Genomic DNA, 144,179 nt, shown 5'->3' on the forward strand with positions numbered 1-144,179 from the left:
GATCCAATTCTTACTTCTCCTCTCTCTTTAAACTTTTTTCTTTTTCTTTCTTCTTTCTTATTTCTGTATAAATGTACCTACTTTTTTTTCTATGGATGCTTCGGTGCGGAGTCTAGAGCCTTTCCTAGCCTGAATTACAAATGGAAGCATGGTGAATTTTGCTTGGTTTTATAATATCTGTCATTATTGCCTTTCTGGAATAGTATAAGCATTGTAGAATTACAATATGCCTTGTGATATTATGACCTCCCACTGTTCTTAGCATCTGGATAGCCCTTACTCACCGCTCTGCCTCTTCCCTACTGGTGGGCGATCACTCCTGGGGCACCAGCTTCCATGCATTAGGCGATGCCCCACTCCTAAACACACTGCATACTGCACCCGCAGATATCTGTTCCTTCCCTGTCCCACAGTGAGTACAGAGGTAGGGAGGTTCTGTGGGAGCGGATGGTGCTATCACTTCAGCCGCGCCTCTGTGTTTATAAGAGACAGTAGATATGGGTGTGCGCAAGGCCAGTGGCGGAGGTGGCAGAATGGGGTTCCGCCATGTTCTGGCTGAAGAAAATCCCTGATCACAACTAGGTCTTATTTTTGGGGTAGGTCTTATACTTTAGCAATTCCCAAAAATAGCACTAGGTCTTATTTTTGGGGTAGGTCTTATTTTAGGGGAAACAGGGTATATATATATATTGGAAAAGGGACATTTTCTTTGCCTTCTGTAATGTGGCCCTATGTTCTAATTAACTGGAATAAAACACAATGCACAAGTGAGTTTTGTAATATTTACTGTACATGTAAATTCACATTTACCAAAGGGAAACAAAGAACTAGAATTATACAGACCATGAATACACTACTAGAGATATACGCATCTTAGTAATATGAGAGAAAAGTGCTTTCAGTACAACTAATGTTTGAATTCTGGTAAATGAATACACTATTAGAGATATACTGTGCATGTGTTATGAAAATAGGACAAATAAGTTGCTGTCAATATATCTAATGTTTTAATTCTGGAAAATAAATCTGAAATGTACTTTATATTATACATTGTAACAACATGGTAAACAGTTCATGAATGCTATAATTTTTCTTCAAACATTTTACTAAAAAAAGAGGTAAACAGACAAAAGATAAAGGCACAAAGTAATGAACCCCAAATAAAGGGGGAAGGAGAAGTGTGCACAATAATGCACCAAAATGACAGGGATGCAGCCCAGAAGTGCTTGAAAATAATAGTACAGTTAAAAAATGGATAATTACAATTCAGTGAGATACATAGAAATAAGAATTGGTAGTAGTGTCCTTTAGGGGAATGCAATCAAACACCCCTCGTGGCGTCAAAACCATTGGTTGGCATTAGAGATGAGCGAATCGAACATGACGAAGTGGAATTCGTTCCGAAGATTTGGAAAAATTCGATTTGCGACGAATCCGAAGATTAGCAAACTTCGGATGCACGAATCGAATTTTCCCAAAAATGGCGGCGACATGTGTGGCGACGGAGAAAATGGACAGGGAAGATGGGGCGGGGATCTCTGGGAAGGCGCGCAGACAAGGCACGCTGACCCATAATGCATTCATGACATGTGATCGCATTAGCCAATCAGCAGCCAGCCAGCACTGTGTAATGGTGGAGCTATAAATCGCGGCCATCTTAGAATTCTCCATTAGCCTACGGTCATTCAAGAGAGACAGACCTGTGTGTATTAAGGGACAGAGTTAGGGCCACAGAGACTTTAGGGCCACAGAATCGTTACTCAGGGACACAGAATCGTTACTCAGGGACACAGAATCGTTACTTAGGGCCACAGCTATCAAAGAATCGAAAATTTAAAGTGACATACACCCTTTTTTTTTTTGGTGGCTGTCGTGCACAGTTGGTGCTGCAGTTTGCCGATTGTGCAAAATAAACTGACTTTCTGCTTCACAACCACTATTGTACGTTCAAAGAGTTAAATCCATTTACATGCCGGCTGGCGGTAATATTTTTTGGGTGATTAGTGCATTCCAGTGACAGAAACGTACAGTTTCCAGCCAACGGCAAGCTGCAATTGACCGATTGTGTACAATAAACTGACTTTCTGCTTCACAACCACTATTGTACGTTCAAAGAGTTAAATCCATTTACACGCCGGCTGGCGGTAATATTTTTTGGCCCCCTGTACCGGCTCCTCATGAACGTGGTTCAGCGGGTTTGCATCACTTAACGGCAAATCGTTGACAAACGCTGGGACGTTCAGTGTTGTGCGCATTAAGGAAGACACCAAAGGGCAGCACAGACCTGTTATTACTCGCTCAAGCATGGCTGAACAAAACCAGTCTCTACCACAAATTGGACCCAGACCTGCCCAGGGTCTCGTAAGTAGATTGCACGGAGGAGTAGAGTTCGTTATTGGAATTAACTGTGAGGGACTTTTAAACCTAGGCCTGTGTATGGCCTTCAATTGAAGCTGCTTCTGCTCCGCCACTCTGCCATTGGACTCTTGATAGTCGTCTCCCCACGCTGCTGCTGGGGGGACTTTTTAACATAGGCCTCTGTATGGCCTTCAATTTTAGCTGCTTACGCTCCGCCACTCTGCCATGGGCCCCTGTACCGCCTCCTCATGCTGCTGCCAGGCCCGTAATCTGCCATGGGCCCCCATACCGACTCCTCATGCTGCTGCCAGGCCCGTAATCTGTCATGGGCCCCTGTACCGCCTCCTCATGCTGCTGCCAGGTCCAGAGTGTGTCATGGGTCCCTGTACGGCCTCCCATTGCTGCTGTCTCCATCGCCACACTCTGCCATGTGCCACTTTCAGGTCTCCTCACACTGCTGGTGGGTTCCATTTTGTCATAGGGTGCTGTATGGCCTCCCATTGCTGCTGCCTCCACCGCCACACTGTGGCTCCACACTCTGGTTTTGGCCCCGTGACTGCCCAAATGAGTGAAGTGTGCGGTGATTCTAAGATCGACGGCACTCATCTGCATGTCATACTGACTGACAGTATTATTTCTCTTCCCCAGCAGACTCCAAGGGCATTTAAATTAAAGGTACAGTGTTCTGCACTAATATAAAGGCTCTCTGAAGCCTAGAAACACCCTTTTTATAAGTTAAATTCGCAGCGAATATATTCGGCTCGAAGCGAATTTATTCGGCGAATTCGGCGAATCAGCCGAACCGAATTTTTGAATAATTCGCTCATCGCTAGTTGGCATCATACAGTAAAGGTCACGAGGGATATGCTACTCTATATAACATGAGAAAAGAGCCCTAAGGAACCTAGGCTATTGTGAAATGAGGCCTCTGAGTTGGAGAGTCCGCAGTTGGGAGGTGCCAGGAAAGAGAAGGGAAATGGTATAAAAAGAGGGAAAGAAAAGGGGAAACCCGAAGTGAAGGGAGAGAAGGTATATGGGAGGGGAGGAGAGGACAGAAGAAGGCCCCCGAGGGGAGGAAGCAATGCCGGAGACCCCAGAAGTCATATGCAGGCTTCAGGCAAGAATGCTATAATTTTTCACAAAATATCAAATACAAATATCATTGCATGAATGACAAAAAAACTGGAGTTTAATGTAGCCAAAAAACATGTAGTCGTTCGACCTGTGTAGTAACTAGAATAAACCAGTTCAATAGCTAGTGTATAAGAGTTTCATGGGCAACAAATGCACCCTCAGAAACAGATATGCCAAGATAATAAAAACATGCACTACAAAGTAAACCACTTGGTATGTAGGATTGTTGAACATAGGAAGTGTAATTACTCCACAGCCCAAGCTATCTGCTGGTCAATACTATAATCATACACAAAAATAGGCTTTGAATATTCAGCCTGTGCATGATCAAAGTACTTTGGCTACTCTGTGCTTTAAATTGATATTGGTTGTGACTTTGCCTACTTGCCCTCCAGCTTGTCTGACTCTGATCTCACCTTATGTTTTTGTATGGTGCCTCCAGTCAACCCTTCTGTGATATGAAGAGTCTATCGTACCTGGTGAAAACAAAAATAGCCATCTAGCCTGTTTGTCAAATGTAGAGACTATATGAACATAAAGACCAACCTATAGCCATAACTGGCTATTTAAAAGTATACATCTCCTGGCTTCACAGAGGCAAGGTTGTTATCATTGAATAAAATCAAGTAAAATACTGTGTTTCACAATGAGTATTTTCTTCTAGTTATCATACTTTTTAGGCTAAAAATTGGTAGGTACAATTAGGTTGAGAATAAATATGGGAATCTCAAATTTTCTCTTATTAATGTCACAGCAGCTCATTGCTGTAGAGGTAGCCAAAGACAAGATTTTGAAGAACATTCTGCACTCATAAAGTATAGCACGCTTAGATGAAAAATGTGAATGTGTGACATTTTAATTTTGAAAGAAGCACAACTCCATAATTCTGATGAAAAGTTGTGCAAATTAATATAATACATTGGGACTGATTTTATAAAATATGGAGTATAGTGAAGTGCAGGTCTTCACAGTCAAGTGAAGAATAAACCCATTTTTTAAGTAGTTCCCTGGACATGACTGGATGCTTGACATGCAAAAGTGCATTTAATTTCACTGTTTTCATAGTACCACTTTGCATTTCTTAAAAGTTAAAAAAAAGTCCAGAATGAGTGCACAAAACCACAACATCACATTTCCAGAATTTCCTTCCATACCCACATTCCAAAAATATATAAAATCACATGCATGGGCAGGCAAAAGAAAATGAAGAGGGGAAATCGTACAGCCACGGGGAAGGACAGGCAGTAATGAAGCGTAGAATTGTATGACGTCAGTGCCTGACCTCAAAAAATGCGCTTCTGGAAGAATGGTCAAACATTCCCATAGACACACTCCTAAACCTTGTGGACAGTCTTCCCAGAAGAATTGAAGCTGTATAGCTGCAAAGGATGGGCCAACTCAGTATTGAACCCTATGGACTAAGACTGGGATGCCATTAAAGTTCATGTGCGTGTAAAGGCAGGCGTCCCAATACTTTTGGCAATATATTGAATATATACTACTGTGTGTGTATATATATATATATATATACTGTGTGTGTGTGTATATATATATATATATATATATATATTGTATACAGTATGTATATCATTCTATTTTACTATATTAATTTGCTGACAAATGGAGAGCTGCCCTTTGCACTAATACATAATATACACTGCTCAAAAAAATTAAAGGAACACTATATAGCATAGAGTATAGTATCAAGTCAGTCAAACGCCTGGGATATTGATCTGGTCAGTTAAGTAGCAGAGAGGGTTGTTAATCAGTTTAAACTGCTTTGGTGTCAATTAAATTAACAACAGGTGCAGTAGATGGGCAACAATGAGACGCCCCCCAAAACAGGAATGGTTTTACAGGTGGAGGTCACTGACATTTTTTTTCCTACTCATCTTTTCTGACTGTTTTTCACTAGTTTTGCATTTGGCAAGGGTCAGTGTCACTACTGGTAGCATGAGGCAATACCTGGACCCTACAGAGATTCCACAGGCAGTCCAACTCCTCCAGGATGGCACATCAATATGTGCCATTGCCAGAAGGTTTGCGTTGTCTCCCAGCACAGTCTCAAGAGCATGGAAGAGATTCCAGGAGACAGGCAGTTACTGTAGGAGAGCTGGACAGGGCCGTAGAAGGTCCTTAACCTATCAGCAGGACCAATATCTGCTCCTTTGTGCAAGGAGGAACAGGATGAGCCCTGCCAGAGCCCTACAAAATGACCTCCAGTAGGCCACTGGTGTGAATGTCTCTGACCAAACAATCAGAAACAGACTTCATGAGGGTGGCCTGAGTGCCCGGCATCCTTTAGTGGGCTCTGTGCTCTCTGCCCGGCACCATAGAGCTCGATTGGCATATGCCATTGAACACCAGAATCGGCAGGTCCGCCACTGGCATCCTGTGCTTTTCACAGATGAGGGCGGGTTCACACTGAGCACATGTGACAGACGTGAAAGGGTCTGGAGAAGCTTTGGAGAACGGTATGCTGCCTGTAACATCATTGAGCATGACCGTTTTGGTGGTGGGTCAGTGATGGTCTGGGGAGGAATATCCATGGAGGGACGCAGAGACATCTATAGGCTAGACAATGGCACCCTGACTGCCATTTAGGTATGGGGATGAAATCTTGGACCCATTGTCAGACCCTACGCTGGTGCAGTGGGTCCTGGGTTTCTCCTGGTGCACAACAATTCCCAGCCTCATGTGGTGAGAATATGGAAGGCAGTTCTTGGATAATGAAGGAATAGATACCATTGAATGGCCCCCATGCTCACCTGACCTAAATCCAATAGAACATCTCTGGCATATCATGTTTCGGTCCATCCGACACTGCCAGGTTGCACCTCAGGCTGTCCAGGAGCTCAGTGATGCCCAGGTACAGATTTGAGATGGAAATACCCCAGGACACCATCTGTTTTCTCATTAGGAGCATGCCCCGATGTTGTCAGGTATGCATAAAAGCATGTAGGGACCATACAAACTACTGAGTACCATTTTAAGTTGCTGCAATGAAATCTAAGCAAAATGGACTAGCCCACTGCATCATTTTTTTACTTTGATTTTCGGGATGTGTTTGAATTCAGTCCCCTGTAGATTGATAATTTTCATTTCCATCAAATGATGGAGCATCCTTACATTCCTAACACATTACCCAGTCCATATCAGTATAGATATCCAGAATGATATTTTTCTCCATTGAGATCTGATGTGTTGTCAAAGGTTTTTTTAATGTTTTTGAGCAGTGTAGTTCTCATTAAGTCTATGTTCTGTACAGGGAGATAGTATGGAGTAAGGAGTTTCTGCGTACAGACCAACAAGAGTCAGGAGTCTGCTTTTCTATATCAGAGTGGACATTTTCTCTTCCTCCATTTTCTCCTTTATCTCCTCCTCATGTTTTTCTATTACCATTAGAGCCACACTAACTGACTATGAGAAGCCATTTAAAGTTTTTGACCATGCAATCCCTGACCTGCTGCAGGAGGATGGCCCTGGTTATGCACAAGCATTCTGCCTTTTAGATATTGAGTATTATGAAGAAGGTACCATGACCATAGAGGGGAGGAGGATTTATCCATACAGCATGTAAGGGTGAAGAGAAGGATCTGGGTGTTCTGGTAGATCATAAGCTTAATAATGGCATGCAATTCCAAGCTGCAGTTTCCAAAGCGATCAAAATCTTCTCTTTTATTAAAAGAGGTGTGGACTGCAAAGAGAGAGAGAGAGATCATATTACCCCTGTACAACTCATTAGTAAGACCTCATCTGAAATATGTTGTTCAGTTTTGGGCACCAATTCACAAAAAGGATATTGGGGAACTGGAGAAAGTGCAGAGAAGAGCAACCAAACTGATAAAAGGCATGGAGGAGCTCAGTTATGAGGAAAGATTAGAGGAACTGAATTTATTCTCTGTTGAGAAGCGAAAATGAAGGGAGGAAATGATCAATATGTATAAATACATAAGTGGTCCATATAATGAACTCGGTGTAGAGTTATTCACTTTAAGATCATCACAGAGAACAAGGGGGCACTCTTTACCTTTGGAGGAAAAGAGATTTAATCTCCAAATACGTAAAGGTTTCTTCACAGTGAGAGTTGTGAAAATGTGGACTAGTCTCCCTCAAGATTTGGTTCTGGCCAGCTCATTAGATTGCTTTAAAAGAGACCTGGATTCTTTCCTAGATACACATAATATAACTGGATACTAACATTTATAGGCAGAGGTGTCCCTAGGGTTGGTGTCACCCAGTGCGGTAACACTTGGTGACACCCCCTCCGACGATCCCCACAGAATGGATCGGATCTGTGGATTGAGCATAATGGATCGGACTCTGATCCATTATGCTCAATCTGCAGATCCGATCCATCCTGCGGGGATTGTCGGCTTTCTTTACAACTTACCTTTTCTTGGAACAGGATCGTCGGCATACAACCTATACGGGGTGACACCAGACCCACTCCAAGAAAAGGTAAGTTGTAAAGAAAGACGACGATCCCCGCAGGATGGATTGGATCCATCCTGCAGGGATCGTCGGCTTGATTTACAACTTACCTTTTTGTGGAGCGGGTCCGGTGTCACCCCATGCGGTCGGTGTCACCCGGTGCGAACCGCACCCCCCAAACCTGCCTCAGGACGCCACTGTTTATAGGTAATATTGATCCAGGGAATATCCGATTGCCTCTTGGCGGATCAGGAAGGAATTTTTTCCCCTGCAGGAGCAAATTACATCATGCTTTGATGAAGGCTTTTTTTGCCTTCCTCTGGATCAGCTGAGAGTATAGGATATAAAAAAAACATTCCCTTTTATGATTAAACTAGATGGACTTTTGTCCTTTTTTCAGCCAAGCTAGCTATGTAACTAATTTAAAAAACGGCATGCAATGAGCAGCAAAAGGTGGTGATGTAAAATCACTTGGACCTTAGTGCAAAGTGGGCTCCAACAATAAGGGGGTGATGGATAACTATGTGGCAGACCATCCATGGATGCCACTGATTGAAGAGGAGGAAAGCCCTCAAGGAGAAGCAGAAAAGTAGGGAGGGAGAAGACATCCTAACTCATCTGTTGGCACTGTCTCACAGGAGCAGGTCACTGATATCCTAAGTGCCTGTGTAAGAGATTTGCTGTATGTATGAGCCTTTTGAAGAAGAAGAAAAAAATGTTCCAAGATCACTCTCATGCCCAACATCTACCAGCTTGTCAAAACTTAATGTGTCTGTGTCCCTGTACTGCACTATCAACGGTAGAGTACACATGACCAAAGATGTGTGGTCCATTAACCATGGGTAGGGATACTATATGTGCCTCATGGTACATTGGGTCAATCATCTGGCAGCATGGAAGGATGCAGCACAGGTACAGCTTTGGAGCTGACAATGCTGCCATGTGTCTGATCTCCTCCAAATACTTGAACCTAGAAACCCCACTTCTACAAAGTGATAAGAACATATACAGTATTTCAAACTAATTGCTGCCATGTTGTATTGCAGCTCATATGGTAAGGGAACAGGAGCCGCATTGGACAAGACTTTCAGCCATCAAGGTCATGTATGGAAATTACATGAACCTGCTTACTGCTCTTCTCATGGGAAAAATCATACACGTACCTTACCTTGCATATGTCCTAAACCTGATGGTTTAGTGGTTGACCATGAAGAACCATGGCTTCTAGGAGGTCCTTCCTCGAGACAGAAGGGCTGATGTCTAGTGTTTACCTGGCAACAATTCAACTGTCTGTCAACCACCTCATCTGTGACACCCCCATGTTCTAGAACTCAATGTTGGCCATGCTGCAGAGGTTGCTCCGATTCCTTCTACACCTCTTCCTCCTTTGCCTCTTCCTCCTTCACCTCCTCTTCCTTTTATGAACCATACATGGTAAAGAAATAAAGACAGCCCTCTTCCTCCAGTTTCTGGCATAAACAGCATCACATGTCCTATCCATAGACTCATTTAATTCCCTCTTTAGACTTCATTTGGCCTTTTCCTGTGAGGTTCTCTCCAGGATCAACAGATTAAGGGGAGGCAACTGCAAAAACTATGCATACAGTCCTACGACCAGAGGCTGCTGCTCTTCACCAGAGTGAAAACCTAAAACTCAAAGCAGCACTGGGCAACACTCACCCCTCTGTCTCCAGGAACACCCTTCCATGCCAGCTTTTTGCTGTACTGAAAGAAAAAAGTCCTTAAACCCCAACACATCCAGCTCCTGTGTGCCATCTTGCAGTTCAGCTCTATATATATGTTCAGTTTTCTTCTACAGATCAACAGGATAAGCTTCCATCTGCCTATAATGTCTATTAAAGCGAGCAATCAAAAATTTTGTATTTATTTAACCCCTTATTAACCTTGTTTACCCTCATCAGCTCTAATTAACTCCTTCTTCCCCTCCCCTTCTTCCTCTTCTCCCCTCAACAATTTTCCTGATGATTTTGTTCCATTTAAAAAAGCACAAACTGAAAAAATACCTTTTTTGCAATCCTTTTAGGCACTAGTCAAAATGTTTTATTAAATTATAATTATAATCTCATAATAGAATGTATACTTTTGATCTAATGCAGCAATTTTAACTGACCAAAGTAAATAAAGTGCACTTTTTTTGCTTTGTTAGGTTTTTGTCTGTGTATTTGTATATTTTAAAAAAAATCATTTTCACAGAACAATAGTATCAAAAGAACACTTTGCTTTTCCTAAAAAAAATTACATAATGTATACAATACTTTGTTATCTTAAGTATTAAGAAGGTTTTCCTGAAGAAACAGGTTCAAAGATGTAAAAATGGTTCTGGTTCAGGGAGGTATACACGTGTGGAAGTGGCAGTAGTTAGACCTGTTGGTTCTTACAAACCATATACTGTACTAATCTCTCCCTGTGCGGTTTCTGCTTTCTATAGCACAGCTGTAGCACATTATCATAGCTTCTGTGACTTCATCCTTATGTAGTGAGGGTCTGTCTTATGCAAAAGTCTATTTATTGGCCCTTCTAATCCAACTGATCTAAGTTCAAAGGCTAGGTAGTGCACCATGCAGTACTTTTCCTGGTCCACAAATCTCAAACATGCAGGATTTAATGCAAACCCATGGTAGCAGTGAGCCTGAACCTCATCTCTAATTAGCAGTAGCTTTTTCTAAAAATGTATTTTTTTTCTTTTTAGGATTTGAAAACGTTTCATTTTTGGCATTTGGTAGCCTTGGCCTGAAAAATATAATAAAAGTATTTTGGAATGTATAAAATATTTACATACAAATGTCAGGATAAGCATTCTCCATAGGCCCAAAGTAATGTTTGTTTTCTTGCTCGTTATTGGCTTGTTTACTGTTACTGCCAACGCTGCCTTTTAACTTGTCATTCATTGTATTCTCACAATTGTCTTCTTTGGGCATAAAATGAATGAGAAACCTCCAAAATTATTGCCATGAACAGAATGTGGATGTTTGATGTAGACATGGCTGTTTCCATAGATAATAACATTACAATAGTGCCAAATACTTTACACTTTGTGCCAGTAGGTGCTCTGTTTGTGCACTAGGCGTAATGCTAATTGCTGAATTTTGTACCACTGTTAATGGTCTGTATTCAAGTTTGTGTGTTTTTTGTTGCAACACTGGATATCAGTATTGAATGTGCGAAAAGGACAAACAACATTCAATGTTTATGCAAATTTGTAAACAGTAAAGCGGAGAACCTCTGCAGTTAAATGACATATTTTATCATGGTTTTTAAGTATTCTATATAGCACAGAGGTACAGTGGGTATAAAAAAGAATCCCCCCTTAAAATAATCACATGTTGTTGCTTTGCAGCCTGAAATGAAGACAGACACAGTTTTTTGTTTTATCCAGCTGTATTTACTCAGTGCCGCTTATAATATCCAAGTGAAAGATATAACACCAACATGTCAGAAAATGTTGTAAAAAATAATAAACGGAATTACTAAGTTGGAAAAAGGATCACCCCTTTGTTTCAATATTTTGTTGAACCACCTTTTGCTTTAATTACAACCTTTATTCTGTTCGGCTATCTCTCTACAAACTTTGCACATCTTGACTTTGTAATATTTGCCACTCTTCTTTGCAGAATTGCTCAAGATCATTTAAAGCATAGGTTCACCTTTTGATAAAAAAATAATAAATGCACATTTATTAAAAGGTAAAATGTGATAGCTAGCAGGTTCTTGAAAGAAGACCCCCTACTAGTTGATATAGCAGAGGAACAGTGGGGAGCTGGGGCCAGTGCTTTCATAACATGTTACCCCCTGAGTATGGGGGTATGAAAGGTGTTATGAAAGGTGAACTTATTCTTTAAATTTGATGGTGACCTTTTGTGGACTGCAGTCTACAAGTCATTCCACAGATTTTCAATGGGTTTACGTCTGTGCTCTGACTAGGCCATGCAAGGACATTCACCTTTTTCTCCTTCAACCACTGTGTGGTGATTTTTGCTGTGTGCTTTGGTTCATTGTCATGTTGGAAGGTAAACTTTCTTTCCAACAACTTTCTGGCAGAGGGCAACAGATTTTCCTCAAGAATTTGACGGTATTTTGCCCCATACATTTTTATTTCTATGCTGACAAGTGCTTCAGTCCCTGCTGCAGAGAAACACACCCATAACAGAATATTACCGCCTCCATGTTTTACAGTAGCAATGGTGTTATTTGGATGTTGAGCTGTATTGGATTTCCCCCAGACATATTTTTTAGTGTTGAGACCAAATAATTATATTTTAGTCTCATCTGACCATAACACCCTTTTCCATGTGGCCCTCAAAATCTTCAATGTGTGTTTTGGCAAAGCTCAATTGTGGCTGCATGTGGCCTTTCTGGAGGAGTGGCTTTTTTCTTTGCAACTTTTCCTACAAGCTAATTTTGTGGAGAATTTGTGGTATTGTTGTCACATGCACACAATGACCACTTTTTGTCATAAATTCCTGCAACTGCTTCAGAGTTGCTGTAGGCCTCTTGGTATCCTCTCTGACCAGTTTCCTCCAAGCTCTTTCATCCAGTTCGGAGCGGCGTCCTGCTCCAGGGAGGGTCTGTGTTGTACCAAATACTGTACATTTCACTTCTTAATAATAGACTTTACTAGGCTTCTAGGCATTGATAAAGCCTTCAGTTTTTTTTTGTATCCATCTCCTGACTTGTGCCTGTCCATATCTTTATTCCGGAGATCTTTTGACAGTGCCTTGTCACCCGTTGTTGATTGTTTGCTATAGTTGCACTACCAGGGACTGAAATGCTCCAGGAAAGTTCTCTTCATGCTGAGATAATCAAAATGACCACAGCTAATCACAGTTGAAAGTCAAATGGCTTTGTGTGCCATTTAGAAGGTAATTAGCTACACCTAAATCGGTTTACAAGTCATTTTTAGGAGGGGGTAATAATTTTCCAACTCGATGATTCTGTTTTTGATTTTTTTTTTTCTGACATATTGGATTTATATCTTTCACTTGGATGTTATAAGTTGCACTTGAGTAAATACAGTTGGATAAAACAAAAACTGTCTTTATTCAGGCTGCAAAGCAACAAAATGTGATTATTTTAAATGGAGGTGATTCTCTTCTATACCCACTATTACATAATATAGTAAATAATAATACTTATTTGTAATGGTATAATATGCCTTAAAAAAAAAAAGATAGACAGCATTATTCAACCCATTTCCTTTAGTCACACTGGGTGTGACTTGGCATGCGATTTGCACAGTGGTCATATCGGTGCAGTTCTGACTTGGTCAAATCCGCTCCGATTTCTAAAGTAGCACATGCACTACTTTTGGTGCGATTTGCATAGACATCTGTTTCAGATGTCTTGCAAATTGCACCTCAAATCGACATGTCATCCGACTTTGAAATTGTGCCACTTCACTATAAGTCGCACAAGTTCAAAGTCAGGATCAGTGTGATAAAGTGACACTAAGGAGTTTATTTATTAAAGCTGGAGAGTGAAAAATCAGGTTCACCAGATTTTGAGTGAACAAGTTTCAGTAAATCCCCCCCCCCCAAATTGTTTTCTTATTTTTCAGAGTAATGAATACACATTCACTACTAAAAAGCCTTTGATCTATTTTTTATTAAATTGTATCTTACTGTGTTTTTTTTCCCTTCTTTTAATGTCCTCCATGACCTCCCAAACCCCTCCTTTCCCTTCTAACTTCAGGTGGTTTGAAATGAGCATTGTTGTTACTATACCTCATCTAGAATATGCAGTTCAGTTTTGGGCAGCAATTCACAAAAAGAACATTGGGGAACTGGAGAAAGTACAGAGAAGGGCAACTAAACTGATACGAGGCATGGAGGAGATCAGCTATGAGGAAAGATTAGAGGAACTGAATTCTCTGTTGAGAAGAGTAGATTAAGGGGGGATATGATCAACATGTATAAATACATCAGTGGTTCATATAGTGAACTCGGTGTAGAGTTATTCACCCTGAGGTCATCACAGAGGACAAGGGGGCACTCTTTACGTCTGGAGGAAAATAAATTTAATCTTCAAACACAGAAAGGTTTCTTCACAGCGAAAGCTGTGAAAATGTGGAATAGACTCCCTCAAGAGTTGGTTCTGGCAAGCTGAGTGTATTGCTTCAAAAAGGCCTGAATTGTTTCTTAGATACACAGAATATAACTGGATACTAACATTTATAGGTAAAGTTGATCCAGGGAATATCTGATTGCCTCTTGGGGGATCAGGAAGGAATTTTTTTCCCAGCAGGAGCAAATTAGATCATGCTTTGCTGGGGTTTTTCTTTGCCTTCCTCTGGATCAACTATTGGTATAGGATTATAACTTTTTTTTCTTTCTATGGTTGAACATTTTTGGTGCTTCATAGGGTTGGGTACTCTTTTCCTAAGTACCATGTTTAAATCTGGCTTAGTGCACTAATTCAGTGGTCCTATTTTACTAAAATGTATCCATCTGCAATCTTGTAGGAAACTAGCACATATACATGGAATTTCCTAACAAGATTTGCCGTACACTTCAGCGTGTAAGCATACTTCAACTGGTGGTGACATACCAAAAATTAAAAAGTTTGAGTTTTCTATTGTTTTTGGATTTATCTGACTGCTGCTTACTGACTGTCCAATAACCAAAACAGGACTTGGGAGGAAATCCCTACAAATTAGGAGAATCCCTTGGACCAATAGGTACTTAGAACTAGTGTCCCCATTGGAAGATTTCTCCTATATTACATTTTTCTGGGGACAACCCAAAATTTTTAATTTTCTTTTACTTTTACTTTCAATGATAATGGTAAAAAGGACAAACAGAGAGGGTGAATCTCCCTAACAGGAACACACACAGCAGAAAAAAACTGATAGGTGTTCTAATCCCTCTCCAATCTATCCAAAACTAAAAAAAAAAGTTTTGCCTTTAGTTATGTTTTAAGCCCATTTGTGAAGTGAAACACATCAGAGAGACAGGAAATGTTCACAAATTTGTAGATCAATAAAGTTTTTTGACATGCTGCTCCAAAGCACCATAGCATCTAATGGTCAGGGCAGAAACCAAAGAGGGCTTAAGAGCACCTTTTTGTTCAGTGTCTGTGCTGGGGGTACCTGATAACATGGCGCATGGACTTTTTTTGATCTGCTTCTTTGCTTGGAGCATGAACAGTTCATTGCTTAGCAAGCTAGGCACATTATATTTTTTTTTCCATTTTCAGGCAATATATTGAAGTGCATACCTTAGTGCACTTTTTATGAACAGGAGGTGCAAAATCATCATTCTTTGTATGGTCAATGTGCACAGCCAACTAGGTCTACAATGTATGCACTGAATGTCAGTGTACCATTTGCTAGGTTCCGAAATCACATTCGATTCTCATTCATACATGAGTGCGCTTATGTTAGTTCACAATGCAAGCACACTATCGTGATTTATTTCTGTGCTTGTTAATCAGACCCAGTGGCTGAACAAAAGCTTCAGTTACTTTGTGCATACTTTTGTCAAGTTTTTTTAGTGATTTTCTTGATCTGCTGCCAGGACACTGTCTGGAATGAACAATACAGACCCTTGAAGCGAGGCTTGAAACCAGCAAGGATGAGTATGTCTTGACAGATGAAATGGAGACATGGAACCACATGACTTTGAAAGAAGGACAGCCCCAAAGGAGACCACGTGAGTAAAGAAGACATTGTAGTACCTATTTGGCACCAGAATTGATATTGAAACATTTGAAGTGAGAATTATAATTGAGAGTACTGTGCTGTGTGTTTTCTTCTTGTGAATATCACTACTAATAGTGTTGAAAGATATAGTTTTGGGCACCCTCTGTGCAGTGGTAATTTATAGCTGCTTCATCTCCAAGATCACAGGGATACTAAAAGTCTTAGACTGATTTTCACTAATGTGCATGGGTCTACTGAACTGCTTTAAGAGATTTTTATGCACATTTAATGTAGAAACAAACTGCCATGGATTGCATACTAGTATCATTGAAAGCAAATTTAGAGATATTTAAAATGATACCAAACCTTAAAACTTTTTTTTACTTTAATGCATTGCTTGCAGTAGCCTCCATACTGGTCTGATTATGTCCATATTTCTGTGCTCAAAGCGGTACATTTTTTTGCATGGAAATATGTATTTTGTTTATTGTAGGCCTGTAATTTTTAGGAATAACTCACTGAAATCTGTCCGAACAAGAGTCTAGTAAACATCCCGGGTATGTTAAAATTTGAAACACGAAATCATAAATTATAATTTAATAGATAATTATAAAAAATAATAATATAATAATAAATGTAATTAAATAATATAATCAGACCAAAAACACTGAAATTTGAAATATAGAGCCAAGTTCGCACATCACTGAGCAAAGTCGCAAAATCGTTTTCAGTGTCTGATGACGAATTTCCCCACGAATCATTATCACTCAATTCTGCAAGTGGTTCTAATTTACTATCGCTGTTCTTTAGCCGGTCTAAGACCGCTTTTGACCTAAAGGGACGCTTTTTGGACGCCATGGACTTTTCTCAGTTTCCAGGCAGAAAGAACAGTAAAAATGCAGGCAGGGCACAGGACAAAGCACTAGGGACAAAATGTATGGGAAATGCTTTGATACAGTAATGTTTTAATATATTATTTTAGTGAATTTAGTGAATGTCACTTTTACAACTTTCAAATTTCCCACCAGTTCCATCCCCCGTACGTCCCGACGTCGCAGGGAATGGAACCCAGAAGACAGATGCCGGCATCCGCCAGAGGACATTGCAGGGGACACTGCACGAGGGACTTCGCAGGAGCTCAGGACAAGGTAAGTGAAGAAGAGATCCCGGAGCAACACTGCATGGTATTCCTGAGTGTAGCTTTGGGGTTACTGCTTGTGGTACTGAAACTTTACCCCGAGCTGCACTCGGGAATACCGCCTGGGAGGTTAAGGTAAAAAAAGTTTTCTATTTGTCTATGTACAGTGTTGCATGACCGCACAATTTTCAGTTAAAGTAGTGCAATGCTATATAACAAAAAATGGTCTGGTCATGAAGGGGGTAAAATCTTTTGGAGCCTAAGTGGGTAATGTATACTATTGGAAGTAGAACCCACAAAAACAACAGTTATTCAGATGTTCAACGCACAAGACCATTTGGGACCACACCCGTATGCATTAAGCATCCAGGCATGATTTGCTAGATATTTTCAGAGACTGTGCTCTATGCATGTATATCCATTCACCCAAGCAATCTGGGAATGCAAGCATATCAGAGATTTATGCCAGTTCTTGCCTATCTCTATTTCATAAATCATGTTCATAGTGTAATTTTGTCAAACTTTACAACAGATCCTTACTTGCTTGTGTTTGTTGTAATGATACTGTAACAAGGTGTAGTAGGGTACCTGGTATATGGGCCTATTATAGTTGCATTGTCTTACCACCACAAAATTGCTTTAGATTTGTACACTTCTTGTGAAATATTTCACTATCGATAAATCTCTTATATTACCTGTTATTTAACCTGTTATTTAACCTCAGGCTTTCTGCAGACAATATAGAAAAAAAAAGGAGCCAAATATATGTGTGTGGAATTGTGAATTCTGGGAAGCCCTGTCTACAAACAATACTGTTGCTATGGTTGCTTTGAAGGGAAATCATAGCTGGTTGCATATAGAAATAGAAAGGATATTTTGTTATAATAAATGACAAAACAGCTTATGTAGCATATACAGTATAATGGCTAAATAAATGTTTTCACAAAAGTAGAGTTTTCTTTTAACTGAATTATTGGTTTTACTTGCTATATTTCAGTGAAGCCAGACCACCAAATGATTAATACAGTGTATAAACGAGCTGTATGTCAAACTCATCCACCTCAGAAATGTTACAGGTCACTGATTTAGTTTGATTGGTTTCCTTACAAACTTGACCTTTTCTTGTCTTTACAGTCCAGTGAAATTGTAAAGCTATTTATATTCCAGAAAAGAGAATGTAACATTGTGACACTTCTCTGAGGTCTTCAGATACCTGAGCCTGTGGAAACTAGAAGTAAAAAATAGGGATGAGCAAACTGATCCGAGAGAGCTGCAACTGACCATTTCGCTGAAGAGGGATGCAGAGAAATGATGGTTTTCCTAATCACTGCCATTTAAACCATTTTGCAACCACTTGCATTTATTGTTTTCTTGGGAAGCATACAAGTAATACCTAGCATGACCCTAAAGACTCTTGCAGCATTCAATCAGCAGGGACATCTGAATGTATCACATATTCCCAGCATACAGACTGCCATTTCTAGTGTTCTCTGAACAGGGAGGTGACAATATTATCTTGCTTGGCTTAGAAGAGAAATATTATCATTTAAGGGCATGTTGGCCCACTTTTGTTGATAAGAATGTTCAACGTTCCAGAAAACATAATCCGTGAGATTATCTTGCAGGGGGTTTCACCATTAGCACAAAATTAAATATCCAGTCTCCTGGCTCTCTTTAGCAATGAAATACAGTAGATATTCAGCTTCCTGGCTTATACATGTAGTATTGTCACTTGGATTTTCCACTTCGGGCGCTTGACTGTCTCCTACAGATCATATTCTCAAGAGCACTCTCTGCATAGCTAGGAGCCCCTTGTTGCTCTGGCCCTCAGGCTTGGTTCTCTGTCTATTCCAGTGTAGACATGCACCCCTCTGGCTGCTCACTTGCCCACTCATGAACTCCTTGGGAGGGTGGAGCCCAGACCCATGGTTAGGTCTCTACAAAAAGCCCATCACACACCTTACAAATTAGCATGCTAGTGGTTTTGAAGACCAGGACCCAGGACTGGAAATTTCATCCCACCCAGATCTCTAAGAAACCTCCAGGCCCAGGTCCCAAAACTGATTTTTCTAAACAATGAGGAGACTGAAAAGCCAGCTTCCTCTGAATAAAGCAAACCCCATGGAGCCTCTCAACCTGCCTGGTTGAGAATCCTGGGTTAAAATCTTTTACACCGTGGTAGAGCACGACACTGCCATACTTGGCATATATTGCAAAGGTTTTTTTGTGCTGCAATCCACTAGTGAAAAATGCAACAAATATTTAGTACTGAATAGAAAACGTAATCAGATCAAGGCCTCTGACTTCATTTTTATAGCCAGATAGGTTAAATTTTCAGAATATCACCAGTGAAATTGTTCATAATTCTCTTAGTATAGCTATCTTTTTGTTATAAGGAATGCATGTAGACTGCTACTGCTGACCTCCCTGAAATTAATAGTTGCCTGGACATTATGCTGAGTTAATGGCTTCAGTACTCTCTGAGTCACTGACTCAGAACATGTATGGACATAACAATATTTGGCTTGATGCATAGGCATACTTGTTCTAGGTCAATGACTCACAATGTATGGTAGCCAGTTGGTTAGATTACCCCCGGCAACTGATGTTTTCAAATATAGAAACACAGCCCCTTTTTTATCATTGCACATTTCTGTTGGTGAGTTAGGATGCCCATTGTGGTGACTGGCCAGTATAAATGTGTAGGATGGACATTTTGGAACTTTGCCTTTCAGATGGCCTGGCATTTTATCATAATCACAACATTTTGGAGGTTGCTGCAGATAAGTACCTGCACTTTATATCTGCTGCAGTTTATGCTGATGTAGTCTCTTTAAAGAGGACCTGAAATCTGGAAGCTGTGCCCATAAAAAACAGGGAGATGACAAAGGTCTAGAGATAGGTCACCAGTAATGCCTGTATGCTTGCTGAAGCTGATATTTCCCCATTCCTGATTTACTATGCCTTGTTCTCACTATGTCTAAGGTGGAGGCAGCCATCTTGATGGAGGCAAGGTTTTGCTTCCTAATGTCAGAGCCTCCAGCAAGGAGAACAGAGGACAGAAAAGTAGTGGCATCACCAAATCTTACTTGAAATCTCCTGACACTGGCATTCAGAGGCAGCAGGGCCTTAGATCTCACTCTGTGGTTACACAGCTATGAGGCTATAGGCACAGAATGCCCAGACATCCTCACATACCATAAACAAAACTGCTATTTTTCAGAACAAATCCAAAATAAAACATTTTCCAGATTACTGCAGCAAAGTTCAGGTCCACTTTAAGGGATAATTAACGAGTAGATTACTGAATATATTTTTTTGATACATTCCCACATTTCTCCTTCAAAGAGCACATTTGAGTGATGATAATCCTCTTATTGATGCTATCCAGCAAGAAATAGAGCTGTTCTTATATCAGAAGTCCATTTTTAGTTTTCTTTAATTTGACTTTTCTGTAATTTATTAAAGCCAGAACCCAGACATTACCTCTCCGAGTAACTGGGAGTGTGCATTCTAAATGCTGTGTTCTTCTGTCTTTGCTTCCTATATCACTAATCAGATTCAAATTTCCAAGGCACGTTAATATATTATATTGTATGAAATTGGTGACTGTGATAAACGTCCAACTATTGACATTTGAGGACACCACAAGAGTGGAATGTATTCTTATTTGCTAGAGATTTTTATATGCTTCATGTTTTGCAGAACATATGATAAAAAAAATCTCATCAGTGGGGACAGAGTGAATATAAATTCCTGATTATAAATGTAGCACTTAGTAAGGGAAAATCTCAGCTTTAGCATATGTTAATGGAGCAGGCATCTCCACTGAAGTATTTTTCCATCTAGTCCTGTTTAAGTCATAACTAGAAATGACCAAACCTTGTTGTTCATTTTTGCCATTTGTAGGGCTAATAGGCAAGCTATTGTCAAACCAAAGGCATGGGACGCTTGGTGGTGCCATGAGGACATGTCCCAGGTCTAAAATAAGAAAATAAATAAATAATACAATTTAAAAAACAGTATACCTCCCAAGACAAAATTGTCAAAGTTTTCCAATACACATTAACTATATGTGAGCTGACCTTACATAGGAAAGAGGTTGGAGTATCCATTCCCACAAATTATAGGCTTTTATGGCTCAGCTGAACTGAGAAAAGGGTATGTGCTGCATCATAGGTTGCTCCTCGTTATTGCTGGTGAGCCTACAAGTATTTTGGACTAAAAGTTTGTGATTTGTAAAGGTTGAGAATTCATGAAGTTTCAGTACCAAAAGTGGTAACCCCGAGCTACACTCAGGCTTACCATGCAGCATTGCATAGGGAGTCCCTGCAGCGCTTACCTTGTCCTTCGCTCCCGCGATGTGTCCCCTGCAGCATCCCCGGCCATCTCCTCCGGCCGATGCCGGCATCCGGCTTCCGTGTTCCAGTCCCTGTGATGTCGGGACGTACGGCGGCAAATTTGAAATTGTTTTAAAAATTTAATTTTTTAAAAATGATTATTACATAGCAAAACATTGCTGTTTCAAAACATTTCATATACATTTTGTCCCTACTGCTTTGTCCTGTCCCCTGCCTGCATTTTGACTGTTCTTTTTGCCTGGAAACTTAGAAATGTCCATGGTGTCCAAAAAGTGTCCCTTTATGTCAAAAGCGGTTTTAGACTGGCTAGAGAACAGCGATAGTAAATCAGAACCACTTGCAGAATTGAGTGATAATGATTTGTGGGGAAATTCGTCATCAGACACTGAAAACGATTTTGCGACTTTGCTCAGTGATGTGCAAACTTGGCGCTATATTTCAAATTTCAGTGTTTTTGGTTTGATTATATTATTGAATTAAATTTATTATTATGTTATTATTTTTTATGATTATTTATTAAATTATAATTTATGATTTCGTGTTTCAAGTTTTATCCTACCCGGGATGTTTACTAGACTCTTCTTCGGACAGATTTCAGTGAGTTATTCCTAAATTACAGGCCTACAATAAAAAAAAATACATATTTCCATGCAAAAAAATGGTACCGCTTTCAGCACCAAAAATCTGAAATAATCATACCGCCAGGGAGGTTAAAGCAACCCCTATGAATACTCTTTTATCAGCTGGTATTGATTACAGATTTGATTGGGAAATTGCATATTACATATTTCCCTATTAATGTTAGCCTCACTAATAGTTAATAAAGCCTCTAATATCCTGGTTATTCTGGTTACCCTAGCTGATTCATACCAAAGGAATGGTCCTACAATCTGACCAGGTCCTTAAAAGGTCAGTATACTTGCTAGGGGAGTTGGCATGGGGTTGGCCATTCCTAACATACAAATCGTATATACTACAGTTCTAACTTGTAAGAGCTCAGTCTCATATCAGAGCTGCCATTAGGCGTGTCCCTGAATCTGGTTGGCCATGCCGTGAAAAGCAGGTGGGGACTCCATGGCAAAACAGCATCTTTAGTTTACTGTTCTTGTTATATTATCATAATTTGTTATCTGTGTCTGTTGTTACCTACTTAAATGTTATACTTATAAGCATTTGTGTGATCTCTCTTTGCACATATCGACTAAAACCCCAAAAACATAAACAACCTTGACAAAACACAGATTGTAAAGGTATTACTGTTCAGTTTTCAGATCTAAAAGCATTCGTTTTCCTGAAAAGGAATAACAATCATCGGTTAACAGACATAGAACGAATGTAAACTTGGACATTGACACATATGCATACAATTTTTCTTTTCAATGAAACTGTAATAGACAGAAAGAAACTAGAATAACTAATAATTTTGGTGTAATTTTCCCTCACATTCTACAGACAATCTGGCATAGCTGTTACTGCAAAGATTGTAAAGATAAAAAGTACTTTGTGATTGATACTGCACTTTTGATGAGAAAACACGATTGTCTGAAACAATGTAAGCCTTTTAGTGATATAAAATAGTTTCCACTGATATGAAGATGATGGGAATTTTGAAAGCAAACCCTCATTTAATAAATTGTGGTATCATATTTTGGACAAATAGCTGGCTTCACAAATAATGGTATCTATTTTGTTCTGAATTCTAGGCAAGAGTATAAACTAATAGAGGAAATAGACATATGTTACTTACTTGCCAATACTCTTCAGCTTATGTTGTGATTCAGACACACACAAACATACGGTTGTGTTCAAAATAATAGCAGTGTGTTGAAAAAAGTGAATAAAGCTCAAAACCTTCTAATAGCTTTTATTTCCATACACACAAATGCATTGGGAACACTACACATTCTATTCCAAATCAAAACATGAAGAAAAATATATCAAATTTGTGTTGTTCTTCTAAAAATATTAAAGAAAAGTGAATTTTAGACTGTTCAAAAAAATAGCAGTGTTTGTATTCTTCTTTACAAACTCAAACATTCACTATATAAACTGAAAAATGTTTGAAGATTTTGCTTTCCTTTGAATCACTTAATGAATATTTAGTTGTATAAGCACTGTTTCTGAGAACTGCTGTACATCTGTGTTGCATGGAGTCAACCAACTTCTGGCACCTGTGAACAGGTATTCCAGCCCAGGATGATTGGACTACATTCCACAGTTCTTCTCTATTTCTTGGTTTTGCCTCAGAAACTGCATTCTTGATGTCACCCCACAAGTTTTCTATTGGATTAAGATCCAGGGATTGGGCTGGCCACTCCATAATGTCAATCTTGTTGGTCTAGAACCAAGATGTTGCACGTTTACTGGTGTGTTTGGGGTTGTTGTCTTGTTGGAACACCCATTTCAAGGGCATTTCCTCTTCAGCATAAGGCAGCATGACCTCTTCAAGTATTCTGATGTATTCAAACTGATCTATGATCCCTGGTATGCGATAAATAGGCCCAACACCGTAGTATTAAAAACATCCTCACATCATGATGCTTGAGCAACCATGCTTCACTGTCTTCACAGTGTACTGTGGCTTGAATTCAGTGTTTGGGGGTCGTCTGACAAACTGTCTCCGGCCACTAGACCCAAAAAGAACAATCTTACTTTCATCAGTCCACAAAATGTTGCGCCATTTCTCTTTAGGCCAGTCAATGTGCTCTTTGGCAAATTGTAACTTCTTCAGCACATGTCTTTTTTTCAACAGTGGGACTTTGCAGGGGCTTCTTGCAGATAGCTTGGCTTCACATAGGCGTCTTCTAATTGTAACAGTACTCACAGGTAACTTTAGACCTTCTTTGATCTTCCTGGAGCTGATTGTTGGCTGAGTCCTTGCCATTTTGGCTATTCTTCTATCCATTCGAATGGTAGTTTTTTGCTTTCTTCCACGTCTTTCAGGTTTTGGTTGCCATTTTAAAGCATTTGTAATCATTTTAGCTGAGCAGCCTATCATTTTCTTCACTTCTTTATATGTTTTCCCCTCTCCAATCAACGTTTTAATCAAGGTACACTGTTCTTCTGAACAATGTCTGGAACGACCCATTTTCCTCAGAATTTCAGAGAGAAATGCACTGTAACCAGCATGTTCAACATTTGCTGCCTTCCTTCCTTAAATAAGGAAATGTTGGATTTCCTACTACACCTGCTAGTAAATTATTTGCCATGTAGAAATATCATTTCTACCAAAAACAGTGACTGATCAGGTTAGTGATGTCTGACTGCTATTATTTTGAACACAACTGTATATATATATATACAGTCAGGTCCATAAATATTGGGACATCGACACAATTCTAACATTTTTGGCTCTATGCACCACCACAATGGATTTGAAATGAAACAAACAAGATGTGCTTTAACTGCAGACTGTCAGCTTTAATTTGAGGGTATTTACATCCAAATCAGGTGAACGGTGTAGGAATTACAACAGTTTGCATATGTGCCTCCCACTTTTTAAGGGACCAAAAGTAATGGGACAATTGGCTTCTCAGCTGTTCCATGGCCAGGTGTGTGTTATTGCCTCATTATCCCAATTACAATGAGCAGATAAAAGGTCCAGAGTTCATTTCAAGTGTGCTATTTGCATTTGGAATCTGTTGCTGTCAACTCTCAAGATGAAATCCAAAGAGCTGTCACTATCAGTGAAGCAAGCCATCATTAGGCTGAAAAAACAAAACAAACCCATCAGAGAGATAGCAAAAACATTAGGCGTGGTCAAAACAACTGTTTGGAACATTCTTAAAAAGAAGGAACGCACCGGTGAGCTCAGCAACACCAAAAGACCCGGAAGACCACGGAAAACAACTGTGGTGGATGACCGAAGAATTCTTTCCCTGGTGAAGAAAACACCCTTCACAACAGTTGGCCAGATCAAGAACACTCTCCAGGAGGTAGGTGTATGTGTGTCAAAGTCAACAATCAAGAGAAGACTTCACCAGAGTGAATACAGAGGGTTCACCACAAGATGGAAACCATTGGTGAGCCTCAAAAACAGGAAGGCCAGATTAGAGTTTGCCAAACGACATCTAAAAAAGCCTTCACAGTTCTGGAACAACATCTTATGGACAGATGAGACCGAGATCAACTTGTACCAGAGTGATGGGAAGAGAAGAGTATGGAGAAGGAAAGGAACTGCTCATGATCCTAAGCATACCACCTCATCAGTGAAGCATGGTGGTGGTAGTGTCATGGCGTGGGCATGTATGGCTGCCAATGGAACTGGTTCTCTTGTATTTATTGATGATGTGACTGCTGACAAAAGCAGCCGGATGAATTCTGAAGTGTTTCGGGAATATTATCTGCTCATATTCAGCCAAATGCTTCACAACTCATTGGACGCCGCTTCACAGTGCAGATGGACAATGACCCAAAGCATGCTGCAAAAGCAACCAAAGAGTTTTTTAAGGGAAAGAAGTGGAATGTTATGCAATGGCCAAGTCAATCACCTGACCTGAATCCGATTGAACATGCATTTCACTTGCTGAAGACAAAACTGAAGGGAAAATGCCCCAAGAACAAGCAGGAACTGAAGACAGTTGCAGTAGAAGCCTGGCAGAGCATCACCAGGGATGAAACCCAGCGTCTGGTGATGTCTATGCGTTCCACACTTCAGGCTGTAAATGACTGCAAAGGATTTGCAACCAAGTATTAAAAAGTGAAAGTTTGATTTATGATTATTATTCTGTCCCATTACTTTTGGTCCCTTAAAAAGTGGGAGGCACATATGCAAACTGTTGTAATTCCTACACCGTTGACCTGATTTGGATGTAAATACCCTCAAATTAAAGCTGACAGTCTGCAGTTAAAGCACATCTTGTTTGTTTCATTTCAAATTCATTGTGGTGGTGTATAGAGCCAAAAATGTTAGAATTGTGTCGATGTCCCAATATTTATGGACCTGACTGTATATATATATTATTTTTTTCCAATGCCAGTGGTAAACTATGCATAAAACATGGACATTCAAGAACAGTAGAAGCAGGTTTGTCCTGCACTTCACTTTTATTCAAACCACTAACTAAACTCGGGTCAGTTTCTGACACAGTGTCCTCTAATAGGCTCCCCAAATCAAACAAACAACATGTGTACCTTTTTATTGTTCTGTTAGCTTTCAGCCTGTTTACACAGCAAACCACCATTCAGCTTACATACAGTATATAAAGGCACAGTTGAGACTAGGCATGAGGTCTTGCTGTCAGGTAAGATGTGGACCAAGGAATGGAGGCTATATCCCACCCAACAAAGCCTCCGGGCTCTTGTTAAGATTCTGTGAAAGCAAAAAGTCTTTTTTCTCCACATCAGTCACAAACCCTTGACCCCCTCAACTTGTGTAAGTGAGAAACATTCACAGCGGCCAGAATCCTACTGGCAATTGCTTCACAAACCACCCACCCTGGTTAGACCTGTGGGAAGGGTCACATTTTTCCAACATTCAGTGGACATGTGGCGGTGAATCAGCATTCACTTGCTGGGTCTCTGGCTTGTTTTCTACAATACATTTAAAGAATTGCAGAGCCATAAATCATTTGTGGTTTGTATTATTCCCTTTTTCCAAGCCATCTACTATAACAAAGAATGGTCAATAATCAATCAGAACTGTTTACCCAATACTCCAATGATTCTATTGCCCTCTTAGTCAAATACTGTGCTAATGGATGTTCTTCCCCAATACTGTCAACATTAGAGACAACTGTTTGTACAAGGAATTCTTGACTGAAGTTTTGGAGGTTAATGCTGGTCATTTACAAATACTGCTGTCAGCTTCTGAAAATCTCTCACTGTCCCTTCATCCCACCACGGTGGACTTACTCCCTTTGTTGAGATAGTGGAGTGGAGCTGCTATAGTAACAAAGTTAGATACAAGCCTCAGCTAGTATCCTACAATAACTAGAAGGGTTCTAACCTGTTTTTTTGCTAATGTCTGGGGCCTATGTTTGAATGATTAAATCTTGTTTTTATGACCCCCCAACCCCCAATCAATGATGTAGCCCAAATTCTGGGCTGTTACCAAAATGTATTGCTCATATTTTGGATTGGCTGTTAACTCAGTCTCACATATGAAATCTAAAGCTGTCTGGATGTTCCGTAAGTGGGAATCCCAGTCAAGAATAAAAATGACAACAGCATCTACATATTCTGAAGAATATGCTTTGTGGGTTCTAAAGGCTCAATGTTTTTACCTTCATGCATTCTGTGAATTCTTTGAATGAGGTGAGACCCCAAAAAGGAAGAACCACATACTGGTACAGCTCATATGGTGTTACAGAAGCTGCCTTTCCTTTGCTTGGCTTTTAAGCAAACCTGTCAATACCGTTTAGCAAGATTGTGGATGATAATATACCTGGCCAGACTAACTTTTCTATCAACCCATCCACCTCAGGCATGGGATAAACATCAGAATACTTTATTAATCCCAAAGGTAAATGAAATATCAAATATCAATCTACACAATCATCATAATCACATTGGGGAGCAAGCTAACACTTGGAAACGATAACTCTCCTTCTCAATGTGTACCAATAACAAAATATATAGTGAAGCAAATATATGTGCACAACAAAATAATAAAGTCCTAAACCAAGTGAGTTCACAAGGTGTGTGTAATCCTTTAATCTACACATTGTGAAGTGCAACCCAATCACCAGTGTCACTCTAATCTGCTCACCTTCCTAATATGACCTCTACAAGGAAAAGAGGTCTAACACACTTGTATCCCCACAGGAATGAAATACTGCTCAGTCAGACAGATCAAGAGTTGTTGAAGGGGCGCAGTCTGTGATGCCATCATGCCAATGGGTGCTCAGGATCAATGAGAGTATTGGCTAGCTGAGCAATTGGTGCCATCCATTCGATTTGCATATATTGGATTGGTTTAACATGTGTTTTTACTACTGTACTTGTGAGTGTTTTTATTACTTAATATTGCTAAATAAAGCATTCAGAAACCATTATAAGATTTTTTTTTCATATGATGCATATGTGGTAATAAATATTATGCAGTGGCATTCTTGCTCTGGAAGACCTAAAAACAACTCTTTATCTGGATGACTGAGCAATGTTCTATCCCTGTGGTACAGTGTTAATTTAATTGAATAAAATATTTTCACAGACTAAAATGATTTTTGTCGACTAAAATGTACTGGAGATTTTGGTTGAGTAAAATACAACTAAAATTAAAACAATTCAGATGACTAAAATATGACTAAAACTAAAATGTCAAAACACTGTGACTAAAACTAAATCAAAAGTTGATGTCAAAATTAACACTGCTATGGGGATACAAGCGTGTTAGACCTCATTTCCTTGTAGAGATCATATTATGAAGGTGAGCAGGTTAGGGTGACACTGGTGGTCAGGCTGCACTTCACAGTGTGTAATTTAAAGGAGTACGCACACCTTGTAGACACATTTGGCTTAGGACTTATTTTGTTGTGCACCTATGTTTGTGGATTGTTCACAATATTTTGATTATCTAACACTTTAAAGGGGAATTTTGAGATGTGTTTTACATATTATTATAAATGTTGGATTTAGTATTATTTGGCCTTAGTTTTCACACAGTGTTGTTTTGTTAGTAATGTTTACAGCTTTTTCACCATTACCTGTATATCACTTAATTATTGAAAGTTTTTTCTGTAAATTGAGTTTAGTGATGGTAGGTTTGGATATTTCACTTAGTTTCCAGAAGTAATTGCAGATGTTCAGGCTGCCATCCAGCTTAGGAATGAGCACTACAGGATTTGACCACTCGCTGTTGGATTCCTCTTTGATCCTCAAACATTAACATTTTCTATACTAGAGATGAGCGAATCGAACCAGGCGAACCGGAATTCGATACGAATTTCAGGAAAAATTTGATTCGCGGCGAATCCGAATATTTGCCTACTTCGGGTGCGCGAATCGGATTTCTCCCGATCAGCCGGCAAAAGTGTCCCTGCAGAGAGCTCCGCTATTTCTGACAGTTCTCTGACAGAAGGAACACATGTACAGCGGTTGAAACATTGTATCTATTAGTTTCCATTTAGGATACAGATGTTTCAACCGCTGTACATGTGAAGAAGCTGTCAGAGAACTGTCAGAAATAGAGGAACTCTGCACATACACTTTTTGCCGGTTTGGAATTCTTATTTTCATCCTACTTCTTCTTCTTCTTCTTCTTCTTCCTCATCCTCAGAAGAAGAAGAAGAGGATGAGGATGAGGATGAAGAAGAAGAAGAAGAAGAAGAAGAAGAAGTAGGATGAAAATAAGAATAATTCCAAGCCGGCAAAAAGTGTATGTGCAGAGTTCCTCTATTCTGCAGATACACGATTCGCGCACCCGAAGTAGGCAAATATTCGGATTCGCCGCGAATCGAATTTTTCCTGAAATTCGTATCGAATTCCGGTTCGCCTGGTTCGATTCGCTCATCTCTAGTATAGAAAATGTTAATGTTTGAGGATCAAAGAGGAATCCAACAGCGAGTGGTCAAATCCTGTAGTGCTCATTCCTAAGCTGGATGGCAGCCTGAACATCTGCAATTACTTCTGGAAACTAAGTGAAATATCCAAACCTACCATCACTAAACTCAATTTACAGAAAAAACTTTCAATAATTAAGTGATATACAGGTAATGGTGAAAAAGCTGTAAACATTACTAACAAAACAACACTGTGTGAAAACTAAGGCCAAATAATACTAAATCCAACAATTATAATAATATGTAAAACACATCTCAAAATTCACCTATAAAGTGTTAGATAATCAAAATATTGTGAACAATCCACAAACATAGGTGCACAACAAAATAAGTCCTAAGCCAGATGTGTCTACAAGGTGTGCGTACTCCTTTAAATTACACACTGTGAAGTGCAGCCTGACCACCAGTGTCACCCTAACCTGCTCACCTTCATAATATGATCTCTACAAGGAAATGAGGTCTAACACGCTTGTATCCCCATAGCAGTGTTAATTTTGACATCAACTTTTGATTTAGTTTTAGTCACAGTGTTTTGACATTTTAGTTTTAGTCATATTTTAGTCATCTGAATTGTTTTAATTTTAGTTGTATTTTACTCAACCAAAATCTCCAGTACATTTTAGTCGACAAAAATCATTTTAGTCTGTGAAAATATTTTATTCAATTAAATTAACACTGTACCACAGGGATAGAACATTGCTCAGTCATCCAGATAAAGAGTTGTTTTTAGGTCTTCCAGAGCAAGAATGCCACTGCATAATATTTATTACCACATATGCATCATATGAAAAAAAAATCTTATAATGGTTTCTGAATGCTTTATTTAGCAATATTAAGTAATAAAAACACTCACAAGTACAGTAGTAAAAACACATGTTAAACCAATCCAATATATGCAAATCGAATGGATGGCACCAATTGCACAGCTAGCCAATACTCTCATTGATCCTGAGCACCCATTGGCATGATGGCATCACAGACTGCGCCCCTTCAACAACTTTTGATCTGTCTGACTGAGCAGTATTTCATCCCTGTGGGGATACAAGTGTGTTAGACCTCTTTTCCTTGTAGAGGTCATATTAGGAAGGTGAGCAGATTAGAGTGACAGAAGAGGATGAGGATGAGGATGAAGAAGAAGAAGAAGAAGTAGGATGAAAATAAGAATAATTCCAAGCCGGCAAAAAGTGTATGTGCAGAGTTCCTCTATTCTGCAGATACACTTAGAGGAGCTCTGCAGATACACTTAGAGGAGCTCTGCAGATACACTTTTTGCCGGCTTGGAATTAATCTTATTTTCATCCTACTTCTTCTTCTTCTTCTTCTTCTTCATCCTCATCCTCAGAAGAAGAAGAAGAGGATGAGGATGAAGAAGAAGAAGTAGGATGAAAAGAATAATTCCAAGCCGGCAAAAAGTGTATGCGCAGAGTTCCTCTATTCTGCAGATACACTTAGAGGAGCTCTGCAGATACACTTAGAGGAGCTCTGCAGATACACTTTTTGCCGGCTTGGAATTAATCTTATTTTCATCCTACTTCTTCTTCTTCTTCTTCTTCATCCTCATCCTCAGAAGAAGAGGATGAGGATGAGGATGAAGAAGAAGAAGAAGAAGAAGAAGAAGAAGAAGTATGATGAAAATAAGAATAATTCCAAGCCGGCAAAAAGTGTATGTGCAGAGCTCCTCTAAGTGTATCTGCAGAATGTCATTTATGGAAACAAATAGATACAATGTTTCAACCGCTGTATGGAGTGAATGTCCCAGAACTGTCAGAAATAGACTATTTCTGACAGTTCTGGGACATTCCCTCCATACAGCGGTTGAAACATTGTATCTATTTGTTTCCATAAATGGATCCATTTATGGAAACAAATAGATACAATGTTTCAACCGCTGTATGGAGGGAATGTCCCAGAACTGTCAGAAATAGACTATTTATGACAGTTCTGGGACATTCCCTCCATACAGCGGTTGAAACCGCTGTATGGAGTGAATGTCCCAGAACTGTCAGAAATAGACTATTTCTGACAGTTCTGGGACATTCCCTCCATACAGCGGTTGAAACATTGTATCTATTTGTTTCCATAAATGGATCCATTTATGGAAACAAATAGATACAATGTTCAACCGCTGTATGGAGTGAATGTCCCAGAACTGTCAGAAATAGACTATTTATGACAGTTCTGGGACATTCCCTCCATACAGCGGTTGAAACCGCTGTATGGAGTGAATGTCCCAGAACTGTCAGAAATAGACTATTTCTGACAGTTCTGGGACATTCACTCCATACATGTCCCAGAACTGTCAGAAATAGACTATTTCTGACAGTTCTGGGACATTCCCTCCATACAGCGGTTGAAACCGCTGTATGGAGTGAATGTCACAGAACTGTCAGAAATAGACAGAAACTGTCACAGAACTGTCCTTCTTCTCATCCTTCTCCTTCTTCTCATCCTTCTTCTCATCCTTCTTCTCATCCTTCTCCTTCTTCTCATCCTTCTCCTTCTCCTTCTTCTCATCCTTCTCCTTCTTCTGATCCTTCTTCTCATCCTTCTCCTTCTTCTCATCCTTCTTCTCATCCTTCTCCTTCTTCTCATCCTTCTTCTCATCCTTCTCATCCTTCTTCTCATCCTTCTTCTCATCCTTCTCCTTCTTCTCATCCTTCTCCTTCTTCTCATCCTTCTCCTTCTCCTTCTTCTCATCCTTCTCCTTCTTCTCATCCTTCTCCTTCTCCTTCTTCTCATCCTTCTCCTTCTCCTTCTTCTCATCCTTCTCCTTCTCCATCTTCTCATCCTTCTCCTTCTCCTTCTTCTCATCCTTCTCCTTCTCCTTCTCCTTCTTCTCATCCTTCTCCTTCTTCTCATCCTTCTCCTTCTCCTTCTTCTCATCCTTCTCCTTCTCCTTCTCCTTCCTCATCTCCAAGGGCATTTAAATTAAAGGTACAGTGTTCTGCACTAATTTAAAGGCTCTCTGAAGCCTAGAAACCCTTTTTATAAGTTAACTTCGTAGCGAATTAATTCGCATCGAATCGAATTTCTTCCTGGAATTCGCCGAATCGAATTTTTGAAAAATTCGCTCATCTCTATTCTATACCTCTTCTGAAAAGGGCGCTTCTCTGTGCTACAGATAACTGATAAGGTCTTATATTTACTTTGAGATAAGGCTTTGGTACACCTTTCAGTGGTGATACTTTAGGGTTGTTTTCTGCTAAAAGAACATTGCAATCCATCCAGGGTTTTATTAGGTACACATGGTATATATGCAGAGGTTTTCTCTTTACAGGCTGGTATATCTGATAGCTGACATCAATAGTTTTCCTTCTGGTATTATAGGAGCCTTGCCACTTTGGCAGAAAAGTACTCTCTAAAGTACAATGGGTTGCAGGAAAGGGAATAGCTCAATTCCCCCAGCAACACAGTCCGTGTTGACAGGGGAGTCCCTTCTGCCGAGGAATTGTGTTCTCACAGTGGGGGAAGCCATCCCACCGGGAGAAGAAAGTGAATATTGCTAGCAGCTATAACAGTCACTTGCAATAATCACATGTAAAATCTGGTAGGCTGATTGTACCCATGTTGATCGATCAATCAACTTAGGTACAATCGGCCTGCCCATACATGGTTCAAACCATCTATGGCTGGCTTGAGTGATGAAATACTGCAAAATGGGGGCATACCAGGGTAGTGTCTGGTTCTTGAGGTACCTCACTTAGTGCCTTTGCATTTTTCCATGCATTTCCATATTGGGATAATGCAACTGTGCAGTCCTAAAATCTTCCCTGACTTTGCAACCATGAACATTAGTGGGAAGTTGTCAGGTACATTTGATGTAGGGGCATCAATATTCCCCTTAAGTTCAGGCAAAATAGTAACATCATTTACTTCAAACACATTTTCCAGATTGGTTACCTTTTTTCCCCTGTAGTTTTCAAAATCACAGCCCTGTGCAGCACATTTTTAACCACACTCATGACATGCTTTGCAGTTCCACAAGTGTCTCCACTGAGCACTGAAGCACGGTAGTCTTTTGAATCGCCATGCATACAAAGTATTCCTGTTTGGTCTGAGCTGTGTTTCACAGGGTCCACCAAACTGGCATGGACCAATGTAATGAGGCTTCTGGAGTCTACTAATGTCTCCACCAGCTGTCCTTCTATTGTAGGCTTCACAAGTAGTGAAAGCTCCCCAGGTCACATTCGATAGGCTCCTGCAATATTGGGCAATCAGCAGTCACACCATCACCTAATAAGCTCTGTCGCTCTTAATCAGTATTAAGCCCAGAAGCAAACATTGCAGCTTACCAATTCCTAAAAGTGATGGCAGTATTAGTTGCCTTTCTTTGGATTTCTTTCATCTATTTTCAACTGGTGATTCAGCCAGCAACTCTACTGTGTTTCAGAAGTTCAAGCTCTGCAGCCCTCCCCCCCCCCGACTAACAATGCTGCTGTCTGATGTGTCCTGGCTCATGCGCCCAAAGTGATCTCTCACTAATACTGGAAGTATATTACTGCCCAGATCACCTGGGGAAAACAGAGGGGGAAAAGCCAAAGAAACAAAATTTGATGCAGCCACCGCATCTAATGATTGGTAAGCTGAAATACAGTATAAAACATTTTTGGTTTGGGGCTTAATATCACTTTAATGGTAACTGGTCAATGGCCATGACCGTAATTGGTGTATGATATTGTCTATATTTGGTAAATAACATCAGCAATCATCCTGTCTCTTTGTTGACATTTCAGCTTATTAGGTAGTCTCCTGATATTTTTTATCCCAGATCTTCCACCAATTTTGCCCACCCCTGAACTTGTTATTATCAACAGCTTTTCGTAAGTCTCCAAATCTGGACAGGGTATTTTAAATTAGGTCCAACTAAATATTTATATAGGGGAATCAGGACCTCCTTCTTCCTACAGGTATCCTTCTAGTGATACACCCTAAAATTCTGTTTTTGGCCCAGGCTCACTGCTCATTTTGCAATCATCTGAAATAAGTATCCCCAAATCTTTTTTCTCCGGTAGGTCTGGCTAACATTATATCCCCAGTGTTTTACTGTATCTGAGGTTGCTTTTCCCTTAGGCGCATTATTTTACATTTAGAAACACTGAACTGTAGCTTCCTCTGCTTTAAATAATCTCCAGCAATTCCAAATTATATTCCATGTTACAAACACATCCAGTAATACAGGGCTTAAAATTTCAAGTCCTGAGCTACTAGCCAGGCCTTAAGAGTTACTCGCCACTCGACACATGTACACACACACACATACAGACACATGTATACACACACAGGCACGTACAGACACGCATACACACAGATACATGTACATACACAGAAATACACACGCACAGACACATGTACATACATACACAGACACATGTACACACAGACACATGTACATACATATACACGAACACACAGAAACATGTACATGCACACACAGACACATGTACACACATACATGTACATACACGCAGACACATGTATAGATATACACATGTACATACACACAGACACATGTACATGCATACACAGACACACACAAACACACACGTACACACACACATGCATGCACGCACGCTGTTAAGTGCTCTCTCCTCTCCCCTGAAGCCTCCGCTGACATAGAGGATCATGTGACCAGAGTGAGCTGAAATTAGGTAGACACGCACACACGCGCGCACGCACACACACACATGCGCGCGCGCACACACACACATGTATGCCCTTGCTGTGTGTGTGTGGCATTCTGAAAGCTGCACATACAGTTGTAGTAGAGTGAGAGCACACACGACTTCTACATGGGACTTCTGCAAGACCCCATATAGATTTTCCTGTGAGTCAACGTGGCCGGGGACATGTTCAAAATTAAATTAATTTCTAAAAAGGATTTTTTTTTAGAAAAAACAGCAAATAAATATGTTATATTATTATTATCTGTTTATGAAAGACTACACTGTCACTTGAATTGCAAGAGATGTTAAACTCACAGGTCTGTAGCTGACAGTTTCTTTCCTACTACCCTTCTTGTGTCTAGGCACAATATTAGCTGTCTGCCAGTAATGGGGAACTTCTCCCATTTGAAGAGAACGTTTAAAAAGATCATTATTATTAGTTGCCTTTCTTTGGATTTCTTTCATCTATTTTCAACTGGTGATTCAGCCAGCAACTCTACTGTGTTTCAGAAGTTCAAGCTCTGCAGCCCTCCCCCCCCCCGACTAACAATGCTGCTGTCTGATGTGTCCTGGCTCATGCGCCCAAAGTGATCTCTCACTAATACTGGAAGTATATTACTGCCCAGATCACCTGGGGAAAACAGAGGGGGAAAAGCCAAAGAAACAAAATTTGATGCAGCCACCGCATCTAATGATTGGTAAGCTGAAATACAGTATAAAACATTTTTGGTTTGGGGCTTAATATCACTTTAATGGTAACTGGTCAATGGCCATGACCGTAATTGGTGTATGATATTGTCTATATTTGGTAAATAACATCAGCAATCATCCTGTCTCTTTGTTGACATTTCAGCTTATTAGGTAGTCTCCTGATATTTTTTATCCCAGATCTTCCACCAATTTTGCCCACCCCTGAACTTGTTATTATCAACAGCTTTTCGTAAGTCTCCAAATCTGGACAGGGTATTTTAAATTAGGTCCAACTAAATATTTATATAGGGGAATCAGGACCTCCTTCTTCCTACAGGTATCCTTCTAGTGATACACCCTAAAATTCTGTTTTTGGCCCAGGCTCACTGCTCATTTTGCAATCATCTGAAATAAGTATCCCCAAATCTTTTTTCTCCGGTAGGTCTGGCTAACATTATATCCCCAGTGTTTTACTGTATCTGAGGTTGCTTTTCCCTTAGGCGCATTATTTTACATTTAGAAACACTGAACTGTAGCTTCCTCTGCTTTAAATAATCTCCAGCAATTCCAAATTATATTCCATGTTACAAACACATCCAGTAATACAGGGCTTAAAATTTCAAGTCCTGAGCTACTAGCCAGGCCTTAAGAGTTACTCGCCACTCGACACATGTACACACACACACATACAGACACATGTATACACACACAGGCACGTACAGACACGCATACACACAGATACATGTACATACACAGAAATACACACGCACAGACACATGTACATACATACACAGACACATGTACACACAGACACATGTACATACATATACACGAACACACAGAAACATGTACATGCACACACAGACACATGTACACACATACATGTACATACACGCAGACACATGTATAGATATACACATGTACATACACACAGACACATGTACATGCATACACAGACACACACAAACACACACGTACACACACACATGCATGCACGCACGCTGTTAAGTGCTCTCTCCTCTCCCCTGAAGCCTCCGCTGACATAGAGGATCATGTGACCAGAGTGAGCTGAAATTAGGTAGACACGCACACACGCGCGCACGCACACACACACATGCGCGCGCGCACACACACACATGTGCGCGCGCACACACACACATGTACCCCCCCTATAAAAAGTTGCAGTACTTCGTTGTTCACTCACAGAGCTGGGTACTGCACTCTAGGGGGAGGCAGGGAGCACAGCACACTCCTTCCTTTGCTTTCACTGCGCTCAGCTATTGAGTAGTCTGATGGCTCCCAGTGCCAATGACAGATCTGGCCTGAGCTCTGAGCCTGCTCAGCAAGACTGCCCTGGGGGACACACTCGCCCCTACCATAATTTCCACTCGCCACTGGCAAGCAGGCGAGTGGAAATTTCAAGGTCTGCAGTAATATCACCTTTGTGTCATTAGAAAAATACAACATACATATCTTACTCGCCAAAGCTTTAGTTATATCCCCTGAAAACTGATTAAAAAGAACTGGATCTAGAAAAGAACCTTGTTGCACATCACTAGTTACTTGTCTCTGTTCCAAATGAACCCCATTTACAACCACACACTGATATCTATCCTATAGTCAACTGTGTATAAGCTAAACCACCTAAGGGTTAAGTCCTAGCTTGTACAACTTTTTTTAGAAGAAGATTCTTCTGTAGTACTGTATAAAATGCTTTGCTGAAATAAAGCTAGGCTATGCCCACAGCACCACCCCAGTTCAAAGTATTTGTAGCACTGTGATGTAAAAAAATCAAATCAGATTAATCTGACATGATCTGCCCTCAGTAAAGCCATGATGTGTTCAATAATCCTTCTTTTAAGAAGTGATTCCATTAATTTAAAGTTTCATTAAAGTCTTATTTCATAAAACAGAAATAATATATCTACATTTACTTTTGAAACTGTCCCCGGCCACACTGACACACTGTATACACAGGCTGTATGGGTAGGACACACAGAACAAAAGCCGTATCTTTCCTCCTTCTTCACAGAGGTGATTGACAGTGGCTCGGTATTTCTCTTGCTGTGTGTGTGTGGCATTCTGAAAGCTGCACATACAGTTGTAGTAGAGTGAGAGCACACACGACTTCTACATGGGACTTCTGCAAGACCCCATATAGATTTTCCTGTGAGTCAACGTGGCCGGGGACATGTTCAAAATTAAATTAATTTCTAAAAAGGATTTTTTTTTAGAAAAAACAGCAAATAAATATGTTATATTATTATTATCTGTTTATGAAAGACTACACTGTCACTTGAATTGCAAGAGATGTTAAACTCACAGGTCTGTAGCTGACAGTTTCTTTCCTACTACCCTTCTTGTGTCTAGGCACAATATTAGCTGTCTGCCAGTAATGGGGAACTTCTCCCATTTGAAGAGAACGTTTAAAAAGATCATTATGGTCCATTAACTATACCTTGAAGTTCTTTTAAAAATCTGAGCTGACTATCATCAGGATCCATTGCTTTATAAAGATTTTAATAAGCCAGTTCCTCTGCTACCTCTGTCTCTAGAAATCCTGAAAATGAACCTTCATCACTAGAACCAATACGATTACCCAACTCGTTATTGCTAGTACAATTTATTTCTGAGGAGACCGAACAGAAGTAGGGATGCTATGTACACATTCCTTACAATGGTGGGTCAGTATCTGGGGGCAGTTATAATTTAAAGGGGGCTTCCAATCAAAAAGGCCCCCAGAAACTCTAGCCAGGGTTGTAAGGTAATGTCCATTTTCCTCATCAACATAGTTACTTTGACAGGGGAGTCTTCCTTGACGAGAAACCCTCCCATGTTGATTTTTTAAGTTCAGGAAGGTGGGGGCAGTATTTGCCAGTGTTTGCCAGGCTACATGCTTGAATAAGGGCCTGGTATGGGTTTTGGGGGGCAGTGTTTGCCAATGTCTGCCAGGCTAAATTCTCAAATAAGGGGGGAGTGTCCTTTTTTTTAACTGCATGATGTCCCTCTTCTTGTTGAAGACAAATGTCTGATGAGTAAATGGATAAATGTCTAACAAATAAAACCCACACCAGTTTTTTTTGTGTGTGGGGTCCCCCATTAACAACTATAGAAGATACTTATCTAGGCTAAGGGTCTGGTATAGATTAATGGATTTCCTAGCTGCTTTGTTTATGAACAGAACAAACCAACCAGGAGCTGTATTTTACTGATGTTTTTTGTTTTTCTTTTTAAATGTCTGTATTTTTTATACTAAGTATTATACATCATCTTTGTCAGATGCACCCCTTCACATGCATGTTAACAGCATCCCTAAGGCATAGTTTTTAAAATAATTTTACATCTTAAACTTTGCCCTGTGTGCATTATTAAAATTGGGAATGTCCTCCTGCTCTTAATTGTATGAACAGCAAGCTGCTGTCACCTGTTCCCTATACCCCAGGATACGCAAACATAAAAACAAAAAATGGTGAAGCGCTAAGCGAATGCGATAAACCAATAAATCAGTGTAAATAAACAAAAATAAATAAAACTAAATTCATAAATATAATTAATCAATAAATGTGAGACTCCAGCCTGTGAAAAACGTAAAGTGACACGTGCTCAAAATACAAATATAACTGAATTGATAAAAATCTTTAATCAATATATAAATGTGAGACTGCAACACCTAAAAATTGCAAAGTGACACATGCTCAAAATACAAAACAACAGTAAACTGTGTGAAAAAAAACAGGTGCCTGGTCCGCCAATCAATAAAGGCACACCAGGTAAAGTCACATATGAACCAAAATATATAAAAAGTGATAAGTGCTTAAACACAAATAGTAAATAATCAGCAATCTCTTAAATAAATCATTCAGTGCAAATATCAATAGTGATCAGTCCAACACAACAGTGCTTCAATTTTCAGCGTACACTTTCTTGTTCTCTCAGTGACACTCTTGTATGACTTATCCTACAGTGGCTAAAGTGCCTCCTCACCTCCCAACATCGACCCCTCAGGGTCACAGCACCTTAAGTATTCCCACACCAGAAGGAATTCCACAATCTGGCTCCACCGACTCCACAGATTCCAATTTTTTATATATTTTGGTTCATATGTCACTTTACCTGGTGTGCCTTTTGTATTTTGTATTTTGAGCATGTGTCACTTTACAATTTTTATGTGTTGCAGTCTCACGTTTATATATTGATTAATGATTTTTATCAATGCAGTTATATTTGTATTTTGAGCACGTGTCACTTTAAGTTTTTCACAGGTTGGAATCTCACATTTATTGATTAATTATATTTATTATTTTAGTTTTATTTATTTTTGTTTATTTACACTGATTTATTGGTTTATCGCATTCGCTTAGTGCTTCACCATTTTTTGGTTTTCTGTGTGCATTATTAACACCTTCCCGCCCGGCCTATAGCAGATTGATGGCCAGGTGGGAAACTCACTGTTGTGACTGGGCGTCATATGACGTCCTGTCAAAAGCAGCCGTTCATGCAGCCGCGCAGCGACGCGATCTGTCACAGGCCACGGGACACAGCAGATGACATATCACTACACTGGCCCATTGCCAGTGTCATGTGACCATTGTGACCAATCACAGCAGATCACATGTCAATTGTATACAATGGATGGCTTCCTGTCATGCCATTCATTGTATACAATTGTGTTATTAGCTGTGATTGATCAAAGCAGGCACATGGTACAGACAGGGCCAATCACAGCCCATCTGTATCATGTGATGAGCTTTGCCCAGTCACAGCTAATCACAACAAAAGACTGAATGAATCAGTTTCATTCAGTAACAATGATTGCAAATATCAATGAAATACATTGGTACTAGCAATCATAATGTTTAAAAGGGAAAAAAAATCCTGATCACTTGCCCAGAGTAGTTCAATGTTACGATGGTAACATTGTTTTGCTTTGGTCACAGTGTGCTGAAAACAAAATTTAAAAAAAGAAAAAATAATGTAATAAAAAACTAATAGAAAAATGTGAAAAAAAAATAAAAATGTAATTATTTTTATTTTTTTACATTCTGTCACCAGTCAGTGTCCCTGATCACCACAACACTAGTTATATAATCACGCTGTACTGGACTGGTGACAATATGTAAAAAATAAAAAAAATTTGATTTTTTTTTTTAATTTCTACATTTTAAAAAAAATAGTAACAAAAAATTAAAACCTTCAAAAAACTCCCAATGCCTCTTACTAAATACCTTGGACTGTCTAATTTCCAAAAATGGGTAATTTGGGGGGTATTTGTACTATACTGACGTTTTGTATTGGGTGGTATTTGTACTATACTGTACTGTACTCGGGCCTCAAGAAATGAGCTTTGTCCATCAGTACTGATTGATCGATTGTCAGATATATATACCATGGTTTGTGGACTCTATAGCTTTCCTACAGACTAAATAATATACACTAATTTGGGGTATTTCTACCAAAGAAATGTAGCAGAATACATTTTGACCTAAATTTATAAAGAAATGTTATTTATTTGCAAAATTTTATAACAAAAATGAAGAAAAGGAGTTTTTTTTCAAAAGATTAGCAAAAAATAAAAAACTCAGTGGTGATTAAATACCACCAAAAGAAAGCTCTATTTGAGTGAAAAAAAATTATAACTTTTTTATGGGTACAGTGTTGCATGACTGTGCAATTGTCATTCATAGTGCGACAACACCGAAAGCTGAAAATTGGCCTGGGCAGGTAGGGGGTAACAGTGCCCAGTATTGAAGTGGTTAAAATTGCTGCTACTCGCCGTGTGAAATTTTGTAGATTTTTTTTTTGCTTTAGTACATGTTCCCCAGGGCAGTGCTCAACCCCCCAGTGCAATTTTTTGAAAATTCCTTGCCTATTAGCTTGAAAAATGGGTATTACAAATTACAATATGCAAGAAAGTATAGGAAAAGTAGGCAAAATCCAGGCAGAATCTGTGACTAGAAGCTATTGCAGGTATTACCAGTCACCTTTAAGAGCAGATTTATTTTATATCATGTCAGAGTCAATTTACGGTTGGGGACTACAAAGACGAGGTAGAAAAATGTACAAACTATGAGGACAACTAGGAGACAATGCTTCAAATTTAAAGTGAGGACACTTAACCTCATTAATGTGATTGTAAAGGCAGCCTCCATCCTCCTCTTCTCAGTTCTATGCCAGTGCTCCTGGCCCCTCCTCTCGTTGAGTGCCCCAAAGCAAGCTGCCTGCTATGGGAGCACTTGTGTGTTCTTGCTCCAAAGCCAGCTCTGTGTGTCCATTGACACACAGAGCCAGCTCGACCCCACCCCCTGTCTCCTCACAAGTTGTGATTGACAGCAGCAGGAACCAATGGCTCCCAATGCTGCCACTCTGTCCAATGAGGAGAGGGAAAGCTGAGAGAACTGCTGCTCTCATACACATCACTGGATCGAGCTCAGGTGAGTATAAGGGGGGGGGGGGTGTTGGGAGCAGGGGCGGACTGACCATTGGGGAACTTGGGCGCTGCCCGTGGGCCTGGGGTCAGTAGGGGGCCATGTGGTTGCTTTTTGCCTCAGCCAATACTGGCAATGCACACGTCCCCAAATTATGTTTTCACAGGCTTTTACTGGCTAGGTACTTTGATGAAAATACAGTTGGAGTAACTGGACACACTCACTTGACTGGATGCAGTGAAACATTTTACTTCTCTTATGCGTAGTCATAATAGGACTCAAGATTAGTAGGTTGGGTTATCTTTAAAGTTGCATAACATGAATAATTATTCAATTAACATCTTATGAGTTAAAATTGCATTTTTATTTATTACATAAATGTATTCTTTCTTATTTTATTCAACAAATTGTGATTTGATTATTTTTGATTCTTTCAAAAATAAATTTAATAAAATAAGGCAGAAGGAAAATCTAGAGCATACTGCTTTGTTGCCATAGATACTATTTTTAACTTTTTTACATTTTAGATATTATAAAATGTGAACTGGTAATAGGATAATCTTTCATAATGCAAATTTGGCAAAGTGTAAACTGCATCAGAGTTAGACAATAGTAATGTGCTGAAGCCAAACACGGAACAAGACTAAAAGCAGAACTCAAAGTGGAGAAACAAAGCTTATTTTACTAATGCCTCATATACAGAATGAAAATAGCTTGTTTATTGAATATGTAACAGGGTTAGCTCGGCAGCGGGTGTGTGTGACCCCCTGGATGGGTGCACAACACAAAAAAAAATAGGCACAGCACAACAATAGTGGAGGTGAAAACAAACAGGTGCAATTTATTTACAATATTTACAGAAAAAATGATAAACAAAAAGAAACATCAAAATAAATCCTGGCCAACTTGGCTACTTACTGCAACAACAGCTTCTCCCTAGCTACCCACTAGGTACAGCCTGCTGCTATACCTAGTTGCTAGTACTTGGAGGCTAGCCACACAGGCTTTGGTCTCTCTGCACACAGGTAACAGGTCAGCTCCCCAGACAGTTCAGGCACAGATCTGGTTCCAGGGTGTAGCAACTCCCTAAGCACTCTGGGAGGTTTTATAGAGGTGTTTAATGAGCCCACTACCTTCAGCTGGGCTCATTACCTCAGTGCTGAAGGACTCAGCACTTCCCTCTAGTGGTACAAATCCCCATAAAGCCTGAACCTTGGACAAATATATCGTCCATCCAGGACGCAACCAGGTGATTTCACCTGCCTACTGTCACATACCCCCCCCCTCTTGTTTCAACCTTGGGGTTGTAACACCAGTAGCAAGGCAGGCATGTACCCGGGATAAAGCATCCACATTTCCCATCTGAACACCAGGGCGATGCTTCACCGTGAAGGTAAATTCCTGCAGGGCCAGAAACCACCTATTTACCCTTCTATTGGTCTCCTTATTTTGAGCCATCCATTTCAAGGGAGCGTGATCTGTGATCAGGTCAAAATGTCTGCCCAGCAGATAGTACCGAAGGGAATCTAGGGCCCACTTCACCGCTAAACACTCCTTCTCAATCGTGGCGTAATTTTCCTCGTGAGACTTTAGCTTTCGGCTGAGATAGATTACTGGGTGCTCCTCCCCCTGCCAAACCTGGGACAGCACTGCTCCTAAGCCAACATTGGATGCATCCGTCTGGACCACAAAGTCTTTTGAGAAGTCTGGGGAGTATAGGACTGGCTGGCTACATAAGGCCCTTTTTAAAGACTGGAAGGCTGCTTCAGCCTCAGGGGACCACTTAACCATGACAGGCTCCTTCCCTTTTGTCAGGTTGGTTAGGGGTACTGCCATAGAAGCAAAATGGGGAATGAATCGCCGATAGTAGCCAGCAATTCCTAGAAAAGCCCGTACCTGCTTTTTGTTATTTGGGCGACGTGCTCAATCACACTCCGGTGGGGAGAACTCTCACTTTCCCAAGTTTCCTTGGCAATATCTAACAGCCCCCTTGGGTGTCTCCCATAGAGCAACTCAAATGGTGAAAACCCTGTGGAGGACTGGGGTACCTCCCGGATGGCAAACATCAAATAGGGTACTAAATAATCCCAACCCTTTCTATCCTTATCTACCACCTTCCTTAGCATTTGTTTCAGGGTTTTGTTGAACCTTTCCACCAACCCGTCAGTTTGGGGATGATACACAGAGGTGCGCAACTGTTTGACCTTGAACAGTTTGCACAGCTCTTTCATCACCCGGGACATAAAGGGGGTTCCCTGATCCGTCAGCAGTTCCTTTGAAATACCCACTCGGCTGAAAACGAGGAATAGCTCCTTAGCTATTGTCTTGGCAGAGGTATTTCGGAGTGGAATTGCTTCTGGATAGCGGGTGGCATAGTCGAGTATGACCAACAGGTACTGATGCCCCCTAGCAGATTTCACCAGCGGACCTACCAAATCCATGGCAATCCTTTCAAAGGGGACCTCAATGATGGGAAGAGGTACCAGTGGACTACGGAAATGGGGCATAGGGGCCGACTTCTGACACACAGGGCAAGAGGAACAGTAATTTTCCACCTCCTTAATGACCCCAGGCCAATAGAACCGCTGCAGTACTCTTTCCCGTGTTTTCTCCGCCCCCAAATGACCCCCAAGGATGTGTCCATGGGCCAACTCCAACACCAACTTCCTGTAAGGTCTGGGCACCACCAGTTGCTCAATGGTTTCTTCTGCCCCTTGAGCAACTCGATAGAGTAGGTCCCTTTCCACAAGGAAGTATGGATAAGCAGCAGTTTTCTCAGGACTCACTAGTTGACCATCTACTTTTACTACATTTTCCCGGGCTTTTATCAGTGTGGGGTCTTTCAGCTGTTCGGGTGCAAAATTTTCCCTATGCACCTCTAAGTCCGAGAACTCCACAACCGGCAGATTTTCATCTGAGGAGGCGGGCTCCTCCTCAGTTCCTTGGGTCTCCCCAGCTAGTACCGACAAGGGGAACTTGGGAGAGACCTCACCACACTCAGACGCTTTCTGGGATTCACCTTCCTGGTCTGCAGGGGAGACAGTGGGGGGGTCAGAACAATCCCAGAGTTCCCAGAATTTTGGAAAATCCCTCCCCACAATGGCATCATGTGGTAAATGAGGTACCAATCCTACCTGATGAGACAGGTTACCTTTGGGGGTCTCAAAAAACACAGTAGCCACGGGATACTCCCTAGTGTCCCCATGCACACAAATCACCGCCACCTTTTTATGCCCAGAGACCTTTGTAGTGACCATCTCCTCTCTTATCAAGGTTACCAGGCTACCTGAATCCAGCAACCCCACAATATTATTTCCATTAACAGTCATTTTGCACAAATGTTTCTCAGTGCCCGGGCTGGCCGTGCATACCACTGTCGCAAACAGCGACTGACGTCTATTGCTCAGAAAGTCACACTGCATAGGCTCATCCACCACTGGGCAATTAGCTGCAATGTGTCCCTCTTGCCGGCAGCGGTAACAGACAATTTTTTTCACCGCTTCTTGCAGCCTTGGCCTTCCTGGCCGCTCTTGCCAGACATTGGGTAATACTCCCACCCTCTCACTCTCTCCACCCTCACCCCTTGTAGTCATCTTACCCGCCGCTGGGGATGGTCTGGTCTTAGGGTGGAAAGTCCGTGAGTCTCTGGAAGAGGAGGTCAGGTTCTCAGTAGCCAAGTATCTCTCCACTAGATCCACCAGCTTGTCTGCAGTTTCTGGGTCTCCATGGCTGACCCACTTTTGAATAGTAGTAGGCAGAGACCTTAGGAACCGATCCATGACGACACGTTCCACAATTTTTGGGGCGGTCAAAGTCTCTGGCTGCAGCCACTTCCTGCTCAGGTGAATGAGATCATACATCTGTGACCTGGGAGGTTTCCCAAGCCGAAAAGTCCAATTATGTACCCGCTGAGCACGGACAGCGAGGGTAACACCCAACCGGGCCAAAATTTCCACTTTTAGCACATCATAGTTTTTGGCTTGGTCCGGCTCTAGGTCATAGTAAGCTTTTTGCGACTCTCCAGTTAATAATGGGGCCATCAATCCAGCCCACTGTTCTTTAGGCCACTTTTCCCTTTCAGCAGTCCTTTCAAAGGTGGTTAGAAACACCTCCGGATCATCCTCTCCCGTCATTTTTGGCAATAAACGGCCCACAGAAAATGATGGTGTTTTACCAGAATCAGCCTCAGTCTGCTGCCTCTGCTGGAGCTGCTTCAAAACAGCCTCCATTTGTTGCTGGTGTTTCTGGTCCTGTTGCACCAGCAATTCCCTATGGCGGACCTCTGCTTGTTCCAAGGCCCTCTGCTGGGCTGCAATGCTCTGCTGGAAACTTGCATTTGCCTGTTGTTGATTGGCATTTGCCAGAGCCAACTGTCTGATTATCTCCTCCATGCTGGCCTTTAGTTACCACAACTGCCCACATCCTCCACCATATGTAACAGGGTTAGCTCGGCAGCGGGTGTGTGTGACCCCCTGGATGGGTGCACAACACAAAAAAAAATAGGCACAGCACAACAATAGTGGAGGTGAAAACAAACAGGTGCAATTTATTTACAATATTTACAGAAAAAATGATAAACAAAAAGAAACATCAAAATAAATCCTGGCCAACTTGGCTACTTACTGCAACAACAGCTTCTCCCTAGCTACCCACTAGGTACAGCCTGCTGCTATACCTAGTTGCTAGTACTTGGAGGCTAGCCACACAGGCTTTGGTCTCTCTGCACACAGGTAACAGGTCAGCTCCCCAGACAGTTCAGGCACAGATCTGGTTCCAGGGTGGAGCAACTCCCTAAGCACTCTGGGAGGTTTTATAGAGGTGTTTAATGAGCCCACTACCTTCAGCTGGGCTCATTACCTCAGTGCTGAAGGACTCAGCACTTCCCTCTAGTGGTACAAATCCCCATAAAGCCTGAACCTTGGACAAATATATCGTCCATCCAGGACGCAACCAGGTGATTTCACCTGCCTACTGTCACAAATAGAATACAAAAATACAGAAATGGCTTCTTTTAAAAGCTCAAATTAATAATTTATGCTACATAAAAACATTCCCGTACCAAAGAATTTAAAGTACAACAAGCCATAACTAAAAGGGAATATTATTTTAGCGATGGCTTACTTTATAATAAAGTGTGAGGAGCCATACATTCTACAACAGCCAATCAGAGACAGGCTTTAATTTAGTGTGTGATCTTAGAAGGGGAAGTGATAAGTGATAGTGCACATTATTGTTTGACGCCATATTATTTTATTAAACCCTAAATATCACAGATGCCAACAGATGTGTATGACAGATGTTTGCTTCTTAACTAACTGCATAAAAATGTCATGTGGGATGGTTATACAATTTTGCCTCTTCAATTATAAAATCTTACACTTTATGGGATCATCTTTTTATGTAAGCTATTAAAAAGGCTTTCTGCTGTAGTCACACATTATGCACTTTGGCTCACAATTGTCAGTAGTAATCAAAACTCAACTCATTTGGATAGGACAATATCCTCAGAGTTATCTAATCTTTGTATAATATTTCAACTGGTGCTAGGTAATTTTGCTAGATATATCTGGAAGTGTGTGTTGTTTGGTATTCCCATTTATTTTTTTCAGGTATTTATGTAGAAATGACAATTTAAGCAGCACTTTTGTATACTGCATATTCACATCAATCCAAATCTCCGCATGGACATGGAAATGAATGACAACCAATCCAAAAAAAAAGAATGAAATTAACAAATGCATTAGTTTCATTCAGATTACATCACATGATGCTATAGTAGTTCAGACCCATGGAGAAACTAATTAAATGTTCTAATTTGTTTGATAATTTGGATTAAGATAACGACTGGATCCAAATTTCATTCCATTTGTTAATTTGAATGCACATGATGCCATTCAATATTGTCCAATCAGCTCATGCCATTTCTCTTGGTGGGTTGGACTGTCCTCTGTAATTATTGAATATGTCAATCCTCTAGAAAAACTGCAACATTTTTTGAATCTACCCAGACCAACGAATATACGAAACAAATGTCAAAGATACGAAATGGATTCCAAAAATGTATCAGTTAAACATAATGAACATGACAAAAATAAATTATTCAATGAATGAATGCATCTGAAACTAAACTAAAAGAAAATTTCTGGCGTGCATATGTCTATTCAATTAGTATTTTAGTCCCAAAAAGTGTAAGTTAATATATCAAGTAAAACATTTTTTTAACAATGTCCCAGTTGCCTCAGTGGTCACCAGTCAGTTGAAAACTTTGAATCTCAAAGCTGTTATCTCTCTGCAATGTTGAATCTAACTGGTGGCTGTAACAAAAGGCAGACTAAGACACAAATAATTACATTTTTGGCATGTCCCATAAAAGCAGACATATACTTTCAACAACCTTAATGTGAACTGCTGTCACATGACTAAGGCCAATGCATCAATCACAAAGTCCTTGTCAATGCAGAACTTTGTGGGGAAAGAATGATATCATTTAGAGCCCAAGTTGATGGTCTTTTTTTGCATCAGAACTGCTTTTCCCCCCATACAGGTCTAGGGCATTGTAGCAGGTTGAAGCTGTTCAAATGCAAGTTATAAAGAGGTTAACTGCAGATCAAATGTACCTATTTGTCATGTACCGCCCAGCGGTATCTCTAGCAACCCACAGAACGGAACTCCCAAGGGTGCAGGGTCTAAGCCTCAATCTGCTTGTTCACCAGAGCTCCTGATGGTGGAGATGGACTTTGAGCAGGTCACGGCCCCTGAGTACACCCAACTGTGGTAGAGGGAACCGCCGGAGGTATGTAATAAAAGAAAGCCTGATGTGAAAAGGCTGGCAGGCCTGGGCAGCAGTGACTGGATCCGTGCAGGATGGATGGACAGATGACAGTGTACGTATAGCGTAGTCAGACGGGCCAAGTCGGTAACAGCGGAGGCAGAACGGTACAGAGCAGCAGACAGAGAGTAGTCAGGTCACAAGCCAGGTTCAGCAACAGGAGATCCAGTAATCAGGAGTAGGCAGAAGAACAGTCAGGACGAGCCAGGGGTCAGAGCAGGAGACGGTCAGCAGGGATCAGGATTAAGCAGGGTCAGCAACAAAGTAATTCTAACAGGAACAGACGAGCAGGGAACAGGGAACAAGACCATACGGCAATTTGCCTATACACAGGGCTAGTTTAAATAGCGTGCCCTGCCTGTCATTGGTGCCAGGCGTGTGTCTGCGATCTCGAGTGCGCATGCACTGCCGCTGCTGTCGCCGCGGTTGCCTAAGTCCTAGTGCCTGCCAGCTAGAGCGCAACAGCGTTCTGCGCACGCGCCGACCCATGCGCCGCCACGAGCCCTGAGGTTCCTGACACTATTACTGAGTTCTGAATGATTCTAGATGAATGTCAAACTGATATCAAAAGCAAGATGCATTTATCCATCAACACAGGCTCAAATTCCATCAACATTGATGCTAATTCAAACAGGAGGTTGGTCTTTTTGCAGTCGTAACGGTAGGGATAAGGGGGGAAACAAAAAGAAGGAGTAGACCAAGCTATCCATCAGTAAGATCAGCTTCCCCCTCCCGCAAAGTTTAGGAGCAAAAGTTGAACAATACACTAGTCTCACACTGGGTGGTACAGAGTTTATAGTGATGGTTCCCACAATGGAAGAATATCAGACCTTCCAAGGGCTGGATAACCCACAGTCTGCCTTAGGTGGGAGTTTAATGGTCAGGAAATAAGGACCTTGTATTCATCCAAAGTTTTAAAATGTAGCCAGCTAGAAATGTTGTCCTGGGATACAAATATCAGCTCCTTTATCTCCTCCAACCTGTTCAAGTGGGCAAACCATTCCTGCACACTAGGTGGTTTGGTATCACTCCAATGTATAGGGATACACAAGTGTGCTACATTAATCATGCTGTAAAGACATTTTGTATTGTTGTAGTGGTTGTTTCATATGGTGTAATAAGTAGTGGGCCTGGAGAGAAATCCAAGGCAGTCACGGTCACTTGGGAGGAGATGTCATGTACCCTGGTCTAAAAGTCATCTATAAGGGGGCAATCCTACCAAACGTGAAGAAACATGCCCTCCGCCATCAAGCAATGCCAGCAGTAGTCAGAGGTTGATGGAAAAATCTTATGAAGCAGAGAAGTAACTCTGTGCCATCTTGACCTGATCTTAAAGGAATTCTCCTGCATTCAGGGAACCTTTGTGGGTGAGCAAATAAATTTGTTCCCATTCATCTTTGTCATACTGGAGATCCAAATCCCTTTCCCAACCTGTGCACGTCTTCCCAGAGTTAGAAGTGAAAGCAGAAAAGTATACAGGGAGTATAGATCAGAGACTAAGTGTCGTTGATGCATAGATCTGGTACAAATTGCCTCAAAAGGCATTCGATCTCTGCTAAACACCTAACTCAGAGTCAGTAAGGCAGTGTTTACTTCTACATCCAGAATGGATCATTCTTTACTTTAAGCTTGGCCTCTCTCAACAGAAACAATTAAGTACTGTCTATGATACTTTTTTCCACTAGACAATTTTAAAGGACAAGCTTTTGGAGTAATTCCCCTTCATCAAGGTCCAAGCAGTACTCTCAACTCTTTTTCAACTCATTCAGCTTTAGAGAATTTAGACTAATGGAGAACTATGAAACATGCAGCCACTGTATCTTATGAAGGGTGACTTTAAATTAGTAAGTAATAATTAACAGTAGGCAACATAAAAAAGAGAATGCTGAAAGATAAATGATAGATCTTGAGAGAAAAGTCTGACATGTTTAAGATTACATAAACGTTATTAATTTGTAATATAATGACTGAATATAGACATTTTTTTTTATAATGCAGAAAACTATTGTAGTAATTCCCAGCCAAATAAAAAACTATGTTTGATAAAAGCAAATGTCTAAACTGAATATTCAGTTTACAGAATGTTATTTAGCAAGGACTGAAATGTATTTGGAATCACTTTCTGTTCATTTTGGCAGTCACAATGCTTTAATCAATACACCTTTTAGTTTATAATGCACTCACCCTCTCTTTTACTCTGAGCATGATTGATTTGAAGCATTAAAATCGGATTAGTTCATGATGAACACTGTCAGCACTCAGGATTTCTGAGAACATTCTAAATAAGAAACAACAAAGTCCCAGCAAACAAATAAAGCCACCTCTGGGGATACAGTAGGACTCAAAACATATTCAGGCTGACATTTTGGCAAGTGCACTTGTTCTGATTAATTAAAACTATTAACAGCTAAAATCTGCCAATCGCTCAATTAATTGAGATGCAGAATTATGACTAACCAAGTCTTGAAGGAGGCTGAAAAAAGAGTTTTACAGTATATCAATTATTTTGCCTGTAGCCACACTTCAATTTGCATAGAAATATTTTAACACTGAAAAACTATTCCTAAAGGAAACCTACAATAAATTTATATGTATGCGTGAACATTTCTGCTTGATTATTGTTTATACCCATAAGAATCTGCCTGTTTGGAAAATCTTGCTAAATTTTTTAAAGTTCATTATTTAAATTTTTAAACATTCAAAGAAAGGTGGGGGGAATGGATGGGGTAAAATGAGAGGAAATGAAGGGGATAGGTATAGGAGTAATGAGGTGATAGGTATAGGAGGTATAGGGAAGGTAAAATGAAATTCTGACACAAAGTTGTACCAAGAGATACATGAAAAGTTACAGACTGTTAGCAGGTAATACAACAAGTAGTTTGAGTGCTGATATAAAATAAGTCACCTGTAGATTGATAACTGATGGTAGCTATAATTACTGAAAGAGAAACTGAGTAAGTGAGTTACCTACCATCCGTAACCTCTTCCCATCCGCCCATTGCCTATAGACAGCAGACAGGAAGCTCTGCCAATGAACGCACCCAGGAGCCCAGTGATCCGAATGTTCCTGGACACAGCAGATCACATTACCACATTACAGCACTCACATGGTAAACATTGCAAGTGAAAGTAAAGATCGGTTCTCACTGCTCTCAGGTTGCATGTACACTCAGAAACTGGTGTGCCAGCCACTCCAATGTCCCTGATCACTGCCCATTGTAGTCTATAGTAAACAATACAGCCAGTCCTGTCACCTGTCTCAGTGCACACAATAACATGACCATACACCATACCAATGTCCTACTCAGCATACCAGAATGCTGATAACTGCCGTACCTCATACCAGTGCCCTGATCTCTGCCATATGCAATACCAGCACCCTGATCACAGCCATACTAGTGCCCAACCATACCCCATACCATACCCCATACTGATCACTCTATATGCCATACCAGTGTCCTGATTAATGCCATACCTCATACCAGCATCCTGATCATCGCCATACTCCAAACCAGTTTTCTGATCACTGCCAAACCCCATACCAGCGTTCTGATCACCAACATACCCCATACCAGTGTCCTGATCACCGCCATTCCCCATACCAGTGTCCTGTTCACCCCATACCAGAGTCCTGATCACTTCCATACCTCATTCTAATGTCCTGATCATCGCCATACCCCATACCAGTGTCCTGATCACTGCAATACGTCATACCAGCATCTGACATTTTAGGGTCTCATCTGATCAATTTTCAAATATATATCCCATAGTTTGTAGACTCTATAGCTTTCACACAGACTAAATAATATACACTGTTTTAAGTTATTTTTATCTAAAAAATGTAGCAGAATACATTTTGTCCTAAATTTATAAAGAAATATTATTGATTTGCAAAATTTTATAACAAAAACAAAGCAAAAATTATTTTTCTTCAAAATTGTCTGTATTTTTTTATTTATATAGCAAAAAATAACAAACCCAGTAGTAATAAGAAAAAACACCAAAAGAAAGCTCTATCTGTCTTAAAAAAAATGATTTTACAAATTTGATATAGGTATAGTGTTGCTCAACTGTGCAGTTGTCTTCTCAAAGTGTGATAGTGCTGAAAGTTGAAAATTGGCCTGAAGAGGAAGGGGTTAAAACTTGAAGTGGTTAAAAATAAAAGGGCAAAGAATATAGGAGAACCTAATAAAGAAAGGGTAGGCAACAGCTACATATAACGTAAGGTGGTATGAAGGGAGGGACAGCAGGGGCGGGGAGAACAAGGCATAGGAGAAGAGGTAGGATGAGATGGAGAAGGGCTCATTGAATCTGCAACCTTGAGAGACTTAAAGTAGAAAGAGCTTGGGATTAATAAGGTGAAGACATAAAGTCAACTAGGATTTGTGATATATTTCTTTCCCGTGGTAAAGGGAGGTCATAAGATCTTTGATTTCTTCAACCTTGATATCCACATACCCTTAAATGGAGGTGAAGGAATTATTGGTATGCAGGCCTTTGCAGCATTTATCAAATGTATCAAGGGAGCATATGCATCTTGTTAAATGGAGGATGAGGGTACCTGGGTTTTTGCGAAGATCGATATCAGACACTTTAAAAATGAACATGATAGAGATCACTTTATCCCAAAAATGAAATAGGACAATCCCAAAAAACAGTATACTAGTTTATTGGTTGCGATGACAAGGGAGGGCACGGTTTTTAATATCATCAGGAAAGTAGTTTAAAGCCTGTTTCTTTTATCTTACTTACTACGGAGGCTTTATGTGCATAGAGCAAAATATGATATCGTTGCTCATAGGAAAAGGGGACATTCAGGCCTCCTTCCCACTTCAATAGATAAGTAGGAGTAATCCCTTCTGGTGGAGTCACTAGTGGGGCATGTGAGGTTGACAATACATACCTCATGAGTTGTGTCTCTAAGCAGAGTTGTTTGAATGCTGAGAGTTGATGAACATGGCTAGCCAATAATATCCAAATTTGAATGAGTATCATCCAGGAAAGGAAAGAGCTGATATTGTTTGAATATCTTTAATGGACTTCCATTCTGTGCAGTCTCTAAACTTCCTAAGGCACATTTGGTTTGATTATAAAAACTGATAGAACTTTCAGTTCAATACTCCAGGTACAATTCCAGGATTGTCTATAACCAGGCTTAAGGTAGATTGATATAAAGGGATCGGTGAGGGCTGTCCCAATTTCAGGAGAGTTTTGAGAGATGATCCAATAAGTGGATTTGATTAAGGCTGCCCCTCCCCACACACAGAATTGTTAGTTCTCCTTAATAGCTCAAACACACATTGACAATATAGCTGCAGTGAGCTCACTTGTTTATAAAAAGAAGGTTGGATTAAACATGGCTTCAAATTATTGATTTTTGTGATTTAGCTGGCCAAAGGCAAAGGTTGTATACTGTATGGAAGGTTTTCCCTTGTTTTAGCAGCAAACCAGAAAAAAAGGTTTTCCGCCAAGAGTTCATAATTTACAAACTTCCCAAATCCCAGCGATTCCCTGTGAACCCATGGCAGCAATGAACCTAAGCCTCATTCTTATGCAGTAGCAATTTCTAAATTTCCTTTAACTGGTTCCCACATACATTCTGCACTGGAAAGATTTTCCAACACAATATCCTGTTAATCTATGCTGCCATTGACAGCTGGGAGTATGCATCAACATGGTTTTTAATAATTTCATGAATAGTGATGAGCAAATATGTCAGGGTTCAGTTCATAAAGCAGTCATCAAGCTTAAATCCAAACCCCATTTAACTCAATTGGGCAAAACTTGGAAATCAATTTTGACCATTTTCAAAGCTAATATGTAAAGGATTGTTAAAAAAGGGCATGGGAAGCTGCACACAGCCATGAGGGACATGTAGCAATACAAAAAATGAAAACCCAAAACATTACATATTTTCTGAAAACAGAAGACTCAAAGAATGAAAACATGGTAGTTTCAAGTTTTTTATGTTGCAGGATGTTAGCGCAAATCTTTTTTAAATCTGCATTTTCAGTACAAAATACATTCAAATAAATTTAGTACACACAATAAAATCTACAAACTTTCTGTAAAATATAAAAGATGAGACAGAGTTAAGTAAATAGATACCAAAAATGTTGACTCAAAACTGTGTGTGCCTTGGGCATGACAATATACTAAAATACCCAAAATCATCTACATGCAATGCTTTAAAAGCCTTCACAGGTCATCAGGTGAGAGCTAACTTTAAATAATAGCCCTAGAATTATTCCTCTTGCTCTGGAGTGCATAGGGCAATATGGGCCCTACTATGGTTACTAACAACAAATAACAGGAACAATAGATGTCCACAATTTTCCCTGTCCCTCCCCCAATGAGAGGAGGGGGATCAAAATGGGGATTTAAATGGTGTTCTTAAACAAAAAACACCCAACATCAATAAAGTCACTTGTGTTTATTATTTGTATCATTTAAAAAGTGTTTTGGATAAGTAATCCCCTGAATAAAAACACGACTGCAGCTATTGTCACGAACACGGCATCAGACCCCAGCCCTTCTCACCAAACTCGTGACCGAAGGACTAGCCAATCTAAAACCACGCTGTCATGTGCTTAACAATGCCACACTCAGCTGCACCCTGCACAACGATTTTCCAGCTAATTGGACCACAATCGATGCACCGGCAGCCTGAAAGCGATTGTTACTGGGTCAGGTAATTATACAATTAACCCTTCACACTGCCACCACCTCCTTTTTGTACAGAGAAAGAGGAAACTTGGCGATATTAGCTATAACACTATAATGGTTGAGATAATCGTCTGTATAAAACGGTCACCGCAGGCCGGTTATACAGAGGGTTAGACAAACACAGTAGCGTCTCTTTTAGAGGCAGGAATTCGTAAATTGCAATAAAGCTCTATACAAAAAGTTCAACAATTTCAGAAGGAAAGATTTATTACTAAAAGGTCAAATGGGTGCAATAAAAATATTTACAGAAAAAGATGTAACTAAGATATCTATAAATATACAGAGACCAACAGCACAGCAAAGAGATATCAGAGAGAGGTGAAAGGGTTAAGGTACTTGCCAAAGTCCTGGGTTAGCAGATCCAAATTTCAGAGCGAAAGGGCATGGGTCTCCCCAGGTGGTACTGATGTTAAAATGGGAGATGTCTTCAACTTCTTCTCTTAGGCCTGACAGCCCAATTTGTAGTTCCCCAGCCGGGGGTGTCTCTGAAGTCAAGGACCAATACCCCGTTTAGGGTGTGGAGGTCTGGGCGTAGCCCTAAACTAGAACCGAAATCTTGTGTAGTTCATATTTTGGCTCATAACTTTTCCTATGCACAAGTGACACTCCACTCGCGGGTAGATTATGATGCAGACACGTCTGAGGATTGATTAGATATGAGTTATGAAATTATACACTGAATGGTTCCCGAGATCTACTTTTCTGCTTTTCTATGTATTAGAGACAAGTAGAGTGACCCATCAAATTTTTCGTCTCCTCTTAGCCAATCTGACGATATGTCTGGTTTTTGTGTTAGTCTCTCATATTTCAAGATGTGAGACATAGGGGAAAAATGGATTTTACCAAAGGTTATCTGGTCTTGTTTCCTGGGAATGTTCTTTGAACTCCTGGGAAATCTTGCCTTATCTTATACGAGGTGTTACATTGCACAGGTTCTTTGGACAGCTAGGCCCCAGCTCCCTTGGGGATTTTATAGCACGTAGCCCCCTGCTGGGCTCTGGCCTCCTGTGGCACTCCTACCACACACACACTGGCCAAATGTCACTGTGCCTCTCAGAGAGGGAAGGAGGGAAGAATGAGGGAATAATATGGATACTGTTAACAACATGGAAGCTGCGTCCTTCACTGTGTGTACTCTGGTTACAGCAATATCTACAGACAATGATTTAATGAAACAAAGACAGTATGGACCGATGCGTTTCGTCCTGGATAAGGGCTTCTTCTGGATCAAATTCGTTAAGCACAATGTATAATTTTAGAGCTGATAAACAATATAAACAAATTAATTAATAACACCAAAAAGAACACATCAATCATATACACTATATTGCCAAAAGTATTGGGACGCCTGCCTTTACACACATCCCAGTCTTTGTCCGTAGAGTTCCATATTGATTTGGCCCAACCTCTACAGCTATACCAGCTTCAACTCTTCTGGGAAGGCTGTCCACAAGGTTTAGGAGTGTGTCTATGGGAATGTTTGACCATTCTTCCAGAAGCTCATTTGTGAGGTCAGGCACTGATGTTGGGCGAGAAGGTCTGGCTCGCAGTCTCTGCTCTAATTCATCCCAAAGGTGTTCTGTTGGGTTGAGGTCAGGACTCTGTGCAGGCCAGTCAAGTTCCTCCACCCCAAACTTGCTCATCCATGTTTTTATGGACCTTGCTTTGTGCCCTGGTGCGCAGTCATGTTGGAACAGGAAGGGCCATCCCGAAACTGTTCTCACAATGTTGGGAGCATGAAATTGTCCAAAATGTCTTGGTATGCTGACGCCTTAAGTTCCCTTCACTGGAACTAAGGGGCCAAGCCCAGCCCCTGAAAAACAACCCCACACCATAACCTCCCCTCCATCAAACTTTGCACTTGGCACAATGCTGTCAGGCAAGTACCATTGTCCTGGCAACCGCCAAACCCAGACACGTCCATCGGATTGCCAGACAGAGAAGCGTGATTTGTCTCCACTGCTCTAGAGTCCAGTGGCAGCGTGCTTTACACCACTGCACCTGATGCTTTGCATTGCACTTGGTGAAGTAAGGCTTGGATACAGCTGCTCAGCTATGGAAACCCATTCAATGAAGCTCTCTACGCACTGTTGTTAAGAGTTCCCTTCACTGGAACTAAGGGGCCAAGCCCAACCCCTGAAAAACAACCCCACACCATAATCCCCCCCCCCCACCAAACTTTACACTTGGCACAATGCAGTCAGTTAAGTACCATTCTCCTGACAACCAATGCAGCAATAGGTAGCAATGAGCTTGAAAATTTTACAGAATAGGTCTTGATATAAAAAGGTGGCTAACCCTTGTTTGGAAAGGTGCAAAGTTTTTTTCAGTTGATTGAAGATCATTAATGATGGCCTGCATGTTTCTCTTTGCCCGCCATGCTCCACAATGCACTGCACCCTGGCAGTGCATTGTGATTGACCGAAGCATTGCACCTGATCACAGTGATCCTGCCCCATTGTGATATCATCACTTTATTTAAGAACTGTCATTGCAGTGTAACTGTCAGATGGCGGGAGCCAGCGTCGAGCATGGATCGGATTTTTTTTTCTTTTTTTTGGGTCAGCGGTGGCAGCGAGCATCATGATTGACATTGGATCTACTTTGGAGGACATATTTATTTTTAATAAACGACTTTTCAAAGACTGTCTCCTCTCTTTTTTTACACTACACTTTTTTTTGTGAATGGGTAGCGATATCATGCACCACATACTCATTCACATGGGGGGGGGGTCTGGGGGCCAGGGTTGTGGGGAAGAGGCCCTTGTCCCCATCAACATGGGGACAAGGTGCTTTAGGGGGAGGGTAGCCCCCCTGTCCCAAAGCACCCCTCCATGTTGAGGGCATGTGGTATCTGGATTTAATGTAATTGACAAGGCCCCCCCACTCCTTTTCTAACAACAAATACCAAACACACATGTGTTATCATTGTGATTGTCAAGAGCGGGAGATTATACTTTCTGTTGTTTTTTGGTGGTAAGTTATGCAAGTAATAAATATATAGCTAAATTTAAAAATATTTTTTTTTTGGGCCAGTTTTCCTTTGATTATAAAAACATCGCGAGGTATCCATTACCATTTACCATCAAATGAAAACCCAATTAATTCTAAAAAAACAAGGTATAATCCACCAGGATACACACAGTATATACTTTGATGATATTTGCTTTTTACTAACAGGTATAATCCACCAGGATACACACAGTATATACTTTGATGATATTTGCTTTTTACTAACACATGTCAAAGATACAAACGTGTTCAGGTATTAAGATTTGATTTACCCTTGTCATGAAAGGGTTAAGAGACCCGTGCATACACACGTGTTGCTGTGCACTTTATCAAAAGCACTGCCTATGTTTTCCATGTCACAGCAAATACATTGGAAATATGGATGGTGTGAAGTACAGGTGTATTGGCTGCTACTGTTGTAACATATTGTGGTGCCATTGAAATTTAATGACACATCAAGGCCTCGGACCACAGTTCATATGTTGCAGGTTGCTATATTGGGCAATAAAACAAGTGTTCCCCTATGTTTATCAGAGCCATTATTGCTTATTATAGTAAACACCTAACTGCATTCATTGGTATTTTTTATAGCTGCCTCATTACTTCAAGTATATTAACTAATTCATCTAAAAACATTCAAAAATATCTTTAAATGTATTATTGGAATATTGTTTGGAGATTGCACACTTAGAATTTCTAAGTAAAATAAATACACAGAAAGACCCCTCTGGATATTTACACTGATATTTATGCTATGGAAGCTTGGTTTTACAGTTTTACTGGAAGTATGAAAAATAGGTATGTGTCCTTAAAGTTTTATGATCCAATTTAAGCATTTGAAAGTATCCATTCCTTTTTTCTGGCTCAGTCTGCAACATTTTAATACAAACACAGCAAGTTTTAGTTTAAAATAAATATTTGCAAACACTTTAGATTCCAAATATAATTGGCTTGCAGTCTACAGAAACAGCTTGCCGGTCAGCAATATGTATAGACAGAGGGAAGAAAAAGCATTATTGTGATAGAAAAAAGGAATCTGTTTATTAGCCTCATCTTTGTGTTCGAGCTTTTACTTCATGATTTGTTATTAAACACAGACAAACTTTCTAAAAACAGCTGTGAAAGTTTAATGTGTTGTTTGTTTGTGTCATTGCTGCATATGGCTTATGGTATATCTTTGTGATTTATCAGCACATATGTGTTCACAAATTACAATTTGTAGCATTTTGCCCATAAGAGTTTGGTGGGAAAGAACTTCTTTTATTTGGCAGATATGATAGATGATCTGAATTGCTGAGTACAATGGGGAATCTATGTAGCTACTGTGGTGCATGGGTACAGAGGACATCAACACCAGACTTTACAAAAGATAGATTCAGAGATGGAGAACACAAAGATAATTAGCATTCACACCAGTATATTCTAGACTTGTAAAAGACTTGGTACATTCTTAAAATGTACATGTCAGAAAAGAAATACGGAAAACATTCCAAGTCACTGGCCCAAAACAACTATCTAGATCAGAGAAAGTCAGAAGTCATTATATTCTTGCTTTCCATGGTCAGCAGATAAAAGTATAGCCAAGAAACCAGCATTTTTAGAATTAAAGGTCCTTCATGACAGGTTTCCTTCTTTAAGTCTTCACATGGACACATTTGCTCATGCAGCTTTAACTCTATTCTATTATGTGGATTTCTGGTGCCTGGGATGTTCTGGAGCTGTGTATAGCCAACCACAGATGTGAATGGGTGAAGGCCATTACTGTAAAGTAGCACAAGCACATGGACATAATGTCCCAAAATGCACACTCCCTGTGTGCATACGCTACTTTATGTTAATAGCAGCACATAGCTGTGTACAGCTGCCTTCACCCATTCATGACCATGGGTGGCTGTATGCTGCACCAGTGTATTTCTGGTATCTGGGATGTCCTGAAGTTGCATATAGCCACCCATAGATTTGAATGGGTGAAGGTCATTACTGCAAAGTAGCACATTCACATGGACATAATGTTCTGAAAATGGACACCACTTGTGCATTACGCTACTCTATGCTAATAGCAACACATAGCTGCCTACAGCTGCCTTCACCCATTCATATGGGTGGCAGTATGCAGTACCAGGACATCTTAGCATAGAATTAATACATTACCAAAGCTACAGGAGGACAGGAAGGAAAAGACCCCATTGGAACCATAATGCACAGGGAATCTTAGAGAAGCCTTAAAACATGACCGACCGATGAGCCCATGTAGCCTTGGCAGGAGTCCCAGCGTCAAAGTGTCCCCTTTTGCATGGGAGGGCTTCTGCCTTTACTGTGCCCAGGCTTTGCTTTAAATACCCTGTTAAGCACTTATGGCAACTTTCCCAAAATGGGCGGGCACCACACCCACCTCAGGAGGAGTTAGCAGAAAGATCCCCTGAGGTAAGAGTCACACCCAGTCACTTTACTGGACAAACAACTTCTTATCTAGTACCCCCAATCCTAATGAAACATCTTTTTCCACACAAACAAGTTCTTATCTACTCTTAATTTAAAGATTTCTAACTTCTCATAGAAGTAAACATTTTTAAATGCACAAACAAGTTCATATCTAATTTAAACCGTCTAATGTAACATTTCTTCATGTTCAATCTCATAAACACTTCTTATCTGCTTTAAGCAGTCTAATATCTTGTGACTCTGTTCCTTTAGCCTAGAGAAATTACATCAATGTCATTTTTTGTGCTTCTGGCATATGGGCAACAATGCTTTATTGTAAAAATTCCCCAAGAAACAAAGGGTCCAAGGCCAAAATATTCCATAGGCATTACAAAAGGTTACACTCTTTATAATAGGCATCTTCAGCAACATTTGTACTGTGGAGAAAGAGTTTGGCCAGATCAGTTAGCATGTGCAAGACGAAGTGGTTAAACTCTGGTGCCTATTGGACTTTGCAGCTATATATACAGTAGAAACACTGCACAACTGCTATAACAGAAGAATAGATGTGAATCAATGAAAATAGAGGCATTTAGTACAAGGTCTGGCTGATGAAATATGTATTTCTTTGACTTCAATTCTGTTTTAAGAAGCCAAAAGACATGAGATTACAGTTGCCCAATCTGATCAATTTTTGCCCATCACGCAACAACTCTTGGAGTGAAAATTGATATTTTGCCTTGATTGCCGTTGTCCATGCATACTCTAAAACAAATGGTGATACCTCAGTCACTTTAAAACTCTAAAAATCTAAAACGTAACTCTAAAATTTGGCTCATGCTTTTAGTGATTTATATATTTCTTCAATAAAAATGTATATTGCATTTTACTGTGCAGCAGCAAAATGGCTATGCCCAGTTTGACTTTGCGGAAAATTTAAAGATCCTCTGATCCCTGCATCAGGATCATCACAGTCTGCAGCACAGTATATTCTCAGCAGTTGTGCATGAGGAATGGTGACTGCAATGTGTGATGCACAGGTGTACCCTGCAGAGGTTAAATAGGTTGAACTGAAATATCTTTGTGACATATGAGTCACAGCAAGAGCATACAGTAAATGTGAAAACTATGGCTGGATCTGGTAAAATTAATGTTATATACACAATCACAAATAAATACAAAGGAATTGCATATTTTGTTTCTAAATTTAGCATACACTTTTCATTGCTTTCACCTTGAAAGTAGATACACATTACAAATATAGAGTCTATAGATCCAAAGCAAGAATAGTAATGAAATTATGAAAATTGAACATGTGGGAGAATAATTGTGTACATCCCACGCTAACTCTACAAACACAAAGCATTTCTGTACTTTATAATATGAAAGAATAATTTCTATTATGTATTTTCAATTGCTTCTTTGTTATCTTAGTGTAGATGCCAACAAACACATTCTTTCTTAATCCTTTTTGACTATTAGAGAGATTGAAAAGGCTCCAGGGGGAGGAAAACAAGAGACTACAGCTGCAGACCCAATCTAACACATGCTTGGGGCACTTGCTGATGTGCTAGAACACACTTTTTTGCTTTCCTTCAAAATGGAGTTTATGAGTCTCAACAGAATTAAGTTAGTTGTTACCGTCTGTGTGAAGAGTTAAACTGCAATTTTTAATGAGATAATGCTATATTTATATATGTTGTCAGCAAGATGCAACACTTTTGTTGTATTTGCTGATTCATGGAAAACGGAGGAAGAAGGAAGAAAGCAGGTATGCAGACAAATATTTTATATATATTATATATATAATTTTGCACTAGATACCCTGTTATAAAACTATAGTTCTACAAATACATGTACTGCATGTCTTCCTAAAATTGGAACATTGTCTGAAAAGAAAACAGTTCCTAATGTGGTGATATTAAAATTATCTTTCAGGTTTAACCTGCAGCAATTTGTATTTCTTTAATATCTAACAATATAAGTTATCTTTCCTAGCAGAACTCATCATATGTAGCCTGCATATCCCAGAACACTTATTTACTTACTAATATAGCTGTCTCACTGTTTCACCCAGAGCTCTTAGAAATTGAGGCCATATGCTTCCAAGTTTGTGCCCATCCCTTCTGATTTGTGGCATTTCAGTAGGTCAATATTTCCAGATATAGTGAAATTGTAATAATGATTCAGTATTTGAGCATGAGGCAGCCATCTTACAGAGCTAATAATACATATATCCCGCACAAAGAATATAATCAAACTCCATCAAAAATCACTGTAAAATTATTGACTGCCATAATCACTGATATCTACACATAAATACCAGAAGCATCAATACAAAACTAGTGTTGCCCTGTCAAACAAAATCAATAAGCGGCCGCCATCTTTAGGAGTACGTACATGCCAGCCGGCTCCACATCTATCTTCCTGCTAAACCACGCTTCCTACCATTGAGACGCAGACGATACAGGCACCAGTGACAGCCGTTCCACATGGTGTTTCTACACCAGAATACCCTACATGCTTTTATTACTCTATAAACATGTGAGTGTTCCTACTTTTTATCATATATTAAAGTGGTCTGCTGCACTTAGAGGCGCTTCTTCTCTCCTTACTACACAGAGTCTGCTACAGTACTGCATGGAGCTTGTCCTAAGTGCCACAAGGACCCCCCCTTATCCAAGTCACCCACTATTTCTAAATACTACTAGACTTTTGGATTTTGGACCAGTATTTGCGCTGGTTATCATTACTTCTATTGCTCACTTTCTCTCTTAGCCAACTATGCCTCAAGCCTCTCTCACATAGAATATGGCATTCCCCAGAATGGTCACTGGATTGCTTCTCATATACTGGTCTCACCACTAAAAATGCATACCAAAAGAAAGAACAGGGATATCCCATAGTGAAGTACTGTATGAAATGTATTAATAGTAAACCATATAAGATACTCACAAACAAAGAAATATTAAGAGAATAACACACAGCACTGCCAGAGCCCTGAACGGGCAGGAGGAATATCGTCCTCCTCATTTTTTACCCATCAGGATGACTTCCAGGGGCTTCTTACAGAGCTGTCTCAGAAGGAGGGGAAATAGTAAAAATTTTTTGAAAAGGGCATACCAATATACCAAAAATAGCCCATGGAATCCACTATTATATCAAAATGAGGCCCACAACCTACCTAATAAGGCATTCATCATTACTCATTAAAATAAGCTAATGCAGTCTGGAATATTTTTCAAAAAACATTGGAACATTTTGTCAAATGATGATTTTTTTAAAAACTATGTTGATGAGCACACAAGTGTTACTTGTGAGCACAGTACCTCATTATTCAATCCCTTTATTCCTAATCATTTTTCCCCTGAGTTAAAAAGTGATCCCTGCTCACAAATTATCTTAGATTTTTAAATGTGACTCCTGTGTTTTATGTAAATTTCTCAACACATGTTATTGTCCTTCTTAATAGTAAGATACATGTATTTAAATACTGTTGCTATGATCTACCTCATTTAATGTAATTGTGGGCCATCCTATATTGGGAAGACCAAAAAAACATTTTGGAGATGCATATATGATCATGTAAATGTAATACAAAAGGGAAGTCTAAGAACACTGGTGGACAGACACTTTACCAAACTACATACATATAAAAGTTATGGCTTGATATTCATCCATACCCACGGCGAGTGAATTTTGATAAACATATGCTACAAGTAGGATTTAAATAGATTGATCAACTAAAAGCCACATCTAGCCCAGTATTAAATGAACAACTTTTATTTGCACACTTTTGATAGTTACAGTACGTTATATAAGTACCTGAAATACATAAAAAATAAAAATAAATAATAAAAGGTAGTCAATATAAATGGAAGTGAATAAGGGTGACAGATATCTCAAAACTTATATATACTGAAATCATTATATTACTTTTTACAGCACTGGGATTGGTCATGCAATTATGGTAATGGAATGCTATCTTTATATGGTACTAATTCATTCTAGAAAATTGCCACTACTGTGATAAAGCCTTTCAAATACCTGGATTTGTCCTGTAAGCAGCTGCTTATAGCTAGTTTATTGCCTGTGATGGATGTGTACATTGACTCTAGGATATGATTTATGCGATGAAATGTCTTTGTTAAATTGTGCTTCTACTGCATGTGAGTAGATTGAATGACTGTCTCCGCCTACAGTCTTCCCTTCTGCCATGGCAGGAACACCCCTGAGAGTGATTAGCTCATATCAAATTAAAATTATTGACAATGTTACCAGCTGAACTGTTTAAATATTTTATGAACATAAGCAAAATCAGACAGTTTTTTTTTTTTTTTTCTTCATTTGCAAAGGATTAAGTCTTAGCTGTAGTGTGTTATTTACAGTAATAAACATAGGCTTTCTGTGGAAAGTATTAGCTAATCTAAAATGATAAATTACTTATTGATAGGGATACTCTATTAAGAAGGTAATGTGTGACTTGACAGCACGCCACAAAAATAATGATTGCACAAGCCTACAAAGTAAAAATCCGAAGCATTCCATATTGTTGCAATTGCAGACAGAGATTCTGTGGGTTATTTAATTGAAAGGGACGTTCAGCTGCAAACCACAAAAAAAGCTTGATGAATCACTTGTCCAAGTGTTGGTTTCAAGATGGTAATGGCAGTCATATTGGCACTGTATGTAAAAGAGCATCCAGCGTGTCTGGTTACTCTTGTTCTTGACATTAATGTAGCGCAAGGTTGAAAGGCACACAATCACCCTGTTTTTACTTCATATGTAGGAGGCCTTGATGGGCAAGAAGTAATTTCCACTCTAGCCTTTCTTTACTTTATTTTTTACAGATATTTATATAGTGTGAACAATTTACGTAGTACTTTACATATGCAGTATACTGTATATTGTGCATTCACATCAGTCTCTGCCCTCAAAAAGCTTACATTTTAAGGTCCCTAACTCACTTTTGTATATACACATACTAGGGCCAGGTTAGACAGGAACTAATTAACCTACCAGGTTGTCTTTGGTGTGGGAGAAAACCCACTCAGGCACAGGGAGAACAAGTAATCTCCATGCATGGTTGGGATTCAAACCAACAAACCTAGTACTTCTGGGCAAACGTGTTAACAACTTAGCCACACTGCTGCCCACTTGAAATACTCTGTAATATGTAAACATTTCCATTATTTAATCTATATGTAACATCTACTTAAACTTCCTCTCCATTGACCCCCCCAGAGTAGCTGTATTTGACCAACAAGCCCTACACTTTTAAGTGTATGTCAAGCAGAGCCAAAATATTCACAAGGTAACTTATGGAGAAGCTTAAGGCCTGACTGAAACTTTCATACTCCTACAGTAAACCAGAGAGAGCGCAATTCAAGGGAAGATGCACTTATAGACAGTTGTCATCTAATGGGGATGAGCCATACCAGTTAAAGCCCAACTCTGGGCAAATAAAAATGATCCCTTGCAGTGGGGCTGCACAAACTGCAAAAGTTAATTTCTCATCTATGCCTATGGAAAAAAAACAAGGAGGTTTACTTACCTCCTACACTCCTTGCCACAGCTAGACTAGTCCCTGCAGCATCTGTACCCCCATGCTCCACCAGTCTAGGATCCTGATGTCATCAAGACCAAAGCAGGGTCCATAGACCTGCACAGGACATGAGAACACCAAGGGACAGTCCAATGTCAGATTGTGGGGGAGCACCACCTGCCATGGGGGAGCAGAGGATCAGGTAACTAATAAAAGCAATTAACCCTTGCAGTGTGGGTACAGCCACATTGCACAGGATAATGATGTATTTGTACAGAGTTGGACTGTAAAGCAATCCAAATGGAGTAGTGCTTTTATGCCTATTGTAATCCTCATTAATGACAATTAAAAGCATGGGGAGGAGTGTGACAAATTTGCTACCTTGCCTCGGGCCCCATCTCTAGAAGGACTAGCTACATTGATTGGAAAGTTCCAAGAATCTGTTAAATGATTCAATAAATCCATATAGTGAAGAAATTATATCCTAAAGGCATAGGATTGGTGACCAGTCACCTGGGGTCTTCAGAAGGAGATGTAAGCAATGGCATCCTCTATGTTATTCTCATGAACGTTTTATTTTAGCACATACTTCTATTTCTAGTTCATGTGAACTAACACTGCTATTAAATCACATGACCTGAATGACCAATGTCCTGTGGGCACTGACATCACTAAGCAGTATGGTGTCAATTTATTTGACAGAAACCACTGCTGATTTTTTTCACTTTGTTAAGTCCCTATTCACTATTTCATTATTATTATTATACAGTATTTATAAAGCGCCGATAGTTCGCTCAGCGCTGTACATTACAAAGGGGGACAGAACATGTGACAGAACAATAACAATACAATGCAAAACATGAGGGGATTGAGGGCCCTGCTCTTTCGAGCTTACAATCTAGGAGGGAGGGGGAGTGGAGGAGGTCGGCAAGTTAGCAGGGGGTGGGATAGGCTTCTCTGAAGAGATGGGTTTTCAGGGTGCGCCTAAAGGAGAGGAGAGTAGGTGATAATCTGATGGGTTTGGGCAGGGAGTTCCAGAGGATGGGTGATACCCTGGAGAAGTCCTGGAGGTGGGCATGGGAGGAGGAAACCAGGGAACTAGAGAGAAGGAGGTCTTGTGAAGAGCGGAGTGTGCGTGCGGGGTGGTACTTGGATATTAGGTCGGTGATGACGTTCGGGGCAGTATGGTGGATGGCTTTGTACATCAGTGTTAGGATTTTGAATTTGATCCATTGCGCAATCGGAAGCCAGTGGAGGGATTGGCAGAGGGGGGTGGCGGAGATGGAGCGGTTGGAAAGGTGAATGAGTCTGGCTGCCGTATTCAGGATCGACTGAAGCATCTTGCATCTTGCTTTACCTTGTTTTTTTGATGAACCACTTTAGGTTTAGTAACAGCTTTTGTGAGTTTCAGTAAACACTTTGTATCATTCACTCCTATGTATTTATATGTTAAAATGAATGTTCCTTCTGTATAATATTTAGGTTCATATATACTATTCCAGTAAAGTCCAAGCAAAAGAGTGAAACCCAAGAAAAATAAGAAAAGAAAGCTCAAACTGATATATAAACTTTATTGCATCAAGGGAACGATTCTAGCTAAGTGCCTATCTATGTGTAAAAAAATATAATCTCACAAACATGAATAGAGTTCTTATCTCTAAAAAGCAATATGCACTATTGATACTATTCTGAGAGTAAACTTCACTCAAGGGAAGACACCTCTCCAAAAGGTACAATAAAACCAAGATTTATTTCATAGTTTTTAATCTTATAGGTTTCATTAACCCCTTTGGGTTTGGATTAAAAAAAATAAATAAAGTATACTCTTAATGCTCTTGGGAGGTTTGTATGAAATAAACTTTAAGAATACTTGATAGAAAAATACTCTACATTGGCAAAGTGAGCACAAAGCTATTACCAAAATAAACAAACCTTTTAGAGAGTAACAAATATAATAAAATAAAATCTTGAAAACGCTGTTAATACTGTAGATCCAATATATTTTTGTTGTATCTAACCTAGAGCATAGTGGTTTCATTGCTGAAAAAAAATCATTTATTTTGGAAAAGTAGTATGTCACATCTGTTAAACTATAACTTATATTAGGAAAATGTCACAGAACTGAAATAATTAGCATGTATAGTACCAGCAAATTGGTATTAACATACACAACTTAGTTTCTATGAAAATATGAGGTTCTTTTTCATGTAGAACCTATGCTTGGCACTGATCAACTACAAGCATATGGTATAAATAGGGCCTCATTAAAGGTAACATATCTCCTTGGTGACGTTGCATGGAGCATCATTAAGTAGGGAAAGAATTTTTGAAAATATTGTGACTTTCATCCAGTAAAATGTTGGGATTAGCAAAACAATTTTAGTGAAATTAATTTAGTTGCAAACATACATATTTTGTTGCAAAATGACATAATTTGACATTTTCCTCATTGTGCTGCTTAAATCTAGTCTCTTTGAAAAAAATGCCTTTTTTTTGTTTATTTAGAGGGTATGATTTTCTGAGCTTATTTAGGGTAGGTAAATTTCTTACCTCTTTTTGAAGTAGTGGTATGGCCTTACCCCAGTTATACAGCTGCCTAAAAAATACAGCTGCAGTTATAAAACACAGCAATGCGCTTTATTTAGTTCAGAATTCGGAAACAAGAGAATCAGAACGCATTTCAATGAATGAGTGGAAAACTGCTGAGAAGGAAAGCAGCCACGTCATGGAAACTGACATATGTACTTTTTCTAGACCCTCCTCCAATCACAGTTCTCTCTGCAGTGTAAAACAGGCACTGCAATCCACTCTCCACTGTAAATAGACACATTTTTTCACAGTCAGTTTTTCTTTCCATTAAAAAATGAGGATAATTACGGTTAGTGTTTTTGACACAAGAATAGGTCCAGGATAATTGAGGTGATTCTAAAACCTTCAGAAGCCATTTAAAGCCATTGTGCCCTTTATAAATCACCAAAACTGCCTTAATTGATTCCTATGCATTTTGCCAAAATAGGGAAAAAAAAACTTTGTAACATTTGTAACATTGTCTTGATAACATTTTGCACATTACATCATTTTCTTTGTAAGATGTATTCCCTAATCTTCCTGTTCTTGACGGCGTTAAAGCTGAAACCCAAACTTGGCAAAACCACAGGCATGATAGAAAAGAGATGTTTAGAAAAGGTTCCTGAACTTATAAATACCAAAATGCTTATTAGAAGCTGGGTGGAACTACAATGTCAGACCACAGTGATGTAACCACAATGCATCAGGGGGGGTTTAGGCAGCTCTCAAAAAGCATGGGAGGGAGAAACAGGTCAGAGGAGCAGCACTATCTAAAGAGCTAAGGAACTGTTATAGAGACACAAAGTACTAGCAAATTACACATTAAAATCAACACATTTACCTTGTTGGAACTGATTCCTTACATAGGACTTTCTTTGTATCCTGGAATTCAGTTTTAGGGTACATAATTTTTGGAGCTTTTTCTTTACCATTCAAAGCAAAACTAGAGGCCTATTAAAAAGGCCTGCAAGCAGGCAGGGTATTATCACTAAAGAGACATGCAATGCTTCTTTTGCGAAAATAAATAATACACCTACCTGCCTGCTTGCAGTCTTCTGTGGCATGTAAACCGAGCTGTGCATGTGCACATGCGTAGAAATTATGTCATCCCATGCCGGCCAAAGGTGATGCGTGAAGACTGGCATCCGGAGAATAGATGCCAGCATTGACAAGAAACCCAGATCATTAGAGAAAATGTAAGTTTTTTTTTATTATAACTATAATACAATTGAAATACCTTTGATTCAAAAAAGGCAAAACAACAGCGTAACAAAAATGTCAATTTAATCTCATAGTCAATACAATTGCTGGGTCATTCACTCTCTTAAAGGTTCTTACTTCACTGGATGGAGACGGAAACAGGTCTGGGACAAAGTGGGGGGGCAGGAAGGGCAGCTGCCCCAGGTGCTGTGCTTTCCTGAGGTGGGAAGGGGCACCATTTGGCATCCATCAGAACAGACTGACAGGACAGTGAAGACGGCACCTGCAGTGTAATTACTATCAGTTGGTCCAGCTGTCAGAGTCAGCTGGCTGTACTAGATTTATTTGCAGAGTAGTCCTGGGGAAGGCAGGGCTCTCCCATGTAGGAGGAGTGGGACCAGATTCAGTGGAGCATTGGATTGGCTTCTTCATTATCTGAATACTAATAAGGGTCAAGTTTGAGTTAGGCATATCCCCTTCTCCAATCTGCTCATCATTGCAGGGATCTGTGTGTCTCAGGATGGAACTGTCCTGGGTGCCCAGAACTCCTCTCCACCAGGAGACTATGGCATGGCATGCTGGACTCAACGCTGATGTGTCTATTCCTCTTATGTTCAGCTACCTTCTGCATTCCAGGCTGATTGTCCCCAGAGTGCCCCCTGCTGAAAGTACAGCTCTTCATTGTCGTAATTGTCTATTTTTTTTTTTGTAAATGTAATACTGGAATTTTTATAATCTTTTAGACCGGGTGTCGGCAACCCGCGGCTCCGGAGCCGCATGCGGCTCTTTTTCACCTTTCCTGCGGCTCCGGAGCACACTGCCCACCAGGTGACAGGCAATAGGGTCGGCAAGCCGCGGCTCTTTTAATGCAGCTCTTCTATGTGCCGGGCGCCCGCTCCCCTCCCTCCTCCAAACATTGGCTGTCAGGATGTAGGCGGGGCAGCGTGACGAACTCCTCTCCTCTCACAGTCCGCCCTGAAGACCAGAACGGCGCGGGAACACAGCTAGAGGAACGCGCGGAGCAAAGGTAAGTGAATTGACACAGGGGGGATGAATTACTATATGGGGGATGAATTACTATGGGGGATGAATTACTATATGGGGGATGAATTACTATGGGGGATGAATTACTATATGGGGGATGTATTACTATATGGGGGATGTATTACTATATGGGGGATGAATTACTATATGGGGGATGAATTACTATAGGGGGGATGAAATACTATAGGGGGGATGAAATACTATAGGGGGGATGAATTACTATATGGGGGATGAATTACTACATGGGGGATGTATTACTATATGGGGGATGTATTACTATATGGGGGATGAATTACTATGGGGGATGAATTAATTACTATATGGAGGATGAATTACTATGGGGGATGAATTACTATATGGGGGATGAATTACTATGGGGGATGAATTACTATATGGGGGATGAATTACTATGGGGGATGAATTACTATGGGGGATGAATTACTATAGGGGGGATGAATTACTATAGGGGGGATGAATTACTATAGGGGGGATGAATTACTATATGGGGGATGAATTACTATAGAGGGGATGAATTGCTATATGGGGGATGAATTACTATGGGGGGATGAATTACTATATGGGGGATGAATTACTATGGGGGATGAATTACTATATGGGGGATGTATTTTCAGTTTTAAAAATGTTTCTCTCAAAATAAATTTCAATCGTGGTTTTGGCGAGATTTGGCTCAGTTGAAAAAAAAGGTTGCCCACCACTGACCTAAGGCTATGATTGTGATTATGACGATACACTGTGGCCCTGGTTAACCCTTTGCTTACTGGGCCCTTAAACTTCCTTCATGACCAGCAATATATGCAGTGTCGGATTTGTTTTAAATGTTGCAATGGTTTTGCGGCTCCCAGTCTTTTTTTCCCTCTCGGAAACGGGTCCAAGTGGCTCTTTATGTCTTAAAGGTTGCAGACCCCTGTCTTAGACCCTTTTAACAACTCAGCAATTCAAAGTGTGAATTTAAAGCCCAGCTCCTGGAAAATGTAAAGATCCCCCTTGCTCTTCTTACACTGAAAATGTCTCTCTGTGGGAGCATTCTCTGGGGCAGTCTCTGTGACATGGGGGCAGTCTCTGTGGGAGCTGTCTCAGGGTAAGTTTCTGTAGGAGCATTCTCTGGGGCTCTCTCTGTGGAGGCATTATGTGGGGCAGACACTGTAAAATGTCGGCTAACTCTTTATGGTCTGGCTGGTGGTAAACTTTGTGGGACTTTCTCTGCAACAGTCTCTGCGACATGGGTGCAGTCTAAGTGGGAGCTGTCCCTATGGGAGCATTCTTTGGAGCAGTCTCTGGAAGTACTGAAAATCTCTGGGACAGTCAGTTGGTTAATTACCCTTTGCAGCAGTCAGTTGGTCAGTCACTCTGTGGAGGTTCGCTGATGTAAGGGGGACTGGATACACTAAGGTAAGGGGGGACACTAATGTAAGGGGGAGTAAGGGCACTGATGTAGGGGGATGTTGATGTAAGGGAGGAGTGAAGGAAATGATATAGGGGGGGGAACTCTGTGATTTTACCCCTTGCCTACCGGGCACTTATACCCCGTTCCTGCCCAGACCAATTTTCAGCTTTCAGCACTGTTGCACTTTTAATGACAATTGCATAGTCATGCAACATTGTACCCATATGAAATTTTTATAATTTGTTTTACACAAATAGAGCTTTCTTTTGGTGGTATTTACTCACCACTGGGTATTTTATTTTTTGCGCTATAAACAAAAAAAAGAGTAAACAATTTGAAAAAAAAATGTTTTTCTTTGTTTCTATTATAAAATTTTTCAAACAGGTAATTTTTCTCCTTCACTGATGTGTGTTGATGAGGCTGCACTGATAGGCAGCACTTATGGGCACTGATGAGCTGGCACTGATAATGGGCACTGATAGGCAGCATTGATGGGCACTGACTGGCCCTGATGATCAGTGCCGATCCCTCCTCTGACAACTGCCGGTTCTAGGCAGTAGGCAGTACTTTCCTCACGTTGTGACAGCGTGAGGAAAGTGCAGCCTATAACCGGCAATTGCATTTCCCGGTGATCAGTGTGTCATTGGACATGGCTGATCACGTGGTAAAAGGCCACTTTACCACATCACGTGATCAGCTGTGTCCATAGGACACAGCGATCACGGAGATCGCCGGGTGCGCGCCCCCTCCCAGAACTGGCCGGCCACAGTGAAACCATCATTCGTCTATCTGCGGTCAGCAAGTAATTAAAGAGGGATTCTGAAGTAAGGGGAACTATGCTGACTCTGATGTAAAGAGGGAATGATGTGGGACACCGATGTAAGGGGGAACCTTGATGTGCATGGGTAGCTCATCATGATTAGTGCATTCCATATGTTGTTTGTTTCTTACCTACTCCCCTGCACTCTACACATTATGTTGTACATTACACAGTCGCGACCAATGTATTCATTGTCTCAACAGCTGCTGGTTTAAATTAAGTTCCTCCTTAAATTTGTCAGTCTGACAAAATGATATCGTTTTGTGTGCATAAAAGCATATGTAATAGAAAATTTTTAAAAACTCATTCTTTCTCCTGAGGTTCATACAGTATGTGTCTGTGACACTGTTGGTTGTGGCACAGTAATTAGGAGTATTTTTGGGGTGCAAGTACTGTGGGATAAGTGTGCAGTGTACACAGCAACAAGGCACAGATTCTGTTTAAACATCCCCTTTAAACCCCTTTACCTTTTACTAGGTACAATCTGGCCATGCCACACCGCAAAACTTGTTTTTCTGTTTTGTCCCAGGGTGCCCTAGGCTTTTCCTAGTCATTTTCACACTTTGTCCCTCAGTTTTGAGTTTTTGATTGTAAATCTGGGCAGGTTACCTGTTATGAGCATTGTTAATGTTTGCATATTATTTATACTGTTTTAATATTGAATGTTAATAATATGTTATTTAAATTTTAGTTTGTAATAGGAATTATAGTTCAGGATGTAAGTAAAAAATGTTTCTTCAGCAAATTTTCCATGTTTTGTCAGTAAAAAAAAGTTATGGCGGGTTGGCAACCCTGCTCCATAGACTTTAACAGGAGCACATGAAAAATGCAGTAAAAAAAAAAAAAAAAAACTTGAAAATGCCCAATTGTGAACCTAGCCTTAAGCTGGTATCAGCCAATTCAACAGAAACCAGCCGACATTCACCCTGTGTGTACAGCAGCCTGTGTGACAGAAGCCAACGGAACATCCGGATTCTGTAGAACAGGCATTATAGAAAAATATCTGCCGATCAGCATCCACTCACTGCTTGCAATCAATGGGCGCAATCACTGACTGGTGCGTTCTTGTGCGGGTGGGCTGTCCCCCTTTCAGAAAACAATAGCTTAGTTGTGAAATAACTGTACTAACATCACATAATTAGTACAGAGCTCTCCTCGCAAGCTCCTCGTAGAGTGTACCAGGCATTATTGTCCCTAAATTATATACTTTATGTTCTTAATTATCTTGTAGCATTGTCAGTTCCCTTAGTAAAGTTGGCCACACGTAGCTAGATTCAATATAAGATTAGCAAAATTGGCTAGCCTTTGGCTACCATTTAGATTATATCCACACTGTCCCTGCTAATACAAAATATACCTTATCTATAAAATCCAATCTGAAACAAAATGTGTATGTCAGACGGCCAGGCATGCACACTGGGGGGGGGAAGGGGGGGCACATTTTGGCATTTTTATTCCTGAGCATTGGAATACCTTGTTCTGGCACTGGTTGGACATGTCCTTTCGGACAATAAGGGTATCCTGTCAACAAGTTCATTTACAGTGGTGGCTATCACTAATTATTTCTTTAGCAATCTTTAGAATTTCAAAGACTCCTTTTTGACATTGGAGACGGTAAGGCTGGCCTACCTCTGGAATATTTTTTCTTTCTGTATCACTCTGTGATGTTTACTATCACCTATTTACAGTACTTGACCTCTTTTCTATTCTGTCCCTTCTCCTTATTACACCTGTGCCCTGCCAGCTTTGTGTCTGTTGGTCTTTAAAGCCATTGCTCTCACTAGCCAATGCCAGTTCTTTATCTCAATTTTTTTACCTGCTTGTGTTTAGTCAGTACCTACTCAACCTTCAATCTCCTGTGTAATCCTGAGTTGGGGCTTTCCACTTCTGACCTTGTGTGTTTTCTGTCCTTGTCTTTGCTAGCTATTAGCTTCTGATTCTGTCTGAAGTTTTACTTCTATTCACATTACCTACCTGTGTCCTGATTGAACCTAGGGTAAACAAAGTTTTGGTATTACAAACACTTTAACCTCCCTAGCGGTATGATTATTTCAGATTTTTGGTGCTGAAAGCGGTACCATTATTTTGCATGGAAATATGTAGTTTTTTTTATTGTAGGCTGTAATATTTAGGAATAACTCACTGAAATCTGTCCGAACAAGAGTCTATTAAACATCCCGGGTATGATAAAATTTGAAACACAAAATCATAAATTATAATTTATTAAATAATCATAAAAAATAATAATATAATAATACATTTAATTCAATAATATAAACAAACCAAAAACACTGAAATTTGAAATATAGCGCCAAGTTCGCACATCACTAAGCAAAGTCTCAAAATTGTTTTCAGTGTCTGATGACGAATTTCCCCACAAATCATTATCACTCAATTCTGCAAGTGGTTCTGATTTACTATCGCTGTTCTCTAGCTGATCTAAACCCGCTTTTGACATAAAGGGACGCTTTTTGGACGCCATGGACATTTCTAAGTTTCCAGGCAGAAAGAACAGTCAAAATGCAGGCAGGGCACAGGACAAAGCACTAGGGACAAAATGTATGTGAAATGGTTTGAAACAGCAATGTTTTACTATGTAAAATTTGTTTTGAAAAAAAAGACTTTTTTAAAAATTTTCAAATTTCCCGCCGGCGCCCGTACGTCCCGACGTCACAGGGACCGGAACACAGAAGCCGGATGCCGGCATCAGCCGGAGGAGATGGCCGGGGACGCTGCAGGGGACACATCGCGTGAGCGAAGGACAAGGTAAGCTCTGCAGGGACTCCCTATGCAGCTCCGCATGGTAAGCCCGAGTGTAGCTCGGGGTTACCACTTTTGGTACTGACATTTTACCTCGAGCTACACTCGGGAATACCGCTAGGGAGGTTAACCACTTGCCCTCCTGAGGATTTACCCCCCCCTTAATGACCAGGCCTCTTTTTGCTACTCAAAGCTGCACTAATTCAACTAATAATTGCGCGGTCATGCAATGCCGCACCAAAACGAAATTTACGTCCTTTTTTCACACAAATAGAGCTTTCTTTTGGTGGTATTTGATCACCTGTGTGCTTTTTATTTTTCACGCTATAAACAAAAAAATTTTGAAGAAAAACAATATTTTTAACTTTCAGCTATAAAAAATATATAGTAAACTCAAAGTTGGTTATAAATTTAGGCCAAAATGTATTCTGCTCCATGTTTTTGGTAAAAATAATCCCACTAAGTGTATATTGATTGCTTTGTGTGAACGTTATAGCGTCTACAAACTATGGTATAGATACTGCAATTTATGCTATTTTTTTGCTATACAGCGCTGCGCTAGTTTAACAGACAACTGCACGGTTATGCAATACGGTACATAAATGAAATTTGGTATGGTATTTGGTATTTGGAAATGGTATTTGATCGCCTGTGCGATTTTTATTTTTTGCGCTATAAAAAAAAAGGCTGACAATTTTGAGGAAAAAAAACAATATTTTGGACTTTTTGCTATAAAACATGTCCAGTAAAAAAAAAATTAAAAATCAAATTTAGTCATAAATTTCTGCCAAAATGCATTCTGCGACATGTCTTTGCTAAAAAAAACCCCAATACGTGTAAATTAATTGGTTTACGTGAAAGTTATAGCGTTTACAAATGGCGGGAAAGATACTGGGATTTTTAGTTTTTTTTTATACTAATAATGGCGGCGATCAGCGACTTATGGCGGTGATCAGTGACTTATGGCGGCGATCAGCGACTTATGGCGGGACTGCGGCAGACATTCTGACATTGGGGGGTACTGACTTGGGGTCACTGACATCCCCAGTGACACCAATACAGTGATCAGTGCAAAAAAAAAAACATGACACTGTACTAATGGCACTGGGGAGGAAGGGGTTAAGTTTATTTGTCAGGGAAAGGGTTAACTGTGTGAGGGGAGTGTTTTACTAGGGGGCGGGGGTGTGTACTGCACGGGACACCACTGACCGGGAGAGAGAAACTCTTCTGTCCCGATCAGCTTGTCCTGGAGCTGTCAGGGAACTGACAGAAAGCACAGCTACTGCAGCTGTGCTCTCTGTCAGCGATTGCCGTCGATCGCCGGGACATAGACGATAACGACCGGCTGTAACCCGGTGACTGACATCCGCGGCTGTGATTGGCGGGACAGGTAGGGCGGCGGTGCGCCTCGCGCGCGCCCCCTACCTGTTTACAAAACACACGTTTTAAAACGTGGTTTTGCCCAGCCGTGCCGCCCTATTTATACAGTGGCTGGGCGTCATTTGGTTAAAGAAATGAATTAGATAGTCCATTTCTGAATCATCTCAGGTTCTGCTATATTTTCTTATGGAAAACAGTACAGAATTTTCTAGATGTCTTGATAATAATATATTAGATATAATTATAATATTGTATGTCGAATCAGAGGATTTACAAGCAATGTATACAATTATATGCCGTATATAATATTAGAAAAAATGGACTTAATAGAACACAGTTTTATTGCACTCGGCAAAGCTGAGATATAAGCAATAATAATGAATAAATGTAAGCCGCAGGATGTCAGAATTTACAGTTTTTAATTACTCTTCCCTTCTGATCTCCAGAAGAAACCATAACACATACCACTACTAGTCACAGTTAAAGATTAGCTATGCTACAAAGTAAAACTGTTAAGAAAGTTTTTGTTATATAATAAGAGCAGTAAGGAGAGCAAGACTCTGTTGACTCTGAAATTAATTATACAAGTGCACACTTAAACCCCTTGCACAAATAAAATGAGCCCACTTGAGTATCACGCTTTATGCAAGTATGCTGAAATATAAACGATGTAATATGCTAATTAAGGGACAATCATATGTTAGCAGGCAGATTCCCTTAGGTGCTTCCAAAAGTAAGCCAAGGAGGCCAGAAACAATTAAGGCAGAAAATCCATTTCATGTAGAATCCACATGAAAGCTCATAGATCAAAGAATAAGCTCGGCCACAATAAAGCTGTATAAAAACTGCTAGATATTTCATAAATTTAGCAATGTTATTCAAACAATTCTAATATCAGAGAGCCATCTCTAACATTTTGTTAGTTTTGATTAAAGCAGGTAATGGTTAAAGCTGCTTTCAGGCTGTCTTTTGCAAAAAAGCGGTATAAACCCATATTATCTTTTGCCGCATTTCTGGTGTGTTTTGCACCTGTGAAAAAAGGACGTGTGACTCAAAACATGCAACATGGCAGGTGCATTTTGTATTAATTTTTGTCACTTTTTTGATGGGTTTTCCATTCATTTCAAAGGGAAGGTGCATTTTTTTTTTACTGCACCACACATGCACTTGAATGCAGCACGCAGGACTTTCAAAAACATAACTTACCCGCAACTAGCTGGTGTGAAGAGTTCCACAGGATTTAATAGTCATACATTTTTCTTTCACTTTTGGTAAGACAAAAACAGAAGAAAAACTGATCAGTGTGAAAGAGCCCCAATACCCAGTTGGACTGTTTTTTACAGTTTGTTTTTTTCATCAAGACTTTCCCTTCAATTCTTGACACAGAAACAGAGCAGGAATTAAAAGAAGACGTCTTCAAAGAAAGAGATATCAGCGGAACAGGTATTCCCATTGGAGTATTTCCCATATACCATAGTTCCTGTGATAGCTTTGAAGATTTCCATCACTTTATGTACTGGAGACAAGGGTCATCAGGATTAATAGTGATGGTGAATTTCCCCAGCTGGGACACAGACAGCAATAAAAAAACCTGGCAAAGATTTTAATACTTCTTTATTGTATCCAAAATTAAAACAATAAGTTCTGGTTTTACATACAATTAAACATCAGAATATTATTTGTCACTTAAAGTGGACCTGCATTGAGAATAATATGGAGCTTTCAATCACTGACTGCTTGTCAGGACCCAGGTCTGAACCTGCAACCTCTGCTGTGGCTGGCAATATTTCTTCTTGCTAAGCCACCTGGGATGCTGGACAGCTCCCTGGACAATTCCTCGAACGATCTTGCCTTGAACCTTGTTTTTTTTTAACCCTTTGTTGTTCCCATAAACTTCCTATTTTAGCTATTCCTTTGCACTTTGTTTGCCAAATTATGGAGTGTGAGAGGAAGAAACAGTACAGCACAAGGAGCCAATTACTTCATGTGCTGATAGGAACCAATGTAATAGGAAGGGAAAGCAAACTGGCAGAACGATGAGCTCATCAATATGCTGCACCTTTTTTCACTGTCCAGTCAGTCGTGGAATTATGCTGGCCATTAAAATTAAAAGTGACTAATACACAACACGTGCGCTAACTAAATACCCCTATATACCCCAAAAAACCTAGTATATGCAATCATCAATCTTCTGTGCACACACCTTCTCCAAAACCATATTATCATAATATTGATAAAAATTATGAATACAAAATGTCAGTGTAAGTAATAGTGCATCAAGTTCATAGTGCTTATGTGGAAAATCACTCCACCAAATAACTCCTTCAGATGCAATAAATCTCCAAACTACTAAGTCTTTATATACATCCAGGGATCTCCATGTCACAATTCCCTGTGTGTCCCTTGTAATAGCACTCACCAGAAGACATAACCCATTAAACTAATAACTGTGTCAACAGTGCTTTATTCATTGCTTGGACAATATATTTTTCTATCACATTTGTTTTAGGATGTTCAATACAAAGTGTATAATGCACAAATCAAAGAACACTTCATTGCATAAAAATGTTTATTATAAAAGTATAGGAACATATGACATATCCTGAGTACTAGGATCAAGCATCATGATATGTGAGTGTAATTTCACTATTGTTTTTAGAACTTCTTTATTATAAGTTATAGAGAGTTAGAATATTTAAGCTATTCTGGTACAGCAGCTTGGTACAGATTGCAAAACGTAGCGTGGATAAAGCAGAATACTGGAATATAACAAAGTATAACAAAAGGCAAAACAGTTTTTTTTATTTTTGGATGCAGCATAAAGGGATTAGAAAACCTGTAAGTTTTTTTTTTATCACTGTCTGTGTCCCCATTAGGGAGATTCACCTCCTTTATTTGTCCTGTTTACTGTTATGACCAAAAGTAAAAGTAACAGAAATAAAAAAAATCCCAAATTTTGGGTTGTCACCAGAATAGGAAAAGAGGAGACATCTTCCAATGGGGACACTAGTTCTGGTAACCCAGGAGACATTAAAATGTAAAAATAAATCTAACATGGATTATACCCTCCATTTAAAAAAAAAAAGTTTTGCCTTTAGTTACACTTTAACCGCTTCCACGCCGCCCTATAGCAGAAATACTGCTACAGGGCGACACGGATGCACAAAATCACATATATATACGTGATTTTGCGGGTAAGGGACCCTACCCGCACCACCATTTGCAACCTCAGCTGTCAATCTCCGGGTCCCGCCCATTAATTCCCCTCTGGCACCCAGTGATCTGCGAGTATTACTGATGGGGGAGAAACCTATATGTAAACAATACAGATCTCTCCCCTGTCAGCTCCTTCACACTACTTTGTATGGCTCTGCATAGCAGAGCCATACAAAACATTCTGCTTACAGTGTAAAGCACACAGCCCACATAGTAAAACAGTACACAATTAACCCTTTGATAGCCCCTTACTGCCCAGTGCCATTAGTACAGTGTCAATGCTTTTTATTAGCACTGATCATTGTATTGGTGTCACTGGGGATGTTAGTGACATCAGGTCAGTTCCCCCCAGTGTCAGAATGCCCGCCACAGTCCTGCAGTCCCATTATAAGTTGCTGATCACTGCCATTACTAGTAAAAAAAAAAAAAAAAAACCAGTATATATACTGCCATTTGTAAACGCTATAACTTTCACATAAACCAATTAATTTACACGTATTGGAATTTGTTTTAGCAAAGACATGTAGCAGAATACATTATGGGCTAAATTTATGATGAAATTTTATTTACATTTTTTTACTGGACATGTTTAATAGCAAAATGTCAAAAATATAAATTTTTTCAAAATTATCTTTGCATTGTTTGCACTCACAGATATCTCTCCTGTCAGTTGCTCCCCCAATCACTGAGTCCTGGCCATGAATCGCTGGCCGGGACCCAGTAATTGACATCTTCAGAAGCCATTGACAGCATACGCGTCACCGTACCTGGAAATGTAAAATCACACATACTTACATGATTTTGCACAGAGCGGGATTCCCTGCTATATGTGGCTGGAAAGTGGTTAAGCTTTTTTTATCTTGTTATATTTGGATGGAGTTCTGCTTTAAGGTGTATAAATAGCCAAATAGTTTTTTAGTTTTGAATAGGGAAAGGTTCAATCCCCTGCTAGTTTTATTTTTTGCTGTCCGTGTACCACTGGGTAAATTTCCCCTGACTTCCTCACTCAGAGACACAAAATGAAGCAAAAGAAAATATTTCAAAGTGAGAGGAATGCCCTTTTTAGACAGCTGTCCCAGAAACAGGTGTCCTTGTTGGAAGATCTGTCTTACTTCTTGTTTGGTCAGCAGTACAAATTTGGAGGAGGAGGATTTTTCTCAATGAGAACACATACAGCAATAAAACTTGACTTTATTCAAAACTGAAAAAAGTTTTCCTAGAGATACACTTTAACTGCTTCCCACCTGGCCACTGCACATTAACAGCCAGGTGGGAGCTTCGCTGTTCTGATTTGATGTACCCGTGCATGTGCCTCGTGTGGCCTCTGGGCTGTGCATCGGCACAATCCTGTAATGGCTGTGTCCCTCGGACACAGCACATCACAAAGCGGGACATAGCTGCTGTGATTAGCCCTCCCAATAACGTGATGGCTGTGTCCAATCACAGCCATCATACAGCGTAAACAAAACCACGTGTCTCTATGATGGCTATCCCATTGAGCTCAGTGACAGCTCAGTGTGGGGGGGGGGGGTGATTTATAAATTCAGCTACACACAGACTGCAGCCATCCCACACAGTACACCAAGCACCATCTGTCCCTGTTCACAGTGCACATCTGTACCAGTGTCCCATCAACATCTGTACCAGTGTACAGTGCACAAAACATCTGTCACAGTGTACTAGTGTCCCATAAACATCTTTCACAGTGTACCAGTGTCACATCAACATCTGTCACTGTGTACCAGTACACAAAAACATCTGCAATAGTGTTCCATTACAACACCAACATACTGATAACCTGTAAAGGATTATAAAGCATTGCCTATGGAGATTTTTAAATATTATAGTGTGGTGCCATTTTACAAGCATGCACAATTTTAAAGCATGACTTGTTTGGTATCTATGAAGTCAGCACAACACCATATTTTATATTTGACAGAAAAATTGGGAATTGTATTGTGTTTGTGTGCATTAAAATTCATTTAAGTGTACATTTGCATGTGTAAAATCGTGTACAAAATCCACTGCGCAAATACAGTGTGACATAAAAATTATTTTATAGGGCCTCTGCGTAAAATATATATAATGTTTGGGGGTTCTAAGTCTGATGTAAGACCTGTCACCTGGCTTGGGTGATTCCCGCAGAGAACTGCTTCCTCGCTGCTGGGACACAGGACCAAGGTATTATAACTGGACATCGAACCCAAGACTAGGAGACACTAGCTTAGACACAAAAACAAGAACTGCTTTACTGAACAGGAACACAGGATTTTATATACTTTAGAAATAGGGGCAGTTCCCTCATGAACAATAAAACCAAATAATACACATTAACATGACACAAAAACATCCCACAATGGTTTGGTAACAAGGTAAAGTGTTACCAAACCAAAATGCTTATCACAGATCGAAGAAGATTAGCAGCCAGACCAAAACAATAGGTGACTCAATTAACAATGGGAATGCACACCTTGGAGGCAAACAATGGAAGAAAGACAATAAACATATCACACCTTAATAAACAGATTACACATAACAAGCAAGAGTCCTCAGCATCAGGTTGTTTTGAGCTGACTATATTAACATCTGCTCTGAGTATAGGAAGAGGGGGTTGAAGCAGTGAATGCTGGTTTGGACCCCAAATCTGTATCCCAATCCTCCAGTTCTCGGGGTAAGTGGGTTTTGGGGAGACATGGACTTGAATCTGAAGGAAAACTACTCCAAAGGTCCCCCCAGGCACACACCTCCCAAAGAATAGAGTCCGCTCAGATGCCAGGGCCATGGTCAGTAGGCAACAGGCTAGCCTGCAGTCCCCTCCAAAGCCATGTCCCTGTTGGGTCTGTCACACTAAGTAATTTTCTAGCAAAAATACAGATTTTTACTTGTAAACAAACAGTGTCAGAAGAAGGCTTGGTCTTAAAGTGAATAATGTCTGAAGGTACTCCTTGGACTTCTCTACATGGCTAGGCTCTGAAAAAGTCTCACAGGAGTAGCAGAATGTGTTTTTGGGTGTAGTTGCAAGCATAACTATGCCATGTGTAAGAAGTAACTTGCTAATATTAAATTTTTGTAAAAAAAAATAAAATAAAAAAAAATTGTATTTAATTTCTTACTTTCCCAAAGAATTGAAGGGAAAAATTACAACTTCAAAAAACTCATCATGCCTTACTAAATTCCTTGGACTATCTACTTTACAAAAAGGGTCATGTGGGGGTTATTTGTAATGTGCTGGCATGTATGGGCCTCAAGAAATGAGATAAGACATCAGCTATGATCAATTTTCAATGATAGGTACCATAGCTTGTAAACTCTATAACTTTCACACAGACCAAATAATATGCACTAATTTGGGTTATTTTTACAAAAAAATATAGCAGTATAAATTTTGGTCAAAAATTATGAAGAAAATTTATTTATTTGCAAAATTGTATAACAGAAGCTAAGAAAAACATTTTTTTCACAATTTGTGTTTTTTTTTGCTTATAGTATAAAAAATAAAAAAAAACAGTGGTGAATAAATACCAACAAAAGAAAGCTCTATTTGTCTCAAAAATATTATAAAAATTTCATATGGGTACAATGTTGATAGTAATTGTCATTCAAAGTGCAACAGCATTGAAAGGTGAAAATTGGCCTGGGCAGGAAGTGGGTGTAAATGTTCAGTATCGAGGTGGTTAAAGGCTATATGTGAGCCTTTTAAAATGTTAAGGTTAAAAGCTCTGACTAACTAGTAGATGCCACATTGTTTATTAACCTGAAAACTTTCTTCTCTGTTCCGTCATCCTGTTACTAGTGGTTTCAATTGTTTAGCTTCAGGACACTTACAAGAAATGTAAAAATCATTGCTTACAGTGCCTTGAAAAAGTATTCATACCCGTTGAAATTTTCCACATTTTGTCATGTTACAACCAAAAATGTAAATGTATTTTATTGGGATTTCATGTGATAGACCAACACAAAGTGGCACATAATTGTGAAGTGTAAAGAAAATGATAGAGGTTTTTCAAAATGTTTTACAAATAAATGTCTGAAAATTGTGTTGTGCATTTGTATTCAGCCCCCTTCACTCTGAAACCCCTAACTAAAATCTAGTGGAACCAACTGCGTTTTAAAATATGCTAATTAGTAAATAAAGTCCAGCTGTGTGTAATTTAATCTCAGTGTAAATACAGGTGTTCTGTGAGGCTCTCTGAGGTTCTGTGAGGTTTGTTAGAAAACATTAGTGCACAAACAGCATCATGAAGGCCAGATAGGTCAGGGATAAAGTTGTGGAGAAGTTTAAAGCAGGGTTAGATTATAAAAAAACTATCCCAAGCTTTGAACATCTCATGGAGCACTGTTCAATCCATCATCCAAAAATGGAAAGAGTATGGCACAACTGCAAACCTACCAAGACATGGCCGTCCACCTAAACTGACAGGCTGGGCAAGAAAAGCATTAATCAGAGAAGCAGCCAAGAGGCCCAAGGTAACTCTGGAGGAGCTGCAGAGATCCACAGCTCAGGTGGGAGAATCTGTCACGGTCTGGATCAGGTTCAGAGACCAGTTGCTACAGCAGTTGTAAGGCTTACCTGAAACCAGCAGGATTGGTACACCAGTGGGTCACCCTGGGAATGACGCAGGCTCACCTGAGGTGTGGGGTCTAAGTATTAACTGGTTTTCCCCAGAGCTCCTAATGGTGGAGATGGATTTGGCTGAGTGCTAATACCAGGTCGCAGATCTCAGGATCACCCCACCAGGGAATGAACAAGCTGGAAACCAAAAGCGGATCAAACAGATTAGGGATCAAACAGAAGCGGAGTCAGTCACAAGCCAAGGGTCGGTCACAAATGGTAGTAGATAGGATGAGGCAGAATCGTAGTCAGTAGCAAGCCAAAGGTCGGTAACGAAGATGTAGACATCAGCAGGAACGGTAAGTGGGATATTAGCTGGGAAGGCACAATAATCTGGCAAAGAGGAAGTGCATAGACATGGCTTTTATAAGGAAGTTCATGAGAGGAACAAGGAGTTCAAGGTTCAAGAGAAATCAAGGCACAAGGCAGGATTATCCAATAGATCAGGTAGAGTGTTGTCCAGCAATCCAGGTAACTCAGTGAGAAGAAACATTGCCTCTCACCGCAGAAGGCCCAGGTTCGATCCCAGGCTCTGACAGTCCTCACAGGACGTCCCCTGGTCATCCTAGGACCAGGCTTGTGGGGAAACCTCTGATGGAATTCTCTTGTTAATCTAGGAGCATGGACATTTTCCTCAGGCTCCCAAGAATTTTCCTCTTGCCCATATCCTTCCCATTGGACAAGATATTGCAATTTTCCTCTAAACATCCTAGAGTCAAGAATCTTCTCCACCACATATTCTTCTTCACCTTGTACCTCAACAGGTGGAGGAGGTGGATGAATTCTTCCAGAGAAAGGATTTTCATGAAATGGTTTGAAAAGTGATACATGAAAAACAGGGTGAATTTTCATACTGTCAGGAAGTTTTAAGCGAAAGGTGACTGGGTTGATCTGAGGAGAAATCTGGAAAGGTCCCACAAACTTTTGGCCCAACTTTGCAGATGGAACATGAGCCTCCAGATTTTTAGTAGATAGCCAAACCTTGTCGCCCACATGAAAGGTAGGAAGTGATCTGCGATGACTGTCGGCAGCCTTTTTATAACATTCCTGCGCTTCCCCCAAGGTCTCGATCAACTTCGCCTGAATCTCCTGCAATGTAGTTACTCTGTTGGCAACAGCAGGAATTTGAGTTGCGATAGGGAGATCAGGAATAAAAACTGGATGATACCCCATATTGATAAAAAAAGGGGCTGGGAGGTGGAGCTATGTTTAGCATTGTTATAGACAAACTCTGCCGTAGGTAAATAGTCCACCCAGTCATCCTGAAGATAACTGACAAAACACTGAAGGTACTGTTCCAAAGTTTGGTTGGTCCTCTCTGTCTGACCATTAGACTGTGGATGAAAAGCGGTGGACAGGTTAACAGTTACCCCTAAAGCTGAACAAAAGCTTTTCCAAAATTTTGATGTAAGCTGTATTCCTCTATCAGATACCACATTATCAGGAATTCCATGTAATTTAAAAACATCTCGAACCATCAACTCTGCCGTTTGTTCAGCAGAAGGTACCCCCTTAACAGGTATGAAATGAGTCATTTTAGTAAGGCGGTCGATGACTACCAAGATAGTAGTCATTTCTTTGGAGGGAGGTAATTCGACTACAAAGTCCATAGAAATTGACCCCCAAGGTCTTGATGGAACAGGAAGTGGCTGGAGCAACCCCAAAGGAAAAGCTCTGGGTGTCTTATGACGTGCACACGTCAGACAAGAGGCCACGTAGCGTTTGATATCCTTCTTGTAACTAGGCCACCAGAAGGAACGTGACAGAAGGTCATCAGTCTTTGAAATCCCAAAGTGTCCTGCCAGTTTGGAGTCATAAACTAATTTGAGGACTTCCACCCGTGCAGACTCAGGTACATAGAGACGATGTGCTAAAGTCCAAAAGCCGTTCTTGTACTCAAGGTTTATGTCTCTAGGAGGATCCCTGAGAGGTGGGTCATTCTCATACCCCTCTTTGAGAAGACTCAAGAATATCTTTGCACTTGTGGCCCCTAGGAAGTTCTTTTGGGTTAGGATTGAACATTCAGAGTTGCCCTCCTGGGGAGGCTCAGACAGCATCCTTGAAAAGGCATCGGCCTTACCATTCCTCGATCCAGGTCGATATGATATAACAAAATTGAATCTGGAAAAGAATAAAGACTGGAAGACAACCTCTTGGCAGAGCGAATGAATTCCAGATTTCTATGGTTAGTGAGAACAGTTACTGTCAGGAATGGACTTGCCAGTGGTGGTGGGACTCACCTGCCTTGTGGGCTGCAGTACCAGGGCTGGCCAGCGGGTGCTGTCAGCAACCAGAGGCTCACTCCTGCAATGAGCCATCACCTGAGGCTGATTACAGCAGGTGTATTTAAGAAATGGCCAGGCCTGTGATCAGGGCCTTGGTGTATGTTTCCCATGAGCCCCTGTACCTGCATCCTGTCTGCTTCCTGCCTGATCCTGATTCTGCTTTAATCCTGACTCTGCATGAACTCTGCCTGTCCTGACCTCGGCTATTCCTGACTACGCTTCCGCCTGCTCCTTGTACCTTGCCTGCCCGTTTGCTACCGACCCGGCCTGCCCGACTACGTTTAGTATTGTTCTTATTGTTATCTGTTGGAGGTTTGGTTGCACTGTGTTTATGTTTAATCTTGCACTGCGTTTATGTATAGTTTAGTCTTTAATAAATTGTATTGTTTATACTATACCTGGAGCCTGTGTTTCCCTGTGTCAGTCCACACATTTCTGGTCATAAGCAGATCCCTAACAGTTACAGGGTGATTAGCCCCTTCTAGCAGATGCCTCCATTCAGAAAAGGCTTCCTTAATTGCCAGTAGCTCTTTATTCCCAATGTCGTAATTTCTTTCGGCTGAGGACATCAAACGAGAAAAGTAGGCACAAGGATGAAGCTGCATTTTTTCATCACTTCGCTGAGACAGGATAGCTCCCATGGCAAAATTGGAAGCATCCACTTCCACTATAAAGGGTACGTCAGGATCGGGATGTACCAAAATTGGTGCAAAAGTGAAAAGCGTTTTCAGCCTTTCAAATGCAGCCTGTGCCTCAGGGGTCCACACGAAGGGTACCCCCTTCTTCATCAGCTGAATGATTGGAGCGATCACTTTAGAAAAATTTCTTATAACTTTTCTGTAAAAGTTGGCAAACCCGACGAAACATTGAACTTCCTTAACATTTTCAGGGGCTGACCAATCTACCACTGCTTTGATCTTCTCAGGATCCATGCTCACTCCCTCTGGAGAAATGATATAGCCTAAGAACTGGATCTGGGTTTGTTCAAACTCACATTTCTCCAATTTAATGTAGAGTCTATTCTTCCTTAATCTTTCAAAGACAGTGCAAACATGTTTGCGGTGCTCCTCCCAATTATTGGAAAAGATAAGGATATCATACAGATAGGCAATCACAAATTGGTCCAACAGATCAAAAAAAACATCATTGATAAAATGCTGAAACGTTGCAGGGGCGTTGCAAAGACCAAACGGCATCACCAAGGATTCGAAAGAGAAGTTGAGTGTCTATTAAAGCCCTTCTCCAAATTCTCATTGATCCACACCCTGAGTACTTTTAATTCAGGTTTTGACCTGGGAGCAGCTCAATGGGGCAAGCATATGGGCGATGAGGGGGTAGCTCCCTGGTCTCCTCCTCCCATGCTCGATTGCAGGACTTCTCCAGGACTTCCCCCATCCTCTGGAACTCCCTACCCCAATCCATCAGACTGTCGCCTACCCTCCTCACCTTCAGACGCACCCTGAAAACCCTCTTCTTCAGGGAAGCCTACCCCAACCTCACCTAACACCCGACCTCACCTAACAACTAACATCCTCCACTCCTCCCGCCACTCCATCCCCCACAGCCATCTCCTCCTGTGCCACCTTCCCCTCCCTCATAGATTGTAAGCTCAAAAGAGCAGGGCCCTCGAACCCCTCGTGTATTGTATTGTTACTGTCTTGTCTCATGTTCTGTCCCCCCTGCTACTGTACAGCGCTGAGCATACCCATTGGCGCTATATAAATACTGTATAATAATAATAAATCTGCATTTTTCTTGTCACAGACATCCTGGAACTCATGGTAATGTGGGGGCAAATTGTCATATGACTGGATAGTTACTATATCACTTTGCGCTTCCTTGGTCGGTGACGAACTTGGTCGGCAAGGTTTTTTGCAATATTTTTCCCAGTGGGGGGGAACGTAAAATCTATAGTCCGTGCTCCCCAGTTGATGGAAGGATTGTGAGTGGAGAACCAAGGAATGCCCAGGATGATGGGAAACTTGGTTGACTTAATCAGCTGAAAGCTGATGGTCTCACAATGGTCAGCCTCAAACAACAGTACCAGGGGAACCGTTTTATGGGTAACAGGTCCTGAAGATAAGGGTGGCCCATCAACTGTCTCCATATCAATAGGGGTAAATGTATCTCTTGCTTGAATATTATTGTTGTTGGCAAACTCTATATCCATAAAGTTCCCCCCAGCCCCGGAGTCCAGCATAGCTGAGCAGGAGATTTCACAGCCCTCAGATACAAGTTTAATGAGGATAAAAAAATGAGAGAGTAGTGAGTTCACTTTATTCTCTTCAGGAATCAGTGGGGAGACAGACTGGCTTATAGAGAGTTTATTTGTTCAGGCGCAATCACATCAGTCACAGCAATTGTTCTTCTAACTTTGTTAGGACAATTAATTGCATAATGAACAGAATCCCCACAATATAGACATAAATTCTCTGAACGTCTTCTCTCTTTCTCCTGAATGGAAATGGATCTCTTGATAGCATCGACCGGCATAGGCTCAGGAGTGTTAGAACCCAGAGAGACTCTTGAATCCTGCTGAACAAATGGACTAGCAGAGAGATGCATGCCCTTATTACCTCCAAACATTCCCAGCCTCTCCTTCCTCCTTTCTGTAAGTCTTTGATCGATTCGGATACACAATTTGATGAATTCCTCAAGATCATTAGGTATATCTACTCTGGCAAGCTCATCCTTTACCTGTTCAGAAAGCCCTTGGCGGAACTGGCTTTTTTGTGCTGCAGGGTTCCAAGTGGTATCTGCGATCCAACTTCTGAACTCGGCTGTGTATTCAGCGACCGAGTGTCTACCCTGCCTCAGACTATGCAATTTTGCTTCAGCAGTAGCACAACGGTTGGGATCATCAAAAACCTGATTCATCGTGGTCAAAAAGGTATCAAAATCATTCAACATGCCATGGTTTTGCTCTATATAAGGGGAGGCCCAAGCTAGAGCTTCCCCAGTCAGAAGCCCAATATTAAACATTACCTTCTTTTTCTCTGAAGTAAACGCAGCAGGGTACATTTGGAAATATATGCGACATTGATTAAGGAAAACCCTGTAGCGGCGGCGGTCTCCATTAAACTTAGATGGTTGGGGCTTATGTGAGCTAGTATCATCTCGGTTCAGCAGTTGTCTCTGTAGAGCCTGAATCTCCCCCTGTTGCCTATCCACAATGCTTTCTAGTTTGGCAACTTTTTCTTGATGGGTAACCCCAAATTCCTGTAGCTCAGCAATTTGCTGCCTAACGTTTGCCATAGCGGTCTCCATGTTTGGGCCACATTATTCTGTCACGGTCTGGGTCAGGTTCAGAGACCAGTTTCTACAGCAGTTGTAAGGCTTACCTGAAGCCAGCAGGATTGGTAGACCAGCGGGTCACCCTGGGAATGACGCAGGCTCACCTGAGGTGCGGGGTCTAAGTATTAACTGGTTTTCCCCAGAGCTCCTAATGGTGGAGATGGATTTGGCTGCATGCTAATACCAGGTCGCAGATCTCAGGATCACCCCACCAGGGAATGAACAAGCTGGATATCAAAAGCGGATCAAACAGATTAGGAATCAAACAGAAGCGGAGTCAGTCACAAGCCAAGGGTCGGTCACAAATGGTAGTAGATAGGATGAGGCAGAATCGTAGTCAGTAGCAAGCCAAAGGTCGGTAACGAAGATGTAGACATCAGCAGAAACGGTAAGCGGGATATTGGCTGGGAAGGCACAATAATCTGGCAGGAGGAAGTGCATGGACATGGTTTTTATAAGGAAGTTCATGGGAGGAGCAAGGAGTTCAAGGTTCAAGAGAAATCAAGGCACAAGGAAGGATTATCCAATAGATCAGGCAGAGTGTTGTCCAGAATCCCAGGTAGCTCAGTGAGAAGAAACATTGCCTCTCACCGCAGAAGGCCTAGGTTCGATCCCAGGCTCTGACAGAATCTGTCCACAGGACCACTATTAGTCATGCACTCCAAAAAGCTGGCCTTTATGGAAGAGTGGCAAGAAGAAAGCTATTGTTGAAATAATGCCTTAATAAATTCCATTTGCAGTTTGCAAGAACCCATGTGGTGGGAGACAGCAAACATGTGGAAGAAGGTGCTCTGGTCAGATGAGACCAAAATTGAACTTTTTGGTCTAAAAGCAAAACGCTATGTGTGGCAGAAAACTAACACTGCACATCACCTTGAACACACCATGAACACACCATAAAACAAGGTGGGGGCTGCATTATGTTGTGGGGATGCTTTTCTTCAGCAGGGACAGGGAAGCTGGTCAGAGTTAATGGGAAGATGGATGGAGACAAATACAAGGCAAGCAGAAAACCTGTTAGAGTCTGCAGAAATCTTGAGCCTGGGGCAGAGATTCACCTTCCAGCAGAACAACGACCCTAAACATACAGCCAGAGATCAAAGCATATTCATGTGTTAGAATGGCTTAATCAAAGTCCAGACCTAAATCCAATTGAGAATGTGTGGCAAGACTTGAAAATTGCTGTTCACAGACGCTCTCCATCCAATCTGACAGAGCTTGAGCTATTTTGCAAAGCTGGTAGAGACATCCCCAAAAAGACTTGCAGCTGGAATTGCAGCGAAAGGTGGTTCAACAAGGTATTGACTCAGGGGGGCTGAATACAAATGAACGCCACACTTGTCACATATTTATTTGTACAAAATGTTGAAAAACATTTATAATTTTCCTTCCACTTCACAATTATGTGCCACTTTGTGTTGGTCTATCACATAAAATCCCAATAAAATACATTTACGTTTTTGGTTGTAACATGACAAAATGTGGAAAAGTTCAAGGGTATGAATACTTTTTCAAGGCACTGTAATCTTATGCAACAGGGCTCCTGCAAAATAATGTGAAAACATGCAAACTATATTGATAGTTCTTCATTTAATTTCTTGCAAGATATCATTCATAAACCCACCGCCTCTGAGTCTGGGTCATACAGTACTAAAACATCAAGCTCTACTTTCTCTGTACTGAGTGCCTTCGACAGAAAATTCTTACAGAAAGCCTAATATGGGGACAATGTATTCTTCAGACTGATAGAAAATGGATATATTTTATGCATAAATGTATTTATTTAATTAATAGATTTTTGTATGCTTTGCAAAACGACATAATATTCCCTAATGCAAAGTTCTTACTTGCAATATGGTTCCTCAGTTTTTTTAATAATTTGATTTCCTTCTTTTATATAAGTAAAACCTATTTCTTCAAAGTTTGACTCTAAATTTGCATGTCTGTAGCCATGGAAACTAATTTGATAACTTTAACTCACAGTGAACTGCGGGATCATGATTATATTACACAATTAAGAAAGCAACAATTGAAAATAAAGATGTACAGTGAATCAGTTTATTTATTAAGAAGTAGTAATAAATGTAAAAACTTTTATGAAGGTGCCATAGGGAAATCAAGCAGGATGCTTATGTATGCATGGCTTTTAATTTTTTCAGGTGAGAACATTAAGATTGGACTATAGTGATGGGGAATACACCCCCGTGTTCAGTTTGCGGTTGAACATTCAAATCTAATGAATGTTTGATTGAGAACTTAGAACTTAATGCAAGTCTATGGATCTCGAACTTGTAAATTCAAAAGTGCCCATTTTAAAGGCTTATTTAAAAGTTATTGGCCATAAATGGGATCTCCGGTATTACCCTGAGGGACATGAATCCGCAAAGAAAAAAAATGGTTTAAAAAAGTACCGCTTTTAAAGGGGCAGTCGTTTTTCATTGCTTAAAGTAAAAAAAAAACAGAAAAATTCCTTTACATATCATGCCTGGGTGGTCATCTTAAACTACCTGCAAAGTTGCACATTCTGTACAATGTATAAAACCTCCTGCTGCAGGACTGACATTTTTTTATTTTATATTACATTTTTACTATCTGGTAGGAAGGTAGGAGGGACCCCACAGAAAAGTGCGTGAGGTTTCCCAAAAAGCCACACTGGGCCTTCAGGCCTGGTAGGACTTTTAAGGAGAACCCCACCTCCCAAAAATGGGGGGGAAGTGCTTGGGGTTCCCCCAAAAGCTATACTAGACCCCTGATCTGAGCACTGGCCTGGCAAGACAGGAAAGGGGGAGGACGAGCGAGCACCCCCCCGTACGGTTTACCAGGCCACGTGCTCTTGGCATGGGGACAATGTCCCCATGCCAATGGGGACAAGGACGTCTTCCTCACAGCTATGGCTCAGTGTTTGTGGGGGTCTGCAATCTCATTAGCATCAGGATACCCCTTTAAATAAGGGGGCACCAGGGGTGGACTGACCGTTTGGAAACTCAGGCACTGCTTGAGGGCCCAGGATCAGTAGGGGGCCCCATGAGATGCCCCTGGTACCATTTTCAAAGGCTTTTTTGAGTTTGGGCAAGGACACAGGGGCCCCATGATCGCCTATTGCCCGGGGGCCCCATGAGTTGTCAGTCCACCCCTGGGGGGCACCCTAATGCTGCCCCCCCTTATGAATGAGTAAGGGTTACTTTTACCCCTACCCAGTCGCTAAAGGGTTAAATTTAGTAAATAATAAAGAGACCAGTCTTTTGAAAAAAACATTTTATTGAACAAAAAACAAAACAAACGTTTTTGACAAGTCCTTTATTTAAAAAAAAAAAAAGCCAAAAAATGGTTCCATTGTTGTAATCCATCATCAATAACAGGGTCCAGCATTGTCATGCGACGCCGTTCACACCCGCAGAGACATTTGCCAGTCAGATATAAACAATTAGGTGGAGCTAGCAGTGATGTCACCGTGATTGGCCAAAGCATTACACCAAACCTGTGGTTAGGTGCATTGCTTTGGCAAATCACCATGCACTGTGAGAGTGCAGTGCATTGTTCGGCAAACACGCGAACAGCCGATGTTCGAGCCAAACTTACGTTCAACTAGAACATCCAGCCCATCACTACTGGACTGCATCTACTTATTTATGTTCTATTTATTTTTCTAATATATTGGTATTATCTTTTCTATATATCACCAATTTGTGATTCTCAATTTTTTTTTCTTCGGGTTTCAGCAACTGAAGGTTTAACATAATAAAGAAACTATAGAGTTAGAAATATAGTAGCTCCCTTTGCAGACTTGTTTTTGAAGTTGCAAGCTCGTAGACTTTTTCCATAACCCTTGATCTGCTCCTTGGTGAGTCACTGACCTCGAACAAGCATGCAACCAGTGAAGTCAGAACTTATGTCCTGAAGTGACTTGCAATGCAGTGAAGCAAAGGTTAGGATGAAGAACTAGAGTGAGGCTCCCATATTTCTAAAAAGTTCCCTTTGAAGGGAAGATATAATGGTTTTGAAACAAGTTTATCTTATTTTATGGTTGTAAATGTTGGGATTAAAGTTTTTCTCTGCAATTTTATGGTACTGAAATCTTTACGTTTTTATACATTCTAGGTGTCACCATCCCGTATTTTCAAATAGTAAGTAAAATCTAAGCAAGACTTTTAGGACACCCTCAATATGAATGTTGTAATGCAAGTAAAGCCATATACAATTATACAAAATGTAATTATATATGATTATATATATAAATATGTATGACAAGTCATTATTAGTAAAGGTGCCCTAGAATCATGCTTAGACAGTACTTACAATTTTGTGTATATATAGCCAAAGAGACCGCACAGCCAGAGCTGCATACATTTTTCATCACTTTGACTGGACAGAACTATTCAAGAAGGGATGTGTCACTCCTCTTACTTTGTGTCCAATATTTTAGATGGAGCTATTGAACTCTGTAAACATGCTTTTTACAAAATATGAGAAAGAGTCTAAAGCTACAATGGCTGGCTAGAAAGAAGACTGCATATTATTCATATGCTATATTTCATATTATCGGATTTTTAATTTTTTAGATCTGACCATAATTAAAATAAGAAAATATACAATATATTAATATATAACATTTTATATAATGAGATTTATGATTCCCAGTTGCATCTACCATCAAAAGGTAGATAAGGTAAATTAAATTTCTTTAAAGATAATTAACTTGACAACTTGCATTGAAAATGCCTTTATCGCTCTGAGAGAACAAATTTAAAGGTTTTAGATTAACTTTATTGTTACACTAATGTGTTACTGAAACATATTTTTTTGCTTATGTGCATTGTAATCTAATGCTGAAAGAGACAAACATTCCAATTTAAAGGTGAACATTGATGTACTAATCTGTTTAAAATTGTATATACTGTATGTCACACCCATATAATGAGAAGGCTTTGTTATTTATGTTTAGGGGTAAATATCTGGAGCTGTTCTATTCATATATATGTTGACTGTATGCAAATATGCGGCCTCACTAAAGTGGGTCTTAATCCATGGGGCAGCATATATGCTTATCTCCCTTTATTCTGAGAGTGCGCCTCACAGTGCGCTCCCAACACAGAGACTAGGTTCTCACTGAGAGCCCTGGGTCTCATACTAATGATCAGGACCCAGGACTCCTGGTTCCAGGTCACCTGATCACTCTGATTGGCTATCACAGTGATCAGTCACTGTGTCTTTCTCTTCTTTCAGGAGCATAAATATAAACAAACAAAAGTATGTAAAAAAAAAGTAAAAAAAAATTAAAATAAAGAATAAATAGCTAGATCAAGGTTTCATTTAGGTCAATGCCAGGGGTATTGTAAGGGTCAAGGAAAGGGTCAAAGGTCAGGGTCAGTATATTTTGGGTAGAATTATTATCAGTGTCAGTCATTGTAAGACTAGCCATACACTATACAATTTCCATCCAATTTCTGCCCAATTTTCTTTAGCTTTACCGTCAACTATGTAGTGCAAGAGCCTTCCTGATTGGATATAACTGAAAGCGTTGTTAGGTATGATCTCCTATTATATGGTTTTTGGTGAATCTAAACCAAAACTCTCAAGAAAGTTGTATAATGTATGGCCAGCCTTAGTATCAACGTGTTTTAAGTAGGATAAAAAGGCAATGCACACCATTGTTTCTGAGCCCTACTATGGGTACAAACCACAACTAACATATGTGGTATTGCTGTGATCGTCAGAAGCAGGATTTATTTTGGGTTGTTCTCCAATGGTAAATTATGGTAATAGTAAGAAATATACAGCTAAATTTAAAAAATATAGTTTTCTTTACTATTTTGAGCAAGTTCTCCTTTGATAATATAAAAAAAAATCATGAGATATTATTACCATTTACCACCAAAAGAAAGCCCAATTTGTCCTGAAAAATAAACAAGGTATAATTCAATGGGATACACAAAGTAGTTGTGATGATATGTACAGCTTCAGCCCGGGTTCACACTAATGCAGTGCAGTACATCGCATGTGATTTGCACAGGAATCACACCACATTCTTGTGCAAGTCAAATGTGATTTGTGTGTGGTGCAATTGGAGCCATACACTTTGTATGGCTCAAATCACACAGCACCTGCACCAAAAATGCGCAGGACCCTTTTTTGGATCCGCACTAGAATCGGATCGCATGGGTATTCACACCTATGCGATCAGATTCTGCACATTGCACAGCGTTTTGCAGACTAATTTCGGGGTGTTGGTAACTTAACATACACACCTGCAGCGGTTCGCATGAATGGTGTGCGATATTGATGTGTTGCAGAATTCACACAGAAAAAGCAGCGAATTCCGCACTGCAAATCCGGGCTTACTAACATATATCAAAGTTGCAAAATTGTGTTTAGGCATTAACATTTGTTTTACCCTCAGTCACTAAGGTGGTAATCTATTTTTAACCCTTCTTTCCTAATTAAAACCTATTTAAAAAATATAGCTTTAAAGACTATCTATAAATTAAAATCTTATATGTTTAATTTTTGAAGAAATTACAACCCAAAAGTTATAAAGTGAAATACCTCCCCAGAATCAGTACAATATTGGATGCAACAGCAGCTGCAGTCTGGGAAAATAACCATCAAAAGATGCAAAGGAAAATTTTACAGCTCTATCACACCCATACATTATAAGTATAATATTATACAAAATTTATCAAAAAATAATCAAAATCAAAATAAAAATACAGTATATATTGGATAAATAAATGCATGTCCACTGCTTCCTTTTTTACACCTTTCTTACACATGTGAGAGTAACAATTCAAGTTGAAGTTTAGAAAATGTAATGAAATATTATATAATACCTGTCCCTGCCAAAGAAAAGCATCCCCACACCATGATGCTGCTACCACCATATTCACAGTGGGGATGCTGTGTTCAGGGTGATGTGCAGTGTTAGTTTTCCGCATGCATAGCGTTTTGCTTTTAGGCCAAAAATTCAATTTTGGTCTCATCTGACCAGATCACCTTCTTCCGCATGTTTGCTGTGTCCCCCACATGGCTTTTTGCAAACTGCAAATTGTATTTCTTATGGCTTTCTTTCAACAATGGCTTTCTTCTTGCCACGCTTCCATAAAGGCAAGATTTGTGGAGTGCACGACCAATAGTTGTCCTGTGGACAGAGTCTCCCACCTGAGCTGTGGATCTCTGCAGCTCCTCCATAGTTACCATGGGCCTCTTGGCTGCTTCTCTCATTAATGCTCTCCTTGCCCTGCCTGTCAGTTTAGGTGGATGGCCATGTCTTAGTAGGTTTGCAGTTGTGCCATACTCTTACCATTTTCGGATGATGGATTGAACAGTGCTCCATGAGATGTTCAAAGCTTGGGATATTTTTTTTTATAATCTAACCATGCTCTATACTTCTCCACTTTATCCCTGACCTATGTTTTATGAATACTTTTTCAAGACACTTTGTGTATATATATATATATATATATATATATATATACACATATATACATACACACACACACACACACACACACACACATATATACACACATATATATACACACACATACACACAGTGGTTATAAAAAGTATACTTTATCCCTGACCTATTTTTTATGAATACTTTTTCAAGACACTGTGTGTGTGTGTGTGTATATATATATATATATATATATATATATACACACACACACAGTGGTTATAAAAAGTCTACACACCTGTTAAAATGTCAGGTTTCCGTGATGTAAAAAATGAGACAAAGATTAATCATTTCAAAACTATTGATTAACCCCAAATAAAGTTCAACTGTTCTAGTAGGTCTTTCCTGACATTTTCTTAGTCGCATCCTACAGCAAAAGCCATGGTCCCCAGAGAGCTTCCAAAGCATCAGAGGGATCTCATTGTTAAAAGGTATCAGTCAGGAGAAGGGTACAAAAGAATTTCCAAGGCATTAGATATACCATGGAACACAGTGAAGACAGTCATCATCAAGTGAAGAAAATATGGCGCAACAGTGACTTTACCAAGAACTTAAAAGGTATAAGTGCAGCGCTATAAACGCATGTAACATCAATAACATACATTCGTCTCAAGGGTGGATTCCTTTCATGAATTTCTGCACATCTGTTCTTCATGAATAATTGCACATTTGCACTTGGGTACTTGGAATAATTACCCTTCTACAAAGGTTATTAACAGTTTTTTACTGCCCGCTGAAGTACTTTTTACAGTTGTCACAAACGCATATTGATGCACATAGTTGCACTTTTGATGCACTTCTCTCCACTTTATTGATTTATGATATTGATCTTGCATGCGTTTATAGCGCTGCACTTATACTTTTTAAATTGATTTTGGGACTGTTGCCGATATCCAGAGTGTTAGCAGCTATTTTATGATCATTAATTCTATTCTACTATATTAATATTTATATATTTCATAATTTAACTAGCGCTCGCTTATATACTATTTAAATTACCAAGAACTGGATGTCCTTCAAAAATTGATGAAAAGACGAGAAGAAAACTGGTCTGGGAGGCTGCCAAGAGGGCTACAGCAACATTAAATTAGCTGCAAGAATATCTGGCAAGTACTGGCTGTGTGGTATATGTTGTAACAATCTCCCATGTTCTTCATATGTCTGGGCTATGGGGTAGAGTGGCAAGATGAAAGCATTTTCTTACGAAGAAAAACATCCATGCCCAGCTGAAGTCTCCCAAAAGCATGTGAGAAAATGTGTTCTGGTCTGATGAAACCAAGGTTGAACTTTTTGGCCATAATTCCAAAAGATACGTTTGGCACAAAAACAACACTGCACATCATCAAAAGAACACCATACCCACAGTGAAGCATGGTGGTGGCAGCATTATGCTTTGAGGCCGTTTTTCCACAGCTGTAACTGGGGCCTTAGTCAAGGTAAAAGGAATTATGAACAGTTCCAAATACCAGTCAATATTGGCAAAAAACCTTCAGGCTTCTGCTAGAAAGCTGAATGTGAAGAGGAACTTCATCTTTCAGCATGACAACAACCCAAATCATACATCCAAATCAACGAAGGAATGGCTTCACCAGAAGAAGATGAAAGTTTTGGAATGGCCCAGTCAGAGCCCAGACCTGAATCGGATCGAAAGTCTGTGGGGGGATCTCAAGAGAGCCATGCACAGAAGATGTCTTGACAGTTTTGGAGTGTTTTTGCAAGGAAGAGTGGGCAAATATTGCCAAGTCAAGATGTGCCATGCTGATAGACTCATACCCAAAAAGACTGAGTGCTGGAATAAAATCAAAAGGTGCTTCAACAAAGCATTAGTTTAAGGGTGTGCACACTTATGCAACATTATTATTTTAGTTTTTTATTTTAACTTCCCTCCACCTAAAAGATTTCAGTTTGTTGTTCAACTGAGTTTTACAGTTTATAGGTTACGTTAAAGGTGTAAAAAGATCTGAAATTATTTATCTTTGTCTCATTGTTTCACATCACACAAACCTGACATTGTAACAGGGGTGTGTAGACATTTTATATCCACTGTTTATACAGTATACACAAATTTTATATATATATATATATATGGTCTGCAAAAAGCTTCTGCACTTTTATATATATAATAGAATTTCAAAAAGTGTGGAAGCTTTTGAAGAACCTCATATACTGTGTGTATATATATATATATATATATATATATATATATTTATTATACACACACGTATATGTAATATACTGTGGTGAATCCACCACACCCTCTACACAATAATATATAAACATCTGTATTGTATACACTCACTGTCCACTTTATTAGGTACACCTGTTCAATTTCTTGGTAACAAAAATTTCTAATCAGCCTATCACAAGGTAGCAAATCAATGTATTTAAGCATGTGGTGAAGACGACTTGCTGAAGTTTAAACCGAGCATCAGAATGGGGAAGAAAGGGGGTTTAAGTGACTTTAAACGTGTCATGGTTGTTGGTGCCAGATGGGCTGGTTTAAGTATTTCACAAATTGTTGGTCTACTGGGATTTTCACACAAAGCCATCTCTAGACTTTATAGGGAATGGTCTGAAAAGAGAAAATCCAGTGAGCGCCAGTTGTGTGGATGAAAATAGCTTGTTGATGTCAGAGGTCAGAAGAGAGTGGGGAGACTGGTTTGAGATGATAGAAAGTCAACAGTAACTCATATAACCACTTGTTACAATTAAGGTATGAAGAATACTATCTCTGAATGCACAACACGTTGAAACTTGAAGCAGATGGGCTACAACAGCAGAAAACTACACAGGGTGCCACTCCTGTCAGGTAAGAACAGGAAACAGGCTACAATTTGCACAAGCTCACCAATATTGGACAATAGAAGATTTGAAAATCTGGTCTGGGGAGTCTCGATTTCAGCTGTGACATTCAGATGGTAGGGTCAGAATTTGGCGTAAACAACATAAAAGCATGGATTCATCCTGCCTCGTATCAACGTTCTATGGATGTGCAGCAGACAAATCTGCAGCAACTGCGTGATACTATCATGTCAATATGGACCAAAATCTCTGAGGAATGTTTCCAACATCTTGTTGAATCTATGCCATGAAGAATTAAAATGATTTTAAAGGTTCTTTTTTTGTAAAATAACAAACATGTCTATAGTTACCTACTGTGTGCAGTTGTTTTGCACAGAACAGCCTGGATCCTCCTTTTCTCGGGTCCCCCGCAGGCTCTCTTAGCTCCTCCTGTCTGTCGGGTGCCCCCACAGCAAGCAGCTTGCTGTGGGGGCACCCTACAGCCACGCTGCTCCATGTGTCCATTCACACACGGAGCCATGGCTTGTCCCCACCCCCTCTCCTCATTGGCTGACTAGCTGTGATTGACAGCAGGGGAGCCAATGGCTCCTGCTTGCTGTCTCAGCCAATGAGGAGGCAGAGACCCGGGTCAGCCGAGGCTGCCATTCACATCGATGAATCGAGATGAGGCTCAGGGCTTGAGGAGCTGGTGTACACAAAAGGTTTTTTACCTTCATACATAAAATGCATGAAGGTAAAAGAACCTTCAGCCTTTACAATCACTTTAAGGCAGTTCTAAAGGCAAAAGGGGGTCCAACAAAGTACTAGCCAGGTGTATCTAATAAAGTGGCCGGTGAGAGAGGAATTAGAAAAAAGGACATTATACTTAGGACAGTAGATGGGAAGGGGGAAGGAGTTGTTCTTAACAAAACAGACTACTACAAAGAACTAGACAGATTTGTATCAGATGAGGAAACATGAATTTCTACGAGGAAACCCTACCAATAAATATAAATACAGCAAAAGAGAAGGTATCGTAGACATGAGGGAAGCCAAATACCTGATACAAGAGGCACTGAGGATTTCTGTTATCTACTGGGTCCCCAGAGTGCATAAAGACCCCAACAAACCCCCGGGGAGACCTATAATTATTGGGGTTGAGTTGTTATTCTCAAGAGTAGAGGAATACCTACATCGGTTTCTTCAGCTTTTAGCTCAGGGTTATTTGTCATATTTGAAGTACAGCAAGGGCCTCATCAATAAGTTGGATATTACAATTGGGCATACATGTATACTGGCAAGTGTAGATATCAACTCATTATATACAAATATTCAAAAAAAGGACGCTTTAGCAGCTTTAGAATGGGCTCCTAAAAATTAAAAGATACTAAAGAGAAACAAATGGTATTCATGTTACAGAGTTTGGAAATAGCCATAGCGAGCAAGTACTTACAAATATATATATTTGTTGATATATTTATTTTATATTTTGTATAGTATTATACTTATGATACTGTTATATATGGGAGTGATAGCGCTGTGAATTTTTCCTGTGTACAACAAAACCACTTCCTTCAAAACCATCATACGGTATCTGCAAAATCTGGAAGGTAATTCTTCAGGAGTGAAAGGGTTTAAGGTGCTGATACTGAACTGGTTAACTGATAAAAATATTTTTATGGCTTATAGCTTAAATTCAAAGCATTGTATATCGTATAGCACAATAGAAGATATTTGCCAAGATGAAATACTGGATTTTCTTCCCCAGAAAATCAGGCACAACTGATGTGACATTTTTATATTCCATTAATCTGACCCTAGAATCACTTAGATGACAAGATGATAAAGGATCACAATTTCAAAAGGCACAAACAGGTAGCTGTAAGGCAATCCATAAAATGTGACAGGGCACAAGGATGAACTGGCTGATTTTACTTTGTTATTATAAATTCTGAAGGTGCAGGATAATGTAGTAAACATTCATGAGCAAAAAAAAAAAAATTACAGAGCAACGAAAAAAGTTATTTAATTATATATTTGTGTGTGTTAATTATTTCCAAATTATTTGAAAAATAATGTAAAATCGAAATAAAAAGATTATTATATTACCAGAGGCTCCTGTAATTTGCCAGACAAGAAGTGGGGGAAAGTGTGCAAAGGGACACAGATAACAATCAAAAACTAATGGGGTTCTAACTTTCCCTCACTTTACTAAAATATGCTTTTTTGCTTTCTATGTTGTTGTTAGAGATTTTCCCTTCTGTTATTCACCATGACAGGATGTGGGACAAAATCTCTCTAACAGGGGTTCTAATCCTTCCATGCTCAATCCAGAACAAAAAAAATAAGTTAGGATTTAAATACACTTCAATTGTGATAGAAAAGGTTGATTAAGGATGATTAAGAGGATCACTTAACAGGGGTCACTCTCATTCTGGGGCAGTATATGGCAGAATCTCTCACCAAAAAGTAGCTGGTATTTTACTGATCTGGCCAGTGAAGGGACAACTCTATAGGAACAGGAAGCAGTCTTTTAGGTTTGCTTATTTGACATGTTTTCAGTAAAAAATATTCTGAACGTAATTTTTGAACAAAAACTTGGGAGGATGAAAAAACCCTGGTTGTGGTGGGGCTGCTGTCCAGTGAACCTATAAGTTCTATATAGCACTACTCTGCCATGTGTTTTTATGACAAAAAATAAGGGGTTGCATCGATTTTTAAAACAATCTTTACATTCTCCAGCTAAGAAAAAAACAAGATATTTTCTAGTTATTGGTGGATCACGGTTTGGAGATCCACATCATGGCTCTGACTCGAGTCTAAGTGACATTTGCATCAATTTGTGTCCAATTTATGTTCCTTTATGTGTGATTAAATTGAACTTGCTGGCAGATCAATCCAAGTGCCGCCAAGAATTATTATAGTTGCATCTAACATCACAGGTGTAAATGAACGGTGAAAGGGTGACTAATAGTAAAGTTCAGCAGCCTATGACTTCTCAAGAACAGTGTGGTACATCTCTAGGAAGCCAGAGATCTCTGTCTCCTTATTTATTTTTTATTGATTTTACATTTGACAGAATGCTACAGATGAACAGATACCCTCACTGCTTTAGCAGTGCAAGTCAGTGGTGGGAACTACGAGTAATACCAGAAATTCAGAAAGTAAGATATTATCAGTGAAGTCTACAAAACATATAAGGGTGATTCAGCCAAAAATGTCTCAGTGTGTATGGCTACTATTGCAAGCAGGGTGAAAGGAAGTGGCAACAAACAGTAAAATATACTTTTTTGTATGCACTGTTATGTTTCCATAATGCTATTGGTCTGGATGATTTCAGATATACTATAGTTATACAAAAAGGGATAAGAATCTCAATACTCCAGGCCAGGACACCTCCTTTATTGCAGCTTTTTAAAGTTCCTAGGAGCATATTTACAAAGCAGCGAATGTGATATTCACCAAACATTTACTGCAGGTTAATCAATTGCTTTATTTTAAAATGCATGCATAGGAAAGTGAATGTTTAATAAATGCCATATTTACTGCTTTATAATAATTTGAATTCTGCTATGTTTATCATCTAATGTTCTTTATTTTAAAAAATATTGAACTTTTGGTGGAACAATGCAGTGGAGAATTTTTTTCAATGCATTGGAGAAGTACAAAAAGTTACAAAAAATTTAAGAGATATATGGAGGGAGCGGTTTTGAGGAGGAACGTTGAATGTCAAGGTGGTTGGACCAAAATACATCTTCAGACTATTTTGATCCTATTGTACTTACAATATAAACTATAATAAAAACATGTCAGAACTGATGTGGTTCCTTCTTTCTGGTATTATATACTGTACAAAATCAGAATAATTTAAATGCTAAGTTTAGGGTAGTTTCCTCTCAGGTGTACTTAAAGCTGAATAAAATGTTTAAATATTAATATATAAACCTTTTGATTCATGCGTTAAAGAAAGAAGAAGCAAAAAAGCTGAACTAGTAACAATTGCTTCCTCGCTCATCACTTTAGAGTAATGTTGCATAATGAGTTTTAAGCCATTCTGCTTGATCATAACTCATTAAAACATGTATGTGTTACACGGCCAAGGATTATAGCTGATCTGTTTTATTCCATTGATTCTTTGTCAGCACAAGGGCAATAAATTGCAATACTTCTGAAGTCATATATTAATGGTTGTAAGGAAAAGAAAAAACAACATGTCATCCACATAAAAAAAATGTATGAATCCCAAAAGTAGAAAGGAAATCATTTATAACTTTTAATACACCAGAACTTATCTTTAGTCATAAGCTTAACAAACATTGTAATCCTTGGCCAACTTAAAAGATCTGTACAGAGTTTTTTGTGTTTCCTTTATTTTGCTTAGAAAACAAAGTTAAAAATAAATGTGAAAATATATTTTAGTCAGATAAATAGGAAATAGCATAGTAATATTTAATATTTACGTGTATTAGTCAACTAGTGCCATAAATCAGATGTAAAATTGATGTTACCTTGCAATCTTACAGACATGTGGACTGCTCCTACCTTGCTATGGCTGAGAAGCTGACCTATTACTTGTGGTCCCATTGACTCATGATCTGTTCTTACCTTACTCTTGCATTGTTCTGGCAGCCTTATTTCGCCTGCTGTCTAATATTGGACCAATCTCAGCCCAGTCTGGCAATCAATGATTCTATTTAAGCTGTGCTTAGACCGACCATTCCTGACCAACCTTTATTCGCCCACGTGTTGTTCAACACTGTAATTTGTGACTCCTTATCCCCAGAAGTTCCGCTGTGCACTCGGCTCAACTTTCTACAGAAATTCTGCATGCTGAGCAGTACCTTGTCCCTGGAAGTAATCTACTTACCTTTCTCTGGAAAACATGTACATAGAGCCATAACCAGCTCCTGGAAATTCTGTACTCCATACAGTCTCCAGTCCCCTGACACCCTTGTACACTGCACTGTACTCAGTCCTTCATACAGTGGTGTATTTAGGTTTTGTGCTGCCCTAGGCAACACAAACATTGGGCACCCCCCCAACCCCCAATGAGAGAGCGAGAGAGTTCAATGAGTGTGTGTGTATATGTATGTTTCTCTCTCTCTCGCTCCCCCCCCTGCTACTAGCACATATTTCCCCCCTTCCTCCTAGCAAACACCATCCCCCCAAAAAAATCCACATTACACTTCCTAGAAAAAGTGGAGAGGAAAGAGCAAGGAGGAGGGGAGCTATGTTGTGTTCTCCGGGCTCTCCCTCCTGTCAGAACAGTGTGCATCCATGCAGCACATGAGCTAGGATCACTGAATAGATCATATGGGACTGTACACACACACACACACACAGTATGATTACCACCCCCTACCCACATTTCCTGCTGTGATGAAAGAGATGAACAGCCAGAGATGAACAGCCCTTGGAGGAGGTAGGGGGTGGTAATCATACTGTGTGTATGTGCAGTCCCATACGATCTATCAGTGATCTGCTGCTGCATGGACAACAGGAGGGACAGCCCAGAGAACACAACACAGCTCACCTCCTCCCGGTTCTTTCCTCCCCGCCGCTTCCCCTCTTCCTGCTCCAGGCTTTCTCCTTGTCCCAGCTCTGAGTGCAGGCAGGGGAAGGAGTTAAGCAACCACTCAGGAACACCAGGACACCCCCTCAATCCAGCCAAGTCTGTCTCTCTTTTCTCTCTCATTGCACATCTGTAAGGGTTATCAGTTAAATCGAAGCAGTCAACAAGTAAGGATTTTTAAGACATACTGTAAGTGGGAAAATTCAATAAAGGTCCTGTACCACTTTCTTGTTAATAGCCTTTGTTAATTCATTGCTCCAAACTCATTAACCATTTTTAGGCACTTTTCTTCTTATCTGTGAGTCATGCGTCAAATTCAGCTAGTTCTTATTTGAGACACTTTTCTATTTTGTCGCATTGATTGCTCCAAAATCAAAATGAAATAATGACAACTAATTGCTTGGGAAACTGAAAAATGAAGACAGAATAGATCCAAAAAAATATGTACACATGTAAAGGTCTGTTGAAAAAAATAAAGATTAATCAGATTAGGACTTGGTCTAGTCTGCTGAGTGGCAGAGATTGTTAGTAGCAGTGTTATTGACAGTGTCATTTAGATAGTGCCATTATTTACTTATTTAATGATTTAATTAGTTAGTAATTTGTTTTGTTTGTTTTTAAAATGTTTTAAACACTTTTTTCTTTTTTTTAATTTTTTTTTTCCTTCCGTTTTGTTCAGTGGACAATGTAATAGAAATCGTTCTATTAGGCTTAAGTTGTTGAGACTCAGGGATATCTTCAATAGGAATAATTTCACTACTATTGGAGTCAATAATATTCTTCAAATAGGGATTTTGATGACTCGGTACTGTAATTTGATAAGTCCCCATGGAAGATGTTACCTTGATGGATTTCCTTAAAAAGAAAGAGCGCCAGTTCTCCACAGAGATCCATACGCCAGATAGAACAACATCACTCCAAATTGAAGTGCAAATGCACAGTGATGCGTATGTTGGTTAGATAAGCATTGTGCCAAATTGTAATAGGAATAATAGAGCACCAGTTTCCCTCAGAAAGTGGGCTGTGACAATCATATCAGCATTGCGCCAAAGTGCAATAGGATGGTTAGAGTGGAAAAGAAGTGTGACATTTAAAACCAATGTGCCAAATACAATAGAAAGCTTAATGTTTCAGTTCCTCTTAGAAGAACCTGTGGCATTTTATAAGCATTGCGCCAAATACAATAGCAAATACAATAATGCTCCAGTTCCCCTCAAATGAGATGTGTGACAATTTTAACTGCATTCGCACCAAAGTGTGATAAGAGTAGAGAGACAGTTTTACTCAGAAGAGGTGTGAGACAAATAGAAAAGAATTGCCTTTTTTTTATTTTAAATATTTATTGATTTTCAAATATATAAATTGTACAAACATCCACTTTTAAAACATTGATATTGACACAATTTCAATACCTTTAACATATCTACTTTTCTCCCTCCCCCCCCCCCCCCTAACCCCCTGACTAAAAAAAAACACACATCCCCCCCCCCCCCCCCCCCCCCCCCCGACCAGCTCCTCCCCACTCTGCATTTTTTTGTTTCTTTCTGGAGATCCTCAAAAGAGAAGAAAAGAAGAGAAAAGAAGAAAGTGTAACCATAATATTTTATATTAGTCCCCCCGTAAACTCTATTTTTAACTTTGACTTTTTAAATTCCTCCCATTTATTCCATCTTATATGATACCTCTCCATCTTATCTTCATTTATATGGTAAAGTTTCTCCATTTTACATATTTGATCTACTCTTTCAAGCCAATCTTTTATTTTTGGCACCTCCTGTCTCCTCCAGAACTTGGGAATCAAACCCTTTGCTGCATTCATATAATACAATACACCAGATGTTTTATATTTTTTGACTGAAAGCTTGGTACTGTGAAAAAGGCAAGTCCTGGGTCTAATATAATGTCAGCCGCCGTAATTTTGTGAATCAAGTTCACTATTTCTCCCAATACTCCTGTATTTTCGGACACTCCCACCATATGTGATACATAGTGCTTCTGCCTCCACATCCCCGCCACCACAAAGGTGAATTATCTCCGCTCAATCTATGCTCCACACTCGGTGTAATATACCATCTTGCCATACACTTGTAGTTCATTTCCACCTCCTGCATATTTACATTTTCATGTATTAATCTATACATTTTTCACTGTTTTCCACATCTATTATTACACCTATATCCCTTTCCCATTTTTCTATATATGGTGGCCTTATATCTGTGTTTATTTCAGTGAGAATCTTAAATATTTTAGAAGTTCCGTGTTTCCCATTTCCCCGTATGTCTAATAAACGCTCAAAGGGATTCCAATCCTCTCTTGTTCTTAGAGGTTTTGGAAGCTTCCCTATAAAGTGTTTTCTCCCTTTTTTTTCAATTTCTTAAGTGAACCCATTTCCTCCTCCACCATTATATCCCTTGATTGTGCATCCTCCTTCTTAATCCACTTCGCTGTGATATCTTCTTTACCCAGGGGAAAAAACTCTGTGGACCCTAAAAGCATTAACAGTGAATTAAATTCCCATCCCATCTGTCTGTGCAATATATCCCAATCTCTCAAAACATTTAATGTGCATGAACTTGTACCATCTGGTAATCCTCAATATTGTGTGGGCAACCGTACAATTCTGCTTAAATTGGTATTACTTAATATATTTTCAATCTTAACCCAGCTTTTCCCATTTGCATTATGTGTCCAGTCATATATTCTCACCATTAGTACCGAGTTATAATACCTTTCTAAATCTGGTACTCTCAGTCCACCTTTCTCTTTATTTCTACATAAAATGTCATGACTTATTCTTGGTTTTGTATCCCTCCAAATATATCTTACTATCATATTTTTAATTATTCTGAAGTATACTTCTGGTAGTTTAATTGGTATCATTTGAAATTTCTATAAATTTTTTGGAACAATCACCATTTTTCTCTCTAAACAAAGGGAAATTCCTCTTGTAGCCTATTTTTCTCTCTATTTGGAAAATTTATATTTAAGATCTCTGTTTTTGTTGGATTAATTTTTAAATTTGATATCTCCCCATACTCTTTCAGTGATTTCATTAAATTTGGCAATGTTATCCTACGGTTCCCCACATAAAACAACATATCATCCGCATAAGCTGACACCTTATGCTCTGTGTCTCCTTTCCCTATTCCCTTTATATCCGTATTACTCCTTATTGTAGACAATAGAGATTCTAGTGACAAAACATATAAAAGTGGAGACAGAGGGCATCCCTGTCTTGTTCCATTTAGCATCCCGAAATACTCTGATAAATCCCCATTAACCATGATTGCTGCAAAGGGTAAACTATATAATTTCCTTATCCATTCTCTCATTCTGCCAAAATCAATTGCCAGACCCAGACAGGTACCTAAATTTGGTGCATTCTGTTCTATCTTCTCTGCCTCTGAGACACTTTCCATAAATTCTGTCTGCTAAATCCAGTCTTTATGAATTTCAGAGAATATGTTGTGTATTACAATAATTACAATTCTGTGTGAAAAGGGATTTTTATTTCCCGAGTGAAATAAGGAGATCATAGGGGGTCAGGTGAAGCCTGAGATCTTTATATTTGCCTGAGATCCTGAAAAACAGCCAATCAGCCCATATAGTGTAGCCTAGTCCTTTTACAATTATGATCTCATTAAAAACATACACAACTTATCAACCTTAAATACTTCTTCATCATCGGGGTAGAAAGAACTTCCAAAGTTTAGTATCACACTTTTAGGAGCATTCATTAAGTTCAGTAACATAAATCTTTTAAATGTAAAAATCGAAAAAATAGTACTGTGTACCAAACAATCCTTTTTTTAAAAAGCACACTGGGATTTCAAATTAAAAAGCAGACTAGCAGACTGTTAATCCACTAGTAAAGGAATTTCCTTCTTAACCAACAAGGGGAAGGGGGGGGTGTCCTTACAAGTAATATACCTTACACACCTTCCTGACAGATGCAAGTAACATCTAATATTGATATTTAGTATTCCATATTTATCCAATTAAAATTATTAAATAATTTTACAATTATTTATTATCTGCTATATTAAATGTATAAATATAAAAAAAAACTATAAATCTCTGTAAATGAGAAGAGTAAAAGCCAATTATATCTAATTTTAAGCAACATTGGCAAGGATTGAGAATCTACAGCCCCTCTGAGAATGATGTGCAGATATTAATCATCTAATTTAACTTTTGTCTAAAATGCTTTTAAATAATTAAGGAAGATATGGTTGAGTTCTCTGTAAAGGAAATATGAATATTTTCAATAACTGCATATTTTTAGTTATTATCGTAGTAATTTTTATGCAAATTTCATATATTTACAAGCTCCCTGTTAAATATTTTCTATATAATATTATATGTAGAGATTAGACACTAGAGATTTGCTCCTTCATTCTCCCTGCCAAACTGCTTAACAGCTGTTTGTTGAGTTAAAATATGATCAACAAAAGGAGCATTTAGACAATCTGTGTGTGAATCACTGCACCAAAAGTGCCATGTGAAAGCTCCTCTTGCAAATCAAAGAAATCAGGCTGCACAATGATGACATGTAAAAATAACCATGTTTTAATGGGCATGCAGAGATAACCTACACCACCAAACTGGAAACCTGAGGCTACGTGACCAACGTGTTTCACACATTTTAGGGCTTAATCATAAGTTTGCTTACACAGCTGACTAAAAATCACTCAACAGTCTTCTATCCCTTAAACCCATAAAAACTTTTAAGGAGGCACGTTTGACAAAATTTATAATTCATTATAGGATACAAGCCACCAGCATCAAAAATAATCAATAAATCCTTGCTGTGGGGTCCATAATTCCCAAGGAGGTAATTAGGACACATCTATTTTACAAACAGAGATGTGTTGGAAATATTATTTACATGCAAATATATTGAATGATACAACAAGTTTCAAACCACGTCTGTGAAATAGATATGTTACATTTATATGGGTTACATTTATGATTAATGCAATGTTGACTTTGAAATGAACCTATGTTCTTTCATTTGTGATTATATTACTTGGATCACATTCATTACAATGTTTTTATGTATTGTTGTTATAAGCCTTAATAGATTTTCCCATGTGGCCAGTGGTGCAGCGGATTCGAAACTAGGGGAGTTGCTCTAGGACATTTTCTCCCCATGGGATTTCAATGGGACTATGGTCTTAGACTTATAGCTGGGAGGCGGTCTGATTCTTGAAGCTGGCTTGCGCTTCAGGGGCAGGCTGCAACATATCGGCTGGTGAACACTGCCTAGCAGCAGTCATTTTAACCATAAGCGCTGTATGTACCTGGTGCTGGCTCTTCAGGCAAATATACATGTGAGTGCAGTGTAATTGTAAGGTTTTATATGGTTTCATAAAGTAGGATGCTTTGCGCTATTAACCTTTTCCCTGATACTGTTTTTTGAATGGCAGTGTATTGCATTGGAAGGAATCGCATCCTGGTATATGTGAATGGTCAAGATACACAGTGGGTCCAATAAAAAAATGCAGTGAGACCTACAGTATCTAGTAAATAGAAGATCCATCTATTGTGGTGAATGTAAATCCATGTAGGTCACCTGGAACATCTTGAAGTGGTCACATGTTTATCTGTTACTAATGGCATCAGCACCTGTTCACCTACCTTTTTGTTTTTTAAGCAACTATTATTTGAATGGGACTTATTGATACATTGGATATTAGTTATATTTTCTGGTGTTGTTCATTTATTTATTTTTTGCACTTTTATGTGTGGCAAACTGTTTCATAATTTTGATTCACAATTTTGGCAGTGTGGTATATATACACATTTATAGGGTACACATATGTGGAAGTTAGACACATTTTGCGGATTGCAGCAGCCATAATTACATTTGTCTGTGTTTCCTTTTTTTGTTTTGCCTGTGGTGCATTTCATTGTTATTTAAAGGCCTGATATTGTTTATCTTACAGATTGTAACAGTATTGTATTTTAAAAATATATGATAAATGATATATTTTCATAAACAATTTATGGATGCTCTTTTGGGTACTGTAACAGTCACACGGGGTCTATGTGGAATACTGGTTTTGTCTTTAGAGCCTTCAGACTTTAGGAGGACCAGAGTGCCCAGTGAGAGTAGAAAATGTCCCAACGTCAGTAAGCCTAAAAAAAAAAAATTACATAGTGCTTGTAGTCAATGGAAGGAATAGTGCCCCATTACTGGTATTAGTGGGAGCAATATTGCCCCATCATTGGTATCAGTGGGAGGAATAGTTCCCCATCATTGGTATTAGTTGGAGCAACAGTGCCCCATCATTGATGTCAGTGGGATGAATAGTGCTCCATCATTGATGACAGTGGGAGGAATAGTGCCCCATCATTGGTGACAGTGGGAGGAATAGTGCCCCTTCATTGGTGGCAGGGGGAGAAATAGTGCTCCATCATTGGTGTCAGAGGGAGAAATAGTGCTCCATCATTGGTGTCAGAGAGAGGAATAATACCTTATCATTGGTATCAGAGGAAGGAATAATGCCCCATCCTTGGTATTAGTTGGAGGAATAGTGCTCCATCCTTGCTATTAGTTGGAGGAATAGTACCTAATTGTTTATTTCAGTGGGAGGAATTGTGCCCCATCATTGGTGTCAGTGGAAGGAAAAATGCCCCATAGCTGGTGCTGTGGAAAAAAATGGTGCCTCCTTGTTGGTGTCAGTGGGGGGTACCCTGAGGGCAAGATAGAGGCAAGCAAAGGGCCGCATTCGGCCCACGGGCTGAAGTTTGGAGACCACTGCTTTAGAGTAAGATTTTAAGAGCGATAATGGTACCTACTCTAATCTATTTACCTTTTCCATGACAACAGTAAATTAATAAGTAGTGGTTTATGTAGCAAACATCATTGCCCCATGCACATTATTAACACTACATGGACACATCATTTTTAATACATTAACATACACTGAAACAATTATTTATATCAATGATAATCTATTTTACATGTAAAATATGCAGGAAAAAATGATGAATTCATGGTGGCTGATGACTATACTCCTCACATCTTAGTTATCTAACTCACAGTAGTTTACAAGTTGAAGTGTAACTGCACTTTCAATGCAGTTATATTTATTTGCCTCCAGCACCCCTACAGGTCTTATACTTACCTGTTTCTGCTCCATGAAGAACTCCACAAATGTGTCCCACTCACTGCTGCACAGCTTCTCCTCCAAGATCTTCACTGTCGGGTCCAACTTCTCTCTGAATGTGCACTGTAATCTCAATCCTATAAAGTTTGCAAGCTCCTTGTATACTCTTTTCATTGCAATGAATGTTAAACTTGAGTTAGTTATGCAATTAAACATGTGAAATTAAAATGCAGTTATACTTTCACCTGGATATTAGAAAACACCAGAAGTATGTGTTGGAGCCTTTACCCATATAAATATTGTAACATGCATCTACAGTATACCAAGAATTATTTCTGTTATTATCCCTTGTGTTTCTGTCCATTGTCATAGAGATTGTTATGCATTTTATTATATTATTATAATGCATTGTTATTGAGTGTGTCCCATCATGCAAAAAAAAAAAAAAATACAAAGGTTCACACAGCCATCTAAAGTAGCAAAGGAATAGTTTGTATCATTTTACCATTTTATTAGGGTAACCCAAATCTATATTATATTATAAAATAAATTAAAAAGTCTCAAAGACAAAAAACCCTTAACTTTCTCAAACTTAACATTAAAGGATTAGTGCAATTTCAGCTCTTAACTATTCATATTACTTGTCATTGTATACTATTCAAATGAGTCAGTTGAATGATTAAATATAGTGTCATTATTATTTTTCAGGATTTACAATACAATACAATACAATACAGTACAAGAGGGTTAGGAGGGCCCTGCTCATAAAATCTTACAATCTAATAAGGTGGGGCAAGTGGTACAAAAGTTAATAACTGTGAAGGGTGAGCTGATAGAAGAAATAAAGGTTTAGTCGTAAGGTGGAGGCAGGATAGGCTTCCCTGAATAGATGAGTTTTGGGGGATTGCCTAAAGGTGGACAGAGATCCAGAGGGTGGGAGGAGTTTGGAGAAGTCCTGGAGGCGAGCATGGGAGCAGGAGAGAAGGGAGCTGGGTGATATTGAGCCAAGATTGGTGATGTAGCCTGGGGCAGAGCTGTGAATGGCTTTGTATGTTGTTGTTAACATTTTTAATTCATTTGTTGCGTAATTGGAAGCCAGTGGCAGGATTGGCAGAGAGGCGTGATGGACACTGAGCGGTTGGTAACATACGGGATTCTGGCAGTAGTATTTAATAAAGACTGAAGGGGGTAGAGCCTGTGTAAAAGTAGGCTTATGCAAAGGGAGTTGAAACAGTCAAGACTAAAGATAATAAAGTGAATGATTATCTTGGTGATTTCCTTGGTTATAAAAGGGGGCAGATTTAAGAGATGTTACAGAGGTGAAATCTACACGTTTTAGACAGTGATTATATTTGGGGCTGAAAGGACAAGTCAAAGTTTTGTATTATACCCAGTACCCTGGCATGAGGGGAGAGACCTGATAGTTGTATTATTGATCTTGATGGAAACATCAGGGAGGAGGGCATAAGCGGGGAGGAATATCATGAGCTCTGTTTTAGAAAGATTTAGTTTAAGGAAGTGATGACATCCATTCTGATATATCAGTTATTAAGTTATATAAACATAGAACAAAGTGCACTACCCGATCAACTTTAAGTAAGTACTGAGAATCAAATAGATGTGAACAGTCCAAAAGTTTAATATAAATTGCATATGAAATATATAATATATAAAAAAAACAAAAAGTCCATCCAACAAGATTGATGGAATGTGCAAGTTCCTGGTGTGACAAACGTGGTGCCGGATCTCTGCTCTTCTCACCAGCTCCTGACAAAGGACCAGCCAATCTCACACCATGCTGTCATTTGCGTAACAATGCCACTCTCAGGTGCACCCTGAACAAAGATTTTCCAGCTGGCAGGACCACAATCTATGTGCCAGCAGCCTGAGAGCAATTGTCACTGGGTTATTTAATTACGCAATTAACCATTCAACTCCAAACTGCCACCAGATAGCTTTGGGACTATCAACCCTTCACAATATTAGTAAGAATAAGTGTGAACAATAAATCTCTGTAACACACACTGTCGCCACAGACAGGTATATTCAGAGGTTTATTATATAAAGTAGAACACTACATGAGACAGGGATTCTTTAGTTTGCATCAAAAGCCTTAGAGATAGTTTTAGTATGTTTCAAAATAGAGTTTATTAATGAAAAGGTCAAAAGGTGCAATTAAGTTATTTACAGAAAGGAATGTTACAAAGAAATAAAAAGAACAATAAAGCAACAAAGAAAAAAAAGAAAGGAGTTAAGAAGGCAGAATACTTGCAAAGTCCTTGGTTTTAGCAGAGTCCAATTGTCCAAGCAAAAAGGTTGCTGTGGCTCTCTTGGGTGTTCCTTGGTTGATGGTAAAATGAGAGCTTGCTTACTACATCCGGTTAGTCCCTTTTCTGTGATATCAAAGGGGTGTCGCCAGAGACCAGCTAACCAATAATCCGGTTTAATGGATGGGTGCTGGGAGGCCACCATGTTTATGACCAATTCACAAATACAGTTTTATACTAATATCAATAACTTCCAATACATGCAGGTGGTATTCTAGAAAATCACAGAATATTATTCATAATTATATTTCGAACCCAGGGGGACCAAACACAGCGTACCTTTGTCACCCAGGCGGGAAGAGACTGCTTTCTCCCCTTTCATCTGTGCTAGGATAGTCATGTGTTCGGTATGATATTCTCCATTCAAATATATACTTAACATTAATGTGTCCAGTTGCTGTTGAATTCTATGAATTGTATGTGGAATTGTTACATTGTGGAATAGACATTTTATGGCACACTCTACATTCCTAGAGCCTTAATGGCCTTACACATCATGTGTGAGGACTTGCCTGAGTTATTATTGTTTTACGATAGGTCAGAGGGAAGTGTTTTTCATGGTTCCTGGAAACAGACATCATGCCAAGACTAATTAGCTGTTTATAGCTCTGGCCAGGTCTGCACTCTGCATCTATTTGTGTTTTAGTTAAGATAAGAGGCTCTTTTGAAGTTCATTAAAAGTTACAGCTACAAATGCCATAGTTTGCAAAGGAGGGGGGAGTGGGAACACTGCTCATGAGATCGTAACAAGATTTGTTCATTTATTTGATTCTCATCTAAAGTTTATCTGGTAGTACACTTGTTTCTATGTATACATAATTTTGCTCATTTTTGTATTCAGATGTGAAATAGGTGCAGCTCTGAATATAGCTTATCACACTCAGCCCAGAAAATCTTTTTTTGTCTTTATCATTTAGAAAGTTAGTAATGCAAGAAGAGAATGAAGGAGCAAAATGAGGAGTAGAAATATAGATTTGGGTATCATCAGCATGATAACATTAGAAACTGTGGGAGGTTATCAAACAACCAAGAGAGGAGTTGTAAATAAAGAAGAGAAGGGGTCCAAATACAGAGCCTCTGGAGACTCCTACAGAAGAAGGAGTAGAGAGGAGGAGACAGAGTTGTAGGTAACACTAAAGGAACACTGTGGCAAATAGGAGGAGAACCAGGAAAGAGCAGAGTCTTGGAGACCAAGGAAATGGTATTTATTTAGGAGTGGGTGGTCAACGGTATCAAAGGCAGCAGAAAGGTCTAGAAGTAAGGGTATGAGGTAGCAGCCATTGGTTTAAGCAGTTAGTATATGGTTAGTGAGTTTTAGTGGAACAGTTTATGTGGAATGCTATAAGTGAAAGGCAGACTGTAAGGGGTCAGTGGTAGACTAAGTTTCCAAAGGTTTAGAGGTAAATGGGAGCAAGGAGATGGGTCCAGTGAGGGCCTTTTAAGTATGGGGGGTAATCTGTGTATGCGGTAGGAAGATGTGAATGAGAGCTCATAGGATAGAGGAAGAGGGTAACCATAGTAGTTGTGAGGGAATAGGGTCCAGGAGACAGGTGATTAGGTAGGCATCTGAGAAATGTCTAGCAAACACTTCTGTAGTAGCCTGGTCAAAAGTATTTAATGTGCCGTTAGACTGTCGATGCTACCTAATCCACAGTCCCTCAAGAGCATGGCTATGTCTCTTGAGATTTCTGGTGTTGTCAGTTTGCCAAGTTTGTAACATCGAGGTCTGATTCTGTGAGCAGTTAGAGAAGCAAGTGCATCCAGTAAGGATAAGAGTAAACTGTTGTGGACAAAAGTGGCCAGGTTAGGGTAGGACAGAGGTGAGCTTTTGTCATAGAAGTAGTTAGAAGCAGAATAGAGAAGTAAAGAGTTAAAGTTGCAAAGGTTTCTATGGGAAATCATTTGATGCTTGGATGGATAGGCAATTGCAGACAAGAACATTGTGAAACTGATGAGGTTGTGATCAGAAAGAGGAAATGGGGTGTTGGTGAGATTGCCAGAAGTGCAAAGATGGGAGAATACAAGGTCAAGGGTGTTACCATTAGAGTAAGTGGAAGTGTTTGTCCATTGCGTTAGGTCAAAAGATGAGGTTAAGTTGAGAAGTCAAGATGTGCCTGAGCTGTTAACATTAATAGGGATGTTAAACTGACCAAGAATGATACTGGGTATTTCAGAGGAGAGAGATTGGGGTAACCGAGTGGTGAAGTGTATTCCTTTAAAGTGCAGCTGTGCACAGACTATGAACAATAATATATTTACATGTCCCCAAAAGGCAGTGATGTAGCTTTAAAACAAGCCCAAAAACTGACCTCTGTAGCTGCAGATACTGTGTATCTGGATCGGCCTTTTGCTACATAATACTAACCCACTGAATGCCATACTTACCTTGGGTACTGGAGCCATTACTATTGAAAACTTTTGTGCACTGAGGTTCCAGAAAAGGAAAACTATTGATTCGCTATGAGAGTCTGATTTAGCAATGTTTGTCAGAGCAGCTAGCCTCACGTCAAATAATCAGTCAGAATGTGGGAAAAAATAGAGTTTATTTTTGAGCCCCTGAATCAAACAACCCCAAATGTTACAAATTATTAAAGAAACATAATTATTATGCTCATCTGTAACCAATAAAAATTCATTTCCCTGAGGTTTAGTATAAACCAAAAAGTATGGATTAAGAAGCACATCTCTGTATTTAAAGTTTAAAAACCCATTTAATGTGAACATTAATTTTGAAAATCTTATTTGAATGTTTACCACTCTGTGATTACTGTTGCTGGCTTATGGATGCAAAGTGACATTTTGCTGGGTTGTTTAGGCAAATCATATAAAGAAATGTAATTTTCTGCTGGTAGGGAAACAAATCATTAAACTTTCTGCTGGGTTAATGAAGGTCTTGAAATGCGGGAGTGTTGATTTCAGAAGATTATCAAACTGATTTACAGACAATTCTAATTAAAAATGTAAACTAAGATGTCAGCACAGCAGGGTTCTGCAATGAATGACATTGATCTCCAAGGGCACTGTTCCTCTAACAGGCAAAAACATAAGCCAGCCGACAAATTATGTGGGTAGGCAGGATAACTATTTAAGTTGGAAATTAGATTAGCTTGCAAAAATACAAAATAAATGAATAAAAGTGATCAAAGCATGAGAAACTCACTCTAATTAAAAGTAATTCATATGTCCACAGAAAGAGGAGAGGCGCTTGAGCTACGTGCAGAAGCAGTGGCTGGTCAATGAACATGTGGCAGGTTTTCCTAAAATTCCTATGCACACAATGGTAGTGTTACCCCATTATCCTGGCACGTGCACTGTGGTCACCTAATGGCTATTATTGGGGGTGCACTTTGCCATTACAATTTACCCGGCTCTCTTCTTTTTTGCATTTTCCAAAGTAAAATGAGCTTGCGTCCGCGTGCATTATTCATTCTAATGTAAAACTCTCAGCCATATGTTTTTACTATTAAAATAACTTAGAGAGACACTATTTGGGATTCTTTCCCCTACATTTAAATAGGTTTAGGCAAGCTATATCTCTCATACATTTAAAAGTTATTTTTCTGTTTTGCACACTAATTTTTTTTTATATATTTAGCATCTTTTCTAAATGGGTTAGTTCTTATTAAATGAAAACTCCTCCTAGGTGCTGGGTTGTTACATTTTCTAGACGTTATGTATTCCACTGTATCCTTATATTAACCATGATCTTGCTTGATTGAAGAATAGAGATCCAATGACAGTGACCCAGGATCAAGACTTAGGAATATTTATTAAATGTGATTATTCTCATTAATAGGAAAATTAACCATCATTCCCAGCCTTATTAGTTTGTGACATGGATTCAGTATAAAGATGACTTTCACTCCTTGAACATGCTGCTAGTGTTCATATATATCCTTTAGAAGAAATGACAACAAATGGAAGGAAAAACAAAAAAATTAAAAAGTTTTTTTTTTAAATGTACATACACTGCTTTGTTGAGTTAGCATATCATCAATGCACCTTGCACCAAACATCACACCCAACAGCGATATTATATAAAGGTCTGCAGTTGTTTTTGTTGCATTTGGCCAAACTTTTTAGTTTGTCCTCTGCTTGACAGGTATGGCTCTCATCATGAAAAATGCATGGAAACTGTGCATGTGAATACCTCACTATGTAGTGTTAGTGGCATATATAGACCAATATGCCAATAGAAATAGAATCTGTTCCTGACCTCCCATGGATTAAATGACAGTATAACATCCCAAAAGTAAACACCACAAACGTGAAAGATGGGGAGCTATGGACTTTAAGGTACCAAAGTATATGAAAAAATCTAAAAGTACCAACATTTTATTTGTACAGAATAAAAGAGCCTGCACAATCTGGTCTAGGAAGTCTTGGTGATGGTTCTCTGGATACACATTCTTATACATCTGATGGTGAGAAAATGGGTGTACCCCCTCATACCCTTGGGGCAACACCCAAATGTATAACCTCTGACATCTCCATTTCCTGAACTGAAGGTAATCAACCTATCATCATATCAGCTTTCTGATGATGAGGTTGATCTCCTTCCTCTTGGTCTGAGTTTTTGTCCCCTAGTCAGCCTAGATACATTTTCTATTCTCGAGGATCTTCAGCTGTTTGTCCACAAAAGAATTTTGCAGCTTTCCTTTATGAGACAATCCGATTATGACAATTCTTAAGGTTTAACAATTCAAGAATGCAGAGCACTCTGTGATTTAACCCTACTATATGAAGAAAGCAATACTCAGGATTTGATCGATGAAATTGATCTTGACAGTGGACTGTCAGAAACTACTGACATCATCAAACCTGATCAGCTGCAGGTACTTAAGAAAAATTCCCCTCAGTCTATTCTATTCCTACTGTAGCTGCTTTTTTTTAATGTACGAGCAAACCTATAAAATCCATTCATTTACCTTTCCATTCAGACTCTAATTTATCTTCCACACAATGTATCGCTCTTGATAATCTGGCCAAAAATAAATCTTTAGTCATTAAACCAGCAGATTAGGGAGGAAATGTAGTAGTCATAAATTCTGATGATTATAAAGGAATGTGCTTAAAAATTTTAAACAATGCCAGCTGGTATCAACCTATTTCCTCTTCCTGGTTGGATTGATCCAATGCTCAATATTATGCCTTAATCAACAGTGGCCTCAACAGGGGATTAATATCTACACAACCTGGGAGTTTTTGAATAATCAATACCCCAAGGTTCCAGCATTTTATGCTCTTTAGAAGATTCATAAATCATTGACAGATCCCCTGGAAGGTCTATTATATCAGGGAATGCCAGTATTTCAGAAAATGCCAGCAAGTATTGATACTTTTCTCTCTGTGATCTGTTTACTATTTTATGTGAGGGACACTTTACATTTTTTGCAATCTATTGAAAACCTTACCAATCCCTCTAATGCCTTCCTCATCACTACTGAAAAATCTTACCCTTCCCTCTAATGCCTTCTTCATCACTATTAATGTTGAAGTGCTTTATTGTTTCATCTCTCATGCTAAAGGCCTTAGGGTCATAAAAAACTTTTTTGCCCAAAGTACTGCACATTCGGAGGATCTATTTGATTATGTGTTGGAGCTTCTCAGCTTCATATTACACCATAATACCTTCATGTTTGATGGTTCCCATTTCCTCCAGGTACAGGGCATAATGATGGAGACATGTTGTGCTAACCTGTACCTGGAGGAATGGGAACATCATTTTTTGTTGTCTGTTGAGTTTGCTACCTTTTCAGAACACATTTTGATTTGGCTTAGATATATAGACAATGTATTTTTATTATGGGATGGTCCAATTGATATGCTCCAGGAATGTCTCAGAATCATGAATACCAATTGTTACACTCTTACTTTCACAATGTCTTTGACAGGAATAAAATCACCTTTTTAGATGTGGAAATAGACAACTCCAGATGGGACATTAGCTAGCAATTTATATAGAAAACCATCCACCAGTAACACCATACTTAGGGCCAACAACTTCCTCCCAAGACCACTTCTTCAGTCTATCCCCTACTCACAGTATTTGCATCTTCACTGTAATTGCAAATTCAGATTAGCTGCCAATGATATCAGGACTCAACTTCTAGATAGGGGATACTTAAAATCCTGCATTTAACCGAACTTAGAATCAGTCCCTTTTTCATATTCTGTTTGGCAATAGAACCAAATCTGTTACAACGTCAAACAATTTCTTAGGATCATTACGACCTTTAATCATCAACATTGTAAAAAAATATGTTGAGAAATATTAAAACTTACTTAGGTCTGATTCTAGAATTTCTCAAATTAGTCCCCCTAAACCCCTGTTCACCTACAGAAGAGCACCCTCTATAAGAGACAGGCTGGTTTCTAGCTCTTTTCAATCTTTTCCCCAGGTTTATCACCTTTCTTTACGGGGTCTTACCCCTGCGCTGGGTGTGACTGGTGTCAATTTATCTGTGCATCGAGATTTTCCATATTATCTAATGGTCACAAACATCTACCCAAACATTCTGTCAATTGTTTTACGCAAGGAGTTGTCTATTTATTAAATTGCCCATGTGGAGCATTCTATATTGGGAAAACTAAAAGTGAATTTTGGCACAGAATTAAAGAACACATTCAGGCGGCTACCGTACTTCAGGTAAAATTCACTCTCCTATAGGTAGGCATATTATTCATGCTTACAACTATCATGTTCCTACATTGACATTCTGGGCCTTGGAGACTATCATTGCAAATTTGATTGGAACAAGATGCTATTACAAAAGGAAACCCGTTGAATACATCTGCTTAAAGCCACTGAATCTCCAGGCCTTAATGAGGACTGTACATACACTGCTTTGTTGAGTTAGCATATCATCAATGCACCTTGCACCAAACATCACACCCAACAGCGATATTATATAAAGGTCTGCAGTTGTTTTTGTTGCATTTGGCCAAACTTTTTAGTTTGTCCTCTGCTTGACAGGTATGGCTCTCATCATGAAAAATGCATGGAAACTGTGCATGTGAATACCTCACTATGTAGTGTTAGTGGCATATATAGACCAATATGCCAATAGAAATAGAATCTGTTCCTGACCTCCCATGGATTAAATGACAGTATAACATCCCAAAAGTAAACACCACAAACGTGAAAGATGGGGAGCTATGGACTTTAAGGTACCAAAGTATATGAAAAAATCTAAAAGTACCAACATTTTATTTGTACAGAATAAAAGAGCCTGCACAATCTGGTCTAGGAAGTCTTGGTGATGGTTCTCTGGATACACATTCTTATACATCTGATGGTGAGAAAATGGGTGTACCCCCTCATACCCTTGGGGCAACACCCAAATGTATAACCTCTGACATCTCCATTTCCTGAACTGAAGGTAATCAACCTATCATCATATCAGCTTTCTGATGATGAGGTTGATCTCCTTCCTCTTGGTCTGAGTTTTTGTCCCCTAGTCAGCCTAGATACATTTTCTATTCTCGAGGATCTTCAGCTGTTTGTCCACAAAAGAATTTTGCAGCTTTCCTTTATGAGACAATCCGATTATGACAATTCTTAAGGTTTAACAATTCAAGAATGCAGAGCACTCTGTGATTTAACCCTACTATATGAAGAAAGCAATACTCAGGATTTGATCGATGAAATTGATCTTGACAGTGGACTGTCAGAAACTACTGACATCATCAAACCTGATCAGCTGCAGGTACTTAAGAAAAATTCCCCTCAGTCTATTCTATTCCTACTGTAGCTGCTTTTTTTTAATGTACGAGCAAACCTATAAAATCCATTCATTTACCTTTCCATTCAGACTCTAATTTATCTTCCACACAATGTATCGCTCTTGATAATCTGGCCAAAAATAAATCTTTAGTCATTAAACCAGCAGATTAGGGAGGAAATGTAGTAGTCATAAATTCTGATGATTATAAAGGAATGTGCTTAAAAATTTTAAACAATGCCAGCTGGTATCAACCTATTTCCTCTTCCTGGTTGGATTGATCCAATGCTCAATATTATGCCTTAATCAACAGTGGCCTCAACAGGGGATTAATATCTACACAACCTGGGAGTTTTTGAATAATCAATACCCCAAGGTTCCAGCATTTTATGCTCTTTAGAAGATTCATAAATCATTGACAGATCCCCTGGAAGGTCTATTATATCAGGGAATGCCAGTATTTCAGAAAATGCCAGCAAGTATTGATACTTTTCTCTCTGTGATCTGTTTACTATTTTATGTGAGGGACACTTTACATTTTTTGCAATCTATTGAAAACCTTACCAATCCCTCTAATGCCTTCCTCATCACTACTGAAAAATCTTACCCTTCCCTCTAATGCCTTCTTCATCACTATTAATGTTGAAGTGCTTTATTGTTTCATCTCTCATGCTAAAGGCCTTAGGGTCATAAAAAACTTTTTTGCCCAAAGTACTGCACATTCGGAGGATCTATTTGATTATGTGTTGGAGCTTCTCAGCTTCATATTACACCATAATACCTTCATGTTTGATGGTTCCCATTTCCTCCAGGTACAGGGCATAATGATGGAGACATGTTGTGCTAACCTGTACCTGGAGGAATGGGAACATCATTTTTTGTTGTCTGTTGAGTTTGCTACCTTTTCAGAACACATTTTGATTTGGCTTAGATATATAGACAATGTATTTTTATTATGGGATGGTCCAATTGATATGCTCCAGGAATGTCTCAGAATCATGAATACCAATTGTTACACTCTTACTTTCACAATGTCTTTGACAGGAATAAAATCACCTTTTTAGATGTGGAAATAGACAACTCCAGATGGGACATTAGCTAGCAATTTATATAGAAAACCATCCACCAGTAACACCATACTTAGGGCCAACAACTTCCTCCCAAGACCACTTCTTCAGTCTATCCCCTACTCACAGTATTTGCATCTTCACTGTAATTGCAAATTCAGATTAGCTGCCAATGATATCAGGACTCAACTTCTAGATAGGGGATACTTAAAATCCTGCATTTAACCGAACTTAGAATCAGTCCCTTTTTCATATTCTGTTTGGCAATAGAACCAAATCTGTTACAACGTCAAACAATTTCTTAGGATCATTACGACCTTTAATCATCAACATTGTAAAAAAATATGTTGAGAAATATTAAAACTTACTTAGGTCTGATTCTAGAATTTCTCAAATTAGTCCCCCTAAACCCCTGTTCACCTACAGAAGAGCACCCTCTATAAGAGACAGGCTGGTTTCTAGCTCTTTTCAATCTTTTCCCCAGGTTTATCACCTTTCTTTACGGGGTCTTACCCCTGCGCTGGGTGTGACTGGTGTCAATTTATCTGTGCATCGAGATTTTCCATATTATCTAATGGTCACAAACATCTACCCAAACATTCTGTCAATTGTTTTACGCAAGGAGTTGTCTATTTATTAAATTGCCCATGTGGAGCATTCTATATTGGGAAAACTAAAAGTGAATTTTGGCACAGAATTAAAGAACACATTCAGGCGGCTACCGTACTTCAGGTAAAATTCACTCTCCTATAGGTAGGCATATTATTCATGCTTACAACTATCATGTTCCTACATTGACATTCTGGGCCTTGGAGACTATCATTGCAAATTTGATTGGAACAAGATGCTATTACAAAAGGAAACCCGTTGAATACATCTGCTTAAAGCCACTGAATCTCCAGGCCTTAATGAGGACTTTTCCTCAGGGAGGTCTGAGCATCTCATGTAAAAATGATCTATTTAAGTTTTTGTTGGGGTACATTTTGAGTCCAACATTTCTTTATACACTAATAAAGAAGAGGAGGTTTTTGTTTGTTTTACTTTTGTTGTGCTGTAAGTGGTTGGATGTCCTCTGGTTGTAATTCCTCCCCTCCTTTTGGTTTTGTCTTTCTTTTTGTTTTATTCCACAGGCATCAGACATGAGCAGACCCCCTAGTATTTCTTCCCAGGGGGGGCTTTAAGGACAAAATGCTTTTCTTTTTCTTGTTCCCAGTAGTGATTTATACCATCTTTGTGTCCCTGGGATCTGTAGTGTGTCAGTGCTGCTATCTTTCCTCTTTCCCTTTTTCATCATGGCGTCTGCTATACATTCTGCGCCTGGAAATGACCTCACTTTTGGTGGCCTCTCGCAATGGAAGTGACATCATATGCAGTTCACCCCTGATTGGAGAGTAGTGGTGGGGGATGCAAAAGAGAGGTTTCCTCCTCCCAGGTCCTAAGGTGGTTTATTGTAATTGGAACACCTGTGTTCTGGTGCCCTTTAGTCAATGGCTCATTAGTGGATTTGGCACAAATGACTCTTAAGGATGTAAATTTATACTGTAGCTGGATTCACTTCCTATTGTGTTTTGCTGCATATTAGTTAACACTAGCTTGAGTCCACCACAGTCATCAGTCTCCTTGATGATTCTGGAAGGTCTCCTTTTTATCTTATTCTGGGCAAGATTCATACATGGCTTTAATAATGCCTTGGATCTTTATTTAATACTAATAGATTTTGTTTACATATTCTTTTTATTTTTTATACTTTTTGGTTGTATCATTATAGAATATCTGTATTACTCTGAAACTAGTGTTTTAGTCATGGACTTAATCATCCAGTGCTTATCTGTTCCTGTCCAAAATTTATGACGCTGGCCAGCTTGTGGAATGTGCGCACATAAAGAAACTCACACTGACACCTTTGGTCTGTGAAAACTTCTCTCTAATTTATTGAAATGAAACCGTGAGCTTATATATGAAAAATGATGGGAACATCACATGATAATAGCATAAGCATTATATTAGTCTTTGATTGGTCACTTTACACGAAAACAATCTCCGTCATGGTATAGGTGTGATCTTCTTCAGTCTTATCTTAAAAAGAGAAAAACATTCTTTTGTCTTCCAAATCACACGATGGGAGGGGGTCTGTTCCTGTGAGCAAATATTTCTTAAGCAAGGATTTCTTAAAGTACCACAAAGCCCAGCAGGCAGAAAATATTCACACAACATATGTATTAAAGTATAAAAGTAAATATTTATAAAACTCATAGAAATAGGGTATATATATATTCAATAGGAAACGAAATAGGCATTTTACCAAATCCATCACAGTCCCCCCTTAAAATGACTATTTTACTCTGTCCCTATAAAGCCTAGCTCATCTGTCCTTATGTACCTTGGAACTCTTTTGTGCTGTACGTTAGACAAGTGATGACTATTTCATCACCTCCCTTGCCACAGACTTTGTACATAAGGAAGTCAGATGCTATCCCTACAAAATTGTGAGATTACTATTGGCGGGGAGGGACCGTAATGGGGTGTAAGGTTTTTCTTCATCCATCATATGGGGATCCTCTTGGTCCTGGTTCAGGAAGGTAGGTGTTCTGTTGTCTACAGCTTTGCTTATTAACTTCTTTACAAATGGTAGAATACAACATACAATCAGAGCTAAAAGAACTAGAATTATTAGTACAGTTACCCCTATTTGGGCGAGCACTTTTTTCCACCCACTCATCCAGCTAAAATATTGATCCCACGGGTCTGAGATACCTGAGTTCTTCTTCAGCTCCACTGACAGATCTTCCAATTTATTTATACCCAGAGTAACCTTACCATTCGGGCCAGTATTGTCAGGAATATATGTACAACATGTTCCGGTTCCTTCTATCATTTTACAGACACCTCCTTTTTCTGCTAAAATCATGTCTAGAGCCATCCTATTCTGGAATGTCATGTAGGATGTAGGGGCTAGCTGGTCAACGATTCCTTGAAGGGCATCCCTGGTGTAATTCACAAACCTCTGTTGGTTGTAGTATATGTAATTTATCTAATCTACATTTTTATTAACAGTTATCATGGGAATCAGGGATTCAAAACCTGCTTTACTTGGTCTTTGGCTTTAAATTTATTAGACACCCCCCTTGGGACTCCAATGGCATCTATATACACATGTGGGTCAAAACTACCAGAAGGAGCTTTTTGTTTCCTCCTACGGCCAGGCGTTGGGTCAGGGATATTCTCTGCTAGGATGTGGAGAGGCATAATGGCCTTTACAAGGGCATACTCACCAGTCCAAATCCCTTCCAATCTTATTCTAATCTTTTGGTCCCCAGTAATCATCCATGACACATATGTATACCTAGTCACTACTATCGGAACATGCTCGTTGTGTCAAGATCATATAGATTACGGTCATAGCACCACATGGGATCTGTACTACAGAAATCAAAGGTGTAAATAGCTACATGAGTGTTGGATGAGTTGTACCAAAATATAGTGGTGTCACCTATTTCGGTGATATCCACCTGTTGAGCCTCTGTCAGACTCATTAGAAAAAGGATATACAACATAGTTGTCATGGTGTAGATGACGCCTTTCCCTCAGGGTTCGGGACTTTCTTGCAGTGGGAGGCGTGTATCCAAGTGTTCTTCCTGGCCACCTTGTCAGAAGGGGCTGTGGTCAGCAGAACTTGGAATGGACCATCATATCTTGGCTCAAGGGAATGTTTCCTCATAAATGTCTTTACTAATACCCAATCTCCGGGTAATAGGCTGTGAGTTCCTGTATCTGACTCAGAATCTGGAATGGAGAAAACACTTGGACATGGATACGGGTTAATTCACGTGATAATACAGTCACATAATCAGTTAACACATCAAATTGTAATTGCAACTGTTGTGGAAAATAACAACCAAATATGGGGGCTGAGCTAAACAAAATCTCATAAGGGGATAGGGAGTGTTCTCTCTTGGTGTGTATCTGACACTAAATAGGGCAATAAGCAGACTGTCTGGCCAACTCATGCCAGTCTCTTGGGCTACTTTTAGCATTCTTTCTATTTTCCCACTACTTTGGGGGTGATAGGGGGTATGGAACGCCAGAGTGACTCCTAATGCCGCCCATATTTCTTTGGTTACTGAAGCTGTGAAAGCGGGGCCCTGGTCACTCTCTATCACCTCTGGAAGCCCATATCTGCATACAACCTCAGTGAGGAGTTTCTTCACAGTTGTTTTAGCAGTCCTGTTAGTTACAGCAAAGGCCTCTGGCCAACTGGAAAACATGTCCAACACCACTAGGGTGTACTCAACCGCCCACTCTTTGGCATCTAGATATGATCAATTTGTATCCTTTGAAAAGGGTATAGGGGTTTGGCCAATATTTCTGTGGTGTCTTCTCTGTGCATCCCGGATTGCACTTTGCACAGATGGCACATGTTCTGCAAAAAATTGTTCGTCAATGTGGTGATTCCAGGAGCTATATCGTACAGAGTTCATGAGGCTCTTTGACAGATGGGCTGCTCCGTGTGCCCACTGGACTACAGCTGGAAACATTCTTGGGTAAACAAAGCCTCTTGTTGCACTCAAACAGACCGTCTTTGAGAATAGCTCCTCTCCGTCTCCAGCTTTCTTTTTCTTCTGGACTTGCTGCTTCTTGGAGTTCCTTGAAGTAGTTTCTGTCCACAGGTAAGGTCTGTAAAGTGAACATTGGTTCCCACTCTCCGGTCACCTCTCCTTCCATTTCTGGTGGTCCCATGGCCGCTCGTTTTGCCGCCAAATCTGCCAGATTATTGCCTTTGGCTTCTGAAGAGTTTAATTTCCCATGAACTTTTACCTTCAGAATAGCCACTTGAATGGGTAGAAGGAGTGCTTCCAGCAGTCGTCCAATGGCTGCTCCATGTCTTATGGATGTACCTGCCGCAGTCATAAATCCTCTTGCCTTCCATGTGGGTCCAAAGTCATGGGCCATCCCAAAGGCGTATCTGGAGTCTGTGTAAATATTGGCTCTTTTACCTTCTGCCATTTTAAATGCTGTAGTGAGGGCTTGAAGCTCTGCTTCCTGGGCAGATAAAGTTGGTGGTAATGCTCCTGCTTGTAGAATTTCAAATTCCAAGGTCACAGCATAACCTGTGTGGTACTTGCCTCCTTCATCTGCATATATGGAGCCATCCACAAAAAGTGTGTAGTCAGGGTTTTCCAGAGGAATTTCACTCACTGTAGGGAGATGTGTGGTTTCCATGCGCATCATTTCAAGGCAGTCATGTGGAGTAGTACAGGGGTCTCCTTCTTCACCTTCGCCTTCTTCTCCCCCCCTCGAAAAATGACAGAAGGGTGGCTGGGTTGAGAGTGAGACACCTTTGGAGGGTCACATTGTCAGGAATGAGGAGGGAGATTTGCAACCATAAATGTCTGGCCGTGGACAGGTGTCGGGGTTGTACTTGATTCAGGATGGCAGCAATGTCATGCAGTGCCAGAAGAAACGGGGTGTGGTAAAACGAGGTCTGAAGTTCTGTCCAATAGTGCTTGAGCAGAGAAGACAGCTCTTAGAGATGAAGGACCACCCCTAGCTACGGGATCCAAATGACAAGAATAGTACCCAATGGGTCTGGTTTGCCCTCCATGTTCTTGAGCTAGGACCCCCGTGACGTGGCCTTGCTTTTCTGACACAGTTTGAAAGGTTTCTCATAATCTGGAAGTCCCAAGGCAGGAGCGGTGGATATTGCTTGCTTCAGCAGAATAAAATTATCCATGGCCTTGCTTGACAAGGTAAATGGCACAGACTTGAGAGCATCATAAAATGGTTGCATACAGACCGATGCATCAGGGATCCATGCCCTGCAGTAGGATATGAGTCCAAGAAAGGCATGCAGTTGTTTAGCTGCTTTAGGTTGGGGAATATCCTGGATTACAGCTACACGGTCCCCCAGTCTTGTTTGAAAATACTGCCATAAGGGCTGACACGGGTTTGCCCATTTCCTAACGAGAGTTGGGGCGTGGTGGTTGATATTCACGCTGCCCGTCTCGGGGGTCCCTGTCTTATCTGGGATATCTTGGGGCTCTGCATTCTCTTCTAAAGTGTCCCCGTTTCCCACAGTTATAACAGGTGATCCTTTCCCTGATATTTGGCAATGGTGGTGGACGAGTGTAGGTGGGATCTTCATCATTGACCACCATGAGGGGCGCTGGTTTTTTTCCTTTTTTATTTTCTATGCCTCTGGCCACCAACAGTCATCAGACATCTTCATAGAGCGGTATTCAGGGCGGGCCACCATCAGACCTTTCCTGATATCCTCTTTGAGCCCTGAGACAAAAGCAGTTGAGAGCATGTGTGTTTGTGCCTTTTCATATTGAGAGAAGCCCAGATCATCAAAGGCCTGTATGAGTCTGGCATAATACTTCTCCACAGACTCCCCTTTATCTTGGGTGATGTCTTGAATTGTGGTAGTCTGATCCGCCAATTTCTCCTTTGTTTAGTCGTGGAGCTGGACACAAAACTCCACGCCTGAAGAACAGGAAATAGCACTTGTCAGGCAGGCATCATTGAAGCCCATCTGCATAACTGGCCATAAAACATGTCCTGCTTTAATTTGGCATAGACTGAGCAGGTCTTTCCAAGCAGCTGAGTAAGTTTCTTGTATCTGCACTACCCAGCGGTAAAAGGGCATTGGCTGTTTCTCTGGGTCAGGCAGACTCGTCACTAAGGCCGCTGCTTGTGATGGGGTAAAAGCGACATACATTACCGGTGCCCCTTCCGGTAATCTTGAATGTCGGTGTTGTCTTGTGTACTGTTCCGGTTTAGTTTGTACTCCACTGTGCGTGGGTTTGGGAATCAAATCTATTGGTGCCCTTGTCGCTTGCAGCTGTCGATCACTCCATTCAGATGCATCGTCATTCAATTGGACATCTGACATAGGTTTGGGAGTCATACCTATCGGCATCCTTCCTGCTTGAGGTTGTTGATCATCCGACTCGAATACATTGTCATTCATGTATCCGGCTTGTGAAGGTGACACTTCCATATTGGGGAAAACGGGAGTGTGGTAGGAACCATCCTGGTTTAGAACAGGGAGAACTGGGTATATGCCTTATTTAGGCCTTCCGGGTGTACCAAGATGGCCGGCGAACGGAAGTGCACTGGGCTGGGCAGGAAGTGACAACACAGGTGTAGCAAGATGGCTGCTAGCAGGAAGTGTACTGGGCAGGAAGGGACAAAGCAGGAGCAGCAAGATGGCTGCCATCAGGAAGTGCACTGGGCAGGGCTGGGGTGGTGGGCATAAAGTAAGCGTTAGACAAAGGGCAGGGCTGTCCCTCCCCTCCTCCACCCCACATTCCAACATAGGGCGGTGGTTTTAGCAAACTTCCAATTATAATTTTGTGATACAAATACATTATACAATTGCCATTTTCTTGAATTTCTTCCAACTATCCTTCTTTATACAACACTTTTCCAGTTCTGTACAAAACTTCTGTCACGTTCAGCAAACCTTTATCACATAACATTCCTCTCTGTTCCTACAATGATTCATGCCAGTCCTGACCTTCAGCTTACAAACTTTCGCTACTTACTATAACTTTAACTGCTTCACTTCCTTCACAATATGACATGCCAGTAATCCTTTTCAATATTTTAACACATTAATGGTACACATAAACAGTTTATTTTTTATTTTTTTCCCCTGTAGCAATACCTGTTCTGTCCACTACTCTTTGTGGATAACTTCGGCTACATTATACCAAACTTCTTGCTGTCCTCAAGCACATGTTTGTCAACTAAGACATCTTTCTTCTCTTTTTTTTTTTTTTCGCCATACCTCCTTATCTTTAATTCCACATACTTTTCCTTTTCTCTCTCTGCAACCAGGTCACATGCTAACATTCCTTTCTAGGGGTCTTATCAGCGTCTGACCCATCTCCTCCCCCCTTCTCTGTCCTTCCTAACAGGAATCTAAGACACTTCACAGGCTGCTGTCCAGACTTTCCTTAACCCTTAACAAACCCCAACCTTCTGTTATGAATGGCAAACATTAGCTTACAGACACACATTTAGGACATAACATAGCAGTCTATCTTGGTGGGCTCTGAGTACAGACCACTGAGTAACTCATCGTAACCCACACAAACAGTTACGGCACCCGCTGTCACACTACCGTGACGCATATCCGACACCTCCTCTGTTGTGGTCAACACACAAGGTTACCACACACCCAGAGAAATTATGTGTCAAAACCCTCAGTAGGTCCACTCCTCTTCCACCTCAAGACTGATACATAAAAACACACAACAGAGACCCAGGTAACAGATAAGCACATGCAGGTATATTTAAATAAACTCCGGGCATACAAGGTTACCTGCCTTTATTGACCTTTAGCAGCCGTACTAGGCACAGGTATGAATCAACAACAAAGACAGGATAAGCAATGGTAAGATAGCAAAATATATCTTACCATGCTCCGAGAGGTGATCAAGCTCTCCGGCCTGTCCAGTTTGACTGACACCGAACGCCTTTTCATGGCGGCTGGCTGCAGGTTCATTATTCAGTTCCCGGGTTTCTTGGCACCAAATTGTTTTAGTCATGGACTTAATCATCCAGTGCTTATCTGTTCCTGTCCAAAATTTATGACGCTGGCCAGCTTGTGGAATGTGCGCACATAAAGAAACTCACACTGACACCTTTGGTCTGTGAAAACTTCTCTCTAATTTATTGAAATGAAACCGTGAGCTTATATATGAAAAATGATGGGAACATCACGTGATAATAGCATAAGCATTATATTAGTCTTTGATTGGTCACTTTACACGAAAACAATCTCTGTCATGGTATAGGTGTGATCTTCTTCAGTCTTATCTTAAAAAGAGAAAAACATTCTTTTGTCTTCCAAATCACACGATGGGAGGGGGTCTGTTCCTGTGAGCAAATATTTCTTAAGCAAGGATTTCTTAAAGTACCACAAAGCCCAGCAGGCAGAAAATATTCACACAACATATGTATTAAAGTATAAAAGTAAATATTTATAAAACTCATAGAAATAGGGTATATATATATTCAATAGGAAACGAAATAGGCATTTTACCAAATCCATCACACTAGGATACTATATATAGTGGTGTGCACTTCGCCAACACCTAAATCAATTTTTTTGTGGTGATACCACATATCTAAGGTAAAAGGAGACACGTGCCTTTTTTGTTTTGTTTTTGTTTTTGCCTTTGTTTGTTGCTTACTCAAGTGTTCTGTACTGCATTATATAAACTCTTTTGAATCTTTTGGATGTATATTTATATAATTTTTATTTTTTGCTGTAGCACAGAATTAGATCCTATATATCACCTGAAAAGATTTCAGTTGCCCCTTGTGCTACCTGTGAATGCTTTAAAGTCACTTCAATTATGTGTAATCTTTTTTATTAAGTATTGGCAAATATTATAAGTTTACAATAGAGATTCAATATGTAGTCTAACAAGTGTACTCATACAAGCCAAATATTACGAGCAAAATACAATATAAGGCCAATAAAAGGGGGGGCGAAAGTATAGTGATAAACAATTGTCACAAGGCATAGAACGTATAATGTCAAAACGTTTCATTGTATTAAAGCCCCTAGACTACAGTGATCAACAGATGTATATAAAATAGTTATGCATCATGGGGGATATCAAACATCTTAGTTCAGTGTAGCTGAGAATAAAATATTTGGGTGAACCTGTAAAACGGTTAAACCATCCATCAATAAAACATGTAAAAAATAGCATAGGAGCTAAAAATAAGAAAGAAAAGAATAAAGTAAAAAATAAGTAAGTAAACAGAGAAAATGGGAATGGGAGGCGGGTTTTGGAGGAGAAAGAGAGGTGGAGTGGGGACATAAAGGAAAAATATGGAATGCTTCACATATTTGAGTGTCATCCTTGTGCAGGGACAATGGTAACCTTCTCTGTATAGCTCCAATTTTAGTATATGTGCTGCCGAAGCAAGCACAGTCACATCAATTATGAGGCTACCCCACCTGAATGTATATCTGACAGATTCCCACATATATATGATACCATTAGCTATACATGATTTGATCTACCATTATTGGTTTCTACTTAGGAAATTATAACACAGATGAGCCAGAAAGGGTTGCTAACCAGTTTAATCACTCTACAAAGAAAGAAAAAAAACTCTCTAGCAATACACACTAAATTGAGCATGTGCAGTGTCTCCACACAATGTTTCTTATCAGGAGATAAGAGGGAGACACTGGAAGAATGGGAGGATCAGAGAAGTCAGAATCAAATAGTATTTTTGCACAATGCAGAGGAATAGCCCCTTAGGTTCCACAGTGAGTGTAACAATCATGCTTTACTATATATACAGATGGATTTTACTGTTGTGGGTTTAGTAACACTTTAAGGAAATGCAGCACTATCCATCTGTAAGCACTGTTTTCAGTACAAAATGCAGTCTTTCTTTTTTTTAATCAAATAATACTGTGCACATACCAGCTGTTTTTCAGTATATACTTTCCCTTAATCCAGAATTAATAATGAACAGCATGGATACACTGCATAACAAACCAAACACTCTAAGGAACAAGAGGTGAAAATAATTAGCTAGAAAAAGTTATCTTGAATAATCTTGATATACAACAACTTTGAGAATATTTTCCAATACCCAACCCTAAAAGAGAGAAATGCTTATATATACAAATTAAAGAAGTAAAATTCTCTATGAAACAGTTTTTAGGTGACCCCAAGAGAACTAAGTAATAATACATTACTAAATATATACATATTAAAAAATAAAATCTTGACATGTGAACTGTTTTTTTCTGTGCTACGAAATACAGCCTATAGTTTTATGCTGTCTGGCTGGCTTTCTTAGGCTGGGAAAAGATAAAAAAAAGCTAGCTTATTTATCTTTTTTTGGGATTATTCAACAGGGGGTGTAAAAATGCATCTCAAATACGATCAATGGTATTAGGTTTATTAGAGGGTCTTGGGGTTCCCTGTAAAGTGTTACAGGATATATTTATGCTATGGACCTGATTTACTAAAGTCTACACCCTGGGGGGATTTACTAAAACTGCAACGTGCTAATTCTGGTGCAGCTCTGCACAGAAACCAATCAGCTTTCAAGTTTTATTGTCAAAGCTTAAGGTGTTACTAAACCCACAACAGTAAAATCAGTCTGTATATGCAGTGAAGCAGAGGTCTTCAAACTTTCTAAGCAAACAGCCAGTTTACTGTCCATCAGTCTTTAGGGGGGCCGGACTGTGGCCAACAGGAATACTAAATGTCCCAGCATCAGTGGGAGTAAGCAATCCCCTATCATTGTGTAACAGTGGGAAGAATTGTGCCTCATCATTATTGTCATTAGGAGGTATTGTGCCCCATCATTGGTGTCATTAGACCCCATGGTTGGTGTCATTGAGAGGAACTATGCCCCATCATTTATGTCATTGGTAGGAATTTGCCCCATTGTTGCTGTCATTAGGAGGAATTAGGCCTTTAATTTGTGACAGTGAATTAAATAGTGTCCCAAGGTCCTAATAAAAGCAAGCAAAGGGCCACATTCGGCCCCCAGGCCACAGTTTGGAGACCACTGCAGTAAAAGCATGCTTGTTATACTCACTGTTGAACCTAAGGGGTTAATCCTATATAATGTGTAAAAATGCTGTCTGATCCTGACTTCTCTGATCCTCCCCTTCTTCTAGTGTCCCCCTATTATCTCCTGATAATATCGTGTGGAGTCACTCTGCACACTGTCAGTTTGGTGTGTATTGTTAGAGAGGTTTTTTTTTCTTGGGAGAGTAACTGTGATCATCACAGGTCCAATCAGCACTGTCCAGACAGAGGTCAGGGGTTCTGTATCCTCCTAGAGCCATACCAGATTCTAAGTGCTGAAGTTTTAGTAAACCCCCCAGTATTCCTTTTTTCCAGATTCCTCTGAATGCGATTGGATGTTTATCCACTTGGTAACTGCGCTATAGCCGGATGGTGGCTACAGCGTGGTTACCCAGTTCTGGGAGGGGGTCATATGACGTCCTCCCAGAACACGCCCTCCCATGCTCCCCTGAGGGCATGCCCCCAGCGATCTCTGTGATTGCTGTGTCCTATGGATACTGCTGATCACATGATGTGGTGAAAGGCCAATCACAGCGGCCTTTTACCACATGATCAGCTGTGTCCAATGACACAGAAGATCATCGGGTAAATACAGTTGCCTGTTATCGGTTATCGCCGTACTGATCCGAGATATAAATATAGCTATGAAAGTTGTGATGTCCAATCATATCCCCCTGAGGAAGTCACGTGACCTGGTGACGCACCGCGTAGAGGAGGGGCTCTGACGTCACGACGTTGTCTCAGATCAGTACGGCGAGTTTAGCAGATACCACAGGCAATGCTCTCACTAGCTCATGGAAGAGTGTTATCATGTGAGTGGCAAATCTGATCATTAATAAATTACCATTTAAAAAGGATAAGGCATCATGGTTTCTGTTTTTCTTCTATGATACCCATCTGAGATACATCGAACAGAGGCTAATTAAAGGTGGAGGGAGACCCCTGGAGGGAAAAGGGAGAGATCCATCCATTTCCTCTATACAGTATACTGATAGAGTGGAGAGACCCCAGGTGGAATAACATATTATTACAACGGTCCATTTTATATCTGGAGGAATTTTTACAAAAGGAGAAATATGGTTACATCAGTCCTATGAGGACAACAAGCGTTTTTTGCCTATTATCTTAGGCAAAACACAAGGTGAGCGCATACTAAGTACACATTGCACGTGGATTTTGGGAGTGGCACTTTTTGATGCTGAACTAATTGGAAGAGGACTTTGTGCACATTTATTATTATACTTAGATTTATATTAATTTTCAAATATGGACTTGGATATATCGATATGATTTTTTGTTTTCACTAAGAATAATTAGCACAGTAATATATTTGTATAGAGTGATATATGTGATACACAGCATCATTTTTATTAATTTTTATTAATTTTTATTAGTATATGGGAGCACGACACTGCTTTATATATTACTTTTAGTTACATAGCACTATTTGATGAGTTAGTGTGAGTGTCAGCGAATTCAATAAATTGATTAATTTAATCACGATTTACCATAGTAGCTCACAAGTAATCACATTTTTAATCTTTAATCCTTATGGACTTGAGCAATTTTTACAATTTCACTATGGGCCTGTTTATTCTGTGATAACTTTATCATTACCAAAAGCGGAGTTCCATACAAAATTCGAGGCTCTGCTTTTCTGCCTCCTCCCCCCTCTGCTGCCACATTTGGCACCTTTTGGGGGGAAGGGGGAGAGGGAGAAGGTACCTGGTTTTCACAGGTTCCCGTTCCCACTTCCAGCTGAGTTCACCCCTACTATTAAAAGTCAGCAACCACAGTATTTGTAGCTATAAACAATAATATGCTCAGTGATAGAAATAATAATAATAAACCTTTCCTCCAATCTGTGAGTATAATAAAGTCCCAAAGATAAATCAAAAATCCATAATCAAATATCAGAAATTTTGTAAAAATCAAATATCCCTTTAAAAATAAATAAATCCAAGTGTCCAAAATGTGATTAAATCCTCAGCCTCTTGCAGCAACTTGATTTACCTCAAAAAAACAAAAACATAAAAACCACATAGTGCATTATCCTTAATAAATACAAATTGCATAAAAAATCATCCAGTGATATTTCACCCAAGTGAAAAAAAAGTGTAAACAACAAACACATGTGCCAATACACTATGTGTAGTGAAAAGCCGTGCAAGTGAATCACTCTTTTTGTGCTCAAAAACACACGCCACAGAGTACACTTCTACTAAAGTAAGGAGTAAATACCCTTACCAATATTTAAAATAACTTTTTGCCTTAGTAACAATCCCCAAGAAGACTGTATGATGGGATGAGTTTTTTTCTGCCAGTATCCTCACATTTCACTTCAACCTCATAGTACCATGTGGATCCATCCACACTAGTGTTTCAGACCGGTCTCCACCATATCCGCCATCCAGATACCCATGTATGAAACAAAGAATAGTGTAATACCACCACACACTCAGATTCAAAAACTTTAATGGTACTGCTTACAGTCTTAAAATCTTTCTTATCGCATGACATATATGGAAAAAACCTTTTTGCCGTCACCAATCCAGGAGAGTCCGAATCGCTTGTCACAGTCACTATTCCCCTCTCCAAGATGGCCGCCGCTCCACTTCCGCTTCCTCGTTTGCGTCTGACGTCACTTCCCTCTGACACGTTTCGTCATTGGACGTAATCATAAAGGGTACGATCGTCAGACTGGGACGCTTTATTTATACTCCTCCTCAAATGATGCTAATACCGCAATCTCCATCTTTAAGAGGGGCAATGCCCCACCTCCGACGGAGTCCCACATGCACACTATATACCGGCAAACTAACATATTCTAATAGTGCCGATATAAACCTCCATCTTGAGGAGGGGCAATGCCCACATCATTCCGGATTTGAGCAAACACTTATCAAAAAATAACCCTCTATACAATTCCATACACAGCAACCCCCAAAAATGTTAATCCTATATTACTCCGCATTGATTTAAGATCATCATAATAACTATACTATAAAAACAATTTACATAACCATCAGCCATCATTAATTAAAAATTCCTGTAATAATATATGCTAATTATATGCAAATGGCCCTTTTAGATCTCAAATATACACTACAATATCAATTTCATATCAATAAAAAGCCACCATTAATTAAAAATTACTATAATAATTTATATTAATTATATACAAATAACCCTTTACGATCTCTAAAAGATAATTATATATATCACAACTAAATACCTCAATATGGAAATCGAACATCAATTTGATAAAATAAACAAAATAAATAAAATGCACTATATAAACTCCCTAATTTTTTATATTCTCACGAACGCTTATTAATATCCTACCTAGTACCTAATACATGATCATAATACATAATAAAACTATTAATATATATCATCTAAAATCTCATTATAAATTATATATTATAATATTAATTTCGAATACTATTATTTTCTATGCACATTATTATCATATATAGACCATATTACATCCACACATGATCCAAAATGGCACATGTATAATTTATACTAGTTATCTGCAAATAACCCTTTAGATCTCTAATAGATAATCATATATATCACAACTAAATGCCTCAATATAGAAATCGAACACCAATTTGATAGAGTAAATAAAATAACTTAAATCAAATGCACTATATAAAATCCCTAATTTTTATATATTCTCACGAATTAATCTCCCACCCAATAACTAATACATGATCATAATAAGTAATAAAACTATTTAAAAATCTCATTATAAATTATATATTATAATATTAATTTCGAATACTATTATTTAAGCACATTATTTTCATATATTGACCATAATATATCCACACATGATCCAGAATGGCCCACATATACCATCTGATCTCACAATGGATACATCATCCTCAATCATAACCTCAATTTATGCCTATACTTATAATTTAAAATATTAATTTATAAAAATCTCTATCCTTATGAACTTAATTATGTATCCATTCTCCATCGATGAACCAAAAATTACTCCAATCATAATATTCCCCATATGGAGTAATTTTTGGTTCATCTATGGAGAATGGATACATTCCCCTCTGGGTGATCTACATCCATTGAAAGAATTTCAACACACTTTGTTGCAGATTCCTACCTTTTGTTATTCTGAAGAAAGAGATAGATGTTTGTGTCCATGTGCAAAATTAACTACTGACCAGGCCATTTTTTGCGAAACGGTGCTGCGTTACTTTAACTGACAATTGCGCAGTCATGCAACACTGAACCCAAATGAAATTTATGTCCTTTTTTTCCTACAAATAGAGCTTTATTTTGGTGGTATTTGATCACCTGTGTGCTTTTTATTTTTTGCGCTATAAACAAAAAAAAGACCAACACTTTTGTAAAAAAAACAATATTTTTGACTTTTTTGCTTTTAAACATATCCAGTAAAAAAATTTTAAAAATGTAATTTCGTCATAAATTTAGGCCAAAATGTATTCTGCTACATGTCTTTGCTAAAAAAAATCCCAATACATGTAAATGAACTGGTTTACTTGAAAGATATAGCGTCTACAAAACGCGGTATATATACTGGAATTTTTTTTTTCTTATACTAGTAATGGCGGTAATCAGCGACTTATAGCGGGACTGAGAGGATACTGACTGTCACTGACATCCCCAGTGACACTAATACAGTGACCGGTGCTAATAAAAAGCACTGATACTGTACTAATGACATTGGGCAGGAAGGGGTTAACATCTGGGGTGATCAAAGGGTTAACTGTGTGCTGTTTTACTGTGTGTGCGTTTCACTGTGTAAGCACATTGCTTTGTATTGCTCTGCAGAGCAATACAAAGCAATGTGCAGGAGCTGATGGGGGAGAGATCTGTATTATTTACATACAGGTCTCTCCCCCATCAGTGATACTCGGCGATCACTGGGTGCCGGCGGGGAATCATCAGCTGGGACCCAGTGATTGACAGCCGAGGCCGCAAATGGCGCGTGCGCCCCATACCCGGAAAATGCTAAATCATATATATATATATACACATGATTTTGCGCAGCCCTACTGCCCTGTAGCAGTTATTGGGAATGGGAGTGGTTCCTAATTATCAATCAGTTGCTGCACCTGCAGGCCTTTAATGAGGAAAGTGGCAGGGTCTGCATCCCTTTAGATGGGATTTCCCTTCAGGAGTATCTCACCAAAAATTTAATTTTTTTGCAGGGGATGCCTGAAATCTGACTTGTATCTGAGTGCAAACTTCTGGGAAAATCAGCAAACCAAGCACTCAGGCAGGAAATTATGTTTCTGAGGGCTGTTCCGTACACATTCTGTGCACACAACACCTCTAGGTATCCATATTGCATTGAATTTTACAGAAAATTACAGCATTGCAGAATGAAAAGGAAAGGTAATTTTTAATAACATTCAATTACGATATGACTTGTGTCGCAATTGTATATGCTATATATTTTTTTTTTATTTGCTTTTTTTCCCACGAAAATGGAGTTGCCCTTTAAGATAAAAAAGTAATACAATGCAGTATTTTGGAAGGGAGACAAGTTAGACTTTATTTTTTATTGTTTATGTATAGGCAAAATTAATAAAAACATGAAAAAAATGTTTGTTCGTTTGTTTTTTATGTTGACTCGTGTTAGTTTTAAATATAAGTGGAGTTAATGTAGATAAAATCTATACATTTTACTTTATAATTTGTCCAGTTTAAAATAATGTTTCTGGTGCAAAGTATAGTAGTTATAAATGAATAAAAAGGTGTTTTTTTCTTCGTTTTGTGCTTTTGTTAAAAAAAAAACAGAACAAAAGAAAACAAATGTTTAAATATTAATGGTAAAAATGAGATAAAAAAGCAGAAATATGATAGTTCTGAGGAGAAGGGGAAGGATGAGTTAATAGGATCTGACAGGGGTTAATAAGGGGTTAAACGAGAAAAAAATGTATTAAGATGCAACACGTAACAATCCCTGGCTGTCACATTGACAGCTGGGAATAGCTGATCATAATGCAGGGAGGTGAGGCTGCAAGGGAGTACTGCATAGAAGAAGGTGTTTCTCATTTGTCTCTGCCTCTGTTGCACTTCTATCAGTTAGCAGTCTTACCAGTTATCTGTGAGGACTACAGAAAATATCTCCACCATGTTCTGGAGATACGAAGAGAGGGTATTCTGTAGTCCTTACACACTTCATGTCTCAGATACAGTATAGTAAGTTAGCGTTGTCATCCTAGGACATGAACTGTGTTACTAGCAGGAGTACCAGTACTTGAAAGAAATGTGGGTTAGGTCACCACCTACCCAATATTCAACTAGTAGTTCCTTGCTAGTCATTACACTCGAGGTGGCTACAGACCTAAGATGAATGATTATCATACAAATATTTAAGTTTGTATTGGGTGTGTTTTTGAATGTTTGCATGTTTGTGCTTTTGAAGTGACGAGCCCTGTCTATCTTGGGGAAAAAAATGGCTGTCGCAAAAATCCATCCTGGCCAATCAATTGTTTTCTGAAACAAGCTTGAGCAGAAATCATTCCACAGGCATACATTTCTCTTGATCCCACTGTAAACAGCTGGAACTGCAACATTTTCTGGAGAAACATATACAGTATATTGCTAAAAGTATTGGGACACAACTCCAAATCATTGGATTCAGGTGTTCCAATCACCTCCATGGCCACAGGTGTATAAAATCAAGCTCCTAGATATGCAGGAGCTTAGTGAATTCAAACGTGGTACCGTGATAGGTTGCCACCTGTGCAATAAGTCCATCCGTGAAATTTCCTTGCTACTAAATATTCCATGGTCAACTGTGGAACAACAGTAACTCAGCCACAAAGTGGTAGGCCACATACAATGACAAAGCGGGATCAGTGAATGCTGAAGTGCGCAGAAGTCTCTAACTGTCTGCAGAGTCAATAGCTAAAGACCTCCAAACTTTGTGTGGCTTTCAGATTAGCACAACAGTGCATAGAGAGCTTCATGGAATGGGTTTCCATGGCCAAGCAGCTGCATCAAAAGTCTTACATCACCAAGTGCAATGCTAATCGACGGACGCAGTGGTGTAAAGCATGCCACTACTGGACT

General features: G+C 39.6%; 2 protein-coding genes and 1 non-coding gene across 3 annotated transcripts; all 3 read right to left on the reverse strand.

The window, feature by feature from the left end:
* Positions 1–20,496: 20,496 nt before the first annotated feature.
* On the reverse strand, positions 20,497–118,667 carry LOC149460862 (uncharacterized). The gene is made up of 4 exons (XM_089679172.1): positions 118,370–118,667; positions 87,596–87,769; positions 86,403–87,056; positions 20,497–20,702 (listed from the first exon to the last, which is right to left on the reverse strand). The coding sequence occupies exons 1-4, from the start codon at positions 118,665–118,667 to the stop codon at positions 20,497–20,499; spliced, it is 1,332 nt and encodes a 443-aa protein (XP_089535298.1).
* An 11,308-nt stretch (positions 118,668–129,975) lies between these two features.
* On the reverse strand, positions 129,976–131,659 carry LOC149460863 (uncharacterized). Its single transcript, XM_089679173.1, has 2 exons — positions 131,312–131,659; positions 129,976–130,833 (listed from the first exon to the last, which is right to left on the reverse strand). The coding sequence occupies exons 1-2, from the start codon at positions 131,657–131,659 to the stop codon at positions 129,976–129,978; spliced, it is 1,206 nt and encodes a 401-aa protein (XP_089535299.1).
* A 3,705-nt stretch (positions 131,660–135,364) lies between these two features.
* On the reverse strand, positions 135,365–135,471 carry LOC149460864 (U6 spliceosomal RNA). Its single transcript, XR_016313020.1, has one exon. It is a non-coding gene; the product is annotated as a U6 spliceosomal RNA (small nuclear RNA).
* Between the last annotated feature and the right edge of the window lie 8,708 nt (positions 135,472–144,179).

This window comes from Staurois parvus, unplaced genomic scaffold, assembly GCF_062004578.1.
Source record: "Staurois parvus isolate SC_StPar_1 unplaced genomic scaffold, SC_StPar_1.0 ptg000218l, whole genome shotgun sequence".
NCBI lineage: Eukaryota > Metazoa > Chordata > Amphibia > Anura > Ranidae > Staurois > Staurois parvus.

What these genes read in the sequence shown, in the direction of transcription:
- LOC149460862 (XM_089679172.1), bottom strand. Translation starts at nt 118,667, where the DNA reads ATGTTCTTGTCTGCAATTGCCTATCCATCCAAGCATCAAATGATTTCC. An exon ending in CGTGGCCTCTTGTCTGACGT is followed by an intron (nt 87,057 to 87,595) that starts GTGCACGTCATA and finishes GGTATCATCCAG; the next exon opens with TTTTTATTCCTGATCTCCCT. An exon ending in TCGAACCTGGGCCTTCTGCG is followed by an intron (nt 20,703 to 86,402) that starts GTGAGAGGCAAT and finishes TTCTTATTTTAG; the next exon opens with ACCTGGGACATGTCCTCATG.
- LOC149460863 (XM_089679173.1), bottom strand. Translation starts at nt 131,659, where the DNA reads ATGAAGATCCCACCTACACTCGTCCACCACCATTGCCAAATATCAGGG. An exon ending in CATGGATCCCTGATGCATCG is followed by an intron (nt 130,834 to 131,311) that starts GTCTGTATGCAA and finishes CTCTCAACCCAG; the next exon opens with CCACCCTTCTGTCATTTTTC.